The sequence below is a fragment of the Mauremys reevesii genome, linkage group 10 (genome assembly GCF_016161935.1).
Source record: "Mauremys reevesii isolate NIE-2019 linkage group 10, ASM1616193v1, whole genome shotgun sequence".
Classification (NCBI taxonomy): Eukaryota; Metazoa; Chordata; order Testudines; family Geoemydidae; genus Mauremys; species Mauremys reevesii.
Genome location: NC_052632.1, coordinates 46,711,352 through 46,833,698, shown reverse-complemented (window position 1 = coordinate 46,833,698; position 122,347 = coordinate 46,711,352). Strand labels below are relative to the sequence as shown.

General features: G+C 48.1%; 1 protein-coding gene and 2 long non-coding RNA genes across 5 annotated transcripts; 1 reads left to right on the top strand and 2 right to left on the bottom strand.

The window, feature by feature from the left end:
• Positions 1-691: 691 nt before the first annotated feature.
• On the bottom strand, positions 692-29,570 carry LOC120373099. Of its 2 annotated transcripts, none has more exons than XR_005585374.1 (3): positions 29,467-29,570; positions 25,749-25,847; positions 692-1,284 (listed from the first exon to the last, which is right to left on the bottom strand). It is a non-coding gene; the product is annotated as an uncharacterized LOC120373099 (long non-coding RNA). The 2 variants fall into 2 exon arrangements; XR_005585375.1 differs by lacking the exon at positions 692-1,284 and adding an exon at positions 13,722-13,783.
• A 5,260-nt stretch (positions 29,571-34,830) lies between these two features.
• Positions 34,831-63,085, bottom strand: METRN (meteorin, glial cell differentiation regulator). The gene is made up of 5 exons (XM_039491839.1): positions 63,082-63,085; positions 57,349-57,739; positions 49,942-50,369; positions 41,869-41,928; positions 34,831-39,196 (listed from the first exon to the last, which is right to left on the bottom strand). The coding sequence occupies exons 1-5, from the start codon at positions 63,083-63,085 to the stop codon at positions 38,880-38,882; spliced, it is 1,200 nt and encodes a 399-aa protein (XP_039347773.1). The 3' UTR covers positions 34,831-38,879.
• Positions 63,086-66,316: 3,231 nt separating this feature from the next.
• Positions 66,317-69,538, top strand: LOC120373100. Of its 2 annotated transcripts, none has more exons than XR_005585377.1 (3): positions 66,317-66,430; positions 68,048-68,143; positions 68,614-69,538. It is a non-coding gene; the product is annotated as an uncharacterized LOC120373100 (long non-coding RNA). The 2 variants fall into 2 exon arrangements; XR_005585376.1 differs by lacking the exon at positions 66,317-66,430 and adding an exon at positions 67,395-67,523.
• Positions 69,539-122,347: the final 52,809 nt, after the last annotated feature.

Genomic DNA, 122,347 nt, shown 5'->3' with positions numbered 1-122,347 from the left:
GGCTACCATGCCCAGGAATTGCACCTCCTCCCAGTTATGGCAGCTGAGCCAAATGCAGGCAGGTGTGCACATCTCCTTTGTGGAGAGGTTGCTCACCTTTTTGAGGTGCATCCCTTACCCAGCCAGGCTGGGACAAAGTCAGGAAAGGGAAATGTGGACTGTTGGGAAAGGTGGTCTCTAGTGAATTGTTCACAGATGTCTGGAGGGGAGGCTTCCAAAGGATCTGTAAATAACCCAAGGGGGAAATTACAAGGTATTGCCTGAAATCAGCCATTTGTGTCCCCTTGAGTCCCAGTCCCACAACTAATGTGTGTGGATGGAGGGCCTTTTAAGATACATCTTGCAACATACCGGGCAGGTCATGTCTAGATTCCTTAACAAAGACTGTGTATTAATGTCAAAAGAGTTAAAGGTGTTATAAACTCTTCACTGTCAAATATACAAAGAGGTCTGATTTTTTTCCCTACCTCTACATGGACCTTGGTGTACTCAATTTCTTGGCAAACATCCAGAAACACTCATTCTAAAGCTGAAAGTTTATTGATAAAACATAGGAAAGAAGAGGAAATAAAAAGCATTTATTCTGAAACTGAGTGATTACGCAAAACAAACTTAATCAAAACTGTTAATTGCACTCCTTTTTGGAGACAAAAATATTAATCTCATTTCTTTGAGGAAAAGGTTAATTTTACTTTCAAGCCTGATGTGTAAAGGGTCTTAACTTCTCCTGTGTCTAACAGACAAGGTGCAGGAGAGAGACTGCTTTTCATGATGTCTTTGGAACGCTGAGCAGCTGGTCAATCACAAATAGATACATTGGCTGGGACCTTTTGCTTGGACCCTGGGTCACGGACATCATCTGGCTGGGCCTTTTCTCCTTAGACGGGGCAGAGTTGTGGGCAGCTCATCTTGCTGATGCAGTGCAGTTGATTTTAGGACTTGATGAAAAGCCAAAAGAGTGAGGTATGGGTGGAGGGAGAACAACACAAAAGGGAGGGAACAAAACAGGTGCTTAACATGCTTCTGAGATGCTGGCAATTGGGTCTCCCCACTGATGGGCTGAGGACTGGAAGCCATGATGATATGATGGTTTTCAGGACTTTGAAGTTCCTTAAACAAGAGAAAGGCCTGCTTGCCTTCCACTCAGGAAGAAAGTCTTTCCTTCTGGTCTGCTCCTTCTCTCTTGGCCAGGGAAAATGAGATGAGGTGGATAAGACAAGCTGTGATGCAAAGTGGGATGAGCGAGGAGAGGTTTTTTTTCCCCAAAGTCTCTTTTTAAGAAACCTGAAAGGGGGGAAAGTGGGTGGTATAGTTTATCCCCCTAGTTATTTTCTCCATTAGTTAGGCCTAATATCCCTCACACCAATTTTGGTGCATTAAGTTCTGGTTCCACAGCTTCTCTTTTTACCAAGCATGATTTCAACACACTCCTAAATCATATCAACAGGACTTTTTCATTTACAATAATCCAGTTTCTTTGTCTGGTTCTCTTGCACTTGTTTATAATATTCAGTTACTGAAAACAACTCAATCTGTTTTTCATGGTTAATTTTCAGGTTGGCAAATATTGTAGGTTAGTGTAACGTCTTATGACCTTTCCCTTACTACTTACATTTGAGGCTACACTGGGGTACATTTTATAGGCCCAATAGTCAGAACTGGACTTTGGGACCAGGCTTTTCTGTTGCTGCTCTAGAGAATCCATTCAGTCAAATGGGAGTTTAGTGAGTGCTGGGTAGTTGGGCCTGTGTCTAGAAACTCAAATACAGCCCAGTGCCCCAGAGAGGAATTGACTGGGCCACAAGGTCTGGTCCAGGGCCGCCCAGAGGGGGGGGGGCAAAGGGGGCAATTTGCCCCGGGCCCCGGGCTCCGCAGGGGCCCCCAAGAGAAGAGCGGAAGCTCCCGCCTCCGCCCCTCTCCTGGAGCCTCAGCGCATCAAGCGCCGAGTCTCCGGCCGAGCCCCTGAGCCCCGCCCCGCTCAGAGCCGCGTGGTGAGGGGGCGGGGCTGGGAGCTCCAACGGGGCCGGGGCCTGAGCCCCGCCCCGCTCAGAGAGGCGTAGGGAGGGGGCAGGGCTGCGAGCTCCGGGCTGAGTTCCCAGCACCGCCCCCTCACCACGCGGCTCTGAGCGGGACGGAGCTCAGGCCCCGCCGGAGATGCGCTCGGGTAAGGGGGCGGGGCGGGAAGCGGGACCCGCCGCCGAAGCGCAGCCTGGTCTTCGGCGGCGGGGGGCCTTCTGTTCGGGACCGCCGCCGGAAGTGCCCGAAGGCCCGCGGCGGGACCCCGCCACCGAATTACCACCGAAGACCGGGCTGCGCTTCGGCGGCGGGTCCCGCTTCGGCGGTAATTCGGCGGCGGGGGGCTCCCGCTGCGGGTCTTCGGGCCACTTCGGCGGCGGGTCCCAGAACGGAAGGCCCCCCCACCGCCGAAGACCCCGGGCCCCCGGAATCCTCTGGGTGGCCCTGGTCTGGTCTTCTCACAGTATTTCCACCAGCCTGGGCCTGAGAGGCCAATACTAGAACAATGTGACGAGTGTTCCTGGGATGTAACCTGGAACTGGGGTACCACTGAACCCTCTGTCTTGGCAAACTGGGCTCCCTCTCACACTGTGATAATGTGACAAACTGCAAACCCCTCATGGTCTTGTACTCACAAACATTCACAGGCAGGGACACAAGCAGCTGCTTTTGCCAGCCACTCATGAACCAACAATAGAGAGGCTCCAGCCAGTTCCCCTCAGCTTCCCAGCCTAACACCCCCAGAACTGTACCATCCTGCCCTGGTCAAAAGCCTGACCAGAGTAAGTTATCATCCGCCCCTTCCTCAATATGGAGAGGGCAATGCACCAGTTTTTTGTTAATTGAGCTAAGATTTTTTTTTCATGCACTTAACTCAAACCCCACTGTTTTTAGTTAAAATATAAAACAGATTTATTAATTACAGAAAGAGAGATTTTTAGTGATAAGTAATAAGTGTACAGATCAAAGTAGATTACCTAAAGAAATAAAACAAAATTGCAATCTGAGTTCTATTAACTAGACAGGAATTCAATCAAGCAATGTCTCCCCCGATAGTACAACCAGTTTACAGATCTTCCATACACTGGTTGAAATCCTCCTTTCCTGCCTGGGCCCACTCTCCCACATTCAAAGTCTTAGTCCTGCAGCTGTGATTCCAGGTGTTGAGTTGTGGGGGCCATGAGGCCAAGTGATGTCGCTTCCTCCTTTTATAGCTTCTTTCATATGGAGGGAACTTCATTGTTCCAAGCAAAGTCATAGAATCTCAGGGTTGGAAGGAACTTCAGGAGGTCATCTAGTCCAACCCCTGCTCAAAGCAGGACCAATCCCCAACTATTTTAATCCCCAGCACAGTTTGTGAAAAAGTACAGGCACAAGATGGCATCCAATATCACATGATCTAGTCACATGCCCTTGCATGTTTTGATGCATCATAGCAGCCATTATCCATATGATGACTGAAGCGTCCACAGGAAGGCACACCGAATGGGGATAAGCTTCTTATAAAGTCTTTGTGTTTCTTAATGGGCCATTACCTTGAGTGGTTCATCCACAATGTGTTGGCTAGACTGTCTGTAAACTACTTTGTGGGTGTTACCCAGGAGCAAACATTTAAAATACTGGCACATAGTCATAAATTTAGATACAAATATGATACATGCATACACATAGGATAATCGTATACAACAAATCATAACTTTTCCATTGAATGACATACTTCTCATAATCATATTGCCATGGTAAATATGGGGATGCCAGGGTGTGGCTTTGGCATACAGAGTGTCACAAACAGATCTTGGGTGACTGAGCTATGAGAGTTGAGTACACAGCAGGCCACAGGGATCTGTCTGTCCAGGGGTGGCCCCTACAGTACCTAGATAGGAAGAGCTAGGGTGATCATTGGATAAAATGATGCTACAATTCACCTGTTCCTTTCTTACTTTTTCAAATACCAAATCAACCTTTAGGGTTGAATCTTACACAGGCCCCCTGTAGCTTCACTCTGTACTGTTGACTCTTTGGGTCTGAGATGTGCTGGAGGCAGCGCTCCTCACTTAAGTCAAGTTGATAATATCAGCAGGAGTGTTGCAACTTTGCCAATGATGGAATTTTGAAAGATTGGTCCAGGTCACAAAATTTGGATGTGGAGTTGAAAGGATCCAAGGCTCAGGAGGGTTCAGAGATGGGTTTGGGGCTGGGCTATTTTACAATTAGGGGCCAGCTTCAAAGGTCAGAGCTGGATCCTTATTTGTGCTCTGACTTTCCCTCTCTCCCTTCACATTTTTGGGTTTGGGATCAGACCCATCTGTGGTCATAAGACCCATCCCCGGGGCAGATCCCTTAGAGTGAGCAAGGTCTCCCTGGCTTCTCCAGCGAACACCATGGTGTATTTGGAAATCTTAATAAATCTTTAAAAAAAAAAATTTGCAACCTTGCTGATGACAGATTATGGCCCCTGTCTGGCTACAGGGATGCCTGTAAGTGCACAGGCCATGTGGGCAGCAGGAAAGTACCTCAGCTGCAGCTTGTCCTTCTGCACATACTGGGCAACCAGCTGGTGTGAGAGATGGGAACACATGATGAGGGCCTAGACCTCTAGTAAACATCAGCACTCTAAAGCAGAACTCCTGCTGCTTCCTGGCAGGGGGCCATACTGCATAGATGGCAAAAGAGAACTCACAGATCTACCAACCACTGCCAGGCAAGTCTAAAATTAGGAGCTCAGCTACTAGAGGTTTTGGGCCTGAATCCCCACTCTGCCACTCCAAGTGCAGAAGTGGGGGCCCACAAGGATTTTAAAAATTAATACTTGTCACTCCAGGCTTGTATTACACTCTCAAGTTTACAGCTTTTCTCTGACCTTGGCTTGGTAAACACTGCCACCACCCAAATGCAAACAACAAACAAAAAACCCTTTGAACCCAGGAAGGAGCACTTGGGAATTCCTCCCTGTGGGGTACCTTCAAGCCCCCCCCCCCCCCTCAGGGAAGAGCTGAGAAAGAAAACAAAGGAAATTAACTGTGGCTACCAGCTAATCAAACAACATGCACAAACCTCTTAGAACACCAAAAATCCAATTCCTGTTCTGGGTCAGACAAATAAGAACAGATTTTGTAATGGCCCCCGATAGACAGTTTTGTTTCGTCTCGCATATGGCCTAAATGGAAATCCAACCTCTTCACTGTCACAACAATCCTTCAACAGAGAACTGTTTGGATACTGATAGTTACTATACAAGGTGTTGTGATCATGAAATATAAACACAGAAAATGCATTTCAGCAACAAATCTGATATGATTCTCTCTCTCTCCTCTGTACAATGAAAGCAAAACATGGACTTTTGCTGGCTGCATTTTCATTTTGGCTGAAAAGTTCATTCCTGCCCTCTCCTCTGTCCAAAGAGACAGCACCCCCCACCTTCACCACAATCACATTTAGATCAGATGAAATGTTCCGTTCTACAGAGATCTCTGTGCTGTACAGAGAAAAGGTCCACAGCTCAATTAGGCAAGTACTGTAATAACCCCAACAAGGCAGCGGATATTTAGGACCCTCTTTAAGACACATCACTGAGGGAGGAGGGAAACGGAGGGAAGAATGTGGGGAGAAGGAGAGAGACTGACTCTACTGAGCTAAACCTCCAGTGTCCCGTTCTCCCCGCCCCCCCCCCACACCCATGGTTCCTAAAAAAGTTCAAGACCTTTAAATAAACTCCAATACTGACACAATGGCACACACACACACCCCGCCACACACACACATACATACACACCAGAGGCAAGGATGCAGCACATAGTAATTCCAGGGTGTTGGGATGGTGGGAGAGGAGAGGGAAGGGCATTGAGGTCTCCGTGTTTCTCCTGGGGAATGAGTGGGAGGGGAGCTGGCTCTAGTTCCTGTGTGGGAGTGGGGAGGGTGCACGCCTGGGAAGGGGTGGGGGTGAGTCTCAGAGCCAAGGTGAGAGTGGGGCCCGCGGGGGTTTTGCAGCCACAGGGGCTAGCTAGGGATACGGTGGCTCCAGGCTACGTGTGTGGGAGTGGGGGGAGGTTGGCAGCGAGGTGAAATGCTGCTTGCAGCCTGCTTTCCCCATCAGGGGGCCAGCGGAGACCCTCCACCTGGGGAAACAGGGATCCTCCTGCTGGGGCTGAGCAGGGACTCCCTTCCCCGCGGGCTGCCCTGGGTGCTGGGCAGGGGGCACAACAGGTGCATGGGCGGAGGGGTCATGTGCACCTTGCCCTGGCTACTCACCTATGCAAGGCAGGAGCTGGTGGCAGCATAGCAGGGGCTCTGACTGGGGGTGCAGGAGCTGCAGAGCCCAGGCTGCTCCTGAGCGCACTCTTGTTGCCCATCCCTGGCGCTACTGCTTCTGGAGGAGGCACTGAGGAAGGCTCCAGCACGGGCGTGCACAGTGTGGGGCGGGGGAACGGGTGCGCGCTGGGGGGAGCAAAGGGGGGAGGCACGGCCACTTGCTGCCCCCACTGCCAGCTCTGCCACGATCCCCTCACAGTGCCTGCCTGCCTGCCAGCCCACCTGCTTGGCCCCAACTGTTCTGGCACCCCTGCAGGCAGTAACCAGACTTTGGGTGTCCGGTCAGGGTTTCTGACTGGACAGTCATGTGCCCTTTTCGACTGGACTTTCCCGTCCAAAACTGGACACCGGCAACCCTAACCACCCCCACCTCCAATCCATTGATAGCCCTCTTGCTGCAATAGGCCTCAGGGGCGGCTCCAGGGCCCAGCACGCCCTGCGGGAGGTCCACCGGAGCCGCGGGACCGGCGACCGGCAGAGCGCCCCCCGCGGCGTGCCGCCGTGCTTGGGGCGGTGAAATGGCTAGAGCCGCCCCTGATAGGCCTTAATTTATAAATCACACATTGTTGGGCAGCCAGTAAGAACAAACCCCTGGCAATTTCTTTCCTAATGTCTCAGGCAGAGCTCACAAAGAACACCTCTGCCTGCTGCACCTTTCTGCTCTGTGTACACATCCAGTTGCTACATATTTTTCCTTCCTGGCAATAGCAACAACATTTATAAGTCAACACAGAACCCAGCCACATAAAGAGATCCAGGGAGAGTTTAGGTATGTTTCTTTATTTACTTTGTTAAAAAGTTACTTTTCTTCTGTCTCCCCTGATTGAATTAGGGTTTTGGTGGTTGGTGTCTTGAAACCCAGTTGTGCAATTGTCTAGGTTTAGGTTACTGATTGTTTTGGGTCTGTGTCTCATTCCAAGAAAGATAAGAATATTTTGTTCCCATGAGTAAGCAAAGGATCAGAAAAGAAATATACACTCAGCTTTGGCAGTTTTTGTCTCCCGCCTGTTTTCCTAACATGAAAATGGATCCTCGCGGGGAGAAGCTGTCTTGGGAGACAAAGCACTGCTTGCTGTCTTTAGCCTGGTCTACACTACGCGTTTAAACCGGTTTTAGGAGCGTAAAACCGATTTAATGCCACAACCGTCCACACTAAGAGGCCCTTTATATCGGTATAAAGGGCTCTTTAAACCGGTTTCTGTACTCCTCCCTAACGAGAGGAGTAGGGCTAATATCGGTATTACCATATCGGATTGGGGTTAGTGTGGCCGCAGATCGACGGTATTGGCCTCCGGGCGGTATCCCACAGTGCACCACTGACCGCTCTGGACAGCAATCTGAACTCGGATGCAGTGGCCAGGTAGACAGGAAAAGCCCCGCGAACTTTTGAATATTTCCTGTTTGCCCAGCGTGGAGCTCTGATCAGCACGGGTGGTGATGCAGTTAAAAATCAAAATAAAGAAAGAGCTCCAGCATGGACGATGCGGATGTGATCGCTGTAAGGGCAGGCAAATCTGTTCTATCAGCACTCCGTTACAGAAGACGAAATTCAAAATCATTTTTTAAATATCTCCAGACAGATGCCTTAGCAGGGACTCAGCGCACTGCTGCGTGACAAGCATAACGGAAAGCCAAAGAATCAAATGGACGCTCATGGACTGGAGGACTCAAGCTATCCCACAGTTCCTGCCGTCTCTGAAAAGCATTTGCATTCTTGGCTGAGCTCCAAATGCTTCTAGGGTCAAAAACAGTGTCTGCGGTGGGTCAGGGCATAGCTCGGCAATTTATGCACCCCCCCCCACCCCCAGAAGTGAAAGGGAAAACAATCCTCTCTTGACTCTTTTACATGTCACCCTATCTTTACTGAATGCTGCAGATAGACGCGATGGTGCAGCACTCAACACCAACATCCTTGCTCCCCCCACGCTATGCCTGGCTGATGGTACAATACGACTGGTATCTGTGCTCGTCATCAGCCTATTGGCACATGGGGCAGTGCAAAAGGACTGGTAACCATGATGACCAGCATCTGTTAGGTCAATCAAGGGCGCCTGGTCCTAATTTTTCCTGGTAGATGGTGCAGTATGGCTGATAACCATTGTCATCATAGCAACAGGGGGCTGAGCTCCATCAGCCCCCACCCTTCATGTGTAAAGAAAAGATTCAAGTGCCCCTGAACTAGCAGAGGGATGCTGGGCTCCTCTCCTACACACTCCTTACTGTCCTGTCTGGACTATCATAGCAGCTGGAGGCTGCCTTCCACTCATATCTCACTAACAAGTCACTGTGTCTTATTCCTGCATTTTTTATTACTTCATCACACAAGTGGGGGGACAATGCTACGGTAGCCCAGGAAGGCTGAGGGAAGAACGGAATCAACAGGTGGGGTTGTTGCAGGAGCACCCAATGTGAATAGAATACAGCTCATAATTTCTGCAGGATCTGACACAGAGCAGCTGTGCTCTCTGGTTCTCTGATACAGTGGTTCTCTAGTACACTTGCCCATATTCTACGCAGGACTGATTCTATTTTTAGATACCAAAAAGGAGGGATTGACTCAGGGAGTCATTCCCAATTTTGGCTTTTGCGCCCCTGGCTAAGAGCAGCCAGGGGCACTTATGACAGCAGCAAATGGAACAGTGCAAAAGAACTGGTAGCCACGATCATCTTATTACCAATTTATGGATTGGTAGATGGTACAGTATGGCTGATAACCATCTCTGCTGTCATGCAAAAGCAAAAGCATGCTGCTGTGTAGCACTGCTGAATCGCCTCTGTCAGCAGCATCTAGTACACATACGGTGACAGTCACAAAAGGCAAAACAGGCTCCATGATTGCCATGCTATGGCATCTGCCAGGGCAATCCAGGGAAAAAAGACGCGAAATGCTTGTCTGCCGTTGCTTTCCCAGAGGAAGGAGTGACTGACGACATTTACCCAGAACCACCCGCGACAATGATTTTTGCCCCATCAGGCACTGGGATCTCAACCCGGAAATTCCAAGGGGCGGAGGAGGCTGCAGGAACTATGGGATAGCTACGGGATAGCTACCCACAGTGCAACGCTCCAGAAATCGACGCTATCCTCGGACCATGGACGCACACCACCGATTTAATGTGTTTAGTGTGGCCGCGCGCACTCGATTTTATAAAATCTGTTTTACAAAACCGGTTTATGCAAATTCGGAATAGTCCCGTAGTGTAGACGTACCCTTTGTTTCAAGAGGAGGTGTAAATACAGCTTCCTCACTCTCTGGTTAAGAACAAACTCTCAGGCTTGGGGTTCTAAGCAGACACAAACCTAATGATAGGTCAGATACAAGGTCTTTAATATAACTATGGCAACGCTTACGTGCCTGTTCACTTACTAAGAGCATCACAGCCTCACTGATGCTTAGGGTGTAACAACATTAGGACCCCATTCACACTAAGTAAAATGGCATTACAACAATGCACATCTTACAGGTATGGTTGTAGCCCTGTGTGGGTCTCTTGCAGCACCTATTCCATTGTGTTGGGAGTATAGGATTTGGGGTAATTTCCAAACAGGAGGCACTGCATTGTGGGATGCGCCAGTGCAGATGAAATGCTTGTAGTTTCCTAGGAAGAAAACTGCAGCCTGCACTGATTCATCAGACCTCAGATAAAGGTCCCAGACACAACAAACAGCCACCATTTGTAAAATACCTGGGACAGCTGTTGCACAAACACACAAGGTATCACCTGGCACTGTCAGGTCCAGGCATTCAAGCAGTGGTCTGGTGCAGTGCTCTTTTTGCTTAGTGTACGCAGCACATTAGGGTACCAATGTCACAAAGTGAGACTGAGTATTCCTGGCACCTTGGGGATGAGCAACACCATTCATTTGATAACCAAATAAATTATTGGGAAGAGGGAGAAGAGACGCACACAGCTTCAAAGCATCAGGCTGGGTCTTAGCCACATGACTCCCACTAATATCAATGGCAGATGCACAGGTTGAACCCTGTGTGCTGTTCAGAAAATGTACCCAGTCATGCAGAGATCAGGCCAATTCTCCTCTTAGAGCCACTCAATGGAGTTCAACTTGGATATTCTCCTCCCCTTGCATGCAGAGATCTGCCAGGGATTAGACAGCATATGCAAGAAGAGCACAATATGGGAGTCAATATCTGCCACGTTTTTCCCTAAGTGAAGAGATTTCCTATCACCCCCCACCCAGCTGTCTCAGAGGTTCATTTTAGCTGCCCCTTTCTGGAGCCCTTCAGATCTTGGCCTGTTTCTTCTAGTGCTGCAAGTGCCTGGGGAAATCCCATTGCTCCTACTTCCTGAACAGCTGTCAGGCAGGTCAACTGATCCACAGAATCTTCCTGACTTGACTGCCAAAGCAGGCTTTGATAGTCACTTTGCAGGCCATAGAAAAGGCCCCTTCCATTTTCTTATACCCCTGTTGGACTCCTACAGAGAGGAGAATACCAGAGATATAATGCTGGCTGATAGCGTGGCAGATTAGATGGACAGAGGGAACAAAGTCAAGGGCAGCAGCCCTCTGAAGCAGAGGAAAAACTCAAGCAATTAGGGCAATTAAAGGGTTACAGGCAGACAACCAGCAACTTTAAGGAAAGATACAAGAGCACTGGATGTGGGGGGAGCCGAGCATGAATCACTGTACAGTTCAGGATAAAAACTGGCTGGGGGATTGCTCACAGCTCCACTAGTCCCACTAATCCCAGTTTGAGTCACTGCAGAGAATGGTGTGAAAGGCACTACAGTATTTGGGTAAGTGATCACAGCTACTGTCCCTGCAGCTAGAGTGTGTGCTGGCTTGGGGATAGGGTTCACAGCTCCTTGCAGCCTCCACCCTAGAAGCTGCTGCAGGAGAGCCATGGGGAAGTAGGGTGACCAGACAGCAAGTGTGAAAAATCAGGACGGGGTGGGGGGATAATAGGAGCCTATATAAGAAAAAGACTAAAAAATCAGGACTGTCCCTATAAAATCGGGACATCTGGTCACCCTATGGGGAAGCTAAGTAAGTATTAGTCTAATGGGGGCGGGGGAAGCTGATAGCAATCAAATAGAGAGATGATGTGTCAGCAAAGAGCAGCAATGGCGCCTGTGCTTTGTGCTCCTGCTTCCCTAATTGACTCATTGTTCCATCTTTTTTTTAATTTTGTGGGTGGGCAATCTGCCTCCTAAATGAAGAGAACAGCGGCTGATAAACTGGATTCCACCCCCCGGCTCTCCTCCCCCACCACACACACAAACTCCATCCCCCTCTCCCTCTTCCCACCCCCTGTCCCCAGCTCCCCACTGTCTTCCCATATGCTGGAACTTTCCCACAGTCTTAGCCTCACTCTCAAGCCTGTTTTCATTAAGAGGGAATTCTAAGCCCCGTTCTGGATATAACACTGCATGAACAAGCGCAACAGGTGGTGTGATTTTCAAATCCAGTGGGGAGGAAGACAGACAGACACACACACACACACACTTTTCAAACTATCACAGTCTTTCACATATATGAGTCAAAGCAAGAACAAGACCAAATCCAAATCTCAGGGGGAAAAGACTGAGTCCAAATTGTACCTGAGGGCCCTCAGCAGACATGAGCCCCTGATGTCAAAATGGGCCTGTCAGTGCTCTGGCCTCAAACACAGATGCTGCTGTCCTTAGAAAAAGCCTTTTAAAATGGGGGAGGGGGTAATCCCTATGCTGAAATAACATGGGGGGCTTGTGTAATATAGCAAGTCAACCAATGTCAGGAAATTCAAAGCAGAGGTCATCATCCCAGCTGGCCTCTCCCTGCTGTAGTAATGGCTAGAGAGCAGCCATAGCAGCCTAAGCCTTTGGTTTCATGCCCTTTCCGTGGACTGGATAACAACTGCAGTTAAACACAGATTTAAAAAGAATTGCAAAGGATTTTATGGAGAGTGGGGTTAGCAGAGAGTCTAGTATCAAAGGGGTAGCCATGTTAGTCTGGATCTGTAAAAAGTGACAGAGTCCTGTGGCACCTTATAGACTAACAGACGTATTGGAGCATAAGCTTTCATGGGTATTCACCCACAAAAGCTTATGCTCCAGAGAATCTAGTAGTTGTACAAGGATTCTGGTTCTGTTACCAACTCACTGCATGACCTTGGGCAAATCATTTCACCTCTCTGTGACTCAGTTTCCCTAAAATAATATTTCTCTGTCTCCTACAGGAATTGTGAAGTGCTTCAAGATCCTTGGATGGAAGCAACAACAACCACCATGACCCTTTAATGGGGTTTGAATCCAGGACCTCCAGCACAGACCTGAAGCTAGAGGACTAAACCCATTAGCTAGCAACAGTAATAACATCACCACCTAATGCTAATCTATCATTTTAAATTCCCCTAGCACTTTACAAAGTCAGTATCATTGTCCCCATTTTATAGCAGGGGTAATTAAAGGCTAGGGAAGTGAAAGGACTTGCAGACGGTCACTCAGTAAGCTAGCTAGGAATGGAACCCAAGCCTCCAGAGTCCCAACGTAGTGCACTCTGCTATACTGCCTCCTTGGAGGAGACACCCTGCCACTCTGGATGAGCAGCAGATGGGAACACAAACAGATTTTGAGCATGTTGCCCAATGTTGTCAGATAAATAAAAGAAAGGTTTGGGTGGTTTTAATTTGTCAGGTCCTTGAAATAGGTGATAGCCCCGGGACAGCACTGTCTGTTGCGTAGGGACACAGTATATTTAGTACTCACAATTGTTATTCACTATTTTTCCAGTGCCTCACAGTGTGCTGGGTGCTTTTCAGGACAAATAGAAAGGTATGGTATCTGCCCCTAGGCTATCCACGGTGCTGATCTCACAATGAGCTCTTGGCAGGTAGATTACACAGGGAGGGATAGCTCAGTGGTTTGAGCATTGGCCTGCTAAGCCATAGAGTTGTGAGCTCAATCCTTGAGGGGGCCATTTAGGGAACTGGGGTAAAAATCTGTCTGGAGATTGGTTCTGCTTTGAACCCAGGGGGTTAGACTAGATGACTTCCCACCCTGATGTTCTATGAAGTCACTGAGGCAGCATGTGGGGACAGGGTCCAGCTGTGTGATGCTTGTGGCAGGATTGGGGTCCAGGTTTCTATACCAGGCCCATCACCTCTAGTAGCTGAATTCCTAATTTTAGGCCTGCCTGGCAGGGGTTGGTAGATCTGTGAGTTCTCTTTTGCCATCTGTGATACATGAAGGGGGTGGGGGAGAGTAACTCCCTTTGATGGACACAGTTAGCTGTAAAATCCCTCTTGGTCTGTTCTCTGCTTGCTTTACCTGTAAAGGGTTAACAAGCCCACAGGTAAAAGAAAAGGAGTGAGCACCTGACCAAAAGAGCCAATGGGAAGGTAGAACTTTTTAAAATCGGGAAAGAAACTTTCCCTTTGTCTGTTGTTCTCTGGGCTGCAGGGATGGAGCAGCAATGCTGTGTAAGGCTTGAACCAGGCATGAAAATTCATCTTCCGTACCTAGAAGAAATTATTTGGATAGGGAATGTTTGGTTAGACACAACCAGGTTTATTTTTTATTTTGGCTTGTGGATCTCCTCTGTGCTAACCCCAGATGCTTTTGTTTGCTTGTAACCTTTAAGCTGAACCCCCAAAAAAGCTAGTTTGGGTGATTAATTTTTGGAATTGCTCTTTTAAAATCTAACAAAAGCCTAAGTTCCAGATACATTCCCCTCCCAAACTGGATTTCCCCTCTCATTCGTTTGACCAAATCCACTCCTGTAACATGCACAAAAATAAATACCCTGTATCAGAAACACTAACCATAGTGAGACAAATCCCACCTTCAGTTATTTCCTAGCAACTATTATTATTTGTGTGTGACAGTAGCACCTAGTACCAGTTAAGGTCAGGGCCTGTTGTGCTATACATTGTATAAACACTTCCAGCTTGTCTACATGCATAAATAGCACAGATTTCACTGTCATTTTCTAAACTGATTTAGTGAAATTGGTGCCACCCTCTTGTGTGAACACTTAATTGGTTTGAGCATGGCTAATATAATTTTTGCTTAATTCAGTTTACTACTAGGCTATAAGGAGAGATGGTGCCTAGCTGGAAGGACTAATCTAAATAGACAAGACAGATAAAGGATGTAAGGGAACACAGGTGAATTTACTTGATCAAGGCCACACAGTGGGCTAGATGCAGAGCTGAAAATAGTGCCCAGATCTCTGGACTCCCACTTCAGAGCCTTATTACTACATCATGTTGCCTTGGAATCTCAGACTTGTTTTGCCTCAGTGAGGTTGCATATGCATAAGGGTCCAAACCCTGCAAATCTAGCTGAAATCAATAGAAACTGAGGACACTCAAGATCTGGCCTTATAGCAGAGCAGAATTTAGACTATTTATTATTATCCAGTGTGTTTAGCAGTGAATAAAGAGAACTAAAGAGTATAGTTGGCGTTAATGTTGCTGTGTGATTTAGGTAGTACCAAAACACTCAGGCCACCAAAGAGGAAGGAGGCTCAGAACGGATGAGCCAAGAGCTTTTAATAAAATTTACCTTTTTTAAGAACAGCTAAGCCCTGATTGGAGCTGTGCTAGGTACCATACACATTCACCCTGACCTACGAGTCTCTGAGTTTCTCCCCTGCTCTTGTTGCCCCATGTTGGTTCTGTGGTGAGAGTGGAAGTTGGGGTGATGCTAATCTGAACAATCTGAGAGCATGCCAAATCCAAATCAGCTGGCCATGGTGACTTCTCCAATTTTATGGTACTCGCTGGGAGGTGGAGCCAATTAGGCCAATAACAACCAGAAAATCAAGGGGAAATAGAAGTAGGAGAAAGTGGGGGAGGGAAAGAGATAAAGAAACTGAAGGAGAGAAACAGTGAAAATAGGACAAGTAAAAGTGAGAGAAATGTGCTGCAGAAAGGGAACAGAGGGAGAGAAACAGGAAAAGGGGAGAATGAACCAATGGAGTGAGTGTCACTTAGCACTTTCACAGTGCTCTACTGCACTGTACAGACTGGACCAAATTCATCTTTGGTGTGACTCAATTGATGTCAGAGGGGTTAGGCCTGTTATCTAGTTAATTAGTTATGCAAGCCACAATCAGGATTTGATTCAGGTTCAGGCTAGATTAGGCTTCTAGCTAGCCAGAGAAAGAAATGACCAATGCTGGCTGGAGCCATGAACACAGTATCACCTCCTCTAAAATGCAGAAAGAGGAATGGACAGGAGAAGATGAGGATGAAAATAGAGAGCCCCATCCATCTCCCTTGGGAGTCAGTTGAAGATGGCCAGCCACGTCAATGGGCTCAGAGAGAGGAGTGGTTTTGCTGTAACACAGTGAGGGATTTTTAAGAAGGCAGGTCAGTCTTTGGAAGCAGTAGGTGGCCAGTAGAGGAAGCTCTGTGCTATCAAAAGCTTCTTTAACTTGCACTCCGTGAATTTTGGCTGCTCCCACCCTTCCCATGGCTCCCCCAGTTCGCCTTTCTCAGAGACTGTAAAGTAGCCGTGAATTTAAGGAATTTGTTGCTACACATTGGGAAAGCTGTGCCTTTGCCAGCTGTCAGCGGCCCTGCTGCTGGGAAAGCTGGAAGGGTCCAAACAGATGCAGAGAGAGAAACTTAGGGTGAAAAACAGCAAGCAAGGCTGGACAGTAGCTGCATGTGCTCCAGGGCCTGCTCCAGCTCCTACTGAAGTTAATGGGAGTTTTGCCATTTACTTCAGTGCAACCACCAGCATTTGCACCTATGTGAGTGATATTAGAGACCAGATGCCAGCACTCTCTTAATCTCAAGTAAAATAACTGACTTGGGGAACCTTCATCCCTTGCAAATGTTGAGCTCACAAACCAGCCACATCCAGGAGCGGCAGGTTTGTAGAAATTTTGGTGGTGCTCAGAACACCCAGAGCCTACCCCCCCCCCATCTCTGCCCCCCCCCCCCGCCTAAGGCTCTGGGAGGAGTTTGGGTGGGGGGAGGAGCTCTGGGGTGCAGACCCTGGGCTGGGGCAGGGGATTGGGATGCAGGAGGGATGCAGACTTTGGGAGGGAGTTTGAGTGCAGAAGGGGTGAGAGGTTGGGCTCTGGGAGGGAGTTTGGGTGGGGGAAAGGGTCTGGAGATGGAGGCTCTAGAATGGAGTTTGGGTGCTGGGTGCAGGCTCCAGGCAGGGGGTGGGGGTGAGGGGTGCAGGATCTGGGATGGAGCAGGGGGTGAGGGGTGCAGGCAGGGGGTGAGGGTGCAGGCTCTGTGAGGGAGTTTGGGGATGGGAGGGGATGCAGGCTCTGGGAGGGAGTCAGGGGGTGCGGCACTTACCTGGGGCTCCTGGGCAGGCTGGGGGGCCTCTGCATGCTGCTACCCCCAGGCACTGCCCCTGCAGCTTCTTATTGGCCAGAGGGCCACTTGGGGTGGGAGCAGCACACTTAGACAGAGACGCACCCCAGCCAGGGGCCACAGGGAAGGACCAGCAGCCATGTGGAGCGAGCAGGTAGGAAGCCGGCTCAGCTCTGCTGCACTGCCGGTGGTGGATGGGGGGCCCCAGGCCATTTTAAATTCTCCAGGAGAGGCACAGGGGGGAGTGCCCAGAGTGGAAGGCAGGGCTGAGAGAGAGACCTGGCCTCAAACTTGTGTTTGAATATTCCTGGTGCCCAGGCACCATGAGCCCATATAATTTACTGTCTATGGCCACATCTCCTTGCAGGTAGCACTGAAGTGGCCACATATGCATGAGTGCCCATTTGATTACAACATCCTGCAGCTGATTGAATTGGGGTTGCTAGGTGTTTGGTTTTCAACCAGAACGCTGGGTCGAAAAGGGACCCTGGTGGCTTCAGTCAGCACTACTGACTGGGCCATTAAAAGTCCAGTCAGCAGTGCAGCAGGGCTAAGTCAGGCTCCCTGTCTGCCTTGGCTCTGTGCAGTTCCCAGAAGCAGACGACATGTCCCATAACCCCTAAGCACAGGGGCGTCCAGGGATGCTTTGTTTGCTGCCTCTGCCCTGAGCGCCGGCACCGCAGTCCCACTGGCCAGGAATCACAGCCAATGGGAGCTGCGGGGGTGGTGCCTGCAGTTGGGGGACAGCGCACAGAGTTGCGTGGCTGTGTCTTCACCTAAGGGTGGCAGGGACATCCCGGCTGCTTCTGGGAGCCACCTGAGGTAAGCGTCGCCCGCAGGGGCAGCTCCAGGCATCAGCACAGCAAGTGCGTGCCTGGGGCAGCAAGCTGCAGGGGGCAGCCTGACGGTGTCTGTGAGGGCGGCAGGCAGGCGGCTTTCGGCGGCATGCCTGGGGAGGTCCACTGGTCCCGCAGCTTCGGCAGCAATTCACCACCAAATCCATGTGACCAGCAGACCGCCTGCAGGCATGCCGCCAAAAGCCTCCTGCCTTGTGTGCTTGGGGTGGCAAAAAACATAGAGCTGCCCCTGGTCATCCACACCCCCTCCTGCACCCCAACCCCCAGCCAGAGCCCCCTCTTGCACCTCAAATCACTCATCCCTGGCCCCACTGCAGAGCCCCCCAACCCCAGCCCAGTGAAAATTAGTGAGGGTGGGGGAGAGCAAGTAACAGAGGGAGGAGGGATGGAGTGAGAGGGGCCTTGGAGAAGGGGCGGGGCAAGGATAGGGGTGGGGCAGGAGGTGGGGTAAGGGTGTTTGGTTTTCTGCAATCACAAAGTTGGCAACCTCAAATTGAATACACATTGCATCCCACACTAAAAAGCACTACACTCACTTGCCAGGGAGACACCAATTTGTTGAGATTGTCCTGAAAACTCTGAGGAGTAGAGCCTCAACTGATTGAGTGCCAGCACTGATGCATCTGTGCTGGCACTCATGGAACCCCAGAAGGCAGCTCCCTCAACTGGAAAACCTTTGTACGTTGCTGACTGAGTGTCCCCTTTCTGTTCTACCCCACTGCCATGCCCCTTTAGTAATTCCCCCACAGTCTGCCCTGGGGCAATGGGTGGAGCCCCCCTTCAGGGAGGCTAGCCCCATCTCTGCCCCTTCTGCCCATGCCCTCCCCACAGCTGGAGCCCTGAGACCCCCTTCCCGCTACCTCTGCCCACAGCTGGAGCCACAGGCCCCACTCAGAGAAGCCTTGAGTGTTGTCCCCCCCATCGGCTACAGGCTGGCCAAAGCATTGAGCCTCCTCCCCCATGCCTGGGGGAGCCCCAAGCTGGCTGCAGCCCGGAGCACCCCCGCCTCGGCTGGAGGAGCCCCGGACAAGCCGCAGCCCCGAGCCTCCCCACCCTGCCCAGAGGAGCCCCAAGCCAGCTGCACTGTGCCTCCCCTCCCCGGACCCAACCCACTCAGGGGAAAGTGTATTAGAAGAGGAGGACACCCTGGAACCAGCATGGGGCATAATAAAGAAAAATCTTTGCCACAACTAGGGTCCAGCAGTTGTGGCAGCGCCAGGGGAGGCTGGCCTATTATACCTGCTGCCCATGGTCTGCCCCCAATCCCAGAAATCCTTCCCCAGCCATGCCCCACTATGTTCTTCCCTCAAATGACTCCCACAGCTCCCGCTCTGCAAGTCTGGCAGTGGTCCAGTTGTGGATTGCTATCAAAGTTTGAAATCTCTGCCCCCCCTGACTCCCCTACAATATACCTTCCCAGCTATGCCCCCGCCCCCATATACATGTGCTATTCTCCCCCTCCCCATCCCAATAATGCCCTCACTCTGGCCAGGCCTTTCTTCAACTGGTGCTCAATAGTTGGATTGCTGTGTGGGGCTGCAGCAGGAGGAGTGGAGCACTTCCCAGCTCTCCTAGCCCCTCTGTGCCTGTGCTGGGTTTAGAACTCCCACTCCATCTATGGGAGCAGACTCCTTTAACGCCAGCCTTTGGGGTGCCCAGGACCTGCGTGATGGTGCAGTTGGAGTGGCCCAGCTACAAATGCTGACCTATTCTCAAAGGCCTTTGTCAGCAGATAGAGGTATTGTTGGGGTAGCTGTATTAGAATAGAATAATTGGAGATATACCAATCTCCTAGAACTGGAAGGGACCTCAAAAGGTCATTGAGTCCAGCCCCCTGCCTTCACTAGCAGGACCAATTTTTGCCCTAGATCCCTAAGTGGCCCCCTCAAGGATTGAACTCACAACCCTGGGTTTAGTGGGCCAATGTGCAAACCACTGAGCTATCCCTTCCCCCAATAACTATCCCTCCTCAGCTGCCTTTCAGCAAGCTGTCACTCAGCTGTTCTGTATTACAGGATTATCTCTCTGTCAAAGAGTATATGGGGAAATGCTTGCCTCCTCCCACAACCCCAGAACACCTCAGAGCTTGCCTCCCATTGTTCGGTAGTGTGACTCTAGTCCCATCCACTCTTGTTAGTCTCATTCCATTATGGGCTTCTACTATACCTCTAGTCTCAGGCACAAGGACAAATTACCCTGTGCCCTACAAACACCTACTATCCCACTCCCTATTGTACCCCTCTCGCCCCATGCAGATCCCAATCCCACTACTCTGCCCGTACTCACCTGCTGCCGTCCTGCCCCCATCCTACCCCCACTCTCATTAGAGATCTCAATATCTGCTGCTGTCCCTATCCTACCGCTCACTCCCATTACAGACCCCAACCTGCTGCTGTCTTGCCACATTGGCAGTCACTCATTTCCTTTTGCCACTTCCACGCTGTCTGTGATTGCACAGGCCAGGCTCGCTGCACAGCCAGAGCCTGAGTTCAAAGACAGAGGATCTCGGGCCCGACTGCATCTCTCAGAGCTGGTTGTGCCCTGGCTGTGTGAGGCAACCCTCAGGAAATCCCCCAGCTGTTGTTTTATTTATGATCAGTCCCAGAAGGAGCCTGAATACCAGCAGTGGTGTCACAATACACCTCCCCTCACCCCCAACCCTTGTATCTCCACAATAGAGGGCAAAAGGAAATCATCTGCTCTGCCAAAAGCTTTTCTTCAGCAGCTAGGCCTGGCTTTCACAGCCAGGGAAGGGAGGCAGCATGGAAGGGCTCAGCTCTCGTAGCCTTTGTGAGTCTCTTCTTTGGAGCCAAAGTGATTCACAAATTCAGCCTTTTATCTCCTCAACAAGGGGAAGAAGGAAGGAAAGGGGTGGGGAGAGGAAAGAAAAGGGCTACAATGGGGGCAAAATGGCGGGAAATGTTTCCTCAGAGGCCCTATTGTGTGGCTTTGCCCTTGTTACAAGGGTAAACACACTAATCATGTGTGAGAAGCAGCCCCTGGGGCCACGGCAGAAAATTCGCCAACAAGCGGCACATTCTTCGCTGGAGGTTTTTTTTGTAGGGCTTTGGGAAAATCACTGCAAGAGGGTTTCGCTGGTCTGCTGAGCGCTCTTTAGGCTGCCAGCTATTGAGCTCACTCCTCTTTTCATTTAGCATGAGGGAGTCCCTTGGCGCACACGGCATTCTGGGACATTGGGATGCTTAGCGGAGCACAGTTTTGGCCTCAAGCTCCCTGCCCTCAGCGGGTGAGCACATCATGACTTGGGGCCCCAGTACTGCAGTTACAAGTGCTTGGGGGACTGGATGGAAAGGGATGTGGGTTCAGCACCCATGCCTCGCTGCACTGATGCCCTTCAGCCATTTTGGAGCCTGTGTTCACATTCAGTGACCTGTTAAGACTGTCACAGCTCCTCAAAACAGCACATCAGGGAAGCAGTCAGTTCTTCTTTGAGTACTTGCTCATGTCCATTCCATATTAGGTGAGTGTGCTCGCCACATGCACCGGTGTCAGAAGGTTTTCCCTCAGCAGTATCCGTAGGGGCCGGCTCTGGAGCCCTCTGGAGTGGCACCTGCATGACGTGGTATAAGGAGCGCCGCCGGCTCCCCTCACCCTCAGTTCTTTCTTGCCGCTAGTGATGGTGCTGGAATGTCTGCTGCTTCAGCTATCATTGATTCCTTCTCTGTTCTTGCGAACTTTGAAATCTTGTGAAATAATTATACATAGTTAATAGTTTTCTTAGTTACCCTTAGTAGTAGTTCTCAAACTCTTCGTTAGTCGGGGCAGGCCCTGGTCCTCAGGCTTTAAATCCTGCGATCGCTGCAAATGGCCTATGCCCCTCAGGGATCCTCAGACCAGCTGCCTAAGGTGCTTAGGCGAGGGGCACATAAGTGACAAGTGCCGTATCTGCAAGTCCTTTAAACCTAGGACAAAGAAGGAGCATGATATCCATTTGAAAGTGCTCCTAATGGAGTTGGCACTCGCACCAGAGCAGTGGTCCGACACTGCACTGATCACTGTGGCCTCCATTCGCAGTGGTCCCCCAGCACTGTCCATGAGCCAGCACTGGTCTCCCTCCATGGCTCTGGTCAAGAAGCTGAGAAAGACTGTGAGCGAAAGATCTCCTACTTCCTGCAAGGGAAAGGAGAGGGCAGGGGGCGAGCCAAAACCCATGTCGGGCAGCTCAACATCCCAACTTGGGAAGTCGGGCCCCAGCTCAAGATGAGCAGTGCAGCCCATCCCATGGCTTGCCTGCAATTCCAGATAGTGGTGCAGGCCCCAGACAGCTTCAGGTGCCGTTAAGGCCCGAAGCCTCACCGGCTCCTGCGGTACCCCGGTCTCAGGGAAAAACCTGCATTGGGACCTATGCGTGTGTCCCCGCCTTAGCAGTACCATTCCCCATCAAGAGGGATGTCCCACCAGCGTTCACCCGCCTGCAGCTGTCACTCCTCAGGACGGGAGCGGCAGGCTCAGCGGAGCCCTCTTCGGTCCCTGCACTGGGGGCACCCATCGAGAGACTTGAGGCGTACCTTGCCGGTAGATTGGTGAAGACCCTCTGAGGCAGGAACTCTGTGACCAGTCCTGACCATATTCAAGGGCCCGGTACTGATCCCGGGACTGATCAGGCACCAGAGATCATCGGGCCATCATCACCCATCTCCAAACAGAAGGTCACCCTACTCAGGACGATCCTCCCTGAAACTGGCTTGTAGTAGCTCCGTTCGACATCCTGGCACTGGTTGAGTAGCATGAGACGTGGATCGCCGGGTATCCACCGCAGATCCGCCGAATGCCATCAGTCCCTGAGAGCCTGACCAAGACAGCTTCGCTCGGACATGTCAGCTTCAGGACGCAGAGACCAGCACCAGTTGGACAAGAGCCACCACTCAGCCCAATCCTGGTTGCCTGGGACCAACCGCTCTGCTGGTAGCTCCATCTCAGAGTGAGGTTCCCTGACTGCGGGACAAGTCCTGATACTGACTACATTATCAGCATTGAAACCTGTCCCATGGCCCCAAGCACAGTGGCCAGCGCCATTGTACCCGTGGAACCCTTGTGGGTTCACCCAGCCTTCCCAGGCTGCCTGATAGATGTTGGAAGCCTCAGAGAGGCCAGCAGCCTCAGTATCCCATCCCCCTCCAGTGCTGGAGACTTTGGGGGGGTAAGACCCCGCAGGTCCAGGAGGACCCAGGGGAGCAAGCTACTAGACCACCAATGGACATGAAGGTTCCCGCATAACCAGAACAGGAAATGCCACTGGTTTTGCTCTTGGCAAGCCCTCAACCAGACTGACTTACCTGGCCAAGTGGAAGAGATTTTCCCACTGGGTGTCCGAGCGTGGCATTTCTCCCTTGCTTTCTTCCATACAGGCTGTCCTGGACTACCTGCTCCATTTGAGGAACCAGGGCCTGGAACACTTTTCCATTAGAGTGCATTAGAGTGCATCTAGTGGCCATCTCCACTTTTCACCTGACGATCTAAGGACAGATGGTGTTTTCCCATGACATGACAGCCAGATTCTTGAGAGGGGTTGAGAGACTGTTTCTGCAGGTACAGACTCCTGTCCCGCAGTGGGATCTTAACTTGGTCCTCTATAAGCTCATCGGCCTGCCCTTTGAGCCGCTGGGTTCCTGCTCCCTTTCCCACCTGTCATGGAAGGTCGCATTCCTGGTGGCGGTGATGACGGCAAGACAGGTCTCTGAAATTAAAGCTTTGACCTCAGAACCTCAGCACACGGTCTTTTACAAAGATAAGGTTCAGTTGCGGCCCTGCCCAGCCTTCTTGCCAAAGGGGGTCTCCACTTTTCATATGAACCAGGACATCTTCCTCCTGGTGTTCTGTCCCAGACCACACAAGACCAGTGAGGAGACGTGTCTTCACGCCCTGGATGTCTCGAGGGCCTTGGCTTTCTACTTAGAATGTATCAAGCCTTTCTGAAAATCGACTCAACTCTTCATCGCTACAGCGGATAGGATGAAGGGCCATCTGGTGTCCTCACAGAGGATTTCCAATTGGATTACCTCGTGCATAAGGACCTGTTACGACCTGGCAGGGGTTCTGCTGCCGCCGATTGTCAGAGCCCACTCGACAAGAGCACAGGCATCTTCGGTGGCCTTCCTGGGACACATCCCTATCCAGGATATCTATAGAGCCGCAAAGTGGTCCTCTGTTCACATGTTTACCGTTCATTATACTATCCCTCAGCAGGCCAGAGACAACGCTGGGTTTGGCAGATCTATGTTGTAATCTACATGTCCATGAACTCCTACTCACCTTCAGGAGTACTGCTTTGGAGTCACCTAATATGGAATGGACATGATCAAGCACTTGAAGAAGAAAAGACAGTTACCTTTTCTGTAACTGGTGTTCTTCGAGATGTGTTGCTCGTGTCCATTCCATAACCCACCCTCCTTCCCCACTATCGAAGTTTCCAGCAGAAGGGAACTGAGGCAGTGCCCCTTATACCATGCCAAGCAGGCACCACTCCAGAGCGTGCCAGAGCCAGTCCCCTACAGCAGGGCCGGCTCCAGACCCCAGCGCGACAAGCACGCGCGTGGGGCGGCACTTGCCGGCAGGGGCGGCAGATTGGGCCGGCGGACCTGCTGCAGTCACGGCTGCGGGAGGTCCACCGGAGCCCCGGGACGACCGGACCTGCCATAGGCGTGACTGCGGATGGTTCGCTGGTCACGCAGGTCGGCTGGACCTCCCGCAGGCGTCACTGCGGCAGCTCAACCGCAGCCGCCGGACCAGCGAATCACCCACAGCTGCGGGAGGTCCAGCCGAGCCGCGCGACTAGCGGACCCTCACCAGTCAAGCCCGCGGGAGGTCCGCTGCTCCTGGGGCTCCGGGGCGCCTCCCGCGCCTGACTGCTTGGGGCGGCGGAATATGTAGAGCCGCCCCTGCCCTACAGATACTTCTGAAGGAAAAACTTCCAGCACCGGTGCACGTGGAGAACAGACACACCTAATATGGAATGGACATGAGCAACACATCTCGAAGAACCCCAGTTACGGAAAAGGTAACTATCTTTTTAGAGCTCCCACCCTCCTACTCCACAAGCACAGGCCCCTGCACCACAGATCCTGGGACACAGTCAAGCTGTTCTGCTGCTAAGACATGTTGGTAGTAGCAGGAGTGACGTTATTATATTACATTAGCACCTAGAGGGCTCCAACTGAGATCAAGTGTTAAGTGCTGTACACATAGTGAGAGGTAATCCATGCCTCAGAAAACTTCAGTAGACAAAGGATGGGACAGGAACCAGAGTGGAAGAAGTGACTTGCCAGTAGCAGAGCTGGGAATAGAAGGCAGGTCTTCTGAATTCTAGCCTAGTGCCCTAGCTACCAGAACAGACTGGCTCTCAGTAATGTTATATCATTTGTACTGTGCTCAAGCCACTGTAGTTTGATTGCTTTCCCCTTCCTAAGGGATGGTGTATAGACTTCACTATGCTCAAGATCCTAGTGGAATACCCAGCAGGTTAGCGCATCACCTTAAAAATACAATAATACTTTGCACTTCACTACACCATTCATCTGATGTTCTTGAAGGCATTTTATAATTATTAGCTAAATCTCACTATCACCCTCTCCACTCATGTGGTAGGGAGATATCACCACATTTTACAAGAGGGGAAACTGAGGCACAATTGTGATTTGCCCAAAGTCATGCAGATCGCCTGTGGTTTAGCTGGAAAATGACACCCAGCATTCCGGACTTCTGGTATCAGTCTCTAACTGCTAGAGGAACACTCTCTCCCTAGAGTCAGTAAGTAGGCTGTGGTTTAATTCCACCTGGGCAGGGTGGGCGGAGGGGCTGTGTGTGTGAGAGCATACAGAGCCTCCTGAGTTTTAGGTCCCTGACACAATTCTGGGTCTATTGTAAAAGACAGACTTCAATTTCTTGGGCTGAAGGGATGGGTGAGCATAGTGAAGTAATTGAAGGGAATGCCTCCTAATAAAGGACAGAAATGCATTTTCACTTTTGCCAGCAATTGTTTCTATGGTTACCAATGTGCTTAAAAAAAGAAAGAAAAGTTAATCAGGAACTAAAAGTTTCTTGACACTTGAACAAACTCTCAGGCTGACCACAGAGAACCTGATATGTGGAGACCTCTCAGCATGATACTCTGTCTAGTTTCTCTTGGAACCATTCTGGCTCCTTCTGAATCCTGACTCATTTGTTTTAAAGGTATTTAAATAGAGAAGGTTGGAGGTGACGACCTAGTGCCTGGACTCCTCCATGAGCATGTATATATCATGAGATTTGATTCTGTGTCTGTTTACCTTGTTGCTTGTCTTCCTGGAATCCTGGTTCTTGTAAGAGAACAATGGGAGGCCTGATGTGAGAAGATGGATTCGTTTGTCAGGGTCTGGCTGCCTAGTCTGAATTTGGATGCAAAGAGAAAGTTATTTCCATTGGCTGCATGGAAGACTGTTATCTTACTTACGTTTCAAAGTTTGGTTAGGTTCCACGTTGGCCTTAAGTTTATATGTAGTTGTTTGATGCAATTGAATGAGTTTGGAGGTGAAAGTCTCCTCTCACCCAAGGAGAGGGTGGTTACTCTAGGGTCTGTTTGGCAGAGCAAGGTGGAAGAGCCCAGGGCTGAATGAAGATGCCCAGTGTACCCAGAAATTATAAAGGGTCATCAGCTTTTTGGCACAGAATCCTGCTTACTAGACAAGTCCTTACTGGAAGATATTTTAGTTTAAATAGCAAAGTCTGCCAGGCTTGTGTGACTGGAGTGGCAATGGGCCGGAACCATCAGAAAACCTCAAACTTTGATGGAGTTTGGCTTTGAGACCTATGCCACAGCTATAGGCTGTACTAGAAAACAAAGCTGTAGTTGAAAGTGGTTTTCAAACACTGCTCCTCTCTCCCATGCCAAACTTGAAGACTGTTAGCCAGCCTGTGTAGATTGATCTGAATGGGCCTAGCCACCCGGTTCAGAAAGCTCCCTTTTCTTATCTTGTTTATACAAAAGTAGCCCATTCTCCACTCTGTTGTTGTTTCTCTTAATTCTTTTTCTTTCCCAACAGCTTGCAGTGGTGGTGGCTGACGCATTGTTTTTCATCCTGCTGAGGAAATATTAACAGGCCTGTATTTTTTCAATGTGCTTTTTTTCTCTTTAAATAGGTGTATTGACATTCTGTGCCAAGTTCAGAAGGTTCTCTAGGCATTATAATTAATTCAGCTTGTTCAGTCCGAGCTGAACCCTGATACAGCAGCTGTAGGGAGCTCACTGCTGTTCTGGTTCCACCTTTTTCCTACTGGGTGTCACAAGGAAATGATGTAACAGCTCTGGCTATAGGGAGTTCTCAGCTATACCCAGGTACACTCTCTGCCAGCAGGAGGTGCTGTAGGGAATGCTGTATACATTCTGGCAGCATAGGAGTCATAGTAATTCCAGTTCCAGCAATAGGGCATGGTACAGGCATTCTGATTATGCCCGAGGGAAGGGGAGGGGGACTGTAAGGGATGAGGGAGCTCACAGCTCTTGCATTTCAGGCCTCTCATCTATCCATCTAGATTTTATATTCTTGCTGGCAAAATTGTAATATCTGAGCACCTCCCAATTTTTTCTTTATTTCTCCTCACAACACCCCTGTGAGGCTGGGCAGTGCTATTATCCCCATTTTGCAGATGGGGAAATTGAGGCACAAAGAGGTACAGTTAGGCCCCTATATGTCTCGGTCTAATTTATTTGCCCAAGTTTACACAGGGAGTCTGTGGTAGAGGATGGAATTGAACCATAATTCCCTAAGTCTGAGGCTAGCACTCTAACCACTAGACCATAGGTGGCCAACCTGAGCCTGAGAAGGAGCCAGTATTTACTAATGTACATTGCCAAAGAGCCACAGTAATACGTCGGCAGCCCCCCATCAGCTTTACCCTCCCGCTTCTAGCGCCTCCCACCCACCAGCAGCCCCGTCAATCAGCACCTCCTCCTCCCTCCCCGCACGTCCTGATCAGCTGTTTAGTGACATGCAGGAGGCTCTGTGAGGAAGGGGGAGGAGCGAGGGCATGACAGGCTCAGGAGAGGGGGTGGGAAGGGGTGGAGTGGGGGCAGGGCCTGTGGCAGAGCCAGAGGTTGAGCAGTGAGCACCCCCCAGCACATTGGAAAATTGGCACCTGTAGCTCCAGCCCTGGAGTCAGTGCCTATACAAGGAGCTGCATATTAACTTCTGAAGAGCCACATGTGGCTCCGGAGCCACAGGTTGGCCACCCCTACACTAGATCCTCCTCTCCCCATTACAGAAAGAATGATGCAGGAATTCTGACTACAGAGTAGCTGATGGCTACACCGGTCCCACTGAGACTCATTGCAAAGAATGGTGTAGGAGCCCAGGCTGTAAGGAGCTCCCCTAATGTCTCTTAAGTTCCTGTAGGACTATATACATTTGGAGACTGTATTTCTCTGCCTATGGTATAATTATTTTCTGATTTTGTTCCAAGTTTGTAGCCTTCCTGGGGCTCACTCTGTTTTCTCGCCTTTCCTCTGGAGCTCTTGTAAGGAAGCGTTTCTGTAACACTGCAGCTTTGGTCTTTTCCCAAACGCCTTTGGAATGAGAGAGACGAGGGAAATGGGGATGGGAGACTGATTCTGACAAAGAGCAAAGGGCACCAAAACAACACAAAAAATCTGCGTTGGTGAAAAAGCAGAATAACATTCTTTTCTGCCAAAGAAAAACAATCTGATTTGGCCAAATAAACATATTTAAAGAAAAACAATATATTCTTTTCCTGGGCAGAAACCCCACCGGATGTTCTGAACATTAAGTACAATAATTTAAACAAGAGGAATGTATTAGATAGAGGTAGGGGTCAAAGAAACATTTATATAAGGTTTAAATAAAAGGCCACGTAGATAGTGCATTTCCCTTTATTTATGCCTCTCATTTATTGTCTTTCCATTTTCACTTTCAGCCTCCTCTCTTTCTTTCCTACTCTTTCCAAACAAAATTTTCACCTTTTTTCCTCTCTTTCTGGCCCTGATCCTGCAAACACTGTCACATGGTTAATGTTACTACTGTGAGTAGTCCCATTGATCCAGTGGTAGTGTTAAGCACATTTATGTGTTTATAGCATAGAGGCCCCTGTCCCTATGTCTCTCTATCATTTTTCAGTTTGATTCCAGTATCATGACATCAGTTTTAGGGCCCAACCCTACATTTTTTTATCATGTGAAAAGTCCTATTGAAGCCAAGAGGGAGTGAGAATGGCTTGAGTAAGTAAAGATTTTCAGGATCTGGCCTTCATAATAAAAACACACATTCTTTTGATGCACAAAGCAGGGCATATTTTAACATAATACAACAGCCTTAATTCTGAATCAAAAGAAATATAATTATTTCCTCTGTAATCTCATAATATGCACACAAATTTTGAAACCCGTGTGTGTGTGTGAGTGTAATAAACATATTAATCTCAAATGCAAGACCACATACATAATTTATCATAAATTGATAATGTTACTCACTTTCCCTTTAAACTAGATACACAACATCATTCTTAAGATCAGTAATTGCAAGGGCTTTACCACAATATTCTTCTGCTGGTTGATAAATATAAACTGATAATATTTCCTATTTAATTGTAATCCTTAAAGAAAAATATGCAAACACCTAAATCAAGATAACAAAAATACTCTGAAGAACAATTCAATATAAAACAGCACCCCAGGGGTCAGAATTAAGGTGATTGTGTTGTCATAAGAGATGCATTTCTTTATACTTCATAAGAAGAATGTGCTTGCTCATTATATAGTCAGTATAAGAATAATACTAGCCTTAATCATTTTTAAGTGCTTGGATTCAGTAAATGATGGGATAAATAAGGACACTGTTATCACTTAGCAACATTAACTGGCTTTGAACAGACCAGGCGAAAATACAGGTAATTTCCCCATCAGATGCTTTTAGCATCCTATTTGTCCTGGACCAGTCTTCACCTGGGTAAGGCATCCTTAAAAGAGATTGTATAAAAGGTTTCCCATAGGATTACCAGCTCTTTAATCACTACGCCTTCATTCCTCTCTGCATGTATCTATGGCCAGCAGGGTCTCCCACTTCCATACTATGAGGACTTTGGCTCAGCACTGTTGGTTTATGTCACAAGAATCCTTTAACGGAATTCCCTGTGTCTCACTGCACCAACCCATTGTTCTCTGTCATCTGTTTTGTCCTTTAGACCAGCTGTGAGTGCTCCAGCTGGCAGTCTGTCTGTTCTGCTTCAGGCCAAAAAGCCAGTTGTGGCTTAAGTGTGCTAGTAACAAGCCACTCTGTGTGTGTGTGCGTGTGTGTGTGTGTCTCATGAACTGGATGAGTCATTAGGCTTGTGTGATTAAATCCTCATGGAGGCACAATGTTGTTGTTTTTTATACATTGCCACATGCATTTTCAGATTGTAGAGCAGTCTATTTGGTTCAATGTCCAGCCAGCCTTTAGATGTCATAGGGGTGTTGTGGCCAGCGTGTGATGAAGTGGGGGGTTCTCTTGGTTTTTTCAATGGTTTGCATGCAGAGGGGGTGGGACACAGTTTCCCTGGGTGTTACTGGTTTAATGTGGTGATGGGAGAGGGAGTTTGTTGTTATAGAGTACCAGCGACGGAACTTGGGACCCCAGCCAATGGCCTGGAGAATGGATACCCCAGGAACAGGTGACCTGGTGACCAGGAGGCCCAGCTCGGGAGTCACAGCCAGTTCTGGCCAGTGGGAGGACAATGGGCTGTGGAGAGAGGACCCCGGTAACGTGACCAGCCAGTTCCAACCAGAGGGGTGTGACAACGGACAGAGGCAGGACTCGCGGGAGGTGATATCAGATACCCAGCTGGAAAGGGGGCGGGGGGCTCATGACTGGAGAGAGAGCAGGCAGAGCCCACCCTGGATGCAGGAGAGACTTAGATGTACTGTGCTGATGGAGGCCAGGCCTGTGGGCCCTCAGAGTTTCCTATGCTGTGTTCAAACACTCAATAAACCCTCCTGTTTTACGCTGGCTGAGAGTCACTCCGGTCTAGAGAACGGGATTGCATTATTCCCTCTGGGAGTGGAGGCCCCGGGGGTCCAGAGTGAGTCAACTCCCTGAGGGGGTCCACAGTGAGGGACAGGTGTGCTAAGGCTCAGAGAGGTGTGGTTCCAGGAGGTGGAGGGGCTTAATCCCCGACAGAGTGGATCCCTGAGAAGGGCTGTCACACTGAAAAGGGTTCTCCCCAGGGACCGTACGGGCCAAGAGTGGGCATGACCTCTGAGTCCATGACACAGGGTCCCAGTGAGGACCAGTTATGGTCACTCAATTAGGGTGAACTGCACAGAATGGGGCAGACAAACCCCAAAAAGCTGGAGGATATTCCAATATTTAGATTTATCAAGCCAGCATAAAACAGCTTCTTTATTACCTTACTAGTTATTCAGAAGTCCAAACAACACAGTTCCCTTAAAGTGATCCAGCCTCAGGCCTCCATCCAGGTACCTAAGTCAAATATGATGATTTCTGAAAATCTTATTTAATCATTTAAAAGAAAAGGTTCTACCAATCCCAAAGGATCGGACACATTACCTCCCAGGTTAATGAATGTTTCATATTTTACCCAAATACATGCTACAGCCAATTCTTATTAACTAAACTAAAATTTATTAAAAAACAAAAGAGAGAGAGAGTATGGTTAAAAGATCAATACACAAACAGACATGAGTTCAATCCATTGAGGTTCAGATTCATAGCAGAGATGGTGAACGTTGTAGTTGCAAAGAGTTCCTTTAGAATTCAGTTCATAGGTTATAGTCCAATGCCCAAATATCATATTGAGGGCATACCAACATAACTGGGACCTCAGTCTTGCAACTCAAACTTCCCCTTGATGAAGCTTAAGCAGATCTGAGATGAACAGATCTTTTTATACAGTGTCCTAGAATCCACTTGATCACACAGTCCTGGTTAAACAATTGATGTAAGCTTTTGCTTTCTAAACACCCCCAGTAATTAGTTACACAAATTAACATCGGGCAATTTATCCATTAGGCAGTCTATTACAAACTTCAAAGAGACATATAGACAATGACATTATTTTACCCAAGATTCATCCAAATGTTAATAGTCCCTTTTGACCTCTGAATCAATAGTTATAGTGACAGACAGGAATTGTCTTTTTAGGGGTAGCATCTAAGATACACACAATTAGTATTACTTCTAACAATATAGGTTTGCATTTCAAAGTTCTAGCCTATTTAGCATGAATGGCCCTAATTATCATTCGCATACCATTCTAACATGACTTTAAAGGCGGGTTTTGGGTCATTCAGCCTGCAAGCTGTTTAACCCTTTCTAGCCATGTGTCACAGGTGTGTGACTAGTCTAGTGCTTAGAATTGGAGATTAGGTGCCAACAGTTCTGGATTTTCTATCTGGTTCTTCTACTGACTCACTCTGTGACATCAGCCAAGTCATGTCACCTCAGTTGCCCAACATGTAAAATGGGGCTAATACAGACTTACCTTGCCATGCAGGGCTTCATTCACTCCTGTTTGTAAAGTGCTTTGAGATCCATGGATGAAAGGTGGGGCCCCTGCAAACCACTGTAGCAAATCTGCAGTCCTAGATGAACTTCTTATGTGTTGTCATTATGCTGCACAACAGCCACTTGGTGGTAGCAGTGGGACCAGAACTCAGATTGTCCTTCCCCAAAGGCACCACCTGAATCACTTCAATTACTCCCTACCAGAGATGCACATCTCTCTCTGGCCTCCAAGGAAGACAACGGAAGTGTCACTTCTATAGGATAAAACTTTGGTTTCCAATTGTTAGTGAGATTCAGAGTCTTTCACCTGCTGGGTCTCAATTCAAAGCCACCTTTTGATTGTAGTTTAGGCCTGGTGCAAAATGGTTTTGGAGCTTTCTGTTCAGTTCCCGATGCACAGGGATCCTGATTCTGGCCTCTGTTAGTGTAAAGGAGACAGAGCCTCCTTCCCAGAGGGGAATAGCCTCAGCTTAAGGGCGCTCCATGGACAATTCAGAGTTGTCACAATGGCTTTATGCTGCTCATATTTGCAGTTCCCAGTGTAGACATGTACTATAGAGAGGGGATGGCCTGAGTCCAGCTGGTCTTGGATGCTGGGTAGCCCCTAAGACTAAGCACTGTAGCCAGAGCTTAAGCTAAAACAGCCCTGTGGCAACTTGTATCAGGAACCAGGAAGGCCCTGGCAGACAATGGCTTAAAGCCACCTACTTCCCCATTGGTGTGCTGAGCTGAGCAAAGGACTGGAACATCTGACCCATAGTGTCCACATCTCAAACTGCACCTCCACACGTGGCACTAATTGGCTCCTACAATGGCAGTTTCTCAGCAGAGAGGTCAAGGAGCTAATGGGCCACAGAGAGCAAATTAGCCTGACTTGTATAGCTGGGCCCCGAGTCAGGGCTGCAGCATGTTGACAACAGCGCAGGGACCGGGTACTGCCGCTGACAATTATTAGAGGGTTTCTGTTGGCCCAGTCCCTTTCACCAGCTTCATGCACTTGCTGACTATTGTATGGCACAGGGAATACCACAATGTATTGGCTTCTTGGCTGTGTGGCACCTGGCCCAATGGAGTTCTTAGGCAGTGCCACAAAGCAAATGACAATGATAACTATTAGCAGACAGCAGGAGGGGTGCCTCTGCTCCACCCTGGGAGGGGGCGTCCCTGCCCCTCCTGCCCACAGAACCCCCTCTGCCCCGTTCTGGGAGTACTGTGTTGGAGGCTTGGAAATTATTTGGTTCTCTCTCTCTCTCTCTCTCTCTCTGTAAAGCAGCCTCTGTTTATTCCTTCCTTGTGTGAACAGCTGTGGGACAGTAGATTTGGCCTATCTGTGTGAGAGCGTTTGGAGCATGTTACAGCTCCAGTTAAGAAAACTGATGGTCCAGGAACTGAATTGTCAGGCTGAGGGGCTGACCAGAGGAGCAAGCGTTTGGTGCTAGCATGTGAGGAGGCCAAAGCGTTTGGGAATCATTACAAATTTCTCTTTCCCAGCAGGGAGACTTGCAGCTTTTTTATCCCTGGGTCAAGGGGGTTGATGAAGCCAGAAGGAAAATTTGAAAGAGGCAGGGGAGGAGTGGGAGACGGGAGTGCTATCAGACAACCAATGTTTACCACCCCCACCCCCACCCCCACCCCCCCAGCAAGTCATGTCCAAGGGAAACATCTGCTTTGGGAGAAGGGTATGGGAAGAAGAGAAGGAGAAAGCAAAAACTAGGGGTATTAATTCATTTACAGAAAAGATTGGGAGAGCCCAAAGGAGGGCTGGAAATGTGGGAGCATGGAAGTGTCAAGACGTGATCTCTGTGCTTCACTGGGAAAATTGGGTTTAACAGCCCAGCACAATAAGGCCTTGTGGTTTGTGATGTATGACAAGAATTAGGCCCGACAGCACGTCTGATAGGAGTCTCTCTCACCTCTTGCCTACCCTTCCTCCACCAGAGCTATTTCAGCAATGCAACCCTCCCTCCTCCCCCGCAATGTGAGTCCGACTCTCTGCACCACCAAGTTGCCATCATTAACCTAATTCCAAGCTGCCTCTTTATGCTGCTCACTTCCAAAAAAATGTGTTTTCCACAGCCTGGCTGCAGCTGGACCTGTTAGAAGTGTGTGTGTGTGTGTGTGGGGGGGGGGGGGTCAGAAATGTAGGGGGCAAGGTCCTTGTCCTGCCCCCTCATTTCACTTCTGTTGGGTTTAAGGCCAGGCCCCTAGCTTGTGTTAAAAAGGCAGACATTTCAATGCAGATGCTCCTGCAGGAGGGGTAAGGGGACCTGATGATTGAGAGAATGGAAGCCCTATGCCATGGGGCGAAGTACCTGGCCATATACTTCACTAGCCTCCCATTCAGACCCCTTCCTTTCAACAGACAAGATATCTAAGGGGACAGCCACTTAGCAGCTACTCTATGGCTCAAATCTCTGAAAGTACAACCACTGTTTACATGTCCTCCTCACTACCAGTTCCAATCCTGTAACCAAACTCTCCTATGGGTTGGTTCAATCTACAAGGGCCAAAGCAATCCATGTTATTACACAGGTGGTCAGCAAAGAATCCTGTGGCACCTTATAGACTAACAGACGTTTTGCAGCATGAGCTTTCGTGGGAAGAAGTGGGTATTCACCCACAAAAGCTCATGCTGCAAAACGTCTGTTAGTCTATAAGGTGCCACAGGATTCTTTGCTGCTTCTACAGAACCAGACTAACACGGCTACCCCTCTGATACTTGACAGGTGGTCAGGGCATTCCTGTGTTGTAACAGAGCTTCACAATGTTGCCTCTCACATACACAACAGCCTTCTGTATATAATGGGTTAATAAATTATTGGTAGAGGTATAAGCATGTTACAGACATGAATAGTATTGTGCAATTGGTGGTTATAAGCACATCAACAGAAGGTGTTACAGAGGGTAACAAGTCAGGTTATAAGTAACTTTTTGGACTCCGTTAACAATCAACCATTTACTAAAATGTCTATTAACCCTCTATTAAAAGAACCTTAATATAAAGTGTGACTTCCAGTTTGTAATGTAGATATGTCCGTAGAGCATGCTAAGGCTTAAGGCTGTAGCATATTTCAGGAACAAGGTGACGGTCCTACCTACACTATACAATGAAACCAACACAGCTGTCACTGGAATGCCGAGGAGGTCGGAATGCTGCACTACAGCTACTCTCTGACTCCTTTTCTGGTTCAGAGCAGACAGGTTCATTGACATCAGGGTAGGTTAAACCAAAGGACTAAGGCTATTGAGTTAAACAGCGATACACCAGGGCTGAATTTGGCACTGAGTTTGCTCCAATCACATGATGCTTCTGCCTGGGTGTTTCATGGGCTAAGCTTGTTAGCTGCTATCCACCTGAAAAGCCCTATGAAAGCCTCTCTCCAACTTGTTAAGCTCTTACAAAATCTTAGTTATTAGTTTTTGTTAACTTTCCCAAACTCAGTTTTGTTTCTAAACTAGTGAGACAGGAACACAGCCTGACCCAGTGAACCCAGAAAAAAAATCACGGACGCAAGAGTTGCTAGAAATACTGATTTTTTTTTATATGGTGTTTCAAAAACCACAGATGACAAGAAATCTCATTATTACAAACTACGCGGAATCAGGGCTTCCTTCCTTATCTTGTAAATAGACATTATATGTACAAACTCACTTACAAAGATTCTCACGGCCATTGACTACACCCTACAGAACAGCGACAGGTAATGTGCCTGGCAGTGTTTTACAGCTGTGGAGATGCACTTTATATTAAGATTTCAAATTAAAACAAAACCATGCTTTACACATAAAGTTTAGTCTTTAAAAAAATCACAAATTTGGTATCATTATAACTTTAGTACACATATGATGTCCCCACTCCATTGTCAAATATCTCTCCTCTCCCAAATAAGCATTTTTGGATAGGAAGTGGGCCAGAATCATGTGCACTGTCACTCATTGGCCTCAAGTCTCATCCACACTACATGTGAAACAATGGTGTTCTACCCTGTTTCATCTAACCCTTTACAACAGACATGTCTCTGTGCTGCAGATTTTTTCACAGTGCAACCATCTTACAGATGTTTGTGTGTTCACACTTACCCTAGGTTTGTAGCAGTGCATTGTGGGAAAATCTGGGCCGCTCTCATGACACCTCAACAGGGTCTAGAATAGAGGACATGCTGCAGCATGGGGACCAAAGCATGCTGGGCTGTCCACCTGCACAGCAAAAACATGTTATGAACTGGTGACAAAAAGCCAACCATGTTCCAGGCTAGATCCTAACTGAGCCAAAACTACTTAGGTAACTGCCATGATTACTAACTGAGTGTTAATGGTGTTGTGTATGTAGACACAAGCCATGGTTAGAGTCAGCTGTGCCACTAATGAGTTACAAACTCAACTGAAAGTTGTAGTGTACCCCAGGGCTAAAACTCCTGGGCTTTTAGCGGCAGTTTCCACATTAAATTAGGAGCTTGCTGATAGTTAACTGGTGTGACTGACTTCATCCCAAACTCCCCTCAGACCCGCCTTTAACTCAAAATTTCCATTCTACAACTACTGAGCACAAAGTGGATGTGTCAGCTTAAAACTGAAAACCCAGATCTCCTTCCCACATACCCCAATAATCAAACCAAGAGATTGTTCTTCTCTGCAGTTGTAAGCAATGACCTAGAAGAGAACAGTCTCTTGAATCTCTTGATCCTTAGTCCTATCTCCTGTTCTCCAATGACAGGCTTCTGCTTTCTTGCTCTCTCCTCCCAAGATCTTTGCTTCTTTCTGCCTGAATACTTCCATCAGCAGCTGTTGCGTCCCCACTTTCCATCACCGGTGGTAGTAGATTAAGGCTGAAGAACACTGATCTGGGATGGCATGGCAATCTCTGTTCCACACGTACCGATTCTACATAGGGACTCCTCACAATGTTGCAAGTCCATCTCCTACAATACACACATGGTTGGCAATATTGTATATCTATAGTGTGTTGAGATTCCATCTGCTCAGAAATACATAAGCTGCAGAAAGACAAACCTATGCTCTCCAGTCACATCTCTTCCATGCACTCTGGCTCCCACAGGTGCCATTAGTTTATGGGATCTATTATACAGGAGCCTTTTCTTCAAACTACAGTCTACCCAAATCTTCATTTTAAAAAAGCAGAATAAATGCCTTAGCAAAGATTTCCCTGGTGAGAGTTCGCTGCTGTACACACAGGAGTCTTGACAAAGCCCTGGCTGGGATGATTTAGTTGGGAATTGGTCCTGCTTTGAGCAGGGGGTTGGACTAGATGACCTCCTGAGGTCCCTTCCAACCCTGATATTCTATGATTCTATGAGTCACACTGGACTGCCTTCTGGACCACTTCAAGCTGAATTTCACAGAGGTTCTTCCCACCCCTCTTGTCCTGTCAATGCCCGTAGATGATGATCATAGACCAGAGACAGCACAAAAGTGATGCTAAAATGGTGTCAGCTTCTTTAGTGCAGCGATGAAACCAGACTGGCACATCAGAACCAGAATCCTGGATCTGGATCTGAAGCAGAACTCTGGGGAAGTTTAGAGCCAATCTCAGCCTGGGCCTGACTCTGCTTTAAAGTTTCCTAGAAGCTTTTTGGTGATTCTGCATTTTGGGTGTTGCTGAAGGCAGGGACAATGCCAGGTTTGAGGGATGGAGGTAAATGTGTGGAGAGAGGTGGCGCCAAAGTCTGTGCATGGGGCTTTGAGTGAGGGCTCTGCTGGCAAGAGCTTGAAGAGCAGCACTGAGCTTGTGTATACATTCACATAATGGTTTAATCAAAGTCTTAAGGCTGCCTGTGAGGACTCCATGGGGCAACTTTTTGGCAGCCAAGTTCAGAACCACAGATAGGCAAATTTCTAGCTGTGATCCATTAATTTACATCCTTTCAAGAGCCCACCCAGCGGATATCCCCAACCCTGCTCCAACTCTCCCCCATAGCTCAGCTATCCCCCACTTTCCCATGGTATGTACAGAGCAGTGTCTTCACTTTCTACCCAAAGAAATACTAAATGGAATGTAAACATGGTAGCTGCCACTTCATGGGTCTTCCTCTGCTCCCTAGAGGGATGAAGTTCCTCCGGGGGAAGGGGAGGGAGCAGGGCTACTTCAGACTCAAACTTTGTCAGGGCAACAAGGCCCCGATTCTACAAAGCATATAGATGCCTAAATACCTTTGAGGCTCTAGGCTTTAGTCCCTTTGAAATCAATGGGACTGACAGCATGTGCTCAATAACTTTGCTGAATCAGGTCCTAAGATCAAACCAGGTGCAATTAGAATGGCCTCTTTCTTCGGGTAGGATTTTCATGGACAGGCTCCCCCATCATTGGCTGGTTTTGCCAAAGCCTTTTCCGTGATGTTTGGGTGTGTTTCAGTGCAAAATGAGGAGCAGAGTTGCTCATGCATCTGTTTCCAGTTCTGGTGATCCATCATCTCCTCTCCACGCTCAGCCCACTCCCATGCTTAATCTGAACAGTCTCAGTACAGGAAGAGAGTCCCTCAGTGCTGGCACTCGCTTGGCAATGAATCCTGGGATAGCAAGGATGACTTAGCAACTGTGGAGAGACTGTGTCATTTCACTGGCATTTTTTGTCCCCTCAAGCTACTTGAAGGGAGGGTTGACTAGAAGTCCTGCTCTCCATTAGTCAGTCCTGTATGTATTACTGTGCCCGATCGTAACCAGCAGTCTGGGGATCTCCTCCGCCGGGGCCAGGTTCCTGTTAGCAACGAAGGTGTCTTACAACTTTCTTCAGCACAGAGCAAGTGAAGCAGGGACCACTGCAGGTGTGTATGGTATGGGGAGAACTCTTGCTAGCCCCAGGCTGGTGGATGTGAGCCCTTGGTGACACCGTTGTTGCAGCTGGTGATCCTCATTTCCAAGGGTCAGGCTGAACACCCCTGCCCTCATCACTCAGTCTAGCGAGACTTCGCAGGGGTTCTCATGAGCCCGGTGCGCATCCTCGTAGATACGCCGGAAGTCTTTGTAACGAGGAGCACAGCTGAGCCAGGCCTCTCCAAAGTGCAGCCACCCCGTGAAGAGGAAGCTGCCAGGTCCTGGTTTCACTCCACACCGCAGCAGGGTGTGGATGCTGCCCATGGATTTGCTGGATTTGCCGACAGGCTGGAACAAAGTGAATTTCTGCCGGTGAATGCGCATGGCGCTCACACTGATGATGGATTCCTGCATCTCAACATCGTTGGAGACAGTCCGGATGTTGCCACGAATGACTGAGGGGAAAGGTGGTAGGACAGACACAATTACTCACTGATCCAAAGCTGGGAACTGTTGCACTGCTATGATTTTGCAAGAGGGGAAGGATAGCTCAGTGGTTTGAGCATTGGCCTGCTAAACCCAGAGCTGTGAGTTCAATCCTTGAGGGGGCCACTTAGGGATTTGGGGCAAAATCAGTACCTGGTCCTGCTAGTGAAGGGGCTGGACTCAATGACCTTTCAAGGTCCCTTCCAGTTCTAGGAGATAGGGATGCAGAATAAATAGAGATATCCTAACTGGGAACATTTAGCTATCTGGGAAAAACTGACTAGATATAGGTGGCACAGGGGGTCAGTGCACCAGCCTCTTGTTTCTGGAGACCTGGGCCCAAAACCTGAGGTATTTACATGTTCAGTGCACTGGCAGGTCTGCATGGGGATGTGGTGCTGGAATAGCTGAAGGGACTGCAGATCACAATGGAGATGCATTATAGATTTGTAAGACCAGAAGGGACCACTGTGAGCATCAAGTCTGACCTCCTGCATAACACAGGCCAGAGAAACTCTCCCAGGGATTCCTGCACTGAACCCAGTTAGCAGTGCTTTGCGGGGAGGGGGAGCTGCAGGAGAGAATTGAGGTTCACTGGCCAAAATAAGAAGGGGAGATACTTGAGCAAGTCTAGGGGACAGTGGCAAAAACACCCATGCTCTATCCATGCCGTGCTCTTATCCCTACTACCACTACGGGAACTGCATCCCCCCCAAAAGTCTAGTATACACCAGGGCTCAGTGGGTTCTCCTATGTTAATCCCCTTGTAATGCAGCAGATGGATGTCAAGTGTGGTATTCTAAAGGGATCATCACCGCCCCCTCCCCCTCTGCTCTAGTTGGGATGTCACTCCTTGAAAGGAATGGCTGGTTAAGTTTAGAGAGACCATAAAAGAAAATCTCCCTTCACACAGAGGACAGCCAACCTGGGGAATGTGCTTTTGCTGGGGGTCATTGAATCAAATTCATAGGCTGGATACTCATGGGCATTTCCGAGCATTCACAGTTATGTACTGAGATAAAGGATATGAAGCCGCATGCTTCAGTGCATGCACTGATCACCTGTGAAGGTCAGAAAGGCATAATATTGCACATATTATGTGTAATACTGCACAATTAGCTGGGTGCATTCTAGTGCAGTTGGCCTTCCCTGAATCAGCAGGTATTGGCCTCTGCCAGACCACTTGATGGATTTATGATCTGATCTAGCATGGCAAATCCCTTGCTCTTACGTTTGACTTCTTCATTGCCATGGCAACTCCAGACTGGGCAGCCAGTGACCCCTGACTTTCCTTCTACTTTTTAGAGATGCAAATCAGGAGGCTAACAGCATGTGCAGGAATAATTGGCAACTGTCCACTGTGGCACAGCCATGTGTGCTGGGAGCAAGACTGTTTTCGGCTGTGTGATCACAGCCTGGGAGCAAATGCCGGCAGCACTTACCACAGGCTACCTGCCGTGGCCTGGCTTGCCAGCTATGAGTCAGCTAATTAAGTGGCAGGAACAAAGGGCAATGGCTGGGTTGTTTGCCGTTGTAAAGCTGCCACACTGGGCTCTCTGTGATTCCACATGAACTGCCCCTTGTTTTTCTCAGCATTTGGAAAGTTCATACTGTGAGTAGTTCCCATGCACATGCTCTGTCAGATCTAGACTATGCCCATCCCTGTGTGTGCTTGCAGGTGGCTGGGGAGGATGAAAAGATGGCCCCTCCTTTCCATTTCAAGTGCCTGGCCCCTGTGCTGCAAGGGAAGAGGCTTTTCTACTTTGCCTATGCTGTTGAATTTCTCCCTCTTCCTGTGTCTTTTATTTCTGCACCAATTATTTCACTGGGAAGACCTGTGGAATGCAGGGGTGTATGAAAGACTCAACACAGAGTATATTAAGTAACAAATCTGGCCACACAGTACTCCGGCTTTCATTCCAATACTTACTAGAGCGGGTTGGAACATTTTTGATCAAATGACTTTTACTGAAATTTTGCAATTTTGTCAAAGCGGAAACGTTTTGCAGAAATGTATCAGTTTAGCCTGCTTTCATAGGCAAGGCTTTTTTTGGCCAAGAGCTCTCTGGTCACATCTGATGAGGGAAGGGAAGCCAGATCGAAAAGCTCACACTTTCCATCCAAAAACAGATGTTTCAACATGATTCAGTTTAGCTAAAATGTGTGAAATGTTCTAATGTGGAACAAAAAATAAAGTTCAGAACCTTGAGAGCTGCCACAGAATGAAACTGTTGTGCTCTGTACAACTCTAGTGTTTGCCAGAGATCTCCCAGAACTCCTTGGCAACAGGGGGAATAGAATTCAAAGCCTTTTAATCCATCAGCACAGTTCCTTACCACTTGAGATAAGGAAAAATCTCCATAGCTGTTATAGGGCCTATGACACATAACTGAGCTGTTCTCATTCTCTCCAGTAGAGGCCAGTGGTAAATAGTACTGTGTATTATGTGCTGGTTAGCATGTGTCTTTATTATGGGGACATCAGAGACTGGATTTTTCTTTGTTCTGTGTTTAATTCTGGTAATTCTGGGATCCACTGATGTCAAACACGCCCAATTCCTGGAAAAAGAACCCTTGGGGAAAGAGAATGTGAAGCAGAAGAGGGCAACAGTGAATGCAGAAATGGCAGAAGGTGTACTCACCAAAGTCACTGGTGCAAATGGCCATCAAGATCTCGGTATCATTACACGGCCGGCATGCCCCTGCAGCATCCAAACAGAGAAAAGTTACATTAGAAGTGAGTCCCAGGCTTCCTGCTCAGATATTCCTGAGGTGGGGATGCTGGCTTAATCCCTTTTGTTTGCAGGTGCCACACAGCATCGCCATCTGGCCTCCTCAAACCACTGGGTGCCTGGGGCTCTGCCTTTGTTCCCACAAGGGTTGCTCTGCTGCCAAGTGCCCCCTCGGGGCTCTCTCTCCTTGAAAGCTGGCCTAGTGGAATGCAGCTTCCCCCTGCAATAGCACCATGCACAAGGGATGTGGATTCTACAGAGAAAATACAAAGGTCCCAGAGTCAAGTTCAGAGCTTTTGGATTTGTGTGGGGAAAACTGCAGAGGCAATGTGCTCTGGGGACCTTTGCAGTGACCCCTCTGGCTGAGTCAGGAATTGCAATGAACTACTCAGGAGAAGGGAAGAACAAGATGGGGATTGCTGGTATGCTGTATCCAAGTGATTCCATGGTGCTCCACAGGATGTGCAAGGGGCCCATGGGCCATTGCAGGCAGAGGCTATGCATGCAGAACATAAGCAGTGCTGGACAGTACCTTCTGCACTGAGGGACAGAGCATTATGCCCTCTGTGGGCAGAGAACAAGTGTGTTGGAGGAAATGTGGGCTGAAGTGTGACCCTCATCATGCTAATGAGCTGTTTAGCTACACTCTCACCTCTTAGGCCTCACTCCTGCTCCTGGGCAGCCACAAGTTGGCAGCTGCACTCTCCCTGCCTTGCTCTGTACTTTGTAGCTTGTGCTCACACATGCAACACCTGTGAGAGTTAGATCAAGCGTCCAGCTTTACCCTTCAGTCAAAATACAACCGCCCTGTCAGAGGAAGGTGATGACATGGGTCAGTCTTTGGGCATACTAGTTTCCATTCTAGCCTGGCTCCCTTTCCCTAGATCTCTAGCTGCTGCCTTCCAACTCTGGTATAGTACCAGTTTGGGAGACTGCATCCCAATTCCTTACTGCCCCAGACTCTACTGAGATAACAGATCCTCCTGTTGCCACCCACCCCTGCTCTGCATATGGTATGCAAAGGCAGAGGCGGATTAAGGTCTCCTGGGGCCCTGGGTCAGAGCAAGTGGAGGGACCCTGGTGCCAGAACTGTGGCCCCACCCCACCCTTCCGCCTGGGTTCCTGCACCTATTCTGCCCCTTCCACCGGCAGCCCCGCCCATGGCCCCACCCCATTCCATTCCCTTCCCCCACAGCCCTGCCCCCATTCTGCCCCTTTCTCCGGCGGCCCTGCCTCTGTTTTGCCCACAGTCCCAGCCCATTCTGCCCACCCACTGTGGCCCTACCCCCGGTTCGCTCCTTCCTTTCCCTCCCCATTGCAGCCTCAAGACCAGAGAAGCTCTGTCCCCCCGCCATGGCCCTGGGGCCACAGCAGTGAGTGAGAGCTACTCAAGGCCCAGGGCTGTAGCTCCAGGTGCTGGGGTTTCCCCCGCCACCCTGTGCTTCTGCTGAGGACCAGGGTCTTGGCGCTGGGGCTTCCCCTGCCTGCCCCATGGCTTCTGCCAGGGCTCCTGGCTTCTGCCACCCCATAGCGGATTTCTAACATGGTGCTCATTTTTCCATGGCCCCCCAATTGGCTGAGCCCCCTGGGCAAAGGTAATCCACCACTGGCAAAGATCACTTTCAGCAAAACTCCTTCTTTCTCCATAGTGCAGGGCAGCTCTCCATTGAGCAAATGGCTGTGTAAGACTAGTTCTCAACCAGGGGTCCAGGGCCCCCTGTGGGGCTGTGAACAGGTTTCAGGGGGCCCACTAAGCAGGGCTGGCATTAGACTTGCAGGGGCCCAAGGCAGAAGCCGAAGCCCCATTGCATGGGGCTGAAGCCTGGGGCTCCAAGTCCTGCCACCCCGGGCTGAAGCTGAAGTCTGAGCAACTTACCTTTGCGGGGTCCTCTGTGGTGTGGCCCTGCTTGCTTCCCCTAACGCTAGCCCTGGCTTTTATATGCAGAAAACCAGTTGTGGCTCATATGGGCTGTGGAGTTTTTATAGCATGTTGTGGGGGCCTCAGAAAGAAAAAGATTGAGAACCTCTGGTGTAAGGCACTGTTTAGGCTGCTCCACTGCCCCTCCAGAGAGCATAAGGCAAACTACAGCCCGCGGTCCAGCTCTGGCCCCTCAGGGCTTTGGAGCTGGCCCATGGGATTGCCACCTCTGTGGCGCTGCGGCCCTGTACCGCTCCCAGAAGCAGTCAGCACCAAGTCCCTGTGGCCCCTGGGGAGGGGGGGCAGAGGGCTCTGCGCACTGCCCTTACCTGTGAGTACCTCTCCTGAAGCTCCTATTGGCCAAGAATGGAGAACCGCGGCCAATGGGAGCTTCGGGGGAGGTACCCACAGCATGTGGAGCCTTCTGCCCCGCCCTGCCCCAGGGGCCGGAGCAGTGCAGGGTTGGGGCCAGGGCCGCTGCAGGCCACTGCCACCCAGGGGCCACTCCAGGTAAGTAGCTCTGGGCCGGAGCCAGCACCCCGAACCTCTCCTGCACCCCAACTCCCTGCCCTGAGCCCCCCACCTGCACCCCAACCCCGTGCCAAACCCCGCACACCTCCTGCACCCCAACCCCCTGCCCTAAGCCCCGTCCCACACTCCTCCCTGCACCTCTGCCCTGAGCCCCCTCCCACACTCCGCACCCCTCCCTGCACCACTGTCCTGAGCCCACCCCGCACTGTGCACCCCCTTCTTCACCCCAACCTCCTTCCCTGAGCCCCCTCATATACCCCTCCTCTTCCCCAACTCCTTGCCCTGAGCCCCTTCCTGCACACTGCACCCCCTCCCACACCCCACACTCCCTCCCGCACCTGAAACCCCTGCCCCAGCCATACAGTCATGGCCCAGCAAGCAATTTCCCCATCCAGATGTGGCTCTTGGGCCAAAAAATTTGCCCACCCCTGGCATAAGGAGTTAAGAGACCAGAGAAAGCACATTTCAGAATTGGTGCACTAGTCGCTGGAACTAGAAAAACAAGTCAAGACACAACTACCCACCCCTCCACCCCTGGAGTTCACACTCTGGAGCAGAGACTGAAAGGAATCCTTAAGTTGGGGTGCACATCTGTTTGAGCCAGGCTGCCCCTTGGGCTGAGGCCATGAGGATGGGCAGGTGCAACAGGACTAAGTGCTGTTCATAACCCTCTCTGAGCTTTGCCAGATCTCATAGGCTAACCCTGCTTGGGCCACACACTACTCGGCCAAAAGAGGAATAATATTTAGCATTCGTATTTCTCAAGCATTAATTTATCTTCCCATCTCCCTTTCCAAGGATCCAGGAAAGCATTATTCCATTTGGTGGTAAAGTGACTTGCCCAAAGCAACAGAGTGAACTGGCAGCAGAGTGCAAGAACTGAGCTCACAAATTCTTGACTATTAGCCCTTAATTCAAGTCACTAGACCACACAGCTTTTGTGTATCATGTTCCCCATGGAAAACTTCGTACACTTGCTTCATTTCTGTGGCATGGTGCCCTCCCAAAAACACACTCATAGGCTGATGTGTTCTGCCCCATCATCCTACAGTACTGCAGTATCTTTCCTGTAAGGGCTGTCTGGTGACGTTCCAAGCTGTGTACACCTGAGTTGCAGGCTGGGCAGTCCACATACACATGAGTTTTGGTCCTGCCTGATCTCCAATTTCTAATATTATTATTATGTATCCCCTCTGCGACCTCTGTCATTTGGCATCAAGTGGTCCCTGGGTCACAGTGAAGCAACCAGTGGGGTCATTTGACATTCGAGATGCTAAAGAAGCACTCAAGGACGATAAGGCCAATACTGAGAAACTAAATGAATTATTTGCATCGGTCTCCATGGCTGAGGATATAAGGGAGATTCCTAAACCTGAGCCATTCTTTTTAGGTGACAAATCTGAGCATCTGTCCCAGATTGAGGTGTCATTAGAGGAGGTTTTGAAACAAATTGATAAACTAAACAGTAATAAGTCACAAGGCCCAGATGGTATTCACCCAAGAGTTCTGAAGGAACTCAAAAGTGAAATTGCAGAACTACTAACAGTAGATTGTAACCTATCATTTAAATCAGCTTCTATACCAAATGACTGGAGGATAGCTAATGTGATGCCAATTTTTAAAAAAGGCTCCAGAGGTGACCCTCGCAACTACAGGCCAGTAAGCCTCACTTCAGTACCAGGCAAATTGGTTGAAACTATTGTAGAGAACAAAATTGTCAGACACATAGATTAACATAATTTGTTGGGAAATAGTAAACATGTTTTTTGTAAAGGGAAATCATGCCTCACTAATCTACTAGAATTCTTTGAGGGGGGTCAACAAGCATGCGGACAAAGGAGATCCAGTAGATATAGTGTAATTAGATTTTCAGAAAGCCTTTGACAAGGTCCCTCACCAAAGGCTCTTAAGCAAAATAAGCAGTCACAGGCTAAGAGGGAAGGTTCTCTCATGGATTGGTAACTGGTTAAAAGATAGTAAACAAAGGATAGGAATAAATGGTCAGGTTTCAGAATGGAGAGAGGTAAATAGTGGTGTCCCCCAGGGGTCTGTGCTGGGACCAGTCCTATTCAACATATTCATAAATGATCTGGAAAAAGGGGTAAACAGTGAGGTGGCAAAGTTTGCAGATGATACAAAACTACTTAAGATAGTTAAGTCCCAAGCAGACTGCGAAGAGCTACAAAAAGATCGCACAAAACTGGGTGACTGGGCAACAAAATGGCAGATGAAATTCAATGTTGATAAATGCAAAGTAATGAACATCGGAAAACATACATAGAAAATGATGGGGTCTAAATTAGCTTTTACCATTCAAGAAAGAGAGTTGTGGATAGTTCTCTGAAAACATCCACTCAATGTGCAGCAGCAGGCAAAAAAGTTAACAGAATGTTGGGAATTGTTAAGAATGGGATAGATAATAAGACAGAAAATATCATATTGCCTCTATATAAATCCATGATACGCCCACATCTTGAATACTGCATGCAGATATCGTCGCCCCAGCTCAAAAAAGATATATTGGAATAGGAAAAGGTTCAGAAAAGGGCAACAAAAATGATTAGGGGTATGGAATTGCTGCCATATGAGGAGAGATTAATAAGACTGGGACTTTTCAGCTTGGAAGAGAGATGATTAAGGGACGATATGATAGAGGTCTATAAAATCATGACTGGTGTGGAGAAAGTAAGGAAGGAAGTGTTATTTACTTCTTTTCATAACACAAGAACTAGGGGGTCACCAAATGAAATTAATAGGCCTCAGATTTAAAACAAAAGGAAGTATTTTTTCACACAATGCACAGTAAACCAGTGGAACTCCTTGCCAGAGGATATTGTGAAGGCTAAGACTATAACAGGGTTAAAAAAAACCAAGATAAATTCATGGAGGATAGGTCCATCAATGGCTATTAGCCAGGATGGGCCAGGGATGGTGTCCCTAGCCTCTGTTTGCCAGAAGCTGGGAATGGGCGACAGGGGACGGATCATTTGGTGATTACCTGTTCTGTCCATTCCCTTTGGGACACCTGGCATTGTCAGAAGACAGGATACTGGGCTAAATGGACCTTTGGTCTGACCCAATATGGCTGTTCTTATGTTCACCCTCATTCTGCAAGGTGCTGTATGTACACATATCAAGAGACAGCCTTGGCCTAAAGCAGTTACAGGCTAAATATACAGGATCGATAAGGAGAGGGAGAAAGCAAGCATGACCACCCTTGTTTTACAGTTGGGGAACAAAGTGCTTAAATGACTTGCCTAAGGTCAGCCAAGGAGTCTGTGAGGAGCCAGGAATTGAACTGACTCTCAGGGTGCTGTGTTCCTCCCAGTACAGTTTTGCCTTCCCCCAACCTGTCAGTCTAAAGTGCTTTACAAACTGCAATTCATGTAGCCTTGCCCCTCCCCTGCATGGTAGTTCATTGTTGGCATCCCCAGTGCAAAGATCAGGAAACCAAGCAGTTCAGTGACTTGCCCTAGGAACAGAATATAGAGTCCCTGACTCAGAGCACACTCACGGGACCACCATGTGCCTTTTGAGGAGAAGGCTTTTCTACTGGAGAAACTACCCATACAAAGTGGGAGGTAAGAGCCAAATGTGCACCATAGCAGCACATAATCATCTGTTAACCTCGAAACCAGTCCCTTTGAAACAGAACTAGTGACAGCCATGATGGGAAAGGGGCAGCTCCATCCATTCTTGGGACATTCTGAACAGGACCATGAATGCTATTTCTCACCAAGGGGAAATATTTCCTCTACCCCACCCCAGTGTTCTTTAATAATCGGAAATACACAGTGACTTACAGTTGGCAGTGGAGGAAGGCAATGACATGCTCCCTTTCTGTGATATAGGCTAGAGATGGAGCCAGGGTTTGGCTTGAGCCCAAGTTTCCCTTGGTCTGGATGACCCCTACCACATGCACATCCCTCCCTAGTTCAAACACTGCTGAGCTTTGGTCTGAGAACCAAGAGCAGAAGGAGAATTTTCCCAGTGTTCAAGATGCCTGGGATTCAACAGTCAGTTTCTGTCCTCTTATACAGACAGACTCAGGGTGTATCTAGTCTTGAGGTTCCCAGACAAGCCCTTATGGCAGGTGTTAGTGTTATGGTACATGGGGTACCTGACTAGGACAGACTAGCTATCCAGGCAGGGAAGGGTATGCTTGGCCTGTTGCTAGCTCTGTGGCAACATACTGCTAATTCATCCAGCCCACAGCTTCCAGATCTTTGTGCTCTTTCCCTCACCAGGGGCCACCTCTGCTGCCATCGGAGGCTGTTCCTATGGCTGGGAAGGTGAAGAGGGGGGAAAGAACCATTGCTGCAGGGCCAGGCTACTTCTTTCCAAATCCCCTCTCCTGAAAAACCAGTCACACTAATCCCATGTTTAGGGTTCCCAGAGTACTGCGAGAGAGCAGCCCTTGCTGTTCCCATGGGGGGAAATACCTGGGTTGCCATGGTGACCAGGAGAGCCCCTTATCTCTGGGGTGGCTGAATGGCAAGGATGTCTCTTGCGGGCCCCACAGTGGACTTTCGTTAACTCAGCCATGAGGCAAGATAGCGCCAATTAAACATGCCGATAGGAGCTGCTTCACGATCCTCCTCTGGCTCCTGGCTTTGCTCTCTGAACATACTCAGGCAGAGAGGCCAGCTTGGGTTACCGTCCCTTCCCTGTCCCTAACAGGAGGCTCACATGATGCGGGTCCTTCAGCAGCCAGTGGCTGGAACCTCCTGCAGCCTGTGCCTCTTTGCAGCCTGGAGCTGCAAGAAACCCAAGAAGATTCCCACTGACCAAAGAGATCCTACTATGTAACAGCTGCGTGGCTCAGGGCCCTGCTATCGCTGCCAATAATGGGCCCAATCCTGGCACCTGACTCACGCAAAACTTCCCATTGTCTTAATCAATCAAGGGGAATTTTGCCTGAGTGCAAACTAAGTAAGGCCTTGAGGACTGGCCTGTTATTAACTAATTATCCTGTAAGGTATGTCAGCAGTGGTACAGAGAGGGAAGCTGAAGTACAAAGAGGTGAAGCAATTTGCCCAAGGTTACACAGTGAGTCAGTGTCAAAATAAGGAATTGCACCCAGGAGTCCTGGGTCCTTGTGCCCTGCTCCAGCCAGCCTCCCTCTCTAAAAGGATGCACACAAGCCTAGATTTTTAGCTGGCCCTGGTAGAACAATGCAGTGAGGAATCTCATCCTGCTGGAGCAGCAGCTTGTGTCAGGAGGGCACTGCTGTGGTGGATCTCACAGAACAGGACAGGAGGGCAATACGGGTTAGCAGCGAAATTGGTTAATAGTCGTGGTGTAACCCACACACCTCCTGGGTGGGGTATTCTGTTCCCTCTAAAGGTTGCTTAGAGAGAGAGATTAATGAGTCTTCTTTACAGACTTAGCTAACAGCTGTATGGCTTTTAGCTCGTGCAGTAGTGGCTCATGCATTTAGCTCCAGAGGTCCCAGGTCCAATCCCACCCACAGATGACCAGGGTCTGTCAATGTTACATTTGCACCCTGTGGAGCCATGCCACTGGCTATTTACCTTCCATGCTGAGATTACTGGAGGTCAGTGAGAGGCGTGAGTTCCAGTCTCCCCGCAGCTCATAGCGGAAGGCAGCGATCCGACGGCTGATGTCCTGGTGCAGGGTAGACTGAAGGAACAGTGCTACTTTCTCCTGGGGCTGCCAGCTGAAGCAGTGCACCCTGGGGCGGAGGGATGCATCTGCCTCAGACAGCAACAGCTCCAGGATCCCATTCCTCTCCAGATAGATCTGAGCTCCTCGGAAGGTGCTGGAGGGCTTGATACAGGTGGTGACCTGTCTGGGGCTCTTCCCTTTGACTGCAGTGCTCGTGGGGAGGCGGGGGCAGAGGCTGAGGCGTAAAGCCCCAGCTGGGTACAGCCACTCCAGTGAGCCCTCAGCACAGTGTAGTGAGATCTGCTCCACGCTGCCTGATTCCTGGGACAGGCCACTGCAAGGGGAGAACAAACTAATGTTACCATAGTGCTAGCCCAGTGGTTCTCAACTTATTACACATTGTGAGCCGCATATGTGGCCCACAATGTGTTAGCTGGGCCGCAGGGGCCGGGTGGCAGGGCAGCGGCAGCCGGACCCCGACCTGGACCCCTGCCGCGTGGGGCCAGCTGCCCGCCCCAGACCCTTGCCGTGCGGCTGTCCCAGATTCCTGCCACATGGCTGCCCTGAACCTTGGAGCTTGTGGGGCTGGGCCGGCAGCCCTGGACCCCACAGAGCAAGCCGGACCTCCGCCCTGGACCCCTGCCGCACAGCTTCCCTGGACCAGGGCCGGCTGTCTGCCCTGGACCCCAGAGCTCACGAAGCCGGCTGCCTACCCCGACCCCGGACCCCTGCTGCGTGGGGTGGGCTGGCTGCCGCGACTCCCACCACACAAGGTGGGCCGGCTGCCCCGACCCTGGATCCCCGCCCCATAACTGCCCTGGACCCTAGAGTTTGTGGGGCCAGGCAGCTGCCCCAGGCTCCTGACCCCGTGGGGCCGGCTGGCAGCCCAAACTCCTGACTCCCGCCATGCGGGGCAGAATGGCAGCTCATACCCTGACCCTGCTGTGCTAGGTGGTGGGGCAGCCCAGATCCCTCCGCGCCAGGAACCTGGCAGTCTCTGGATGCGGGTGGCCTTTAGCACACAGCTGAGCTGGGCCACAGCTGTATGCTAACTGGGCTGCATGTGGCCCCAGGCCCCGGGTCGAGAACCACTATACTAGCCCTTTGGCACAAGGCTCTCTATCCCAGCATGCTCCAGTGCCACTTCATTTCCCAATGGCCCCGCCATGCAGTAGATTAAACTAGCATCCAATGGCCACAGCTACCGGCTCTGACCCCACGTGCCCAAGAGCCTTGGGAGTAGGACTGGGCCCTGATCCTCCAAAGTATTTAAGTTAGGTGCTTACATCCCATTGATTTGAGTGGGAGTTAAGTGCTTAACTCCCTTGCAGGATCTGGGTCTTAGTGACTGGGGCACTCCATGACGGACCTAGAATGTGGGAGCATGGCTTGTAACAAAGAGTCAGGCTGAACACTCTCCTGACTGCTCCTCTTGTCTTCCTCCTCCAGTTCTGGGCTGGCTTCATGCCTACTTGCTCCTTCCTCATGGAGCAGCCTGCTCAATTACTGTGCAACCAGCTTGGAAATCATAGAATCATAGAATATCAGGGTTGGAAGGGACCTCAGGAGGTCATCTAGTCCAACCCCCTGCTCAAAGCAGGACCAAACCCAACTAAATCATCCCAGCCAGGGCTTTGTCAAGCCTGATCTTAAAAACCTCTAAGGAAGGAGATTCCACCACCTCCCTAGGTAACCCATTCCAGTTCTTCACCACCCTACTAGTGAAAAAGTTTTTCCTAATGTCCAACCTAAAGCTCCCCCTCTGCAACTTGAGACCATTACTCCTTGTTCTTTCATTTTCTACCACTGAGAACAGTCTAGATCCATCCTCTTTGGAACCCCCTTTCAGGTAGTTGAAAGCAGCTATCAAATCCCCCCTCATTCTTCTCTTCTGCAGGCTAAACAATCTCAGTTCCCTCAGCCTCTCCTCATAAGTCATGTGCTCCAGACCCTAATCATTTTTGTTGCCCTCCGCTGGACTCTCTCCAATTTATCCACATCCTTCTTGTAGTGTGGGGCCCAAAACTGGACACAGTACTCCAGATGAGGCTTCATCAATGTCGAATAGAGGGGAATGATCACGTCCCTCGATCTGCTGGCAGTACCCCTACTTATACAGCCCCAAATGCCGTTAGCCTTCTTGGCAACAAGGGCACACTGTTGACTCATATCCCGCTTCTCGTCCACTGTAACCCCTAGGTCCTTTTCTGCAGAACTGCTTCCTAGCCATTCGGTCCCTAGTCTGTAACAGTGAATGGGATTCTTCCGTCCTAAGTGCAGGACTCTGCACTTGTCCTTATTGAACCTCATCAGGTTTCTTTTGGCCCAATCCTCTAATTTGTCTAGGTTCCTCTGTATCCTATCCCTACCCTCCAGCGTATCTACCACTCCTCCCAGTTTAGTGTCATCTGCAAACTTGCTGAGAGTGCAGTCCACGCCGTCCTCCAGATCATTAATGTTCCAGGTGGAGATGGACCTGAATCAGACCTTGGATTCCTAAATCCATCCCCCCTTCCAAACTTCATAGCTATTCCCCATTTTTCTCTGGGGCTCCAGACACCCTGATGCTTTGGTGAAGTTCAGACACAAATGCAGAGTTGAGGGCCCCTTTCTCTACCTCGCTGCAGAAACAGCATGACAATCATAGAATCCTAGGCTAGAAGGGACTGCAAGAGTCAGCTAGTCTAACCCCCTGCCAAGATGCAGCATTATGAGGTTCAAAGGCTCCAGGAAATGAAGCTGCTCCTATCCCAATGGGTTTGGAATGCCTATTATATCAGCATCTCCCAACCAAAGCCACCACTAAGCTTGAATACATGGCATACCAGGCTCCAGGCCTGGACGTCTCATGCTCTTCTTTATCCAAATTATGCCTGATCCTCCCAAGAGATGGACATGCAGCTCCTCTTTTCCTAGGACCTCTCCTCTTTTTGGCTGCCTGGCCTCCCTCCCATGGCCAGAATTTTCAAGCCTGGCCTCTGATTGTGAGGGAAGGCCCTCAGGTTTTTTTATTTGGTGGGGCTAATATCTTGCACCTCATTGTCTGAGCTACTGGGCCCCAACAGCTTGTAGAGATTTCACTTGTGGATGCTCAGCACCTCCTGGTTCTAGGTACCTCTAGAAGGTACCTACAAATCACTGGCCTCTGTGACATTGTTGGCCTAAGGTTTTGTCATAATCATTGAGTTTGGGGCCGGAAGTGGCCACCAGATCATCTAGTCTGATCCCCTGCATATCCCAGGCCTCACACACCACTCAGGAGCTTTTTTTGTCTCCTGGCTTTTGCTTTCCTAACTGAAATGACAGGAGCTCAGTACAGGGAGTCTGCATGGGGCCCTGGTCAGCAAGTCTTTCCTTCCAGAATAAATGTCAATGTATAGTATTCCCCTTACTCAAAGGTGAACCCGAGGGGTTTGGCTGAGAAGCGACGGAGAAGGCTGGAGCTGCGCACAGCTGGGCGAACTCCTAAGAGGTGTCCATCAGAGGGAGCTCTCAGGGGAGGAGGACAGGTTGTGGGGGCTCTGGGGGTAGCTTGCCCCTGCGTGCTCCTGTTGTCTTTTACAAATCAAGGCTCAGCTTTCTCCTGAATCCGAGATGGGATTTACTCTGCTTTCCTTCTGCTCTCACCTGTTGTGCAAGAAGAGATTTGAGGCCATTCAGAGTAAACTTAGTTGAGCAGCAGGCCTGTAGATGCTTGCTCTGGGGAAAGTAATCCTGCTGCTCTACTATGCTGCTGCCTTGTATACATCTCTAGGCATGCAGAGTGTGCACAGTATAAACAACAGAGAGTGCAGGGAAGAGTCCCCCTTGCTGGAGGATGGCCTATGGCCTCCACTTTTCTCCATGCTAATGTTTAGAATTTATAGTGTCTCCTGGAGCCTTAACCTTAACCTCCCTGCAGGCCTGGAACAACTGTTTGGTACAGGAACTCGGTGTCTTTCAGTGACATTCCCCTGCAGGGAAAGCAGAATTTTAAGGCTCCAGGATTGTATTTTGTATCTCTCCTTTGATGTTTAATAGCCCTTTTTAGCTAAGGATCTTCAAGTGCATTAAGCAATCAAGCAATTAATCATCGGTCCCCTTTCCCCCACAATGAGGTGGATCAGATGGGTAAAGTGAGGCACAGAGAGACTGGTGCAAGGTCACACCATGAGCCTGTAGCACAACCTAGGCAGCTCAGCTCCTAATCACTTTTCTGACCCACAAGACCATCTTTTATCCGTAATGCAAATGAAGATACATTAGCATCCCATATGTGTGAACAGAATGGAGGCTCTGAGAGGCAGCATGCACTAATGGATAGGGCACCCAGCTGGGACCGTTATAGCAAACACATAGCAAGATACAGTCTCTGCCCCAAAGTGCTTGTAGTAGAGAAGACAGGCAAAGGATTTGAGGGGAAACCAAGGCACAGAGCAGGGGTGTGACTTGCTAAGAAGCAGAGACAGGAACAGAACCTGTCATAGTTTAGTGCCCTATCCATTCTACCTCGTTTGTTTGTTTTTTAAACAAAAAAGAATTATAATATAAAACTACTGTGTTGTTCTATAGTTCTTTCCACCCAAAGAACTCAAAGCAGACAGGGATATATAAGGAGCACTTCACACCTGTATTGAAATACCTTTGATATAAAACACAGCAGTTGCTAAGCTGTAGTGTGACTATGTGATGTTAATTGAAGTGCAGAAAACTGTAGCTGTATCTGATTTAAACTATAGGTAAGATTTTGGAAGGCAAACACTAATTACCCGCTTTGGAATTTGGTCCCTACACACTTAATATTGACAAAGAATGTCAGGGGATCATTAATGAGAACAAATGGCTAGGATCTTGATTTGCCATCTTATCTCAAAGGTGCTAACAGGCTTAAGAAAGAAGAATAATCTTTAGGATTTTTAAATGGGGTCTCCTGTCCAAGTACTGACCCAGCCCAACTCTGAGTAGTTTGAGAAAGTGCATACATTAAGCTAGAAGGGCTTTCAGTCTACCAGCCAACAAGTCTTCCCCAGTGTTCTATTCTAATACAAGTTGAGTCTTTGACCAGGGAAAGGAGGGAGAGAGATATCTGCCCAGGTTAGTCCCCCAAAATTGTGACTCTGCAGCCAGGCCCCATAACAAAACATTGAAATCCACACAGTTACAGCCTGGCAGGAAAAACTAGTTCAGTCATTCACTAGATCTTCACATATGATCCAAAAGAGGGACCAAGTCATTTATTTGGAAACCTTTTGGGGGGATACTGATTGTGTTAAATCTCTGCTGTAAAAGCAACAGCCAAACTTTTCCAAAGTAGTTCCAAAGCTTTTGGAACAGTAAGAGTGTAGCAATATGAATACTTCTCCATTCTCTGCACTATTGCACTGGTAAGCAAGCAAAAGTCTCAGCAGGAGGTGGAAGGGCATAGGTCTTTAATCCAAACTGAACCAGTGACAGTCACTTGACAGTCTTTTTGCTCCTTTGTAGTTAACTCATCTGTAGAACTGCACATAGGCAAAAACACTGAGAAACAGATGCTGCCACTTGGGGATGTTTTTTAAAGTGCCCATGGTACTGCCATCTGTAGGTCTAGCTCTCTTTTCTGCAAAGGCATTTTCACAACAGTTGAGTTGTCTCTCATCATATAGAACCATAGGTTTCAAAGGAACCGCAAGGGTCAGATAGTCTAACCCCCTACCAAGATGCAGGATTTGTTGCATCTAAACCATCCAAGACAGATGGCAATCCAGCCTCCTTCCATGTTGGTACTGCAGCATGGCTTGGAGGCCTCAGTTGGGCCCCACTGTCCTAAGCACTTAGGGTGACACATGTCCTGGTTATATAGGGACAGTCCCAATTTTTGGGTCGTTTTCTTATATAGGCTCCTATTACCCCTCACCCCCTGTCCCGATTTTTCACATTTGCTGTCTGGTCACCCTATAGGCACTGTACCCACACAATGAAAAGGTGTTCCAAGCCCCAGGGCTCTTACAGTAACTGCTTGACAAACCTTGCTTTGCTCTCAGATCTGAACAATGTTTGTGGTTTTAAATGGCTCCTTGGCCTGGGAGTTCTGCAACCTCCCAACAAAATCCTGTCAAAGAGCAATTTGGCTCATGTATTAAAGCAGGCTGCTCAGAGGCTTTTTATTGAGGCTTTCACTCGAGTTATTTTCCTATGAAAGCAGGCAGTATGGTGTATTTGGAAAGGATCAGCTACTGGTACATCCGATTTTATTGGTTCACTACTGATATTATTATGAAGTGCAAAACAGGTTGGAGAGAACAGGGAATCAAGAAACTGCAAGTGGCAGAGGTCTGTAACTCTCACTTGTCCCTGTAACACTGCAGGGAGTATTCTAGAGGGCAGCTTTGATCTTCCAAGGGGACATGCCATAAAGATGAGAAAAAGTAAACAAACTTCTGCACTTCCACTTCTTTTCTCCTTTCTCCCCTACCTCCACCTTGCAAAGAAACAATAAGAAGCCTGCAGCCCTAGGATGCAATAAAACAATCAGCACACCAAGTAAAACCCACCACTACGGAGCACAGAGAAGCTGGGGTAGCCAGCGGGAGAGTTTGTGTGGTGCAGAGACCATAACCTCTGCCGGAGGACACAAGATGCTGCCGCTCACAGAGACACGGTTTGGGAGGATGGATGTTGTTCTCCCAGATTGGATTTAAGCTAAAACCTTGTAAGCTTTCACCTAGCTAGCTTTGAGGGAGATACTTTCCCCCTCTGATAGCAATCAGGGGATGGGGGACAGAACTCAAACCATCACCTCCTTAGGGGAAAGCAATCTATTTTCCCCAGAGGCTCTGTGAAAGTTAAACTCAATTGACTAAAAACGGCAGCCATAAGAATTGGAATTTTTCTTTTCTCAAACATAAAGTGGAAATTCAATATTTCCCCGAGCACAGGTTAGTAAGAAGAATGCAAACTTCTGGTTAAAAGCTCCTCTCCTTTACACCATTGACTTCAGTGGGTTTACTCCTGATTGACACCAGGATGAGTACGAACAAAATCAGGCCCCCTCTCTTGATATTTATAGCAGCTCAGCCAGAACATGCGCTACCCCATCCACCAGCTCCTTTCTTAGAGCGACACCGTAAACTCTCCTGCCCCAGCCTTTTATTCATTAATATCCATCCAGCCATCCAAACTCCCACTGCAGACAATGGGGCTGGAGGATCTGAGGCTGCATTATTAACTGAAAGTTATCTGAGTTTCTGGACAAAGCAGATACTTTTCCACAATAGGGCACATTTAGCACAGTGCGATCTCTGGTGATCCTTGCCAATGGTTACATATTTTTAATTGAGGACCGAAGTCCGTACCTCCCCCTCCAGCTGCACTGGTCTTCTGAGTAACTGCAAAGGACCGTATCCAGGACACCAAGACAAAAAGCCCACAGCACCAAAGGCATCTTCTCGGAGATCTCGTCTCTCAAGAAAGCAGAAGGAAGAGGAATCAAATGCCAGCGACTAGTGTAAATCCTTCTCCAACAGACACCATGCTGGAATGTGCGTGGGGAATTAACGCCTGCATGTCTCCGCCATCCATCTCCCCAGGCCTCCGCCGCAAAAGTTGTCAGGATGCATAGCAGGATTTCCCTCTTTCCTCCTGCTAGTGCGGAGTGATGCTGTAATTCAGATCCAGGGGAAAAGCAGTGGAAAGGAAAGTGACCAAGAGGCTTATAGTGAAATTGTCTAAGGTGTCCGCAGATTGCTGGTCAAATTCAACGACGGCGGACTAAGGAGTGAATGCGCGGGGAGGGAGGGAGATGATTTGTGATTCTCCAATCGGAACAGGGCTCGGAAACTTTTAGCCAATCGGAGCCGAGAGAAGGATGAGACGTGGGCTCCCTTTCCCTATTAACAGCTAGAATTTGAGAACAATATAATGAAATAGAAAAAAAAGAATGAAAACGCTGATTTGAAGTGATTGTTATCCAGATGCGAGGAGTTCAGCACACAGACAGCTGCTGGTGTGCACAGTGATTTGAGGGAAGGAGGATGTTTAATTTTTGAGAACGGTTTTGGGAAATATATATACTACTGATTGATTAAATGGTAAAATATACATGAAAACAACTTGTAAACAAACCCCTTTCTATTACACATACGCACAATATGAATAATACACTGAATCAATGAGCCTTTTGCACGTAGGATCTGACCTCCCTAGGACTAATATTTATCTTGGAAAATGTGATTGTCAAATCGGTGGTTTTGAGGTGAGCTAAACAGGAAATGCCAGCTTGGGTAGATCTAATCAGGATGCAGGTTGTTTGAATTATAAATGGTATTTACAATATAAGTTAAGTAATATCAAATTATGCCAAAAGGGCCAAATTTGATGTCCCTGCTCAGTTTTTACTCCATTCTTATTCAGAGCATAAAGCCAATGGAGCTGTGTACAATCTTAAGAAAGCTTCTTATAATTTGATCATCTAACTTTATAACAGGATTTTCGCCTGACTTAGAACTTCAGAGTTTGGCCCACTGTGTATCTGAGCCAACCCTTTTTTTGTCTGTAGTGTATCAGAGGGGTAGCCGTGTTAGTCTGGTTCTGTAGAAGCAGCAACACCGGCTTGCATCCGAAGAAGTGGGTATTCACCCACGAAAGCTCATGCTGCAAAACGTCTGTTAGTCTATAAGGTGCCACAGGATTCTTTGCTGCTTTGTCTGTAGCAACGCAATAGAATTGCATTACAGGTTTGTTAAGAGCTCTGAAAACATACAAGGAATACGTTCCTCATTACCCAGTTGTTGCTGTTATTAGTTCACCGGCATAACATAAAACTCCTTTCTTTCTTTCTTTCTTTCTTTCTTTCTTTCTTTCTTTCTTTCTTTCTTTCTTTCAAAAGCTGTTCCCAATGATTTTATTTTTTTCAGACGCTATTGTCCCAGGTCCACAAGCCCTGCAATTAATTAAGTTTCCATTGGAGTGATAGCCCGCCAAAATGTTTGAAATAAACATGGAACAATTTCAATGCAATGATACAGGCAAGAGAACAAAGTCTCTAGGGAGAGGGTGGAGCAAAATGGAAATGAGGGATTGTAAATTTAGATGAAAGAAAGAAAGGGAAGGGGGTTGGGGTAGGGAAAAGGAGGCTGCAATCTGGATTCAGAGCCTTCAGGCCATGAAATGATACTGAAAGAAGTCAATCTGTTGGAATCCATAGAAAATGAGTCCAATCTGAAAGCGGTGGCATGGTCCATTATTATGCTCTTGTCTGATAATAAATCAGCAGCAGAAGAAGTTTAAGGTGGAACAAGTCCTGGGGGAAAGCTGAGTAGAAAGGAGCCAGAGGAGAGAGGCACACAGAAGGATACTGTTGTTAAATTAGTGTTAAATTAAATTAAATACTGAGGTATGCCAGAGACACCGCCCCAGTCACAGTGACTGTCAGCCCAGAAGCTGGCATGTTTGTTGGGTAAGATCTTTTTGGTGGATGGATCTGATCAAGATTTCCTTCAGTGTGTAAAACCCATTTCACATTCATTTGTCTGGGTTTGTATATGGCCCACATACCCATAGAACCTGAGCACCTCACAATCATTAAAGAATTTTATCCTCGCAACAGCCCTGTGAGAGTGGGATGTGTTATCTAGCCACTGTTTGATCAATGGGGAAATGGGGCACAGGGTGGATTAAATTATTTGCTTAAAGTCACAAAGGAAGTGTACAGCTGAGCCAGAAGCTGAACCTAAGTCTCCTAGTCCCAGGATCCTATCCACTAGACTAGACCACCCTTCCCCTCCTTCTGTTAATAGGGCTTGACAGTTTAGGTAACCTGCACCCAGCTAAGAACAGCCAGAGCTGCAAAGCTTGGATTCAGAGCCAAACATTTCCCAAGTTTTAGGGGGAGGGATTTGGGTTCAGATTTGTCTCTGTTTAAGAGAGGAATTATTTAGCAGCCTCAGACAAGGATGCCACTGACATAGCCCTTGTCAGTGCCCCTTGGGATAATTGGCTTGTTGGCCAAACCTTAGTGAGTACTACTGGTTTAGCTCATGTGCCTGATGAAAACATTGTCTATATCAATACTGTTGTTTGTCTTCAAGCAGGTATATTTTGCAACAGGCTGTGACAACCTACCACTTTAAGGTTATCACAGCAGCTGCTCCTTCCTTCACTGTGATGGCAAGGAGAGAATTCAGACCTCCTGCTCCAAAACCACAAGCCCTCTACCACTTGCGCTGAAGGTGAGTTTCTCTTAGCAGTATAGGGCCTATGATATATCATTGAGAAGTTCTGATTCCATCCACTAGATGGCAGCAGCACATATACATAGTGGCTAGTTAATCACAGTGTTTTCATTTCACAATTGCATACTACAGCCAATGTAAAATACTAAATAATTTAAAAGCTACGAAAAGATCACATTTAACATGCATATACTTACATCCTCAAACATTACTTTTTACAAATGAGACCTCATATAACAGACGTGTGCATTAGCCTCTTTTTACTGATGGGGAAGCTGAAACTAAGAGAGCTTAAGAGTATGTCTACACTGCAATTAGACACCTGCAGCTAGCCCGTGACAACTGACTCATGCTCATGGAACTTGGCCTAAGGGGCTTTTAATTGTAGTGTGTAGACATTTGGGCTCAGGTTGGTGCCTGGGTTCTAGGACCCTGCGAGGTGGGAAGGTCCCAGAGCTCAGGCTTCAGCCCAAGTCTGAACATCTACATTGCAATTAAACAGCCCTGGAGCCTGAGCCCCGTGAGCCCGAGTCAGCTGGCATGGGCCAGCTGCGGGTATCTCATTGTAGCATAGCCATACCCGAAGTGACTTGCTGAAGGTGACAGTACAAGGGCAGTGGCAGAGTGGGGTTAAATGCCAGAATCTTATGAATGAGTGTCCTGTGTTCAACTTCAATCAACTTGACAATGCTGCCCCACGAAAGAGCCCCATGGCTCAGGTTTATGCCCCTCCACCCCTCTCCAAGTTCCTAAGCATGTCTCTATTAAACCTGAGGTGGGAGAGGGCTGTGACAGGACTAATGCTGTCTTCTGGGCCAAGTCGCTTCTCCAAGCAAATGAACATGGCTGAGGTACAGCCCTTTTTTAATGCAAATGCTGATAGGTCCTGTAGCTATTGTGGCTCTGAAATGATCTACACGGTAGGCATGAGGCAGTGATGCCCAGAGAAAAGTCCCTCTCACTGACCTCTGGGAAATCCTTTGGGCCACACCATGACAGAGAAGAGTTTCTACATCAAACTGATTTTTTTCAATGGGGCCGCCTGTCTCTGTGCTATTCCGTGTCACAGGAGGAGCTGGTGAGGCCTTGCTTAGTGCTGACCAGAGTATTTGTAACAAAAATCCCCCCACTCTCCCCGAGGCAGATTATAGTTTTGTGGGGCCCTGGGCCAGAGCAACTGGGGGCCCCTACCCACCCCTTCCGCCTGCAGTCCCCCTCCTTCCCCCCTGTGCTCCTGCTGGGGAAATGGGGTCAGGACACAGGGACTTACCCCACTCTGCCTGCCTGGTGCTCTTGCCGGGAGAGGGGTCGGGGTGAGGGGGATTCCCCCGTTCCTTGGCAGGAGCACTGGCCAGGCAGAGTGGGACAAGCCCCTGTACCCTGACTCTGCTCCCCAGCAGGAGCCTTCCTCTGACAATGGATCTCCCAACCCTGATGTCGAGCCTAAGGATCACCCTCTCTTGCAGTGAGAAGGGAAACCAGGTGCCATGTTCATTAGGTTCTGAGCTTCCTCATGTTGTCCACTGTGAAGAGATCACCCACTCTGAGTGGAAGAAGGGGGTCTAGTCATTGTGTTTGCTCAGTTCTGAGATGCTTCCCTGATTCTCTGATTGGATCTCTCTTCCTGGCCTCCCAGGGCATGAATGGTTCATGCCAACTGCTCAAATTCCACCACTGAGAAATCTGAGACCTCTTGAGATCCCTGATCTCTTAGGGAGGCACATACAGCTGGAAGTATATAGAGAGCTTATCAGAGAAGAACCACAAGCAAGAAGGGCCAACTTATTGTTTACTGACCATGAATAGGTGCAGCTAACTCAGCAAAGTGAGCATCTGTCTGCAGGCTGGGAAAGAGCTAGTGAGTTATTTCCTCTGGAATGACCAGCCTCATGTCACCCGTACGGAGTGAAAAATAGCTGTATAACACGTTATTCATTGGGCTGGGAGCAGATGTGTTTCCATAGGTGAGGGTGGGTCTGGGCGCAGGGGTGCCAATTTTTCTGGGGCCCCCCAATTGGCCAGGTGGAACCCACCAGGTTTGCTCCATTTAGTCTGAAGGAAGAGGAGCTCCATGGGTGATGAGGGGCTGGACAAGCTGGCTGCTGCTCCGGTTTTAAGTTCATCCTGCAGATGTTTTATTTCAGACTGTAGTACATTGTCCCCTTGGAGAACATTTGCCCAGGCTCCACAAGTAAGAACTAGCCCCGCTGCTATGTGTTGATGCCCACTGGGGTCCATAAACCTACATTGTCAGAGTGTAATCCCCCTCCTGCACCCCCCTAGTTCGTTGCTGAGTCGCCTATTGTGTCCAGTATTCCCAGACAGCAGCCTGTAACCAGGGCTCTTTCATTAGCTATTTAACCTCCGGCTTAGAGCTGATACAGCTGTGCTCTTCAGCGGCTAGGCAGTGCTCCTGCCTCCTGGCATTTCCCTTGTCATAAGCAGGCAGCTACTTTTATTTGAAAGCAGCCATGCAACAGGAGCTGCAGTCACCACCACAAGTCCCTGTCACAACGTCATGCCCACCCAGGCACCCACAACAACGTGAACAAAAACGGTCTCTGGTTTTCCCCTGATCTCATGCAATCCTAGCTTCTGTTTGAATGTTCTCACGGGCCTGAGCATGTGGACATGGCCCTTCCCTCAGCCACCTGCCCTACCCATAAACACAAGCATGGAGGCTGGTGATTTGTGATTTGCAGGGCTAAGCCCCCTCCCCCCTTCATTCTGAACTGGATGTCCTGGATCCTTGCTTAACAGCCTCTCTGAACCTGAGCTTCCCCACTCTGTTCAGCCCATCCCTGATGAAGTGATAGGCCTAGCTGAATTGTGTACAAGGATAGATTTATGTCTCACGCATAGTCCAGAAAGGCAGGAGAATCTGGGTTCTGGCCCCTGCTTGGCCACTGTTCTTGTTATTGACATAGGGTTGTCAACTTTCTGATTGCAGAAAACCGAACACCCCTGCCCTGCACTCTCCCGAGGCCTCACCCCTGCCATATCCCTTCTCTGCAGTCCTGCCCCCGCTCGCTCCATCCCTGCTTCATCCGTTGCTCGCTTTCCCCCACCCTTGCTCATTTTCACTGGGATGGACAGGGGGTTGGGTTGTAGGAGGGAGTGAGGGCTCTGGGGTGGGGCCGGAAATTAGGGGTTCAAAGAGTGGGAGGGGGCTCCGGGCTGGGGCAGCCAGATAAGGTATGGGGGGGGGCTCTGGGCTGGGGGTGTGGGCTCTGGGGTGGGGCCAGAAATGAGGGGTTCAGAGTGCTGGGGGAAGCTCCAGGCTGGGGCAGGGTGTTAGGTGTGTGGGGGGGTGAGAGCTCTAGCTGGGGGTGTAGGCTCTGGTGTCAGGCTGGGGCTGAGGGGTTCAAAGTGTGGGAGAGGGTGCAGGCTCTGGGAGGGAGTTCAGGTGTGGGGGCTCAGGGTGGGACAAGAGGTTGGGGGCGGGAGGGGGCATGGGGTGCAGTCTCTGGGAGGGATTTTGGGTGTGGGAGGGAGCTCAGAGCTGGGGCAAGGGGCTGGGTGTGGAGGGGTGAGGGGTGTGGGATCTGGGAGAGAGTTAGGGTGCAGGAGGGGGTTCCAACCTGGAGCAGGGGGTTGGGGTGCAGGAGGGGATTTGGGGTGCAGGTGCCGGGTGTTGCTTCCTTCAGGCAGCTCCTGGAAGTGGCTGGCATTTCCCTACAGGTCCTAGGTGGAGGGGAGGTCAGACAGCTCTACATGCTGCCCTCATCCACGGGCACCGCCCCCACAGCTTTCATTGGCCACAGTTCCCAGCCAATGGGAGCTGTGGAGCCAGCACTCAGGGCAGAGGGCAGCGCCCCCATGGCTGGGCCTCTGCGTAGGAGCCAGAGAATATGCTGGCCACTTCAAGGAACCACATGGAGCCTGGGCATCCAGGAAGCCTGCCTCAGCCCTGCTGCGCTGTCAACCGGACTTTTAATGGCCTGGTAGGCGGTGCTGAGCGAAGCCGGTAGTGTCTCTTTTTGACTGGGTGTTCCCATCAAAAACTGGATGCCTAGCAGCCCTATATTGACATTAAAGTAACGTCTGAGCAGGGGCCAGTATGCTACGCATTGTACATGCACATAGTAAGAGACAAGCCTTGCTCTAAAGCGTTTCTGATCTAAAGAGGCAGGGCAGACAATGTGTGGGAGAAAGGAATGAGTACTATTCTACAGTCTACAAGTGGAGAATTGAGATGCAGAGAGATTAAGGCCCAGACCCTCAAAATTACTTAGGAGCTGAACTCTCATTGATTTAAATGAGAGGTAAGTGCCTAAATACCTCTGAGGAGCTGGGCTGAAGTCACTGTCCCACGGTCCTACAGGGATCGTGTGGTAGAGTGCAGTCCATGTGGGACCCTAACCAATGGTAGATTAATGCATGAGCCCATGGGGCCCATGCCCAGGAGCTGTGGCCAATTTGGGGGCCCCAGAACTAGTGTAGAAGGGGGGGCACTGGTGCCAGAACTGTGGCCCCGCCCCCTGCTCCTCATCTTTTCCCCAGGGCTCTGCCCCTTCCTCCTCCTCTCCCCCTGTTTCCCCTCTGAGGCCTGCCCCCTGGCCAGGCTGGAAGCCAGAGCCAGGCTGTGGTAAGAGCCAGGCAGGGAGCCCGTGCTGCTGTGGGGAGCAGGGCCAGCTCCAGACTCCAGCGCGCCAAGCATGCGCTTGGGGCGGCATGCCACCGGGAGGGCGGCAGGCGGCTCCGGTGGGTCTCCCGCAGGCATGCCTGTGGAGGGTCTGCTGGTCCGCGGCTCCGGTGGACCTCCCGCAGGTGTGCCTGCGGAGGGTCCACTGGTCCCGCGGCTCCGGTAGACCTCCCGCAGGCATGCCCGCGGCTGCTCCACCGGAGCCGCGGGACAAGCGGCCCCTCCGCAGGCACGTCTGCAGGAGGTCCACTGGAGCCGCGGGACCGGCGACCGCCAGAGCGCAGGGCGGCGAAATTACTAGAGCCGCCCCTGGTGTGGAGCTCCAGCTTCCAGCCTGGCCAGGGTGTGGGGTTCTTGGGGGGAGAAGAGGAGCATGGGGTGGGGCACCATGGCGAATGTGCCGCTAGCAGGGTCTGCACTTCATGGCAGGGAAGCTGATCACCTTATCAGCTCCACTGCCACAAAAGGCAGCCCTTGCTGGCACCGCCACTTCTCACCAGCCTGAGGTCAATACTCCCATGTTAAAAAGTGGGCAGGGTTGGCCCCCCCTGACCTCCCCCAGTTCCAGCACCTCTGAGCCCCCAAGGTGTGGGAGGCTCAACTGCTCTTTGTGACCAGGGCCCCAGTATACCTTAATCCGCCTCTGGCCCTAACCACGAGACCATCTATTGGTCAATATTGGGTGTGCCCTTTGGCACCTGGGTAACCTTTAGGTTGAAATGTTCCCAATCAGTATTGAGTTGTTAAAGACAAGGATGCATAAAACCCCAGGTTCAAGCCTCTATGTCAGTTACACAAAATGTGTTTAATAGATTAGTGATTAGGTAAGCAGATGGGCATGCAATTACCACTGACACTCAGTGATGAGTGCTCAGTCCACTGACAACAGAGTGAAGTACAGCCTTATCACCCTGGAATCTAATGTGTCCCTTTGGGTATTAATTGGAGCGCTCCTCAAGTTAGCAAACCTACTCTTTTTCTGACCTATTATAATGCTAATTAATATTAAACTACACTTTACCATAATTATATTTCTGCCCCTTTTTAATAGCTCTTTACATTACATGTATTTCAATTAACATCTGCACCAGCGCCCTTCCCACACTATAAATATAGATAGCATGTTAATAAAACATTCACAAGTCTTAATAATCCTGCTCAAACCTTAACATAACAGTAACATAACCCTGGGTCAGAGCCTTGCTAATTCTTACTTTGCCATAACACTGTATCTCCAATTTAACTCTAACTTTTTCACACTATCAACTTTAATTTCCTATACTCCTCTACATCTAGGCTAATTATTTCTTAACCTGTGCCATCTTATAGGTTACATATGATGTAACCACTTTGTGACAGTTTCTCCTGATTGGCCACCTGGGTTGAGAATGCCTAGTGTTAGTATAGTGCTTTGAGATCTGAACATGGAGGGTGTTAGGGGTGGAAGTTTGCATGAAATGCTTTCTGAGAAATGGGTTTCGCCTTCCTCTGACAATGGATCTCCCAACCCTGATGCGGAGCCTAAGGATTGCTCTCTCTTGCAGTGAGAAGGGAAACCAGGTGCCATGTTCATTAGGTTCTGAGCTTTCTCATGTTGTCCACTGTGAAGAGATCACCCACTCTGAGTGGAAGAAGGGGGTCTAGTCATTGTGTTTGCTCAGTTCTGAGATGCCTCCCTGATTCTCTGATTGGATCTCTCTTCCTGGCTTCCCAGGGCATGAATGGTTCACGCCAACTGCTCAAATTCCACCACTGAGAAATTTGAGACCTCTTGAGATCCCTGATCTCTTAGGGAGGCACATACAGCTGGAAGTATATAGAGAGCTTATCAGAGAAGAACCACAAGCAAGAAGGGCCAAGTTATTGTTTACTGACCATGAACAGGTGCAGCCAACTCAGCAAAGTGAGCATATGTCTGCAGGCTGGGAAAGAGCTAGTGAGTTATTTCCTCTGGAATGACCAGCCTCATGTCACCCGTACAGAGTGAAAAGTAGCTGTATAACACGTTATTCACTGGGCTGGGAGCAGATGTGTTTCCATAGGTGAGGGTGGGCATGCCTCTCATACAGGGGAAGAAGTGTGTGCATTGTTCCAGCATTCCATTCCCAGAGTCCCACAGATGTGGTGGATTTCATCCAGACAAGATATGGAGGAGGCGCAGGATTGAGGTGTAATTGTTACATGCATTTACCCATTGGAGGATGTGAATGAGAAGCTGCAGAAAGCTTTTGGCCAGGCTGCAGGAAGCCTCAGTTCCATGCTTGGATTTGTCACTGGCCTTGGGCAAGTCACTTAATCTCTCAGTGCTGCAATTTCCTCATCTCTGAAATGAGGGTAATGCTACCAATCTCCTTTGTAAAGTGCCCCTTGAAATCTGTGGCGGGAGAGTGCTAGGTTAGAGCTAGGTATTACTGCAGCTGCTACTTCCTGGACCTGCAGGTGTCAGGCATGGTAGAATTTACCTTCTTCTTTATCAAAGGCCATCACCTGAGTTGTAAAGATGAGACACTTACATCCTGAGTAGCTCCTACATCCTCTGGCTCTCATTCAGGAAAATTCCTACTGAAAATCAACGAGAGATTAATACTGTCTAGGCTGTAAACAAGCAGCTGCTGAAGACACTGGCCACATGGCAGCATGCTGACAGTTGCAGGTGAGCTAGCCAAGCAGAGTCCTGTGGCTACTCCCTGCCAGCGGGCTAGCATTTTGAATTGTCTGATGTTGGCAGCCCCTGCACTAAGGAGGAGTGGAGTGTTTGTGTGAGCTGGGACTGCAGCTAATCCTAAGGAGCATATTCCAGTTACATTATATTCACTCGTTATCAATTTTTTATAAAATCATATAGACTGCAACGTCACACAAAGGTTAGGAGGAGACTTCCTAAGGAGAGATTATCTCATAATTCCCTCTGGCAGTTTCTTGCCCTTCTACTAGGACTCACTATTGTCAGAGATGGGGTACTAGACAATAAGGTCCTCTGGTCTGATTTGCTCTTGTCAAGCCATCGGTTCCTATAAGTCTTGTCTAGGAGATTGCATTTGTCTTAGTGAGCCAATCTGCATTCGGTCTCTGTTTCCTCAGCCACCTCACTTGATTTTAGAAATCTAACTTGTTTAAAAAAACTACAGAACTGTTCTTACTTTATCTGGGGGAAAAGACATTGTCTGATTCTTTCAGGGAGAACTTTATTCCTGTCTTCTGGTCAAATGAAGAGCAACAGCCTGCCTGATGGTCATAGGCTAAGAGCAAAATGGCTGGCCTCACCTAAGCAAGGTACCACAGGGAGACCTGGGGTGAATATGGGCACATAGGAGAAAAGGATCTAGAGTTAAGCAGTAATGATAGAGAGTCACAAGAGAGTCACTCACAGAAACTAATGGCAGGTGCATTTAAAAAAGATACCCTTCATACCCTGGATGGTGTGTGCAACTTACTGCTGCAGGAGGTCATTGAGTCAAATGCTGTGGCAGGGAGTTAAAAAGACTCCTCAAAGTTATTTAGGCTCCTAACTTCCATTGATTTCAATGAAAGTTAGGAGCCTAAATACGTTTGAGGATCTGGGTCTAGGTTCGGGGCACTCAAAGCTCATGTTTCAGGGCATAAATAAAGGGGGTCATGAAGGACATGGTCCTCCACATGCATAGGTGCATTGAGGCAAATGCATCACTGGTGTAATACTGGAGAAGTCTATAGAGTTACATTAGGGATTAATTTGGTTAATTGGTTGTTGTTTTTTTCTCCAGATTTCCTCAGAAAGACCAGGTATTGGCCACTGCCAGAGGCATGAAACCAGACTAGATGGACCAGAGATACACCCGCCAACATCAGAAAGCTACAAATGGGAACATCTGGGGAGAAAAAAACAGGGACAAGACCTTTCTTTTTCTTGAAATGCATTGGACCGGGAAAGCTTTTTGGAGGGACTAAGTAGAACAATGATGTATATATCTAACTAAAAATACCCTCCCTCCTATATATAGTGATTGGCATGACTGAGCACTTTGTAAATGGATCAGTAGAGGCACTGCTCTGATCTGGAGCAGTAAATCCTATGTGATGATGTGGGGATCTATCTACGTATGAGTGAGATTATTAACACTCTGTATGGCTCTGTGCCAGGTTGCAAACTCCATTTTGAATGGTTTGTCCTTCCATCTCCATGTTGGACTGAAATTCCAAGGTATGGGGGCCTGGGTCTAATACTGGAGGGTTGTTAAATCTTGATCATCTTCTATTCAAACAGAATCACCCTTGCACATAGAGCTGTTGCTGCCCAGAAGAACCAGTCTGGGCTGGTAACCAAGTAACGGATCACCTGGTGAGGGATTTTGATCACCTGATGAGACTGAACAAAGAGTCACTTGACAAAGGGGGTGGATGGTTATAGACTAGCAGGTCTCTCCGCAGCCATTTTAAGGAGCACAAGTGATCACAAGCAGAAGCAGTGAAAGCCTGAGCAGGAGAGTGGAAGGGCATTGACGATAGAGGTCAGAGCAAGAGAAAAGATTCAGAAAAGAAGCTGTGTACTGCAAGGGGGTCCTGGACTGCTTGAAGGACTCTGCCACAGCCCAGAGCACTCTCCTGGGTGGTGAGGAAACTGAGGCAGGGAAAGGTATATAGATGTTTTTATTATTTTGTATAGATCTATGTATTTCTTTTGCTACTTAAGTAAAGAGTAATGTTGTTTAGAATCCTATGCAATATCTGGGTGTCTGCTTCGCTTCCATGTGCCTCTGAAGAGAGCAACTGTAAAACTCCAGTGCCCACAAGGTCAAACTCTGAAGAAATTTGTGTTTTTAAGCTAATGGGTCAGCACTGGTCTCAGGCCTTGGCTACACTTGAGAGTTACAGCGCTGTTAGTGGCTTTATAGTGCTGTAACTCACTCCCCGTCCACACTGGCAAGGCACATACAGCACTGTATCTCCCTGGCTACAGCGCTGCTTGTATTCCACCTCCACGAGAGGAATAAAGAGTATAGTGCTGCTGCTGCAGCGCTGGGGTGCCAGTGTAAACGGGGAATAATCTTAGTATGCTGTTACTGACCTCCGGAAGCTTCCCATAATGCTTTTAAGTGAAGATTACTCTCTTTGTTTTGTTGTGATGCCTCTGTTTGTTTTGTTGTGAACTCCGGCTCCGGAGCTGCTTATCAAAAAAACAAACACAGCTAGTGTTTGCTGTGAATGAGCAGAGGCAGGGGGCTCCCTTTGGAATGCCCACAGCTAGTGTTTGCTTGAGGAGAGGGGGAAGAAGGGGACTTGAGGAGAGAAGCAGCATGGCGGGGTCCATTTCGGAGTGGCTGCTTATCTGGTCTGTGAGGAAAAAACCAAACAGCTGTTGTTTGAGAGAAAGAGGGGTGGGGGAGGGGGTCAGAACTTGCAAGGCAGAGAACTGACACAGTGTCAGCTCAAAAAATCCACTCTCTCTCTCCCCCACACTCCCTGTCACACTCCACCCCACCCCACCCCCCCTTTTGAAAAGCACGTTGCAGCCACTTGAATGCTGAGATAGCTGCCCATAATGCACCGCTCCCAATGCCACTGCAAATGCTGCCAATATGGCCATGACAGTGCGCTGGTAGCTGTCAATGTGGACAGACTGCAGCGCCCTCCCTACTCAGCTGTACGAAGACAGGTTTAACTCCCAGCGCTGTACAGCTGCAAGTGTAGCCATACCCTCAGGGGCTTGGTAGCTCAGCTGTGGTTGTTCAGCTGTCAGACAGAGGATCTGTACGAGTGTGCCTAAATACACCAGCTGGGGGCAGTGCATGGATTCTGTTCACAGTCAAGAGGCTTAAAGGGCACCCAGGGGCTGGTGAAGTGGGCTCCAAACAGCCTGCTCAGTGCCCACTGCGGGAGGAGTGTGTGCACCTAATACAGGACAGCGCTATTCCTGCTCTATGAGAATAGATCAGTTGTGGTGCTAGCCTGAGAGACTTGGGTTCAATTCCCTGGTCTATCCCAGACTTCCTTGGGTAAGTCACTTAATGTCTCTGTGCCTCATTTCTCTATCTGTACAATGGGGATAAAAGCACTGTTCTGCCTGAGGGGGTGTTGTGATGATGAATATATTAAGTATTGCAAGCTTGCTCAGATGCTCTGGCAGTTGGGGTCAGATGAGAACTTTAGCTCGATATAATTGTTTGTAATGCTACCAGCTGAGTTGATACTTTCTTGTGGTTTTATTTAGAGGGGTCTGAGCTGTGAAGCCCTGTCATAACTAGAAAGGGAAGGGTGACAACCCTCCTGTATACAATACTATAAAATCCTCCCTGGCCAGAGGCACCAAAATAGCTCACTGGGATAGCTCAGTGGTTTGTGCATTGGCCCCCTAAATCTAGGGTTGTGAGTTCAATCCTTGAGGGGGCCATTTAGGGAACTGGGGTAAAAATCTGTCTGGGGATTGGTCCTGCTTTGAGCAGGGGGTTGGACTAGATGACCTCCTGAGGTCCCTTCCAGCCTTGATATTCTATGGTAAAGAGTTAAGAAGCTCAGGTAACCTGGCTGACACCTGGACCAATAAGGGGACAAGATACTTTCAAATCTTGGGGGTGAGGGGAGGCTTTTGTTTGTGCTCTGTTTTTGGGGTGTTCGCTCTTGGGACTAAGAGGGACCCGACATCAATCCATGGTCTCCAAATCTTTCTGAACAAGTCTCTCATATTTCAAACTTGTAAGTAAAAGCCAAGCAAGGCATGTTAGTTTTATCTTTGTTTTCTCAACTTGTAAATTTTCCTTTTGCTAGAGGGTTTACCTCTGTTTGCTGTAACTTTTGAATCTGATTACCCTGGAAAGTTATTTTCCATCCTTATTTTACAGAGATGAATTTTACCTTTTTCTTTTAATAAAATTCTTCTTTTAAGAACCTGATTGATTTTTCATTGTTTTAAGATCCAAGGGTTTGGATCTGTGTTCACCAGGACTAATTGGTGAGGGGATTACCAAGCCTTCCCAGGAAAAGGGATGTAAGGGCTTGGGGGGATATTTTGGGGGAAAAGGAACTCCAAGTGGTCCTTTCCATGTTTCTTGTTAAAGCACTTGGTGGTGGCAGAGTATTTAAAATTTAACCTAAGCTGGTAGAAATAAGCTTAGGGGTTCTTTTGTGTGGGTCCCCACATTTGTACCCTAAAGTTCAAGTGGGGAGGGAACCTTGACATGGTGGCACAGCAGTGGGATCATTTTAACCCAAAAGCCAGTAAGATTTTTTTTCTCCTTTTTTAGCTGCTTAGAAAGCAGAGCTGAAAGTAGATGCAGATCTTATCTCTCTTTGCCTGAATGCAGAGGTGTTAAGTTTTTTTAATAAGGAAGATTTCAAACTGTGAGCAAGCGGCTAGCAAAAGGAATTTACAAGCTGAATTGGGGTTTTTTCTTTCTAACTCTCGGGTTTAGATAGCTTAGACCCAGAAGGGCTGACCACTGAATGCTGTGAAAGTCTCTGTTAACTAAGAAGCCCCAGAGCTGAGTGCGTCCCAGTTTCAGTGAACTGCAGAGGGGGTGTGACCCAGCACAAGAAAGCAGGAGAATGAGTACCAGTGACGTGGCTAATAAACTAGAGCTGGCCAGACTGGAAGCACAAGAGAATGAAAAGAATCATTAGAGACTGCTCGAATTAAAACAACTCGAGAAAGAAGCTGCTGAAAGTGCCAAGAAAGCCAATGAGGCTGCCCACAAGAGCTATGGAGGAGAAAGAAAAAGAGATGGAGAAGAAAGAGAGAGGAAGCATGAACTAGAGTTAGAGAGGGCAAGGGCTAGGCAAAATTATACCAGACAACCCTAGCAACCTCTCTCCAGGTACCGCTTCCCATCCCAGAAAATTCCCCACCTACAAGGCAGGCGATGATACACAGGCCTTCTTAGAAAATTTTGAAAGGCCTTGCCTTGGGTACAGCATCTCTACAGACCAGTACATGATAGAGCTGAGGCTGCAGCTCAGTGGACCCTTAGCAGAGGTGGCGGCTGAAATGCCTAAAGAACACATGAACAGTTATGAACTTTTTAAAAACAAGTCCAGAATCAGAATGGGGCTAACACCCAAGCATGCCCGTCAGAGGTTCAGAGCCCTAAGGTGGAAACCAGACGTGTCATTTACCCGACATGCGTACTACACTGTGAAAAATTGGGATGCCTGGATATCAGGAACAAGTGTTAAATCTCCAGAAGAGTTGCCCTTCCTAATGCAAATGGAGCAGTTTTTAGAGAGTGTTCCTGAGGAAATAGAAAGGTACATCCTAGATGGGAAGCCCAAAACTGTAACCAAGGCTGGGGAGATTGGAGCCAAATGGGTGGAGGTGGCAGAAAAGAAAAAAACTAGTAGCAGTTGGAGCAAATATCAGAAGGGCCAACTTGAAACAAAACCCTATCACTGGGGTCAACCCAAGGCCCCACCTACATCCCAAGGAAAACCCCAGACACCTTATCGTCCCACCACACCAGTCTCCAGCAACCCACCTCGCCCAAGTGATCAGTCAGCTGGGCGATGTTTTAAATGTAATGAGCTTGGGCATGTGAAAGCCAACTGCCCAAGAACCCCAACAGACTGCAGTTCATTACACCGGAGTCACACCCAAGGTCCTCAGGCCCAGATGCCTCCCAGGTACCCTCAGAGTGAAGAGAAATTCTGAGTGTGGGCGGGAAGAAGGTTACAGCATGGAGGGACACTGGAGAACATGTGTCAGCTATCCACCAATCCTTAGTGGACCCCAAATTCGTCAACCCAGAGGCCCAAGTGATGATTCAACCATTCATGTCAAAATCTTTAAACTTGCCTACAGCTGAGTTGCCTGTCCAGTACAAGGGCTGGTCAGGAATGTGGACTTTTGCAGTCTATGATGATTATCCCATTCCCATGCTACTGGGGGCAGATTTGGCCAACCATGCGAAGCTAGCCAAGAGGGTGGGAATGGTCACCCGCAGCCAGGCTAAGCAAGCTTTCACATCTATCCCTGTTCCTGAGCCTTCCACTAGGGCCTCGTCTGTGTTACCAGTGTCCCAGACAGAGGTGGTGGAACCAGATCCCCTGCCAACGACTGCAACAGCCGTGGTGGATTCAGTCCCAGAGACCCAGCCAAAGCCAGTCCCAGAACCGGAACTGGCAAGGCAACCAGCACCAGAACCATTGCCAGCACTGAGTCCAGTGCTTGCAAACCCATCTAAAACTTCAACACCAGAGGGCACCACCAAGCCTGCACTGGCAGCAGATAACCCTACACAAGAGGCTCAGCCAGAGCCTGAAATACCACCTAGTGCACCAATGGAGAATGGTTCACAGTCAACGGAAATAGCCCCATCACCTGCATCACTTCCAGAGGGACCAAGCCCAGGTCCACAATCCAGTGAGGAACTGATGTCTCCAGCATCAAGGGAACAGTTCCAGGTCGAACAGGAAGCAGATGAAAGCCTCCAGGGAGCTTGGACGGCGGCACGGAGCAACCAACCGCCTCTCAGCTCTTCTAATAAATCCTGATTTATTGTAGAAAGAAGACTTATACAAGGAAATTCTTTCTGGTGGGCATCAGGAAGACTGGCATCCTCACAGACAGTTCCAACTAAGTACCGGGTAAAGCTCATGAGCTTAGCCCACGATCATCCTAATGGCCATGCTGGGGTAAACAGGACCAAAGACCGTTTGGGGAGGTCATTCCACTGGGAGGGAATGGGCAAGGATGTTTCTACTTATGTCCGGTCTTGTGAAGTGTGCCAAAGAGTAGGAAAATCTCAAGACCAGGTCAAAGCCCCTCTCCAGCCACTCCCCATAATTGAGGTCCCATTTCAGTGAGTAGCTGTGGATATTCTGGGTCCTTTCCCAAAGAAGACACCCACAGGAAAGCAGTACATACTGACTTTCATGGATTTTGCTACCCGATGGCCGGAAGCAGTAGCTCTAAGCAACACCAGGGCTAAAAGTGTGTGCCAGGCACTAACAGTCATTTTTGCCAGGGTAAGGTTGGCCCTCCGACATCCTTACCGATTCGGTAACTAATTTCCTGGCAGGGACCATGAAAAGCCTATGGGAAGCTCATGGGGTGAACCACTTGGTTGCCATCCCTTACCACCCTCAAACAAATGGCCTGGTGATTTAATGGAACTTTGGGGGCCATGATATGTAAATTCATAAATGAGCACTCCAATGATTGGGACCTAGTGTAGCAGCAGTTGCTCTTTGCCTACAGGGCTGTACCACGTCTCAGTTTAGGGTTTTCACCATTTGAACTTGTATATAACCATGAGGTTAAGGGACCATTTCAGTTGGTGAAGCAGCAATGGGAGGGGTTTGTGCCTTCTCCAGGAACTAACATTCTGCATCCGACGAAGTGGGTAGTCACCCACGAAAGCTCATGCTCCCAAACGTCTGTTAGTCTATAAGGTGCCACAAGACTCTTTGCTGCTATTCTGGACTTTGTAAACAACCTACAAAACACCCTCCGAACCTTGTTAGCCCTTGCTAGAGAAAACCTAAAAGATGCTCAGGAAGAACAAAAAGCCTGGCATAATAAACATGCCAAAGAGCTTTCCTTCAAAGTAGGGGACCAGGTCATGGTCTTGAAGGCGCTCCAGGCCCATAAGATGGAAGCATCGTGGGAAGGACCCTTCACGGTCCAAGAGCACCTGGGAGCTGTTAATGATCTCCTAACATTCCCCACCTCAAATTTAAAGCCTAAAGTGTATCATGCTAATTCTCTAAAGTCCTTTTATTCCAGAGAATTAAAAGTTTTTCAGTTCACAGCCCAGGGAGGAGATGACGCTGAGTGGCCTGAAGGTGTCTACTACGAAGGAAAAAGTGATGGTGGCGTGGAAGAGGTGAACCTCTCCATGACCATTGGACGTATGCAGTGGCAGCAGATCAAGGAGCTGTGCACTAGCTTCGCGATGATGTTCTCAGCCACCCCAGGTTGGACCGAATGGGCATACCACACCATTGACACAGGTAATGCTCGCCCAATTAGAGCCCAACCTGACTGGGTGTCTCCTCATGCTCAAACTGCTATAGAATGGGACATCAAGGATATGCTACAGATGGGTGTAATCCACCCCTCTGACAGTGCATGGGCATCTCCAGTGCTTCTAGTTCCCAAACCAGATGGGGAGATACGTTTTTGCGTGGACTACCGTAAACTAAATGCTGTAACTCACCCAGATAACTGTCCAGTGCCATGCACAGATGAACTATTGGAGAAACTGGGACATGCCCAGTTCATCTCTACCTTAGACTTAACCAAGGGGTACTGGCAGGTACTGCTAACTGAATCCGCCAAGGAAAGATCAGCCTTCATCACCCATGTCGGGCTGTATAATTTAATGTGCTCCCTTTCGGGCTGCGAAATGCACCCGCCACCTTTCAAAAACTTGTAGATGGTCTCATAGTGGGATTGGGAGACTCTGCCGTCACCTACCTTGATGATGTGGCCATCTTTTCTGATTCATGGGCAGAACACCTGGAACATCTGCAAAGAGTCTTCGAGTGCGTAAGGAAGGCAGGACTAACTGTTAAGGCTAAAAAGAGTCAAATAGGCCTAAACAGAGTGACTTACCTTGGACACCAGGTGGGTCAAGGAACTATCAACCCCCTACAGGTGAAAGTGGATGCTATCCAAAAGTAGCCGGTCCCAAAGTCAAAGAAACAGGTCCAATCAAGGATTCCATCCTGTCATGCTTCTCAGCAAGAAACTGTCTGAGAGGGAAAGCCACTGGTCAATCAGTGAAAAGGAATGCTACGCCATTGTGTATGCACTGGAAAAGCTACGCCCATACGTTTGGGGACAGCGTTTCGAACTACAAACTGACCATGCTGCGCTAAAGTGACTTCATACTGCCAAGGGAAATAACAAAAAATTTATTTGGTGGAGTTTGGCTCTCCATGATTTATATTTTGAAATACAACACATTTCAGGAGCTTCTAGCAAAGTGGCTGATGCACTCTCCCGTGAAAGTTTCCCAGAATCAACTGGTTAAAGAATTGTTCTTGGAATGTGGAACATATTGTTAGTTTTTCTCTAATCAATAGTATGTCTAACGGTGCATATGTCTTATTAACTCTAGGAGAAAACAGAGTTCCAGGAAGAAATCACAGCCAGTGTGGAACTGGCTGTCTGACACTAGCTGTGATTTGGGGGGCATGTCATAACTAGAAAGGGAAGGGTAAGAACCCTCCTGTATACAATATTATACCCCCCCCCCCAGCCAGAAGCACCAAAATCCTTTCATCTATAAAGGGTTAAGAAGCTCAGGTAACCTGGCTGACACCTGACCCAAAGGACCAATAAGGGGACAAGATACTTTCAAATCTTGGGGGTAAGGGGAGGCTTTTGTTTGTGCTCTTTGTATTTGGGGATGTTTGCTCTTGGGACTAAGAGGGACCCGACATCAATCCATGTTCTCCAAATCTTTCTGAACAAGTCTCTCATATTTCAAACTTGTAAGTAACAGCCAAGCAAGGCGTGTTAATTTTATCTTTGTTTTCTCAACTTGTAAATTTTCCTTTTGCTAGAGGGTTTACCTCTGTTTGCTGTAACTTTGAACCTAAGGCTAGAGGGGGTACCTCTGGGCTCTTTGAATCTGATTACCCTGTAAAGTTATTTTCCATCCTTATTTTACAGAGATGAATTTTACTTTTTTCTTTTAATAAAATTCTTCTTTTAAGAACCTGATTGATTTTTTCATTGTTTTAAGATCCAAGGGTTTGGATCTGTGTTCACCAGGACTAATTGGTAAGGGGATTACCAAGCCTTCCCAGGGAAAGGGGTGTAAGGGCTTGGGGGGGATATTTCTCAAGCCTTCCCAGGAAAAGGGATGTAAGGAACTCCAAGTGGTCCTTTCCCTGTTTCTTGTTAAAGCACTTGGTGGTGGCAGAGTATTAAAATTTAACCTAAGCTGGTAGAAATAAGCTTAGGGGTTCTTTCATGCGGGTACCCACATTTGTACCCTAAAGTTCAGAGTGGGGAGGGAACCTTGACAAGCCCATATCTTGATTCCAAATGTTCCTAGGGTCCTGCGGTATTTTCATCAGGCAAAGCCGCAGTTCTGCCAGAACTGTACAATCTCTTATTGTGGAATGCCTGGCTGCTTCTCTCTGGAAATATGAAGTGGTTTGTTGTTTTGAGCACTAGATCCTTGTAAATAGGTTTGGTTCCACTGCATAGTTGGGAAATTCCAGATTGGCAGCCACACAATCTCAACTCAGAGCCCGCCCAGGAATGTCGTTACTCAGTTCCCGAGAGAGCTCTCAGCACATACTCTGCCGTGGTGACAGCTACACACCAGGCCCTTCCCAATGCAGGAAGAACTCTGAAGCTGGCAGCAGAAACTTAGAGCTGAAGCAGCCTCAAAGCTTTGTCCTGATCCATCTCTTCTCTGACAGATCCAAAAAGTGGATTTAGTGCTGGATGTGAGAGAAGCCCTGGTGACTTACAAGCATTCTCTGCTGCCCTGCTAGCAAGATTCAGAGGGAGAGAAGGTGGGAGTTCAGTCCCTGCAGCCCATTCATTCTGTCGGAGAAAAACTCAGTTCTCGCTTTTTGTTTGGGTGCAGCAAAATCAAATACTTTATTATTTCTCCAGTAATTACAATGGAGGGAGAGAGTTCCATAGGACACAGGGTCGCCCCAGTCCCGGACAGGTCTCTCAACTGGTAAACAATTACATCAAGCCTTTATACCTTTGTTACAGACAATTTCTAGCAATCATGGAGACAGTAAAAAGCAACAAATACATTAAAATACATTACAATACATTACAATACAAATACAGTAAAAAGCAACATAAGCTTTTCTGCTATCTTATTTGTCTCACTACTAGAAAAAAGCAAGACTGCATATTGCAAGGTCGTAATAACTTTCACACAGTTCACTCTGTCTTACATTATCTTGCTTCTACAAATCTCACGTCATTAGGGTCACAGCTAGCCTAACTCATGCTAACTAACTAACATTCATTAAGATCTCTTCAAATCCTTGTTAATTATTAATTGGCTTCCACACTCCCCCCTTTTGTACTTCTAGTACAACAAATATTTCAAATCTCAATTTGCATTAAACCATGGATTTCAGATTCTACAGCAGATATGTCAACCTTAGGGGTTTTCATGGGATGTAATGACAATGCATGATTAGCATGAACATGAAAGGTATTATTACTATCATTACGTTTTTTACAACAACAACAACAATAATCCTAAACTAACTAACAACACTACAAACAATAACATTCCCATAGGAATAAAATAATGGGGTTGTTGTACAGTTTTGGTTACAAAGCACAATACATCATACTTAGTACATAAAGTAGACACTCTATAAGCTGTATGAAAGGCATTCTGTTCAGCACGATATATATATTCCGAAGCATATGAATTTGCCCTTGCAATTCAGAGATTCTTCAAACCTCTGGTAACAATGAAAGCAAATTTTGAAACCGATCAGGCACTACTCTAATCCAATTAAAATATACCAGAAATCCAAAAGCTACGTGCAACATTCTATCTGCAGGCCAGTAAATGATATGATTGCCTGCAGCAGTGGTAAGATTAATATGTATATTTTGTAAAGTGGTGGCATCAACGTACACATAGCTATCATTAGCTTGAAAAAGTGGGTGTCCTGTCAGGGTAGTTCCTTGACCTCTACCCTCCCAGCAAATATTGGCATAAACAGTGACAACTTCCCCTGGCTTCAGTTTCTGTACACACTGAAGCTGTGGTGGTTCTAACGGCCAAAATGTTCATAGATTCCCTAACCCCATCCAAATATCAGCTGTAATCCCAGGAGCACAAACTAAAAATCAATTAGGAGAATCAGGCGGTCTCACTTCCCAGATATCTCGGTGAATCACCCAATCCCACATGCATCCTCCCCATGGACCCGGCAGGATTCGGTATGTGGGAGCCCACACCAACCCTAACCGGTCCATATGCTTGGAAGGAGCACTGTGAAAGTCCACACTTCCATCCAGAAAGTGTCCAAGTATGTCTTCATGACCACAGATCAGATGGTACTCCTGATGTGTCTGTAAGGGCAGTGGGCCAAGTCTGGTCTAGATCCCACTGCAATGCCTTCCCAGCCTCAGTGATATTCAATACCATCTCTGTCAGTAACTTCTGGTTCATAGAACTAAGGGTGGAAATGACATGTAACTCACCAACTCCAGCCTGTACTTAAGATAGCTGAGCTTCAAAAATAAGGCTAGTGGCCTTTTCTAGTTGGCCCAATTTCTTATCATGTTCATGGCCTTTAAGAATAGTCCAAATGGCTACGACACTATTAGCCCCAGCCCACAGGGATCTGCCCAATGTCCTCTTATTCCAGGTTCTCCATTGTGCTAATCTAATGGCAGCCCCTTGTGAGCAATCTGGGTATGTAAAAGTGATTTGAAAACTGGATAAGGGCAATGTCATTTAAAATCCAATTAGGGAGGGCAATACATACTGAAGGATTTATCCAAAACACAGGGTGCAGCCTGTAGAATAAACCCCAAAATCCAATTAATACCACATTCCCAAGCATGGGTCCCACAAATTTCTTCCTGCCAGTGTGTAATTCTTTGCTTCTTCACCAGGGTCAGTTCTCAATGTCCCTTTTAGTCAGGAATTCCTGGACTTTGGCAATGTCAGTGGAGTGAGTGTTTCTTCTTCTTTCCCGAAGCAGTCGTGGTTCAGCATCCTACAGGGGAGATTATCAGACATCATCCTGTAATGATCTTGCTTTTTCTACAAAAGTTCAAAGGCACAGTAGGTCTGTCAGTGGACAAGGGAGAGGTTGCCAGCACGTCACCTTGTCCGTTTTCCCTGCTGTCCAGAAGCACAGTAGAACTAGAAGAAAGAATAGGCGAATTATCAGTAGGAAAATTCTTCTGATGTGGAGGGGTCTTTGTGCAGTGAGAATCCTGGGTCCAAGCAGTCAGTCTGTGGCACTTCACAGCGGTGTCGGTAGTCAGCAGGACTTGGAAAGGGCCTTTCCAGCGTGGAGCCAAGGCAGTCTTTCGTTGATGGATCTTTATGTAGACCCAGGTTCCTGGTTCCAACGAGTGGCAAGGTTGCACAGGATCCTTCGGTAGTGCTTCCATCACCTGTGTATAAAAAAGACTTAACACATTTCATTAGTGCCTGACAATACTTAAGCATTATGTTATCCATCAAATGAATGTCCATCTGAGCTGGGGTTATTGGGGGTGCAGTTGGTAGTCGCATTGGGTGTCCTGTCAAAATTTCATGAGGGCTGAGTCCAGTCTTTCGATTGGGAATGGCTCCCATATTCATCAGTGCCAAAGGAAGGGCATCTGGCCACTTCAAGTTTGTGTCAGCACAAATCTTGGCCAGTTTATTCGTTTAAAATCCCGTTCTGGCATTCCACTGTCCCAGCAGACTGTGGGTGGTGAGGGCAGTGAGCTGCACATAACTCCTTTACAATCTGTCCAGTAAAATGAGTTCCACGATCACTGTTGATACTCACAGGGATGTCAAAACGTGGCACAAAATCTTTAAGCAAAATTTCACAACAGTCCTGACATCTGCTTTCCTGCAGGGAAAAGCTGCAACCCAATTGGTAAATACATCAACTAAAACTAATACATATCCATAACCACAATATTTAGACATTGAAATAAAATCAAGCTGAATATTTACAAAATGCCCCAAGGGGGAGGGTGGGCTGCCCGCTGCACACCAATTTCGTTTAACTGCAGCAACCATCCCCCCCTTTCCTTGGTAGTCAGCCAAGTCCTATTCGTGAGCGGTGTCCTTGACTGGGGCCAGCGCATGTTAGCTATTCTCTTTTTCTCCCTTCATGGTTTTTTTTTTTCTTAACCTACAAAGGAAACTTTTACTCTTTACTTATACACCTTCTTTTATACCATGAACACATAAACATTACTGTTATACAGTACATTAGTCATATGATTCAATGTATGCCACATATACCCTTTCACTAAAATAACCTTATTACAGAACTTTGGAACAGCAAGCCAGGACAAGCACACCCACTTTGAGAAGTTCACTTAATATAACCTCTAGTCCAATAGCTTTCCACCATCCCCAGCCCTCTGGCTAAAAGTCTGAGGTAGCCAGAAGGATCCCTTGTACAATATGGGGAGTGGGTTAACTTTTCATGTCCTTGCTTCCAAAGACTGGCAGTATGCAAATTTTAACAACAATTCTCAATTAAAAGATTTGGCCAATGTAGTTTCTTTCTCTTACTTAAGAAAATGTATTAGACTTTAGTATATCACATTTTTCTGATGTAACCAAACACTTTGTATTCTAAGTTGAACAAAACAAGTATCTGCATTTCAATCCAACACTTCCGCCTGATTTCAAATCAGACCATCTCATGAAAATATTAAACACAACAATTCTGGCCACGAGACAAACACCACAAGACAGAACATAGAACACACAACATAATTTTTTTTTTTACTGTGCAAGTAAATCATGGTACGTTGAATGCTGTGCAGCTGGCATTAGTTTTCTTTGATTATCTGAAAGACAAAAACAGAGGTCCACCCCTTCTGGGCAGTTAAATACTTAAAATAGACAAATACTCCTATTGATTCTAGGCAAAACAGAGGAATTACCCCATATTTTCTCGTATGTGTTTCATAGGCAGCCCAGGTTTCAGCGGACCCCTTCTACCTTATCAATTAGATAATGTGTATTAACACAGATGCTTTCTGGCTTGCTTTTGCTTGACTTTTAACTCCTGCTTTTAAACACTGAAAGAAAACATCACCACTTATAGTGCCTTTAGAGCCTAATAAAATTTTCATTACATAGCACTGTATACATTCTTCAACTGATTTAACAAAATTGTTCATAGCCAAACGATTGCAATCTAATAATTTCTTTGCCTGAATTTATTTACAAACATTTCAAAGACACCAAAAACTTTTATCTTTAGCATTTTTACAAAGTTCAACTGCTGTTCCCTCCAGCAACTACAGAGTCAACTTTTCACTTTCGTTAAAAATCACCTGCTTGCCTCCCAACAGTCACTTTTAGCAATGCAAATCATCATTCCAAATACCCCCCTGAGTATTTGAAATCCTCATGCTTATATTCACTTACTCCTTCTTTCCACTACACCCTCAAAAGCTTCCAACCTGTTTTCCAATCTCTTTGTCTGTTGCCTGCCCGCCTGGGCCCGATCCTTCTTTTCTCGCTGAGCCGTCCCTTCCATTGGCACCAATTTTACCAATTCTACTCACAAGACTACCCGAGTCCTCCCTAGTAAGGCTTGCCACCTAGGCAAACATACATGGCCATTGCGTAAAGGCCAATCCAAACCCCGTTAGGGGGTCTACCCAGAGACCCACCCATTTGTCTGCTGACACTTAAACAGAAAAGAAAATTACACAGAAAGCAGAGAGAATTACAGTCTAAGCCAGAGTTTTCTACTTCTATTACATTGTCCATTACAGGGGGCGGGACAGAAAGATCTCAATACAACCTCAGAGCTTCATCGCACACATGGCTTCCACTCTGAGGAATTACAAACGAGAAGTTCAGTTCCGCTCACACACCCAACGCCCAAATGAACAGAGCAGAAAAACAACAGTAACCGGTTAAACAGAACAGAACCAAAACTAAATAGTGTTTCCTTATTCTATTAGGGCTCACCTATAATCATGCAATCCTTATCATATAACACCAACAATACCAAACAAAGCAAACATAAAATAACAAGGGTAAAACAGATAGATGGTGTAAATTCTGCAGGGCTCCCCCATTATTAATTGCTCACCAAACTGTGACAAATTTCTGTTACCAATTTATCCCTCATGTCAGGTGATCAGACAGACTGACACTGCAGGAGGTTGAGGGAAGAAAACACACCATATAACCAAATTTTAAAGCTTCATTAAAAATAATAAAATAACAATGGAGAGTGTTGGGAATGCTCCCACCTCACTCAGGAAAAATATGAATGACCCAAGCCTTAAGCCACTTTAATACTCACACATGTCTCACTGGAAAGTTAAGTTTTGCAAATATAATTCCAATTCTGTAACTTGTACTGCCTTTGGTTTGCCTCTGTCTCTATTTTCCACAAGCAGCTGGGGCTGAAAGCAGTTTTTCTTTGCACATAGCATAGTCCGCACTGATTCTCGACCTTGAACACAAACCAACTTCTTCTTTATCTCTGGGCTAAGCTGAATTTCAAATTAACCCATTCCTAGACAAATTGCTCACACTGTGTCAGAGGCTTTTCTTTGGTGATTAAAGCTCCTCTGAGATATATGATCTTATCTAGATTGAAGATACCTTTTAATGGGCACTGTTTAGATGGATTTTCACGCGTGTGAAGATTCCAATTCGCTAAATACCTGCAGGTTTTAGGACCATAATGTACGTACATGTAATATGCTGGGGTACCCTTAGGGGGTGAGGTGGAATGTTTAGACTATCCCTTACCCATTTTCCACTTACACACACAGAGAGAGTGCCCTGTCCGCGCTAGCGGCTCAAAAACTAAGGATCTTTCCCTACAGGGCACTCACACAGGAGAGACTCACAAGGAAGACTACGACTCTCCTACACCTCCCTTCAGCAAAGAGCGTCGGCTAGTCTCTGGGAGACAGCACCGCTTACTCTAATTGCATCCAGTGAGATGATCAGATTGTCAGTAGCCCACACAGAAGGGAAAGGGGAGGGAAGATGGGTTCACACACTCCTAGACCCAGGCAGTTTCCTCGCCGGACTATGCCAGGCTGAGTCAGCCCACCGTGGGTCGGATCTCCTAAAGATCCACTAGTTACCGGGCTTGTGTTAGAGCAGTCCTGATCATTAGCTTCCGCTTCACAGGGTACTCTGGGCGTCTTCCGATAACGATCACTCACACTGGTGTACACACACACACACACACACCAAGGCCTCTTTTTTTTCCTTTTTAACCTTTTTTTTTCTTTACCTTTTTCTTTACCTTTTTTTTTTTTAACCACGATGCATCTTTACCTGGTCCGGACCAATACCATGAGGCGGTATGACAACCCCTCTTGAGGCAGTAAAAACCCCTCAGCACCGGTGCATTCTAATGCATTTACCTATGCATTACCTTATGCATTACCTTATGCATACACCTTGTTGGCCAACTCAGCAGTTCCCTATACTGCTATAAACTAACCTTATTGGGGCCTTTCCCCAATACCACTCTGCATCTGATCTTGCTGTACAGTCAATAAGTTCAGATGGCGTGAGCCCAACAGAGACAGACGTCCTCACGGACAGTCCTTCTCCAATACCCCAATAGAGATTTCAAAAGGTCTCATACCTCTCATGTGGCGCCATGGGGTTCGAAGGGGAATGATCCGTAGTAGCCGTCTGTGGGTCCGTGGGCGTTGCCATCCCGGACAAGCCCCCAAATTGTCAGAGAAAAACTCAGTTCTCGCTTTTTGTTTGGGTGCAGCAAAATCAAATACTTTATTATTTCTCCAGTAATTACAATGGAGGGAGAGAGTGCCATAGGACACAGGGTCGCCCCAGTCCCGGACAGGTCTCTCAACTGGTAAACAATTACATCAAGCCTTTATACCTTTGTTACAGACAATTTCTAGCAATCATGGAGACAGTAAAAAGCAACAAATACATTTTGTTTATACATAAGCTTTTCTGCTATCTTATTTGTCTCACTACTAGAAAAAAGCAAGACTGCATATTGCAAGGTCGTAATAACTTTCACACAGTTCACTCTGTCTTACATTATCTTGCTTCTACAAATCTCACGTCATTAGGGTCACAGCTAGCCTAACTCATGCTAACTAACTAACATTCATTAAGATCTCTTCAAATCCTTGTTAATTGGCTTCCACAATTCCTTTGCCCTCTCTATGGAGCCTACCAGCTATTGTGGTGGCTGTGATGTGGCTGCCTGCCCATTGTGACCTGGATGGAGACTCACCAACAGAAGGAGTTTGCCTGGGATCCCTCTGAGCAGAGGTACGCTAAGTGCTGCAGTAGGGGGACTGCGCTGGTGAGTATCTGAGTGTCTGTTGGGGGGGGGCAGTTTGTCAGTTTGACTGTGTGCTTGATTGTTTGATTGCTTGTTTGACCAGTGTGACCTGGGAGTGCTTTGTTCCAGCTGGGCCTGACTGTTATAAAAAGGCAGTCAGCTGCGAACCAGCTGAGCGGCAAACAGAAGGAGTTTGCCTGGGAGTTCGCCTGGAGAGAGCCTACTGAGGCCCCCCTCTTGCAGGTTTCTCTGAGTAGCTTCTGCCACAAGTAAGGAAGCTCTTAGAAGGAAGAGACTATGGATGCTGTTGTGATCTGCACAGGATGCGCCATGTTTGTCTTCCTTCCACAGGATAGAAGCGACTTTGTCTGTACAAAGTGCAAGCTGATCTCCATCTTGGAAGAGAAGATTCAAGGTCTGGAGAAATGAATAACAACCCTGCGTTCCGTAAAAGAAAATGAGGATTTCCTGGATAGACGTCAGGATCAGCTCCAGCGGGCACCATGTTCTGAAGATTCAGACCAGGCTATGAAGCAGGGACAGAAGGCCAGCGAGGATAATTGGCGGCATGTGACTTCCAGAAGGGGAAAGAGTACCAGAAACATCCATGTACCAGAAACACAGATGCAGGTGAGCAACCGTTTTCATGTTCTCTCCGCAGGTACTAGTTCAGAGAGTGGAGTGGATGATACACCTGAGGGAACAGAGCAGAAGGCGACTCCACTAATTGGAAGGCATGAGATGCACCGTCCTAGGGATGGGGGTTCCACGACCACCACTCCCAAGAGGAGGAGGAGGAGGGTGGTGGTGGTCGGGGACTCTCTCCTAAGGGGGACTGAGTCATCTATCTGCCGCCCTGACCGGGAAAACCGAGAGGTGTGCTGCTTGCCAGGGGCTAGGATTCACGATGTGATGGAGAGACTGCCGAGACTCATCAAGCCCTCGGATTGCTACCCCTTCCTGCTTCTCCACGTGGGCACCAATGATACTGCCAAGAATGACCTTGAGCGTATCACTGCAGACTACGTGGCTCTGGGAAGAAGGATAAAGGAGTTTGAGGTGCAAGTGGTGTTCTCGTCTATCCTCCCTGTGGCAGGAAAAGGCCAGGGTAGAGACCGTCGAATCGTGGAAATCAACAAATGGCTAAGCAGATGGTGTCAGAGAGAAGGGTTTGGATTCTTTGACCATGGGATGGTCTTCCAAGAAGAAGGATTGCTAGGCAGAGATGGGCTCCACCTCACGAAGAGAGGGAAGAGCATCTTTGCAAGCAGGCTGGCTAACCTAGTGAGGAGGGCTTTAAACTAGGTTCACCGGGGAAAGGAGACCAAAGCCCCGAGTTAAGTGGGGAAGTGGGATTCCGGGAGGAAGCACAAGCAGGAGACTGCAAGAGGGGAGGACTCCTGTCTCAGACCGAGAAAGCAGGACAATCAGTGAGTTATCTTAAGTGCCTATACACAAATGCAAGAAGCCTGGGGAACAAGCAGGGAGAACTAGAAGTCCTGGCACAGTCAAGAAATTATAATGTAATTGGAATAACAGAGACTTGGTGGGATAACTCACATGATTGGAGTACTGTCATGGATGGATATAAACTGTTCAGGAAGGATAGGCAGGGCAGAAAAGGTGGGGGAGTTGCGTTGTATGTAAGAGAGCAGTATGACTGCTCAGAGCTCCAGTATGAAACTGCAGAAAAACCTGAGAGTCTCTGGATTAAATTTAGAAGTATGAACAACAAGGCTGATGTCATGGTGGGAGTCTGCTACAGACCACCGGACCAGGGGGATGAGGTGGACGAGGCTTTCTTCCAGCAACTAACAGAAGGTGCTAGATCGCAGGCCCTGGTTCTCATGGGTGACTTTAATCACCCCGATATCTGCTGGGAGAGCAATACAGCAGTGCACAGGCAATCCAGGAAGTTTCTGGAAAGTGTAGGGACAAATTCCTGGTGCAAGTGCTGGAGGAACCAACTAGGGGAAAAGCTCTTCTTGACCTGTTGCTCACAAACAGGGAGGAAATAGTAGAGGAAGCAATAGTGGATGGGAACCTGGGAGGCAGTGACCATGAGATGGTCGAGTTCAGGATCCTGACACAAGGAAGAAAGGAGAGCAGTAGAACAGAGACCCTGGACTTCAGAAAAGCAGACTTCGACTCCCTCAGGGAGCTGATGGGCAAGGTCCCCTGGGAGAATAACATGAGGAGTCGAAGGAAGCTGGCTGTATTTTCAAGAAACCTTATTGAGGTTGCAGGAACAAACCATCCCGATGTGTAGGAAGAAAAGTAAATATGGCAGGCGACCAGCTTGGCTCAACAGTGAAATCCTTGCTCGTCTTAAACACAAAAAAACAGCTTACAAGAAGTGGAAGATTGGACAAATAGCCAGGGAGGAGTATAAAAGTATTGCTCAGGCATGCAGGAGTGAAATTAGGAAGGCCAGATCACACTTGGAGTTGCAGCTAGCCGGAGATGTTAGGAGTAACAAGAAGGGTTTCTTCAGGTATGTTAGCAACAAGAAGAAAGTCAAGGAAAGTGTGGGCCCCTTGCTGAATGAGGGAGGGAACCTAGTGACAGAGGATGTGGAGAAAGCTAGTGTACTCAATGCTTTTTTTGCCTCTGTTTTCACAGACAAGGTCAGCTCCCAGACAGCTGCTCTCTGCAGCACGGTATGGGGAGGAGGTGACCAGCTCTCTGTGGGGAAAGAAGTAGTTCGGGACTATTTAGAATGAGCACAAGTCCATGGGGCTGGATGCGCTGCATCCAAGGGTGCTAAAGGAGTTGGCCGATGAGATTGCAGAGCCATTGGCCATTATCTTTGAAAAATCATGGCAATCGGGGGGAGGTCCCGGATGACTGGAAAAAGGCTAATGTAGTGCCCATCTTTAAAAAAGGGAAGAAGGAAGATCCAGAGAACTACAGGCTAGTAAGTCTCACCTCAGTCCCTGGAAAAATCATGGAACAGGTCCTCAAGGAATCAATTCTGAACCACTTAAAGGAGGGGAAAGTGATCAGGAACAGTCAGCATGGATTCACCAAGGGCAAGTCATGCCTGACTAATCTAATTGCCTTCTATGATGAGATAACTGGCTCTGTGGATGAGGGGAAAGCAGTGGATGTGCTATTTCTGGACTTTAGCAAAGCTTTTGATACAGTCTCCCACAGTATTCTTGCCAGCATGTTAAAGAAGTCTGGGCTGGATGAATGGATGGTAAGGTGGATAGAAAACTGGCTAGATGGTCGGGCTCAACGGGTAGTGATCAATGGTTCCATGTCTAGTTGGCAGCCGGTATCAAGTGGAGTGCCCCAAGGGTCGGTGCTGGGGCCGGTTTTGTTCAATATCTTCATTAACGATCTGGAGGATGGTGTGGACTGCACCCTTAGCAAGTTTGCAGATTACACTAAACTGGGAGGAGTGGTTGATACGCTGGAGGGTAGGGATAGGATACAGAGGGACCTAGACAAACTAGAGGATTGGGCCAAAAGAAATATGATGAGGTTCAACAAGGACAAGTGCAGAGTCCTGCACTTAGGACGGAAGAATCCCATGCACTGCTACAGACTAGGGACCGAATGGCTGGGCAGCAGTTCTGCAGAAAAGGACCTAGGGGTTACGGTGGACGAAAAGCTGAATATGAGTCAACAGTGTGCCCTTGTTGCCAAGAAGGCTAATGGCATTTTGGGTTGTATAAGTAGGGGCATTTCCAGCAGATTGAGGGATGTGATCATTCCCCTCTATTCAGCACTGTTGAGGCCTCATTTGGAGTACTGTGTCCAGTTTTGGGCCCCACACTACAAGAAGGATGTGGATAAATTGGAGAGAGTCCAGCGGAGGGCAAGAAAAATGATTAGGGGGCTGGAACACATGACTTATGAGGAGAGGCTGAGGGAACTGGGATTGTTTAGCCTGCAGAAGAGAAGAATGAGGGGGGATTTGATAGCTGCTTTCAACTACCTGAAAGGGGGTTCCAAAGAGGATGGATCTAGACTGTTCTCAGTGGTAGAAGATGACAGAACAAGGAGTAATGGTCTCAAGTTGCAGAGGGGGAGGTTTAGGTTGGACATTAGGAAAAACTTTTTCACTAGTAGGGTGGTGAAGAACTGGAATGGGTTACCTAGGGAGGTGGTGGAATCTCCTTCCTTGGAAGTTTTTAAGGTCAGGCTTGACAAAGCCCTGGCTGGGATGATCTAGTTGGGTTTGGTCCTGCTTTGAGCAGGGGGTTGGACTAGATGACCTCCTGAGGTCCCTTCCAACCCTGAGATTCTATGATTCTATGATTTCACCCAGGCCACCTACTGTGCTGCCATCAGATGATAACACCATCTGGGCACTGCCAGCAAGTGGGATCTAGCCATCATGACCTCTAAACCATTCCCACCAGCCTGAAAGCTGAGTTCCTAGCCCTATTGGTGCTTGAAAGTCTGGATGTGAATGGAGACATTTCTGAGTTTGCTGTCAGCCGCAAACAGTAGCTGAAGGTGTGAAAATCCACAGTTCATCTTAACAGGGTGTTAAGTTTGAAACATAATTAGGAGCTCTACAATGTCAACATCATTAACCACGGCTCTGTTGTTTCTTTCCCCAGAAACATGACCTCCTGTGTATTTGAAAGGCTATTCCATAGGCAAGCTGCAAATAAGCAAATCACCAATGATCCTATTGAATCCTTTTCTGCTCATTTAGGAAGCTTAGGCTGTTGGCCTCGGGGTCAATGGATGGGGGTTTGAGGTCTTGGTGGAATCCAGCAGCTAGGAAGGCTGCCCAGTTTATTGCTATTTGCATGACAATAGCAACTCGAGGCCCCAGCTGGGGTCACAGCCTCATTGTACTGGATGCTGTACAATGGCCAATCACCTGCAGTTCTTTGCAGTTCTCACACTGCACCATGCTGCTGAGCACGGATACTGTTGTAATATGTGTATCTGAGGTCAGCGACACACAGCCCTACGTGCTTTTCTTCCTTTGCTTTCCAGCTGATAGATTTGTTTTGAAGAAGCTCTTTTCTCTAGTCTCCTCCCTCCTGAAAGTGAGAAATACCCTGCCTTGCCTTTCCGGACCTAACTAATAACTCACCCCGACCCGCTAGGAGCAGAGTAAATGATACACAAGGTATCAGGGTAGAATTCTAGAACTCTCCATTCTCCTCTACCACACCATCCTCTTCTTCAGTGAATGCTGGAGTGAGGGGGGCCGGATCTTTCCCCCCCCCCCCACAGAGCTCTGAGTGGCTGCTGGAGTGACCATTAACTCCCTGGAAATGACCTGCAGTCTACACAATTTTCATACAGTGAAACTTGTATGAGCTTCGCTGGGGCCTGTAGAGGTTCTAGCATACAAAAAAACTAGATTCAATCAGCCTCTGGAGGAATAGTTTGTAGTTTGGCTTAATATGTCATGCTTAAAATCAAAGGTCAAACCTGGATGCCTAAAGTTAAACTCCTCACAAGGGATTTAGGAATGTAAATTGAAGGCCTCAGGTCTGAAAATGTTTGTCCCAAATTCCTTCTTTATGACATCATTGCAACAGGGGTACTCTAGAAGAGGAAGGATGGCCCAGTGGTTAGGGACTAGCCTGGGACTTGGAAGGCTACATTCCCTGCTCTGCCCTAGACTCCCTGTAGGCTATTCCTTGAGTCATTAGGACCTCTGGAATTCTCTGGCTAAGCCCCCTGCTTTGTTTTAAATGACTGCATTCTGTTTTACACCAGTTTGGCTGGGACTGTATCCTGCTTGTACAAGAACTGGACCTCGTTTAATACAATGCCATGCAGACTGACTTGTCTGGGTTAATATGAAACATTTTCAGCAGTAACTAGACTCTGCCTATTCAAAGTGGGAAAGTGGCTCATTTGTAAACCAGCTTTCAGTGTGATTCCTTGTAATTAATTTAAGAGCAAGCTCCAGCAGAGACTGGTGCTGCACACCTCATGCTGGCTGCCCAGTGGGGAGTCTGGTCTCTTAATGGACCTGTTGCTGCCTTTAGGCCACAAAGCTCTTGATTTGAGACTCTGCTGGCACATGGATCACATATGGAGAGTGTAACCACATAGCAGGAGCCTTTATAAACAGGCTAATGTTTATGTTGTTAAGGCCAAAAGTATAACTGGGTTCAAAAAAGAATTATGTAAATTCATGGAGACAAGGTCCATCAATGGCTAGTAGCCAAGTGGTCAGGGACACAACCTCATGCTCTGGGTGTTCCTAAACCTCTGACTGCCAGAAGCTGGGACTGGATGATAAGGGATGGATCACTCGATCATTGCCCTGTTCTCTCTGGGGCACCTAGCACTGGCCACTGTCAGGAGACAGGATACTGGGCTAGATGGACCATTGGTCTGACCCAATATGGCCATTCTTATATTCTTTTCTCTGAGCATGGCAAGCCATATGCAGCTCTGATCACCAAGCTCCCAACAGTCCAGAGCCTGATGATGCAGAAATGACACCTTTTAACTTTCTTCTTATTCCAGTTTCCTGTGAGTCTTGCTAATTGGGGAGATTCTTTAATGGAGAATGAAGTGTGTGAGATTCAGCCAGAAACAATGGAGTAGCCCAGCATTGGGGGTGGGGTGGGGGCAGGAAGAGGACACAGAGGGAGCTGTAAGAGGAGCCAGCACTGCTCATGAAAACTCAGCACAGATGGGACTAATCTTGGCTCCATTCATGACTGCAGAAGGACACATTTTCTCACTTTCCCTTCCAGCTGGTCTCAGAGGTTCTATTGCCCCTCCCCAGAATCAAACTGCTTAACTCCCTCTCCCTTGTAGAGCTGATTAGCTACGGGGGTGTTGACAAAGCTGAGTTAGCAGATGTGGGATGTGAGTTGAAGTAGTGCAGGACAATGCTATGCTTCTCTTTGTGTGCTACACACCACCGCTCACCCTGCCAGGGTTCTGTTGGAGGGGAGGTGCCATTTGCTCCTGTACATCCCCAGAGCACCAGAAAGTACCATGGGCTAGTACCTCTTTATGAAGCAGAGGCTTTCATATATAGCTATAAGGGGCCTGCTCCTGCTCCCATCACCAGCAGGATTGAGGCCTTTAAAGCATGCTCAGCTATATGGTGGCAATACTATTGAGAGATCAGCAGCGCTTGGGTATGTCAATGAGGAGCACTACAGGGGGGCAGTATGTGGCAAAGTCTATGGGGTGTGGATGCTGGTGACTGGGACAGCATAGCAGGCCAGCCAGCAGTGAACCTATGCTAAGCTGGGAGGAGCACTCCGTAAACACCCACAGAGCAACCTCATTGTGCTCCTTCAAATCCCTCCTTAAGATTCACCTTTGCTGTGATGCCTACAAAAAACCTGCCATTGCTTAGGCTGCTGGTGTGCTCAGATCACTGCCTGTCATGCTGGCCAATACTGTCTGATTGTTTCCTTGTGCTCTCCTATCTGTCTGTATCCATCTGGTGTCTCTTCTCTTCTACTTAGATTGTAATCTCTTCGGGGGCAGGAACTGTCTTTTTTGGTTCTGTGTTTGTACAGTGCCTATTACAATGGGGTCTGGGTCTGTGGCTGGGGTTCCTCAGCACTACTGCAGCATAAATAATAAGGCATCAGTCTCTCTGTAATAAAGCTTATTTGAAACAAAACACTATCCCTATAAAAACACATATGAATTACACATTTTCTGTATACTTTTCTTTTATTTATAGATGTACTGGGGTGTCCACCCACCCAGGACTGGAAGGGGTTAATGGACCAGGTAGGCCTATTAACTCCACAGGCTGCGACTGGAGGGAGAGCCAGGGAGCAGGGAATTGATGGCAAACAGGCTTAGCTGGGCAGGAACAGAGGGGGCTTATAAAGCCAGGAAGCTGGCACCAGACACAGGCAGTAGTTACTCCCTGGGAAGAAGGAGGAGGGTTTGGAGCTGGTACTCCCAGGATAAGGAGGGGAACCAGGACTGGTAGGAAGCAGTCCAGGAAAGGAGCAGTGAGGGATGGGGAGGAAGCCCAGAACTGCTGGGTGGAGGGTCCCTGGACCTGACCCAGAGAATAGTGCAGGCTGGGTTCCACTACCAGACACTGAAGGAAGACTGCCTAGGGCTGCTGAAGGAAAGACTTTGATGTACCTTGGAAGCGGGAACACTGAGTGACCTGCTGGAGGAGTTAGATGTGAAGAGGATGCTGCAGTTCCTGGGATGAGAGAGGAGCTGCAGACCTGAGAGAGATAGTGTGATGGTATGTGACTGCAGGAAGGGGTGTTGACCTTGAGAGCTAATCCCCAGAGTGACCAGGAGGAGGTGCCAGACAAGTGGTGAGTGGAGCACCTTGTGACAGTAGGTCTCAGAAATTATTTGTATCATGGAGGCATGTAAATAGCTCAGGCCCTCGTTGACTTAGGTGCCCTACCACACATAGTTAAAGGATAGTCTCTGCCACCTAAAACAGCTTGCAATCCAAGCCCAAATTCAACAAATGGGAGGCCGGATTGGGCAACAGAACACCAAAGACACTTTTTGCATATACCAGCTAGTTTGTCCATATAGTGTGCTCTGGGTAACAACATGAGGACTCCATGCTTGTAACACTAAATTGGCTCTTTCTTAAGAGAATTATTTACAGAGATGTTGCAACTGGTATTCAACCCATGTGCACACAGACTGACTTCCTGGTGCACCCTCCAAACTCTTCCTTTCTGCAAACTGTGCTCCTCCATCTAAGTTCACAGCAGGTTGCTACACACACAAACCCACATTTTCAAGATAAATATATCAACAGCCTCAGTCCCCAGTCACTACCTGCCTAGTCATTTTATATTAAAATTTCATGACTGATGTTAATAACAGTAAATAAAAAATATTGCAGAATAGCTGCTGTCAAATTCAAATCAGAAAAAGCATCAGTCTAAGGAATAAATCATATTGGGGTGGGGGAAGTAAAGGCCAAGCTTTTTAAGAGAAGAAAATACCAATTAGAGATTGAAAATAACCCCCCCCCACCAGCATTGCATCTAGTGATGTAATTAAATCAAAGCTAAAGAAAGTAATAACGAAATAGTCAAAACTGCAAGAATTCAGTGGCTTACTCCAGTGCACTGTTATGACAGTTCCCCAGGAAAGAGAGATGTCTGTAGACAGTGAATAGATATGTGCTAGTAGATGGCACTGAAGAAATGATGACTCATGGGAGAGACACAAAGGGGGGCAACCAGCTAAGGGGTGGGGGGACACATGACCTCTCCACGCGACCCCCATGTGACTTCTCCCTGCCCCCAGCCTGGGGCCACGTTCTGCCACTTTTGTCACTGCGGTTCCCTGCTGAATGTGCCCTCACCAGGCATCTGGGGAGGGGCATGTGATCCTTCTTGCCCCTCCCAAGTGTCACCACATACTGTTCTAGTACACCGCAGATGGCTTCCTTTGTGCAGCTCATGGACGTATGACCCACAGCCAAGCAGTTCTGCTTCCACCTGGTGGAGGGCAGTGATGGACATAAGCACTATACAGTAGATCCTCCGAGTTAGGAACATCTCGGGAATGGAGGTTGTTCATAACTGTGGAATGTTTGTATCTCTGGACTAAATGTTATGGTTCTTTGAAAAATTTACAACTGAACATTGACTTAATATAGCTTTGAAATTTTACTTTGCAGAGGAAAAATGCTGCTTTTAATCATCTTAATTTAAATTAAACAAGCACAGAAACAGTTTCCTTACTTTGTCAAATCTTGTTTTTAAACTTTCCCTTTATTTTTTTAGTAGTTTATGTTTAACACAGTACTGTACTGTATTTGCTTCTTCTTTTTTCTCTGCGCTGCTGCCTGATTGTGTACTTCTGGTTCCAAATGAGGAGTGTGGTTGACTGGTCAGTTTGTAACTCTGGTGTTCGTAACTCTGAGGTTCTACTGTACATCCCAATCACCATCGACCTATTTTGAAATAGTGTATGCCCCTGTTGCGCTTGCTATGTTAGATACACAGGAGATCTTTAACAATGCTCAGAACAATAAGCTGAGAGATGTATTATTTTCTGATGTGGGCTTGAAAGAAACTGTTCCATGCAGGGTTTCATTGGCTGGCTCTGTATATGTGTAATGAGTGTGCATACATGTTTGTGTGTGATGGGGGAGATAGTCACTGCTGCTCAAATAGTTCTGCATATCCTGAGCCCCTCTCGAGGCATTTGGCTGCTGGAAAGAAAAATCTGTGTCCCTTTCATGGACTTTTGAAAGGCATTTTACGTTATTGTCAAAAAGGGGGAGAAAACCACACAGCTATACAAACTTGGCAGGCTGGCCCAAGGGCAGTGAGAGGAAGGGGGCTGTACGAATCTTCTGCTGGTTGCTTTCTGTGAAGATGAAGTGCTTTGATTTTAAATGAGACTGGCAGTCGTTTATGATAACCAGCTGTGAGGAAGAGCACTGAGCACCCCGTATTGATCTTAACCCTGTGAACCCTGACTCCTTGACTCTGATCCCTTCTTCTCAGTGCCCTGCTGCAACCTACCTCTGGGTGAGTAGGGACAATAAAGACTATGATGGTGGATGGAATAGAAGTACGAGAGGGGACGTAGTGGGGAGCATGGGTAATCTTTGGGAGAGGGATGCACTAGATCACTAGGAAGTGTCTTTGCAGGCTCTTTTACAGCAAGCTGCTACCACAGGCAATTCAGGGCCCCGCTGGGCTTTACTCGTCTCTTGCCAACTACTCTGACTGCATTGCCAGCAACAGTGGAACTTTGGGGTTCCACCATTGTGTCCCTCTTGCAGCAAATTAATGATTCAGATCAGCCTCTTGTTGCCAGAGCCTTGAACCCCACAAGCAGCGCTCCACTCAGCACAGTCAAATGCTTTTTCAGCACTTCATGCTCAAATGAAAGCAACCTTCTCCCCATGCCCATTTTCCAGTGACTTGAGATGCACATGAGCTGTGAATATCCTCAGGGGGTTGTGATCAGGAAAGCAGCCAAGAAAGGTTGGTAGTTGGGGTATTTGTTTTCATTTACCTCTGTGCTGCTGCTTTGGGAAACACTTTGAATCTCTGTTCCAGAGGGAAATTGATGAACCACAGGTGTCCAAACTTAAGGAAGACCGGGAAGTGTTTTTTTCCTCTGGGAAGTCAGTAGGTAGAACACAGTGGCTCTAGGTTCTATTCTAGCCTCTGCCACTGACATGCTGTATGAGTTTGGGCAAGCCACTTCTGCTATGTTAGAGTTAGGCATTATTGTTATTAGAGACCACTGCCATATGCCCCTTGTAAAATATTCCTCTTCCTGTTTTGCCCATACAGTATCCTACTTTTCTATTGCAGCTTATGTCTTATCTTAGCATATCTGACAGCAACAATAACAATTAATTCTACTTTTCACACATACACAGGTTCTCTGTTTGGATGATAGAACTAATATTTTAAATCTCACAAAGTACCTTTCATCTGAACCTCTCAAAGCACTCTAATGAATTAAGCCTCACAACATTGCTGGGAGGAAGGGGACAGGGGAACCCATTTTGCAATAGGGTAAACCAAGGCACAACGTTTAGAATCACTTGCTTAAAGTTAATCAGCAGTGGAAGAGTTGGCAATAGAACTCAGGCGGTTTTCTGCTCTAATCGCTGAGGGCCAGATTTTGACTTGATTCTGGATTGACACCAGTGTCACTCCTTTGAAGTCAGTGGTATGCCACCTAGAAGCTATGTCCTTGGTGATTCTTTATTAACATGACACTGGTGTGTCCCCAAAGCCATGTCCTTTTCTGGTACAGGGACTGTGAGCTCCTGGGCACACCATAGAGGCAGAGCATCAGCTTCCATATGTGCCTGACTTCTGCCTTCATTGCAACACATGGCCAGCTCAGCCAACCATTCCTTTACCATAGAATTTGGTTGCATATTGAAACAGAAAAGCTACAACCTTTTCTAAGGTACAGTGTCACTCAGGCTAACCCAGGATGTAGGGCTCTATTTTATCTGCTATTCCCATGCCTCTTCCAATTTGTTGGTCTCCATTTGGCTCACATCAGCATGGTCTTCCCCACTCTTGCTGGTTCTGCCTTGGTCTCTGTTTTTTTCAGAGACACCAGCCATGCTAGGACCTTGTAGTCTTTTATTTTATTTAATGTTAATCATGTCTCAGCAGGTTCGGCTCTGGCGGCTACAGTCTCAAGTTCAACAGAATCCCCTCCATTGGCTCTAGATTTAGAACTCATAGGCATACAATTACAAGAGCATCTGTCTTTTAGAAGTTTTATTAAAGTTACCAACAAAGATATAAATGTTACAGCATATACAATTCTTATAGACATGTATAATGAACTAGTTATACCTACAGACATACTCCCATTCTCCTAAATCAGAGGTGGGCAAACTACGGCCCGTAGGACTGTCCTGCCTGGCTCTTGAGCTCCCTGCCGGGGAGGCTAACCCCCAGCCCCTCCCCTGCTGTCCCCCCCTTCCCTAGTAGCCTCAGCTTGCCATGCCGCCAGCGAGGGGCTGGGGGGCGGTGGGGCTGCGAGCTCCTGCTGGGCAGCGCGGAGGTGTGGCTGCCAGACATCCTGCTCTGAGCAGCATGGTAAGGGGGTGGGGAACAGGAGGGTTGGATAAGGGGAGGGAGTTCCGGGGGGGCAGTCATGGGACAGGGAGCAGGGGGCAGTTGGATTGGGGCAGAGGTTCCCGAGGGGGGGCAGTCAGGGGATGGGGAACAGGGTGGGATTGCATAGGCGTCGGAACCGTGGGGGGCCTGTCGGGGGTGGGGGTATGGATAGGGGCCAGGGCAGTCATGAGACAGGGAACGGGGGTTGGATAGGGGTGAGAGTCCCCGCGGGCCTGTTGGAGGTGTGGGTGTGGATAGGGGACGGGGCAGTTGGGACAGGGAGCAGGGGTTTGGATATGGGGTGGGGTCCTGGGGGGGTTGTTAGGGGTGAGGGGTCCCAGGAGGGGGCAGTCAGGGGACAAGGAGTAGGGGGGAATTGGATGGGTTGGAGGTTCGGAGGGGGGCAGTCAGGGGGTGGGAAGTGGGAGGGGGCAGATAGGGGGTGGGGGCCAGGCTGTTTGGGGAGGCACCGCCTTCCCTACTTGGCCCTCCATACAGTTTCTCAACCCTGATGTGGCCCTCAGGCCAAAAAGTTTGCCCACCCCTGTCCTAGATGGTGTTAGTCTGTTGGCCCTTTCATGGATTGTCCATCAATACGAGAGTGGTTCCTGCTGGAGTTTCTCATAGGACGCCCACTTTCTTGCTCTGAGCATCCCTTTTTATACTGTGAGTGTGTCTATACCTACATTCTGCGCATGTACATGAAAGTGTCAACCATCTCTTTTTTTATTGCTTTGTCCCCTGAAAACACAGGGGACCCCAAATTTTATAGGCTGGTCAATAGTTCTGGTCAATATTGACATACCACCCTTGTCAGCAGTTAGGGCATGTGTTAGAGACCATATTTATTACAGCATTTAATGATTTAATTTTAATCTTTCCAGCTATATTTTTGCAATATTACCGATTAATGCCTCTTTTCCATTATCTCTTGGATTATTTCTTGGTTATCGTCTCGCGCCATCATTTCTTGTCTCCAAGGCCTAAAATAGCTGAGCCTACAGGTCTTGCATTTCAGCTTGTCTTACTTATGTCTAATACTTGGTTCCTCTAAATCCTGATTAATCTTATACTTTTATAATTCTACAAATCAATTCTAATTAACATTCATTGTATGTTAATTAATGTAATATAACATATTAATGATCACATTACACAATAAATGAATACTAAAAAAATCATTGGCTGTGTTGGTGTCACTAGGCATAACTCTAGGTAACTCGGGGGGGTGGAAGACAACGAGTGTCGACGAAGCCCTCCTGCTCTAGGCCTAAGTGAACCAAAGCTCCTCCATGATGAACTTTAACCAACCTAAAATGCCAGTAGCTGCAAAACAGAATGTGTAACAGTCAACTAACAGCTCAAGGCAGTCTGAAGCGGTAGTGATAAGGAGAGCCTACATGCCTCTGTGAAGGACAAGATAACAGGTCTGGGAAAATTTGCTAACAAGCTACCCTTGCAGCAGCCAAGGTTGCTTACTGTAGCTGCTACAGGAGGGAGGGAGAAAGGGTGGGGGAGGGAAGAAAGGGGGAAACTAAGCTGAAGCAAACAACTTGAATATAAAAAGGGAAAGCTGCTTGTATCTGCGCGCTTGATTTGAGACGTGCCAGTCTCCTTGCACTGCTTTGAGATCTCAAATAAACTTTGTCTGCTTCTCCACCCTGGTGTGTTCATTGGCGCGAAGCACACTGGGCAACGAACCCCGCTGTTGCCCCCTCGGGCCCTCTGTGCCGGCAACAGCTGCAACCTGTATACAGCCATGGGAACAATCTGTAGGCCAGAGGAGATATCCTGTAACAGAGTCGTCACGCTGATGGAGTTGGCCTGATGGCATGGATTCGGCAGTGTCCCCAGGTAGGACAGTCCCTCATGAGCTGACTAATTCAGTTCTTCAGGTTGTCAAAATGAACATGGCCAAGTTTGGGGCTTAGCAGGAGACTGCCTGTCTCTTGGTGTAAATTAGACTGCAGTCTCAGGGATGATTTAACATCATAACACAGAGCATTCCAGCAACACCCTCCATCTACTCCTTACACCAGGAATCCAGAAGCAGAGTCATGATAGCACCTCTATGACAGCTCTGCACTGGCTGGGGAAGCCTTCTGCACAGGCAGTATTCTTAGCCCAGTTTATGGCTCCTTTACAGGGGAACAGGGGCTGCTAACAGGGAGTTTCACAAGGGAGTTCTCCAGGTGAAGGAGGAGCTAATACAGCATCTGTGGGGTAAGTGACTGTCTGTAGTGTGTGTTTGTTTGTGTTTGGGGGTTACTTGCTGTGTGCTGAGCTTGTGTTTGTCAGTCTGTTTGTTTGTTTGGTTGTTTGAGGGACCGTGTGCTCTGGCTGGCAGTTGGAGGCAGGTTTGAAAGCTCGAAGCCTCTGGTAATTGGCTGAGCCTTAATCAGTGGGCGGGGCATTCACTCAGGCCAGGGCTTTATAAAGCCGCGCACAAGCGACCAGGGAGCTTTGTGAACAGGGGCTGCTAACAGGGAGTTTCGCAAGGGAGTTTAGAAGGGGAGTGGGAAGGGAGTGGGAGCCCCTCGCCAGCCCTAACCCCTTCCCTGTGGCCCCCCACTAAAACCTATAAACCGAACCACATTCCAAAACTACTTTCCGTAAACCACCCTTTCACTAACTAGGAGACAATGCAGGCAGAAGCCCAGCAGCAGAGTGGGGCCTATCCAGTTTATTGCGCTGACTGTCGCATGTATGATTACCTGCCCTGTGGGCGGGTGGCGTATGTGTGCAGTCAGTGCAAGGAGCTCCTGGCCCTCAGACACCATGTACGGACTTTGGAGGCCAGGGTGGCGGAAATGGAGGAGCTGAGAGAGGCAGAGAGGTATGTTGATGAGGCTTTCCGGGACACTGTAGAATTGTCCCACCTCCGCTTAGACAGCTCCTGTGCTGTTGAGGAGGAAGAAGGGCCCAGGGAAGTAGAGCAGTCAATGGGAGCAGAGGGAAACCTTCCCGTAGTTGGGACCCTCCTTCCAGATGGTGCTGGGGTTGCCTCTTGCACTGAGGTTGCCTCTCCGGGGGAGGGAACTCCAGTTTCTAGGAAAAGGCAGGTGTTAGTAATGGGAGATTCGATTATTAGAAATGTAGATAGCTGGGTCTGTGATGACCGGGAGAACCATATGGTGACTTGCCTGCCTGGTGCGAAGGTTGCGGATCTCTCGAGGCATCTAGATAGACTTATGTGTAGTGCTGGGGAGGAGCCGGTGGTCGTGGTACGTGTAGGTACTGTGGCAAAGTTCCTCCTCTCCTCTAGTAGGTCCTGCGCTTATTGGCAGATTTCTTCCCCTTAGTGGTTTTCCCCTTGGATGAAACCCATAGTCTGGATCAACTACTCCTATGTCTGATTAGGAGTAGCGGGGCTAGGGGGGAACCCGGGCCCGCCCTCTACTCCGGGTTCCAGCCCAGGGCCCTGTGAATTGCAGCAGTCTCTATAGTGCTACATGTAACCGCTGCTTGACCGCTACAGCTCCCTGGGCTACTTCCCCATAGCCTCCTTCAAACACCTTCTTTATCCTCACCACCGGATCCTCCTGGTGTCCGATGCTGCTTGATTGTATGGTGTTTTCCTCAATCCTCCAGGAGTACCCCCTCTCAGTTCTTAGTTCCTTGTGTCTCTTGCTCCCAGCTCCTCATGCGCACTTCTTTCCTCTGGCTCCTCCTCCCTAGACTGGAGAGAGCTCTCCTTTTTATACCAGGTGCCTTGATTAGCCTGTCCTGATTGGCTGCAGGTGCTCCAATCAATGTAGCTCTCTACGGTGCCTTCTAGAAAGTTCTTAATTGGCCCCAGGTGCCTTGATTAGCCTGCAGCAACTGCCATTTTGGTTCCCATGGTACTAGGGATTTGCTTAGCCTGGAGCTAACATACCTGCTCCTCAGTACTTTCCTGTAGCCATCCGGCCTTGCTCCATCACAGTACCAATGACATAGGGAAGGGTAGGAGAGATGTCCTGGAAGCCAAATTTAGGCTGCTAGGGAAGAGACTGAAATCCAGGACCTCTATGGTGGCATTTTCAGAAATGCTCCCAGTTCCACGCACAGGGCCAGGTAGGCAGGCAGAGCTTCAGAGTCTCAATGCGTGGATGAGACGATGGTGTAGAGAGGAGGGGTTCACGTTCATTAGGAACTGGGGAAACGTCTGGGATGGGAGGAGCCTATACAGGAGAGATGGGCTCCACCTAAACCAAAGTGGAACCAGACTGCTGGCACTAAACATTAAAAAGGTTGTAGAGCAGTTTTTAAACTAGGAGATGGGGGAAAGCCGACTGCTGCAGAGGAGCGTGTGGATCGGACACAGACTTCTCTTAGGGGAGAGTCTGATGATAGAGAATCTCCAGGTTATAGTCAGGAGCAGAGGAATGAGAAGTATAATGTAAGGGCCGGATCAGATGATAAACAGTCACATAAAAAAGAATCTGGCACATCAGAAAAAGGCAGGCTAATAAACAGGGACAAGTTTTTAAAGTGCTTGTACGCAAATGCCAGAAGTCTAAATAATAAGATGGGTGAACTAGAGTGCCTTGTGATAAAGGAGGATATAGATATAATAGGCATCACAGAAACCTGGTGTACTGAGAGCAATCAATGGGACACAATCATTCCGGGGTACAAAATATATCGGAAGGACAGAACAGGCCGTGCAGGGGGAGGAGTGGCACTATATGTTAAAGAAAGTGTAGATTCAAATGACGTAAAAATCTTAAGCGAATCCACAGGTTCCATAGAGTCTCTATGGATAGAAATTTCATGCTCTAGTAAAAATATAACAGTAGGGATCTATTATCGACCACCTGACCAGGACAGTAATAGTGATGATGAAATGCTAAGGGAAATTAGAGAGGCTATCAAAATTAAGAACCCAATAATAGTGGGGGATTTCAATTATCCCCATATTGACTGGGAACATTTCACTTCAGGACGAAATGCAGAGATAAAATTTCTCGATACTTTAAATGACTGCTTCATGGAGCAGCTGGTACGGGAACCCACAAGGGGAGAGGCGACTCTAGATTTAATCCTGAGTGGAGCGCAGGAGCTGGTCCAAGAGGTAACTATAGCAGGACCGCTTGGAAAAGGTGACCATAATACAATAGCATTCAACATCCCTGTGGTGGGAAGAACATCTCAACTGCCCAACACTGTGGCCTTTAATTTCAAAAGGGGGAACTATACAAAAATGAGGGGGTTAGTTAGACAAAAGTTAAAAGGTACAGTGACTAAAGTGTGCGTGGGCCCTTTTTAAAGACACCATAATAGAGGCCCAACTTCAATGTATACCCCAAATTAAGAAAAACAGTAAAAGAACTAAAAAAGAGCCACCGTGGCTTAACAACCATGTAAAAGAAGCAGTGAGAGATAAAAGGACTTCCTTTAAAAAGTGGAAGTCAAATCCTAGTGAGGCAAATAGAAAGGAGCACAAACACTGCCAACTTAAGTGCAAGAGTGTAATAAGAAAAGCCAAAGAGGAGTTTGAAGAACGGCTAGCCAAAAACTCCAAAGGTAATAACAAAATGTTTTTTAAGTACATCAGAAGCAGGAAGCCTGCTAAACAACCAGTGGGGCCCCTTGACGATGAAAATACAAAAGGAGCGCTTAAAGATGATAAACTCATTGCGGAGAAACTAAATGGATTCTTTGCTTCAGTCTTCACGGCTGAGGATGTTAGGGAGATTCCCAAACCTGAGCTGGCTTTTGTAGGTGACAAATCTGAGGAACTGTCACAGATTGAAGTATCAGTAGAGGAGGTTTTGGAATTAATTGATAAACTCAACATTAACAAGTCACCGGGACCAGATGGCATTCACCCAAGAGTTCTGAAAGAACTCAAATGTGAAGTTGCGGAACTATTAACTAAGGTTTGTAACCTGTCCTTTAAATTGGCTTCGGTACCCAATGACTGGAAGTTAGCTAATGTAACGCCAATATTTAAAAAGGGCTCTAGGGGTGATCCCGGCAATTACAGATCAGTAAGTCTAACGTCGGTACCGGGCAAATTAGTTGAAACAATAGTAAAGAATAAAATTGTCAGACACATAGAAAAACATAAACTCTTGAGCAATAGTCAACATGGTTTCTGTAAAGGGAAATCGTGTCTTATTAATCTATTAGAGTTCTTTGAAGGGGTCAACAAACATGTAGACAAGGGGGATCCGGTGGACGTAGTGTACTTAGATTTCCAGAAAGCCTTTGACCAAAGGCTCACCAAAGGCTCTTACGTAAATTAATCTGTCATGGGATAAAAGGAAAGGTCCTTTCATGGATTGAGAACTGGTTAAAGGACAGGGAACAAAGGGTAGGAATTAATGGTAAATTCTCAGAATGGAGAGGGGTAACTAGTGGTGTTCCCCAAGGGTCAGTCCTAGGACCAATCCTATTCAATTTGTTCATAAATGATCTGGAGAAAGAGGTAAACAGTGAGGTGGCAAAGTTTGCAGATGATACTAAACTACTCAAGATAGTTAAGACCAAAGCAGATTGTGAAGAACTTCAAAAAGATCTCACAAAACTAAGTGATTGGGCAACAAAATGGCAAATGAAATTTAATGTGGATAAATGTAAAGTAATGCACATTGGAAAAAATAACCCCAACTATACATACAACATGATGGGGGCTAATTTAGCTACAACGAGTCAGGAAAAAGATCTTGGAGTTATCGTGGATAGTTCTCTGAAAATGTCCACGCAGTGTGCAGAGGCGGTCAAAAAAGCAAACAGGATGTTAGGAATCATTAAAAAGGGGATAGAGAATAAGACTGAGAATATATTATTGCCCTTATATAAATCCATGGTATGCCCACATCTCGAATACTGTGTACAGATGTGGTCTCCTCACCTCAAAAAAGATATTCTAGCACTAGAAAAGGTTCAGAAAAGAGCAACTAAAATGATTAGGGGTTTAGAGAGGGTCCCATATGAGGAAAGATTAAAGAGGCTAGGACTCTTCAGTTTGGAAAAGAGAAGACTAAGGGGGGACATGATAGAGGTATATAAAATCATGAGTGATGTTGAGAAAGTGGATAAGGAAAAGTTGTTTACTTATTCCCATAATACAAGAACTAGGGGTCACCAAATGAAATTAATAGGCAGCAGGTTTAAAACAAAGAAAAGGAAGTTCTTCTTCACGCAGCGCACAGTCAACTTGTGGAACTCCTTACCTGAGGAGGTTGTGAAGGCTAGGACTATAACAATGTTTAAAAGGGGACTGGATAAATTCATGGTGGCTAAGTCCATAAATGGCTATTAGCCAGGATGGGTAAGAATGGTGTCCCTAACCTCTGTTCGTCAGAGGATGGAGATGGATGGCAGGAGAGAGATCACTTGATCATTGCCTGTTAAGTTCACTCCCTCAGGGGCACCTGGCATTGGCCACTGTCGTAGACAGATACTGGGCTAGATGGACCTTTGGTCTGACCCGGTATGGCCTTTCTTATGTTCTTATGTTATGTTCTTATTATGCTGCTAGAGTGTCATAAAATGGACTTAATGTAACTAGGGTGATTAGACAGTAAGCGTGAAAAATTGGGATGGGAGGGGGTGAGGGGTAATAGGTAAAAGACAAAGCCCCAAATATTGGGGCTGTTGTTGTACTTAAAGTACTGTACAGGATCTTTTCAGGGGGAATAAGGCAAAATGCCACATTTATTAGTAATACATGTATTAATCAACACTGTATCATATGCATATGATCTCTCTCTATATATATTACACTTATGCACACACACACACACACACACACACACACTCCGTCTTGTTGTTGTTACCAATTAGTTGCTCCCCCTAACTGCACTGGCCAGGTGAGTTTGATGTGGGAGGGGGTGGAGCCAGGCTTCTGCCGGTCCGGATTGATGCTCCCATGTTGACAAGATGAGACCCGGGGTCCTCTGCAAGACACCGAACCTTTATAGCAGCTTCCCTCTTATGCAAAGCTGTACCAGATTCAAAATCTGTGTCTGTGTCCATTGGTCCTTTGTGCTGCTTCCTTCTGGGTGTTGTCCCAATGCTGCAAAGAGAGTGTTTCCAAAAGAAGGTGCTTGCTTCTAACCCCCAAGGTCATCAATATGTCTGCTCTTCTTTAACGAGCCCGCTTGACAGGTTTTATTGTCCTTGGGTCTGGCTTCCATCCCCTCTCCAAGGGTTGCAACTGTCTGGAGGTGCTGCCTTCCACACCTTGCTCATTCACGCTTCTTTCATTCAACAGGGCAATTGATTAAGGGAGTGGAGGGAAAGATCTTATTCTACTAGCAAAAAGACATTTTTCTTCTACTTTAACTGTCCTTAGAGGCTATAACATTATACCAAGGCTTAACAAAAAGTTTTCTATAAGGCTTTGGCTACACTTGCATTTCAAAGCGCTGCCGCGGCAGCGCTTTGAAGCGCTAAGTGTAGTCAAAGCGCCAGCGCTGGGAGAAAACTCTCCCAGTGCTGTCCGTACTCCAACTCCCTGTGGGGAATAATGGACAGCGCTGGGAGCGCGGCTCCCAGCGCTGGGGCTTTGACTACACTGGCGCTTTGTAGCGCCACAATTTGCAGCGCTGCAGAGGGTGTGTTTTCAAGGCTAATATCTACTAGAAGAGGTTTGCTGGTACAGCTATATCAGTAGATGCAGCTTTCATGCTGGTATAACTACATCCTCACAAGGGCTTCTTCTTCTGCCAGTATTGAAATGTTATAAAAAATCACCCTTAACGGACATTACTGTGCAAGGCAAAGTTTCTGGTGTAAACCTGGCCTGTGTCCCCCTGATACTGGCTTAATGTGCTTAAGGTCCCAGCCTATTTCCCTGCAGTTTCCCTTGGGCAGATCTGCTAAAATACCCCTTTCACGTCAAACTTACTTCATGGTTTTGACTAGAGAAGATTCAAACCAGACCCTCAGATCTAATCACCACAAATTGTGAGTAGCTCAGAAGCCAAACCTGGAACTGAATTTTGCAAATCACCTGCTTTTTAATGGCTTGAAGCAAAAGTATGGATCAAATTTGAGTGTGTTTGAAATCTGGATCTAGGTCCTGATCTGACTTTTAGGACCTAATATTAGCTTTAGTTTTGGCCTGTTGCACTGAGGAAATTCAAGGATCTTCTGCAGCCTGGAAGGGTTTAAGACACTGTACTACAGGACTAAGCCAGCTGTCGCCCATCTGCATTAAAGCTACCCACCTAGTACCTCACTGAGTTTTGTCTTCCTGGTGGTTTAGGAGGTTTGATTTAGTTGGGGATTGGTCCTGCTTTGAGCAGGGGGTTGAACTAGATGATCTCCTGAGGTCCCTTCCAACCCTGATATTCTATGATTCTATGAACACGTGCTCTTAGGTTAACACACAGAGCTCTTGGGGGAAGAAGGGGAGTCTTGTGGTTAAGGCAAAGGCCTGCAGGAGACCAGGCTTCAATTCCTGGCTCTGATCTAAATTTCCTATGTCACCTTGGGCAGGTCAGTGAAGACCAAACTATGACCCATGGGACTTACCTACACAGGTGAACAAGGAAGTGGAACGAACTCCCCTGCATGAGCCACCCACATGGTAGAAGAGAGTAGTGTAGGCATGTGGCTGTGTGTAGAGCCTTAACAGCAGCCAGCATAGCTGAGATGGGGAAGAGGGGGAAGTGATCCATATTCTAGGGGGTCTCTCATGCCTGGTGAACACCTAAAACTTAGCGCTGTTGCTCAGGGGTGTGAAAAATGAGAGATGTAGTTAAGCCACGCTAAGTCCACATGTAGACAGCACTAGATTGATGGAAGAATTCTTCCATCGATGTATCTCCCACTTCCTGGGGAGGTGGATTTACTATGGCAGTGGGAGACATCCTCCCATTGCTGTAGGAATAACCTACAATGGCTCAGCTGCAGCAGTGTAGAGTTAGCCTCAGAGGTATGGACTGACTACAGCCATGGGGAAACCCCTTCTGTTACCCCTTCTGTGCCTACATTACGGGGGCACAGCTGCAGTGTCATAGCTGTGCAGCTGTAGTGTCTATGTGTAGACATAGCCTCAATAGTGTATTGGTTTCTGGGCACTGCCCTTCACTCAGGGCCTGTGGAAATTGCCCTACCCAGCCCTGTTGCCTCAGTTTACAAATCTGTAGAATCAAGAAAACAACATTGACTCCTCTCCCATGGAGGGGGGTTGGTGGTGTCTAGGATGGGGATGGGCAAATTTTTTGGCCTGAGGGCCACATCGGGGAATAGAAATTGTATGGCGGGTCACAAATCCTCACAGAATTGGGGTTGGGGTGCGGGAGGGGGTGAGGGCTCTGGTTTCAGGGGGTGCAGGCTCTGGGTGAGGAGTTTGGGGTGCAGGAGGGTGCTCCAGGTTGGGATCAAGGGGTTTGGAAAGCAGCAGGGGAATCAGGGCTGAGGCAGGGGGTTGGGACATGGGGAAAGGCTCAGGGGTGCAGGCTCTGAGTGGCGCTTACCACAAGCGACCCCCGGAAGCAGTGGCATGTCCCTTCTGTGGCTCCTATGCGGAGGCGCAGCCAGGTGCATCTGCATGCTGCCCCATCTGCAAGCCCTGCCTCTGCAGCGCCCATTGGAGCTCTTAGGAGCCGGAATGGGGCCAAGCCACGTGGTGCAGCCCCCGACCCTGCACCCTAGCTGGAGCGGTGCAAGCCCCAGACCCTACTCCCCAGAGAGAGCTCGCAGGCTGGCTTAAAATGGCTCATGGGCCGGATCCAGCCCGTGGGCCGTAGTTTGCCCATCCCTGGTCTAGGAGGTGCTCAGACACTAATGGAGCATGCCATAGAAAAGCATTTTGTGGCAGAGCCCACTTCACTCGTGACTACCATGGTCTATTATACAGCTGCTCTTCCTCTCTCGCAAAGGCGGCTGACAGTCTGATTCGTCTGCAACAGGTTTCTCCCTAAACCTTTTCATGTTCTGTGCCGGTGTCTAGCTAATGGCCTTCCTTGGCCCAAGCTGACAGGGTCAGAAATGCCTGAACTGCACACCTCTGGTATCCTGCTTTGACATCTGCCCCATACAGTTAGACACATTGCCTCATTTTGTAAGTCAGGATTTCCTGGGGAGTTCCTAGGGAGATTCCTTCCCTATACAGCATTGTATGATTGGCCTCTGAAGAATCAGCTACTGGCCACTGTCTGAGGCTGGATACCAAGGTAGACAGACCTATGGGTGAAATCCCGATGCCATTGAGGTCAACAGGTGTTTTGTCATTGACGTCAGTGGGACCAGGATTTCACCAGTGAGCTGACTCAGTACAGCCTATGTCATTTAATGTGATGCACCAGTAACACCTCACCTACCATGTGACTATATTTTGTATTGGGTCTCTCACCTGCAGGGATGTGGGTTTAGCTGGTAATATAATAATAGTCAGTGCTTTAAATAAAAAATGATGATTTCTTTTGCAGTAATGTCCAGGAGCCCTAGTCCTGGCCCAGGACCCAGTTGTGCTGGAGCTGTACACACACAGAACAAGAAGACAGTCCATGACCTGTGTTACCCATGTTCACTAACGTAACCTTCATAACACCCCCTTGAGGCTGAAAAATAACTATTACTATTGCCATTTTACAGGGGTGGGACCTGAGACAGGGAGGGTAAGTTGCCCAAGATCACCACACACGTCAGCGGTAGAGCCAAGATTAGCCTCAGGAACTCCTCACCCCCATATCTGTGCTGAGAAGACTAGGCCAAGCTTGTGACGTTGCACTCCATATGTATTATGGGAATATACTTATGAGTGTAAATACAATGTAACTGGACAGGGTAGGCCCACTGCTCGGTGAGGAGGGAGAAACAGTAACAGGAAACTTGGAAATCGCAGAGATGCTCAATGACTTCTTTGTTTCGGTCTTCACCGAGAAGTCTGAAGGAATGCCTAACATAGTGAATGCTAATGGGAATGGGGTAGGTTTGGAAGGTAAAATAAAAAAGAACAAGTTAAAAATCACTTAGAAAAGTTAGATGCCTGCAAGTCATCAGGACCTGATGAAATACATCCTAGAATACTCAAAGAGCCAGGGGTGAAAGTAACTCACAGGACTTACCAGTACGGCCGGAGTCCTGGGGGTGAGTGGGGGAAGATGGGGGGTGGCCTCAACCGGAAGAGGCGGGGGCTCAAGATTTAAAGGTCCTGGGGCACCAGCTGTGGCTGGAAGTCCCAGGGCCTTTAAATCACTCAGGGGGCTCCCAGCTGCAGAGGTGGCTGGTAGCCCCCTGGGCTAACTAAAGGGCCCGAGGCTCCAGCCATCATGGAGCTCCAGGCCCTTTAAATGCCGGCCCCAGCCCAGTTGCCAAAACTGCCTCGGCAGGGAGCCTGGAGGAGCCCTTTAAATGCCGGCCCCAGCCCGGTTGCCAAAACTGCCTCGGCGGGGAGCCCGGAGGAGCCCTTTAAATGCCAGCCCCAGCCCGGTTGCCAAAACTGCCTCAAGTGGGGAGCCCGGAGGAGCCCTTTAAATGCCAGCCCCAGCCCAGCCGCCGGAGCTGCGGGCCAGGGCCATGGCCAGGATTTAAAGGGCTCCTCCGAGTTCCCTGTCACCTGGCCCGGCCGCCACGGGCTTCCCACTGCAGTGGGGAGCTTGGAGGAGCCCTTTAAATGCCGGCCCCAGCCTGGCTGCCAGAGCTGGCCGGGGCCGGGATTTAAAGGGCTCCTCTGGGCTCCCCGCCACGGTGGGAAGCTCGGAGGAGCGCTTTAAATGCTGGCCTCAGCCCGGCCACTGGAGCTGCAGGCCGGGATTTAAAGGGCTCGGGGCTCCCCGCAGAAGCACAGCCTACTTGCTCTTGCTGGTACACCGTACCGGACAGAACCGGCTTACTTTCACCTCTGCAAGGAGCTAATAGAGGCGGTATCTGAGCCTCTAGCTATTCTCTCTGGAAAATCATGGGAGACAGGAGAGATTCCAGAGGACTGGAAAAGGGCAAATATAGTGCCCATCTATAAAAAGGGAAATAAAAACAACCCAGGGAACTACAGACCAGTTAGTTTAACTTCTGTGCCAGGGAAGATAATGGAGCAAGTAATTAAGGAAACACTTGGAAGGTGGTAAGGTGATAGGAAATAGCCAGCATGGATTTGTAAAGAACAAATCATGTCAAACCAATCTGATAGCTTTCTTTGATAGGATAACGAGTCTTGTGGATGTGGTATACCTAGACTTTAGTAAGGCACATGGTATGGTCTTGCATGGTATTCTTATCAATAAACTAGGCAAATACAACTTAGATGGGGCTACTATAAGGTGGGTGCATAATTGGCTGGATAACCATACTAAGAGTGTAGTTATTAATGGTTCCCAATTCTGCTGGAAAGGTATAACAAGTGGGGTTCCTGACGGGTCTGTTTTGGGACCGGCTCTGTTCAATATCTTCATCAACGACTTAAATATTGGCATAGAAAGTACACTTATTAAGTTTGCAGATGATACCAAACTGGGAGGGATTGCAACTGGTTTGGAGCAAAATGATCTGGACAAATTGGAGAAATGGTCTCAGGTAAACAGGATGAAGTTTAATAAAGACAAATGCAAAGTGCTCCACTTAGGAAGGAACAATCAATTTCACACATACAGAATGGGAAGAGACTGTCTAGGAAGGAGTACGTCAGAAAGGGAACTAGGGGTTATAGTGGACCACAAGCTAAATATGAGTCAACAGTGTGATGCTGTTGCAAAAAAAGCAAACATAATTCTGGGATGCATTAACAGATGTGTTGTGAGTAAGACATGAGAAGCCATTCTTCCGCTTTACTCTGCGCTGGTTAGGCCTCAACTGGAGTATTGTGTCCAATTCTGGGCACTGCATTTCAAGAAAGATGTGGAGAAATTGGAGAGGGTCCAGAGAGGGGAACAAGAATAACTAAAGGTCTAGAGAACATGACCTATGAAGGAAGGCTGAAAGAAGGTTTGTTTAGTTTGGAAAAGAGAAGACTGAGAGGGGACATGATAGCAGTTTCCAGGTATCTAAAAGGGTGTCATAATGAAGAGGGAGAAAACTTGTTCATCTTAGCCTCTAAGGATAGAACAAGAAGCAATGGGCTTAAACTGCAGCAAGGGAGGTTTAGGTTGGACATTAGGAAAAGTTCCTAACTGTCAGGGTGGTTAAACTCTGGAATAAATTGCCTAGGGAGGTTGCGGAATCTCCATCTCTGGAGATATTTAAGAGTAGGTTAAATAAATGGCTATCAGGGATGGTCTAAACCAGTGCTTCTCAAAGTGGTGGTCCGCAGACAGGTGCCGGTCCGCGGCGAGTTTCCTCATAAGAGCGTCAAATAGGATAATAATATGGCACCGGTCCCTGGAACATTGGAAAAAAAATTGCCAGTCCCCCACATCAGATAGGTTGAGGCCTTGGCTACACTGGCGCTTTACAGCGCTGCAAGTTTCTCACTCAGGGGTGTGAAAAAACACCCCCCTGAGCGCTGCAAGAAACAGTGCTGCAGCGCTGGGAGCGTGGCTCCCAGCGCTGTAAGCTAATCCCCTCGGGGAGGTGGAGTACCTGCAGCGCTGGGAAAGCTCTCTCCCAGTGCTGGCGCTGTGACCACACTCGCACTTCAAAGCGCTGCCGCGGCAGCGCTCCCGCGGCAGCGCTTTGAAGTTTCGAGTGTAGCCAAGCCCTTAGAAGCACTGGTCTAGACAGTATTTGGTCCTGCCATGAGGGCAAGGGACTGGACTCAATGACCTCTCAAGGTCCCTTCCAGCTCTACAATCTATGAATCTATGCTTTATGCAAAAGGTCTCTTGTAAGGTATTATTACAAAATTTATAATCTACTGAGTGTGTTCATCCTATTTGTATGAATGTAGCATTCTTGTATCTGAAGCTAGAAATATGAAGTATTACTCTGAAGTCCGATTGTAACTATGCAAAGTGTGGGCCATTAATGGTGGCTTGGAATCTTGATGGCTCCCATTAACTAGGACACTTGGTTGTAAATGGCTCTGTTTACTTGTAAGCCTTCCTGTATACATGGGTGCCAGCCAGTGAGTAATGAAGTCTCACAGGACATGTGAACATGTCACATGATACTGGAATCCATCTTAAACCTGGTGCTTTTCCATTTAGAAGGAAGGGTGGGAACCCAGAGAGAGACAAAGGATTCCCGCCTTGTGCCAAAGGTATAAAAGGGTGTGCAACACAACAAATGGGGCTGCCAGTCATGAGAAATCCCCTAGTTACCACCTGAGCTGGAACTAACAAGAACTGTACCAGGGGACAGGATTGGACCCAGACTAAGAAGGACTCTAGTCTGTGAAAGAAGCTTATTGGAACATCTCTGAGGGTGAGATTTACCTGTATTCAGTTTCTTAAATGTATTGGGCTTAAACTTGCATGTTTTGTTTTATTTTGCTTGGTAACTTACTTTGTTCTGTTATTACTTGAAATCACTTAAATCCTACTTTTTATACTTATAAAAAAGTGATTAATTAACCCAGAGTAAGTGATTAATACCTGGGGGAGCAAACAGCTGTGCAGATCTCTCTATCAATGTTATAGAGAGCAGGCAATTTATGAGTTTACCTTGTATAAGCTTTATGCAGAGTAAAATAGATTTATTTGGGGTTTGGATCCCGTTGGGAACTGGGTGTCTGGGTCCTGTAGATAGGTGACTTGCTGAGCAGTTTTTGGTTAAAGTCTGCAGCTTTGGGGGCGTGGACCAGACCTGGGTCTGTGTTGCAGCAGACTAGCATGTCTGGCTCAAAAAAGCAGGGTTCTGCAGTCCCAAGTTGGCAGTGGAAAACAGGCTCAGAGGTAGTTTCAGCACATCAGGTGACAGTCCCAAGGGGTGAGGGGGAAGGGATAGCTCAGTGGTTTGAGCATTGGCCTGCTAAACCCAGGGTTGTGAGCTCAGTCCTTGAGGAGGCCATTTAGGGAACTGGGGAAAAAATCTGTCTGGGGATTGGTCCTGCTTTGAGCAGGGGGTTGGACTAGATGACCTCCTGAGGTCCCTTTCAACCCTATGATTCTATGACCAAACCCATCACAAAGCTGCCTCCCTAGGGGATCAAAGAGTAAGATGTGTTTTGAAAGGGCTAATTACTGAGAGGTGATGAAGTGGGATTGATTCACACACTTCCTGTGGGTGATGTCCCTTGAGACCACCCTTGTGGCAGTGTATAGTCCTCCCCTGTTAAGCAACAGATGCCTTGGTCAGGCCTGTAAAGTGCTAGCCAGCTCCTGTCAATGCCAGGAGGCTGCAGCGCTGGTGCCTGGGAACAGGCCCTGGATATGCTTGGGAAGCAGTGGCTTTCAGCAAATCTTTCACCACAGAGAGGTATGTTTGTTCCAAGCAAGTAGAGCCTGATCCAAAGCAGTGGGAGTTTTTCCATTGACTTCAGTGTGCTTTGGATCAGGCTCCTATTTAGGAACTTGTGCCAGTGGGATCTTCAAGCCTGGGAGGGGAGAGTTGGGTGAGCCTCTCTTAATTGCCATCCCATGCTGTGGAACAGCATATCATATAAGCTCAGTATAATAACATGTGCAGGATCACACAGACTGACATTATTCCTGGGGGAATTCTGCACCACTGAACGTGCACAGAATTAATGTCCCCTGCAGATTTCTTCACTTTCCTGCAAAAAAATGACTTTCTGACAGGGAAGCAAAGGGAAGCTGCAAGAGCAGTCATGCACCACTCCTTAGCAGAGCAGATACATTGTTTCAGGCACCCAGAGCAGCCAGTGGAGAGGTAAATCACTGCAGGGCTGGGGACACCTCAGCCAGTGGCTCCTACCAGGAGTTGGGATCAGCTGCTAGTCCTGGCTGGGCTGGAGGGGACAGAACTTTCTCTTCCCCTGCAAGGAGTGTCTGGGGCTGTGTCAGACCCACCCCCAGAAACCTCCCCCGGCTGCAGGAAGCTCAGCATCCTCCGGCTCCCTGCCTATATCACTCCTTAATTGTGGGGGCAGGGGTCACTGTACCAGGATCTGCTCCCCCATTCACCCAACCCCCGTGCATCCGGGCCTCCCATACCCAGACACCTCTTCCAAGCCTCACTAGGTACATCCAGAACTCTCATAACCCTCCATACCTAAACCCCACCCCACTGAACCTCAACCCCTGCCTCTGGAGATCCCCTGTGCCCCCCTGCCTCCAGACCCACAACCCTGCATTCAGACCACTTCACACTGAACTCCCTACACTCAAACCACCATTGTGATGCCCCATCCCCTGCACCACCCTGAGCTTCCACATCCAGACCCCCACACCACTGACCCAACTAGCTGCACCCAGACCCCACCCCACAAAGCTCCACTCCCCCAGCACCCAGACCCCCCCATTGCTGAGACCCACATACCCCTCTGCTGACCCCCAATCACCTTCACCGGGAAGCCCCTGCAGAGTTCCATTGCCTCTGCACCTGGAACCCCACCAACGAGCCTCTGTGCATCCAGATCCCCCCACACCTAGACCCCCCACTGAGCTGTCTGCACCCAGATTGTCCTATACGGAATCCTCTCACCCCACATCTGGATCCCCCACACTGAGCCCCTCCACACTTGGATCCTGCCTGGTTGAGCATACCTGTTTGTTGCCGGCCCAAAAGGCCTGAGGCAGCAAACAGTGGTTCGTTGCCCGGTGTGCATCGCACTAATTATCACACCAGGGTGGAGAATGCAGAAAAAGTTTATTTGAGCCCAAGTAAGGTGCCAGGGAGATATTACAATCTCAAATCCTGCACCCAGACGCAAGCTGTGTGTCTCTTCTTATACATGACTTCAACAAGGCATCCTCATTACCCCCACTAGTCTCCTCCCCCTCCTATATAGTACATACAGTGTATAGTTAACAATTAAATCATCCTTGACAGCAGACAATTCATCTCATAACTTTTCAAGGCTGTTACCTTGGTTTACTTCTGAATTTATTACCTTGTCTCCCCTCTTTCTAAACTAAACACAAGTAGGGCCTCTTTTTACTATCTCCTGCTGTCCGTGTTGTACTGATAAGAAGCAGTTACACATTCCATTCTCACTTCTAACTTGGGAATTCAACTAGAGTTTAATATGGAGGGACTCTAGACAAGCATAAAATAACTTTGGTCCATTTCAGGCCTAGTACAGAAAGGCTTCATTAACACTGTGGTTTTCTACCCTTTTGAATTATCTAGGGCTATGCCTAATGACACCAACATGTTCAACGCCTGGTGCGCCTGGCACAGAGGGGCAGGGCCCCAGGGTGTTTCTGGGGCAAGCTCAGGCCTTGTGCTGTGTCATGGTGAGTTGCAGCCTCACTGCTGAGTCTGGGTCCTGGGGTTGGGGGTGCTGCAGGGTGATCTCCCACCTTTGTGCAGCCAGTGGCCTGTGCTCCCACTGCCATGCTGGAGCCTCCATATTTATTTATTGACAAATAACACTTGCAGAATTTTAAAATATTGTTGCAGAATTTTAAATATTTTTGGTGCAGAATGCCCTCAGGAGTATGACATGCAGGTGCTGGAGGCCTCCCTGGCTCAGCCTTTGGAAGGGATGTCAGCAGGACAACTGGGTTCTGTTCTGAACTCTGCCATTGACTTACTGTGTGGCTTTTGCACAATCATTTCCCCTTCCTCTGCCTCAGTTTTCTCATCTGTCAAGTGGGGACAATACACCTGACCTACTGCAGAGTGGGCTCTGAGGCTGAGCCAATTAATTCTTGCAATATTTTTGGGACAAGCTGCTGTGCAGGTGCAAAGAACTGCCACTTATTACACACAGTTGGCCATGCCAGGGGCTGGCGGGTGGGGTGGAGAGGGGGAGAATCTCCTGCATGAGACCTTGGGTCCAGTTTGCTCTGCCTGGGCAATGAATATCCCACAGAGCCCATTTTTGTAGGATTCAGGGGTTGCTCCAGTATTGCTAGCCCAAAGTTTCCCTCTTCTACCAGCTGTGCAGTGACCCGGGGGCATTGCAGGGGAGCTGCAAATCAGGAGAGTAGCATAAGCCAAGCCAGCACTTGTGAGTGTGTGCCTTGCAAGTACAGCACAGATGCTTATCAGTGCTCTGGTCACTGGAATCAGCCCTCCCAAAGGCCAAGATTGGGTCGAGCCAGACTTTGACTGTGCTGGAGCTGGGTCTGGGCCATTCACGTGGGAGCGTAGCATGCTCAGCAATGGAGCGGATCAGGTTCTTTTGTGGCACTCCCCTGCTCCCTTTTCAGAGACAGATTCATGTGCATTCCAGTGACAATAACAAGCCGTAGTTGTCTGGTCCTTTAATTCCAGTCCCCCTGGAGTCCCAGATCCCTTTTGCAAACACACTACTTCATCGGAATTCTGGTGGGAGCTGTGATTGATGGGAGCAAAACAATCCTCCCCCTGCAGCCCCCCTTCTTCATTCTCTCCCCTCCCGCTCCAGCTATCTTTATGGTAATGGCACTTGGCCAGCTTCCAGCTGACAAGCCATCTCCATTCTTTAACTCCAAAAGGTATCAGAACAACGGAGATGCCGCTCTTTTGTTGGAGCCAAGGCATGTGGTAAGTGGAGAGATAATTGCATCCTTGGCGCCCACCCTTTCTCCTAGCACTCCCCTCCCTGTGATCACCTAACCCCAAGGCCTCTCAGACTGCAACACTGAATCTGTCTCACTGGCAAATACATTGACTAAATGGGCTGGTTCAGAATCAAAGCATGGATCAAAGCAATTGGGTCTGGGCAAACACTGCAGAATGTAGTCTGTTATGGAGTGAGTTGGATCCAAAAGTAGTGTGGGTTTGGGATCTGAACCCTGACCCTTTTTGGTCAGGGTCTAGCAGGTAGCAGGTAGCAGCCCTTCCCCTGGACAAGGCAGAGTTGGCAGTGATTAGCATTTAGAGAGAATGCACAGGTATTTATTCTGAGTCAGAATCACAGAGTTTAAGGCCAGAAGAGACCATCCAGATTGTCTGCTCTGACCTCCTGTACAGCACAGACCTCTAAACCCAGTAGACCTGCATTTGACTAAAGTATTACAGCTCTCCAGAGACTAATGTGTGCCACAGGCAGAGAACAGAGGGACCAAGGTGCACCAATGCCCAAGGCCCCTGCAATGGCAGGGAATTGAGTTAGTGAACTATACCCACCTGATCCTAGCAAGTGGAGTCTAAGAGCAACTAGGTCAATAACACTATTGTTACAGTCTTGTGGAAGTAGAGAAAGTCTGCACCTTTAAATTAAGGATACCTGGACCACAGAGCATTGGAAACTGTTTCTATTTTTATTCTACCTCCCAGGGTTGTGGCGAGGAGTAATCAGTTGAAGTGTCTATCTCAGTGCAAAGGGCTGTGCAGTGACTTGGGATTTACAGCGCTGTAATTGAGAGCAGAATGAGGTTCTACCAACATGAGTGTAATCTCCTTTAGGCTCATGTAAATCAGGAGTAATAGCACTGAACTCAGTGGAGGTGCATCACTGTAAAACTGGGGCAAGAGGAGAATCAGACATTGTGTTATAATAGGTGGAAAATGGCCATTTTGTTTTCCCCAAGAACTCTGGAAGGAGACAAAACAATTTTTGCTTCATTCAAAATTTTTCATAGAACTTTTGTATTCCAAAATGAAAATGTCAACAAAGATTGTTGTTTTTCCCAAGAACTCTGGAAGGAGACAAAACAATTTTTGCTTCATTCAAAATTTTTCATAGAACTTTTGTATTCCAAAATGAAAATGTCAACAAAGATTCCACTGGGAAAGAGAGAAAAGTGGACAAAAGAGGGAAGAAGAAATGAAAGCTGAAAATAAACCAAAAAATCAAAACAAATTTTTTCATTTCAATGAAAAAAATAGGAAAATTTCAAAAACGCCAAGAAATATTTGAACATTTTTGTATGGTTCCAAAAGCCATTTTCAGTCTGAAGAATCATTTAATTGAAAACATGTTGACTGGCTCTAATTATTATTACTTATGATTATGAAATTCTTTGTCTCACACTGCCTCGCTTGCTATTTGATTTTCCATATAATTTTTTTCTCCATTAGATTTTGTCTCATTCACCTTTTCTGCTCCTTCCCCACTCCCAGTTTCCAAGCGGGACACAAACCATTAATATTTGCACTTGCGCTGAACTCCCAAGAGCGCACAGTCTGAGTGGTTTTGGAATTAGGCAAAGTGCATTCACTCTTGGTAGCTTTGGCACACTTGTAGTTTATCCCATGCACAGGCTGCTGCTGTTTAAGGCTGCTGTGGGTACTGAAGTACAGTCTGCGTGATAGATGCTCTGCAGAGCAAAGCTGTGTTGCAACAGATCTCGTGCTGGTGAAGTGGTACTTCCATACAAGAGAACTGGAGAGACTCAGCATTAAGATCAAATGTTAGCTGTTGAAGATAGTGGGTTGTAAGGTAGCGTAGTCTAGTGGCTAAGGCTGTAGGCTGAGCACCAGGAGACTGTGTTCTAGTACTAGCACTGCTTGCTGAGTCCCTTCGCCTCTCTCCATGCCTCAGTTTGCTTGCATTTAAAACAGGAATAATACCCTTGTTCATAAAGTGCTCTGAGATCAATGGCTGAGGCTCACCCTATGAGAGCTCAGTCGTCTCTTTTCTCTCCAAGTGTTTGCCATAGAGAACAGGATCCCAGGCATGAGGTGATCCTGCTGGTTCACCTCCCTATTTCACCTCCTTCCTACATGTTTATATCTAGGGGCTCTTCTGCAGGCCCCTTACACCATTTATTCCTTGGAACATTCAATAATTCCCCAGGCAAGGTGAGTGCCTTTCGCTCTGTCTTTGCACTCCCTATGGCTATCTCTATCACTATGTCGATGCCCCATTTATCTCTGGCTGCAGCTTCCAGAACTGTCTGTGCCAGACATTTCACAAATAAATCACTGCTCTGGCCTCTAAGACGCTGCCTCTTCCCTATTCCCCAGAGGGACCTGGTTCAGGCAGGAGCTGTCAGACTTTCAGCACAAAAAGGCCCACACCAGCTTTGACACAAATATGCACAATCCATGCTTGCTGCCCACAATGCTGTGTGCGCACACACCACTGGAGTTACACCCAGAATCACACATGCACATGCCATGTACCAAGTTTTATGCACACACCAAAGCAAGCTTGCATTCTGTACATACGCAAACACTCTCAGTGGCTTGGGCACACACAAAGAACCACTCTATAGCAAACCCAACCATCATGAACACTCAGATTCATACTGTATTTGCATGTATTTATGCACCAAGACACACTCACACAGAGACCTCCCTCCACGCTTAGCACTTCATAAGCATTCCCTTTCCTCTACCACTTCCCACCTCTCATTCCCAGTGTAAACTGAGAGCACTGAAGTGCCTGTAGGGAGTGTGGGGGTGTCATGGCAATTTTCTCCCCCACCTCTTTCCTGCCTCCAACTCCAGTTGACAGGTGGGTTCATGCCCCATTCATCACAGCTGTCACCACCTTCACCTCTGTCGACATGACTGCATTAACCCATGCCTTGCCTTAGCGCTGTAAATTAAAGCCCTCCTCCTCCCTCCCAACCAAAGAGAAGCAAACTATCTGGGTAAGCATGGCAGGGGCCTGAGGGGGCAAGGCAGGAGATGCAGCTGAAGGAAGTGGGATTAGAGAACAAGCTGCCTTCCTGCCCAGGGGTTTACAGGACACGTGGGGCATTGAGGCTGTTACAGAAAAGGACAAGGGGTACTTTCCAGAAGTCCGGGGCCCTCTATAACAGGAGGAACCCTGGGGCTTGGCTAAAGACAAAGGCACAAGCCTTGTTACCGTAGAGACGCAGGCTCAAGCATGCTTATGTTAGGCAGGCTTCTCCCCTGCTCCTCTAACAGGTCCAGAGATCAGGGGTGATGTGACCCCCAGGGCAAGGCTGTCCTTTGTCTAATGGCCCTGAATTATGGAGGCAGAGGCAAAAGACACTAACTAGGAGGCTGAGCTCCAGGGGAGGAGAAAATAACAGGTAGGTAGAAGGGGTCCTGGAGAGGTGACCAACAAAGGGAGATAAAGCAGGTTGCACTATTAATGTGACTGGCTACGTCTACACTAGCAAGCTTACAGCAGAACAGCTGTACTGATGCAGCTGCACTGCTGTAAGATCTCTCATGTAGCTGCTCTATGCCAGTGGGAGATAATTAAACCACCCCAAAGAATGGGAGTAACTATATCAGTGGGAGATGCTCTCCTACCAACATAGTGCTGTCCACACCAACACTTCTGTTGGTGAAACTTATGTTGCTTGGGGATGGCTTATTCACACCCCTGAGCGACATAAGCTATACTGACAAAAGTGCTAGTGTAGACATAGCCATAGTCCCTGTCTCTCTATCTCCAGTGTTTCTCACGCATCTCTCATCTTGGTAGTGAAGCACAGCGCAATAGTAACTAACCTATGAGGAGAGCAGACAAATCTACTGAGCTGCAGAGTTTCTGGATGTTTTTCCTTGAGGAAAGTCTTTATGTAGAAGGGTTTTGGATTTCACTCTCCACACTGTCAGTCTTGAGCATCACTCAACTTCCCCTGACACAGAATAAAGGTCTTGCTGCTGAGAACTCTGTGCCTTGCTCCTGAGACTCTAAACCTGGGGGTCTTCAGCGGAGCAATGCAGCTTTCTTAGAGGGTCCCTGAGGATGAGGCAAGGCTGTGAGAGAGCCAGGCTGAAATCCACTGAAGGCACTGTAGAGTACAACCAGGACTCTCATGTCCAGAGGGAGCCAGTCGAGGTGGCAAAGCACAGGTGTAATGTTCTCCTCAGCCTTTGCTGTGTGATGCAAGAGTCTGTGTGCTGCATCAGCTGCTTCCTCTCCATGGCAGGCATGTCCAACTCCAGGTACTGTGAGCTGCGGCCGTTAACCATAGTGTGGCTCACTCGCACTAGATATTAGTCCATAGTTTCCTGCCTGTTTGAAGACAGATGCAGCCATTCCTCACCACTAGGGCTTTTTGCATGCTCAGGAGCAGTGAGAAGTCCAGCATGACCCTGAGACTCCACACAACTCACTGACCTGTGGTCTGATGCTCTCAGCCAACAGTGATATCCTCGCACTGGCAGCTTCCTCAAACTGTCCCTGCTAATAGCTCTTCACTCTTACCTGGGATTAGCTTGCTCTCCACCCATCTGCTAAATATTTGCAGGCCTAGGGGCAGCATGGTGATGTGAAGCTGAATCA

Excerpts from the sequence above, each read along its gene's own strand:
- METRN (XM_039491839.1), bottom strand. Across the intron at positions 50,370-57,348 it reads CAGTGCAGCTGGAGGGGGAG|TGGCCTGTCCCAGGAATCAG; the intron begins GTACGGACTTCG and ends CTCCCCTTGCAG. Across the intron at positions 41,929-49,941 it reads CAGTAATCTCAGCATGGAAG|GGGCATGCCGGCCGTGTAAT; the intron begins GTAAATAGCCAG and ends TGGATGCTGCAG.